The 103816-nt window shown below is 39.2% G+C and overlaps 2 protein-coding genes across 4 annotated transcripts; one reads left to right on the top strand and one right to left on the bottom strand.

Moving 5' to 3' along the window:
• The first annotated feature begins 2157 nt into the window (after positions 1–2157).
• On the top strand, positions 2158–70945 carry otud7a (OTU deubiquitinase 7A). Of its 3 annotated transcripts, none has more exons than XM_017486104.3 (14): positions 2158–2444; positions 31879–32172; positions 39676–39830; positions 48705–48887; positions 49588–49806; positions 51740–51841; positions 51987–52114; positions 52984–53096; positions 57979–58106; positions 58244–58393; positions 64204–64299; positions 65757–65871; positions 66618–66702; positions 66809–70945. In XM_017486104.3, exons 3-14 carry the CDS (start codon positions 39746–39748, stop codon positions 68324–68326), a joined length of 2922 nt encoding a protein of 973 aa, XP_017341593.2. In that variant the 5' UTR covers positions 2158–2444; positions 31879–32172; positions 39676–39745; the 3' UTR covers positions 68327–70945. The 3 variants fall into 3 exon arrangements, with proteins under 3 accessions (XP_017341593.2, XP_017341597.2, XP_017341594.2); XM_017486105.3 differs by lacking the exon at positions 2158–2444 and adding an exon at positions 30951–31735; XM_017486108.3 differs by lacking the exon at positions 64204–64299 and having other exon boundaries at positions 2163–2444.
• A 10185-nt stretch (positions 70946–81130) lies between these two features.
• On the bottom strand, positions 81131–101893 carry klf13 (Kruppel-like factor 13). Its single transcript, XM_017485331.3, has 2 exons — positions 101092–101893; positions 81131–89013 (listed from the first exon to the last, which is right to left on the bottom strand). The coding sequence occupies exons 1-2, from the start codon at positions 101657–101659 to the stop codon at positions 88685–88687; spliced, it is 897 nt and encodes a 298-aa protein (XP_017340820.1). The 5' UTR covers positions 101660–101893; the 3' UTR covers positions 81131–88684.
• Positions 101894–103816: the final 1923 nt, after the last annotated feature.

The raw sequence follows: 103816 nt of genomic DNA, 5'->3' as shown, positions 1-103816 counted from the left end.
TGGCTGACTTTAGAGTGTTATTATTTAGAAGAGATGTCACCCATCCATTCCTCAGACCAACTGTTCATATGTCATGGAAGAAAGACACAGGGGGCTTGTCTAAGCCGAGGCCGGCCCACTGATGCCATCGTATGCACTACAGGTGGGCTGGACAGCTATCCCCTACAGTTTAAATGCCACTCTACTAGAATTACCTCCTACTCATGGGCATTATTTAGAGGTGTACAACTCCAGGAGGTGTGTGCTGCTGCTACTGTATCTGGGTGTCACTATGTACCTTGTACAGGTTCTATAAGGATAACATTGTCCCTCCCAGTGGTATGAGTGTCACATTGTGCCATTCATATGTTCTTCACTAGGTATAAGTGGCATCATATTTTCCAGGAAAACATTCCTTACACCATCACAGGGCCACCACCAGCTTGTTCACAAAGCTGCATACAATGGATTCATGTTGTTTGGGCCAAATTTGAATCCTTTCAGTAGCATGATGCAATGCAAACCTGTGTTTGTCCAACCAAACAAATGGAAATCCCAAGACTCCAGTTCTGATATTCATATGCCCATTGGCGTTGCGCTTTATTGTTCATCACTGACAAAGGCATATGAGTGGTTTGTTCTGAAATGACCTGCATATCAGTATTGGATTCAAATATGATATACCTGTGTTTTGCCCATCTGATTGCTTGCATGATTCTAGCCTTTTTCTTTGATCCTTCTGATCCACAAGCTGTGATATGCAGGATCAAATGTTCTATGGCCAGTTACATTATTAAAATTATCATTATAATTCCATTTGTGCTCAATTATTTTTATTATTCCTTTTTGTTTCTGTAGCAGAAATATGCCAAGGAAATTGGGTCTGGTCTGCAGAAACCTGCTTTAAAATATGTGAACAGCAGAGGGGGTGAGAGTGTTAACCTCGCTGTGGAGTCCATGTCTAAATGAGGGAGGGAGTTTTTCCAGTGCAGGCTTGTGTCATCAGTTTACCAGTTTACTTATGTTCTTTATCTTTACAGCATACACTAGACCCATATAAAATACATAATAATTTTGTCAGCATCATATGAAATCGTATAGCCTATCAACAACTTTGAAAGTTCCTTTTCATTTGTATTTGCTTTTATTTTATTTTATTTTATTTTATTTTTAGAAATGAACCAAGGACACCTTTTATTTGAAAAGTAGCTAAGAATAGTGCTCTAATGATGAAGGTTTTTGTGTCATTTAGAAACTGTTTAGTCTGTGATTGGTGTTTCACACTGCTTCTTATGGGAGGGACAAACGGTATATTGTTAGTATACAATATAGGTAACAGCACGAGTTGTATTCATTTGTAATGAGCTGTTTAGAGGAGAAAAAAGTGCATTTGTTACTTGGAAGGGAATCTTCCTAAAGTTATGTGGGTTTACTACCAAGCGCTTATGCTCTAAGTGCATATATCCTAATAAAATGCATTGAAAATATTGCTTTCTGTTTGAGCATGTGTTTTTGTTTTCAGGCTTGAAAAGTATTTGATCTTATTTGTTCTAATTATAATATGCTCTGAGAAGTATCTTGGTTGTTAAACATACACCTTTTGGCACACCTTCCCAAGCCTGTTCATGGAGTACCCCGTGTCTTAAACATTGTACTGTTTCCCCTGCTCGCAACACACATGACTCAACTAATCAGCTAATTAACAACCCATTCTGAGTTGAATTGGGTGTGTTAGAGCAGGGAAAACTGTATAATGTGTAGGACAGAGGGTAGTCCAGGACCAGAGTTGGCAACCTGTGCCTTACAATATGCTTGAAATAGTTCTTTTAAATAGCACTTTTAAATAAATTTAACACAAGTTAAAGTTACACTTTAATACTATTTCTGTATAACTAAAGTGTACTAAGTAGTAGGAGTGATCAGAAACGGTACAGGGTAGTAAGAGTGAACAGTAAACAGTATAGGGTCAGGGTAGTAGGAGTGAACAGAAGCAGTACAGGCAGGTAGGAGTGAACAGAAATGGTACCGTGTGGTAGGAGTAAACAGAAACGGCACAGGGTCAGGGTAGTAAGAGTGAACAGAAACGGTACAGGGTGGTAGTAAGAGTGAACAGAAATGGTACAGGGTGGGAGGAGTGAGCAGAAACGGTACAGGGTGGTAGTAAGAGTGAACAGAAACGGTACAGGGTGGGAGGAGTGAACAGAAAGGGTACAGCAGGTGAGAAGTGGCAGCACTTTTACAGAATGGGCGGGGAATAATGTCTCTCGCTGACGTCATGGGACGGAGCTGCCGAGTGGGCGTGGCGTTGACACTGTGCTGCTGCATCGCTGAACAGCATGAGGATGAGGGAGATATAACAGCTGTTAGACGTGGAGTCCGTTTTGGCCTGTGCCTTTTAAAGCCATATTTTACTGGATGGTTGATTTGTCGACGTGAAATGAGGAATTATGACTGACTAAGGAAAGGTAAGACATGTTTGAATCCCGCTGAACGCTAACCAGCTCGAATCACTGCGTATCCTGAACAGGTGCACCTGTCTTCCTCCCCCTACGTGCTCGTGCCGCTTTCACTTGCATCTTGCGGATATCGAGGTCTGTATCCGAAGCAGTTTCTGAAGCAGGTACTCAGGAATTTTCGGTGTTTTCAGAAATGTATGTGGACGTAGTTCCTTCTGATTGCATCGGTGGAATCAGTCGGAAAGCCGTCTCTTTGTCTATAGACGTGTGGCATCACGGATTATCGCTGTGGCGTAACGGGGCTAAACGGCATAAAGATCACAAACAATGCGCTGTGCTTGCAACATCAGGATTGAACATTTTGTATCGTTTTTATTGTTGTCAGCATTGAATAGCACCAGCTGGGCTTAGAATTCAACCTGCACTTACTGCACAACATCAGGATGTGCTCCCGTTTCGTTATTCCGCTTTGCTTTCATTATGTAGCCTAACTTAGTCTATTTTATAGATGCTCTAAGATGGGCTACACAGCTGTCTACCTGTACAACTACAATTAGTTAGCTCACAGTTTCCTTATCAACACTATGAAGGCTACAACAACAGATCTAAATTATGCTTTGTCAGCGTTGCACGTAGCCTATTGAATGGATTTCGGCTTATGTGAAGTTCAACGTGTGTGTGTGTGTGTGTGTGTGTGTGTATATATATATATATATATATATATATATATATATATATATATATATATATATATATATATATATATATATACACACATAAATAAAACACTAGAGACACTGGTGTGATATCATTGATCTCCAGTCTCTTTAGTGTGTAGCCACTTGGTGCTTTAATGTTCATAAACATAGATGACATTTAACAGCAGAAACGTCAGTATTACAGGCTGAAGACCTATAGACTTGACTTTTTTCCTTTTTTTAGGCTGAAATGTAATGTTAGCCCGGTTTTCTACCATGCAAACCCTTACTTTAAGTGTTGTACTGCAAATCCGTGAGAATTACACAGCAAAATCATCAGTGTTTATTTAACTCTAAACAGACCCAGATGAACACTGTAGTGTTAATCAATATCTAGACATTTTGCCATGTGACATGGACCAGCATTTGTTTTTGGCTTTTTTTTTTGTGTGTGTGTGAATCATTTTGGTTTGGTATGCACTACACATGAATAAAGGCTCATTACATAGCTATCATGTAGAGGATCTATGGGAAATGTGCATCATATGTTAAAACTATGTGAGTAATATTTAGCATATGTCAGAGTTGACCTGGAATATCCTGAGCGAGTCAGGTTCGCTGTGTGTGCCTATGCTTTAGCCTTCTCAAATTTTGAACAAATATTGTAGATATATATATATATATAGATAGAGCTCTGAACGATATCCTGACGACCTGCATGAACTCAGTAGTCATTTTGAGGTTCACAACCTATGTGCCTGTTGCACATTATGTCTGATGAAATAAACCTAAAGACCACATGTACAAATATATATTATTTATCAATTCTCCAAACAGTATTCAAAATCATACAAGTGACAGCACAAGCATAATTGTGTAAATAGTGTATAGTTGTGTATAGTTGAGTTGCATTTTCAATCTCTCTTCTTCATATCTTTTGTTATATCATTTAATTAAATTTCACTGATATTTTACTAAAGCAAATGAAAAAAATTAAGAGATTAATCTGGGTGGCACGGTGGTCCACAGTCCATGGCCTGATCCAGAGCTTGGGTTACTGTCTGTATCTGACTGACTGTTTCTGCATGTTCTCATCATGTTCGTGTGGGTTTTCAGCCAAAAATATTACAGTAGATAGATTGATTACACTAAATTGCCCCTAGATGTGAATGTGTGTGTGTATATGTGTGTGTATGTGTGTGTGTGTGTGTGTATATGTTGCTCTGTGATGGACTGTCATCCCATCTAGGATGTATTCCTACCTCATGCTTAGTGTTCCCAGTATATACTCCACCATGACCCTGACCAGGATAAAGTGCTTACTGACGATGAATGGATGAAGAAATGACCTTGACCTGACAGTCTCTATTTTGATCAGATAGCCCAATGAGACAATATTTTTATCCCATGCTGATGGAGTTCCACTCTGCATTTGTTATTTCATTACAGACGGAGATTAGTCGTCAGAGACATTGAGAGACAGATGGAACAATCAGGGCAAAACAGCAAAGCGGAAACACTGACCAGTGTGGTCACTGTAGGCCTGTGTATAGCAGGGCAATGGGGGCTGCGCTTGGCTGCTGATCAGTGACTACATGAAATTCATAGACATGTTCAGAAACACTGAGCAGAAATTCTGCTGGTATAGGGTTACTAAGAGCTCAGGCCTTGGCATTTTAGTATTGTTGTGTGTTGCTTTTTGAACTCATTAAGAAAGCATAATTAAAAGAACATATAATTAAAATGAAACTGATATATAAAAACAGATACATAAAATATGTTGATATGTACAGATAATACTTATTATGAAGGCTATATAACTATGATATTGATTTCTTTTAAAATTATAAATACATAAAGAATAAATAATAAAATATGAACATTGCTTTGAAAATTGGTGTACTCCAACAGGTTTATTAAAAAAAAAAAGCTTGTCTTTATTAACTTTCATTATTTTCATAATTGTGTGGATTAGATTATCACATTAGTAACACTATCAGAAATTCACATAATCTATTATCTATTTACTATATGAAACAGTCATTATTTTATTAAACCAGTAACTGATGGTAAATAGTAATTTTTCCCCAACAGATTGCTGTATTTGATATTTACAGTGCCCTCCACTAATATTGGCACCCTTGGTAAGTATGAGCAAAGAAGGCTGTGAAAATTTGTCTTTATTGTTTAACCTTTTGATCTTTTGTTTAAAAAGTTCACAAAAATTCTCTGTTCTTGTGAATATCAAACAATTGCAAACAAAATACAGGTTTATTAAAAATATCTTTGTTAAATATAGGTGTGCAACAATTACTGGCACCCTTCTAGTCAATACTTTGTGCTACCTCCCTTTGCCAAGATAACAGCTCTGAGTCTTCTCCTATAATGCCTGATGAGGTTGGAGATACACGGCAAGGGATCTGAGACCATTCCTCCATACAGAATCTCTCCAGATCCTTCAAATTTCAAGGGCTACGCTGGTGGACTCTTCTCTTCAGTTCACCTCACAGGTTTTCTATGGATTTCAAGTCAGGGGACTGAGATGGCTATGGCAGGACATGATTTTGTGGGCGTTTTTTTTGTAATTTTTTTAACAAAAGGTTAAACAATAAAGACAATTTTTCACAGCCTTCTTTGCTCATATTTTCCAGGGGTTCCAATATTAGTGGAGGGCACTGTATCTGTAGTTCTCAGGGAAATACAATCATTACCATGAGAGTCGGAAAAAAGACCCCAAAAAACCCAGAATGTCAGAATTGTACGTGTGCAAAAAGGCTGACATGAAAATACAGTGTACGGTGCTGAAATGAAAATGAAATTTTCACGGTATGCCATGACATTTATGAACAATACAACTGTACTCAAATACTCATGTTTTCTCATGCACATTGTCTCATGCTGTGCCATGTCACTGTCTTTCTATTTTTTGATTCTTTTCATTTGTGAAGGGCCTTCAAGTATTAAGTCCCAATCATTTTTAGCTTTGATTTAAAAAAAAATATATACAAATCAGGGTTAGTCACACAGCAGAGTATGATTATCTGGAGTATATGTGTGTGCAGATATGAAATGCTCTTGTCTGTAGTTTTTTCCCTTACATAATAAGTGAAATATATCACAGCGATGATCAAATTTGTTTAAAAAGAGCAGCACTGAAAAGGCTGAGCCCATCAAAGGGAGAAACTGTCGCCTCTTTCTTCAGAGAATTCCATCTCCCTCCCACCTCATTCCCGGAAAGTTTAGTCCTCAAGATGAGATGAAATGAGTCAAGTGGCCCACAGCAATCAGTGCTCAATCACTGTATGGTGCTTTGAAGTGCTCCACATCCTCACAGGTGGGGAAGCAATGTTAAGTGCTCCAGGGAGAGGTCACATTGAGGCCAGAATAATGAGGAAGGGAATAGGAATTGTGAATGGAGCTAGAGTAAGAGAAAGGAAACTGATAGCAGAAACAGGAAGGTTTGTTTGAGTCATAAAAACAAAACCAAACAAAAAAACCTAAATGGATTTTTGAAAATTTCTAGTCATGTTAAACTGGGTGGCGTGGTGGATCTCCCTCCCTCCCTCAGTTCTTCCCATGTCTGCATGAATTACCTCCCACTTCCCAAAAACATGTTCGTAGGTTGATTGGCTACAGTTAAAGGCATTGCTGCAATACATGATACATATCAGAATATATAGGTTTGCTCACAAATTTTCATTTACTGCATGTTATAAATAGTAATATATTTGTTTATAATACATTTATTTTTATTCTTTTTTATATGCATGGATGGATATCACCTGCTCGCCTCTGCTCTGTGTGCACAGAGTTTGCATGTTCTCCCTGTGCTTCGAGAGTTTCCTCCAGGTGCTCCGGTTTCCTTCCCCATTCCAAAGACATCCATTGTAGGCTGACTGGCATGTCTAAATTATCTGTAGTGTGTGAATGAGTATGTGAATGTGCGTGTGATTGTGCCCTGTGATGAAAATACTTCTGTTTAAAATGTAACCAAATCTAACCGTGTATCACATCTCCAGTGTTCCTGGTTCGATCCTGAGCTCAGGTTACTGTCGATGTGCAGTTTCTGTGCATGTTCTCCCTCTGTCTGTGTGGGTTTTCCTTCATCACTAGGTGGATTAGCTATTGGAAACGTCCTTTAGGTGTAAATGAGTGGGGGAATGTGTGCATGGTGCACTGCAATTGACTGGTGTCCCATCCATTGTGACCCAGAACAGGATAAATTATTTACTGAAGATGAATGAATGAATGAATGAATGGAAGGGTGGATGGATTTAAAACACAAGCTCAGGCACGCTCTTATGTTTGTTTTATGCTCTGTCTTGATTTAAGTCCATAAATCCACAAAATGTTTATACAGTATAGTGATACATACGGTTAAACAGAATAAACACAAATATGCAGTTCATTCACTATCCCACTGTCTTAATCAGTTTTTAAGCAACCCATATTGTAAATAATAATAACAACCCTAATTTTTCACGGATGCATATGGTGTTAGCTGTCATTATAAAACGTAAGTGTGCTGTCGTGCCATTCTACAGATGGAAAATGTGCAATGTGCATTTGACGGACACATCTAGTGGGACTTGATCCAGATCCAGTGTAAAATGTTTGGACAATACTGTACTGTGGGATGATTCAATATTCAATTTGCAAGATGGACATTGTGTTTGATATCTGTGACAGATGAGAACATATTTCTATATTACAGACTCACCACTGGCCTCTCCACACACATGGAAATATCTGGGATATCTTCATTTAGTCTCATTGCTGCATTTGCAGAACTTACTTGCTGATAGCACGACTCTTAGTTCTAGAAGTATCAGCATTGCAGTTTTTCATGGTTTAGCCAACACAGCATGTAAGCTGTCATTTCTTTTTTTGCCCCAGTAGTGATCGGCTGATTAATGCATATCTACAGCATTCTGTTCAGTAGTATTTAAGCCAGCATCTTCATGCATGCGTTGCTATGGAGGCATCTAGCCTTTATCATACAAGCAGCCAGTCACCGTCATCAAACATAAGCAACATATTTAGATTTCCATTACTGATAGGCTTCTCCTAGAAATGACATTTACAACACAAATCAAGAGCAAGGAACAATTATCTCTTGTAAGCAAGTTAATTAAAATATCTGCATTCAAGAAAGATTTAGAATTTGATTACAATCTTTACAAAAAAAATAGGAAGGAAAGACTACATTTTTTTTCTCTCACTTCTTTAGGAACGCTGTTTAATATGCATCAGTTTTCACTAGTCTTCATTCCTGACTGCTGCATGTTGGCTTGTGTTGGGAAAGAAAAGCACATAGTCTTTTTCCCATTAGATATATTGCCTGATAGGAAGAGGAAAAACAGATAAAGTGGACATAGAAGGATTGTGTCCACTAACAAGCTTGTGAAATTCTAGGATAGGAATAAGGTAGGAAGCGTAGCATGGACTACATGCTTTACTATAATAATATTATGTTATGGTTTCATGTGTTTATATAGCTATAGACAAGAATGGACTAAAGGAAAACAAGGGAAATGCACTAAACATGAAAAAGTTTTTAAAATGTGTGTTCAAGCGTGTTGTTTTTCTTCATATGTTGAGACTGCAATATGGACTGCATGCTAAAGAATCTGGTGCCATTAATCATCATTACAGTCTTTTGCAATTTCACATGACATTCTTACTTCTGCCATTTTGTTGAAGTTGAAATTTACAAGTCATTGGTACTGCTGGGAGGCTCGTCATTTTTATCTTTCAAATGAAACCGCACCCTCTAAACCATACACTATTTGCCTTAGCAAACTCTGCACTAGTCATGTGGACATGCTGTTGCTTTGGCACTTCCTGTTTGGGACTTTATAGTGAAGAAGTAGACTGAAATACTTCTTAGTTTTTGTTGTACAATGTTATTATGCATTTATGCAACATAACGAGTGATAGTTTCATATAATTTTTTAGTTGTTGTTGTTTTATTTTTTACTTTGTGTTTTTCTGGACCAATACATGCACCTGAAATTACACCTGAACCCGCTCTTTTAATGACTAACTACTATACTCTAGGGATGACACGATGCCAAAAATCTAGTAGTCGGTACCGATACCACCAAAAGTACATGATACTTGATACTGAAGTTGATACCGCAGTGTGGTATAAAAATAAAATAAAATAAAAAACTCTCCTGGAGTACATCCTCCTCTGGCTGATACTGGCAAAGGGAGGATGTACTCCACTCACACACACACACACACACACACACACACACACACACACACACACAAACACCTTATACTCTGAATGTAAGCATTAGTTTAAATTCACTGATATGGTGGCAGGCCAAAAAGAGTTATTAAAAGCATGAACATGTGAATAATTATTAGTGACATGAGGCTACATTTAGCTAACAGGACACGGGCTGAATAGCAATGCATGGTGGCCCATTCGGAGGTAGTTTATAACACTGCAATGACTATGTTTACATGGACAGCAGTAATCTAATTATTGACCTTACTCTGAGTAAGATAATAATGTGATTAAGGTGTTTACATGAGTCGCTTTTAGAATACTCCTTTCATGTACCCGTTTTACATGTTATAGAACATAATTAGGTGAACGGCACACGTCATTACGTCACCGCGCCACGCTGTCCGACGTCCCTCCAGAATTTCACATATCAACATACAGTTCGTCTTCGTTATGGTACCGTATACAGTTCGGGTATTTTTTTTTTTTTTTTTTACTAACGCTTTAAGTTCAGTTAATTACTTGCCATGCTGTACGAGCAAATAGACAGCTGTTTAAAGCCGTAGGCTGTGTCCCAAACCGCGTACTTACCTTCTATATACTAGCCGAGATACATCTACTACAGGTCTATAGTAGGCAAGTATGCGGTTTGGAATGCAGCCGTACTTTCTTGTTTGTCGTAAAATATTGAGCACTGCCGTGTGTGATCGTGTCCTGTCGCAAAATGCGGTAAAAACTCTCACACGATGTTAATAATGTGATTAAGGTGTTTACATGTCTGTAATACAGGTCGATAATGGGACTAAAACAGGAGTACTCCACATGTCTTAATTTGATTAGTGTTTACTTCGAGTATGACCTTAATCAGATTAAGGTAATTAAAAATTGCTGTTTACATGGTAGTTTCTTAATCAAAGTATCGTCTTAATCGGGTTAAGAGTGGATTATTGTTGTCCATCTAAACACACTGACTGTGTTAGTGTCGTTAACAAATAACAGGCCATCGCTAACATTACACGGAGCATAACATTAGCTGGTTTCACTGCAACAATGCCAGCTGCCTCTAACAAACATAATATTGGACCGTCTTTCAGGTGCTTTGCCAAACTCCTGGTGTTTCCTTGCTTTGTTTGAAATGAACAATAGAATTGGTTGCACACCGGAAACTGATACTAGCTTTCCTCTCTTTTCCTCTCAACGAGTCGGGGCGAAGCTAAACTTGTTAAGTTAAGCTAATCTTCTGTAGTTTTTCCCGTGTGCTTGTAGGCGTTCTTCTTCTTCGTCACCACTTGTGGACTGACTAAAACACTTGCGCGTATTTGCTGCCCCATCAGGTCCGGATGAATTGCAACCTCGGTACCGCCATTAGAATCGGTTCCAAAGATAGTGCAGAAAAACAAGTACCGTCATGTTTTAAGAATGTTGGTACCGCCTTGGTACCGAAGTATCGGTTCTCGTGACATCCCTACTACATTCTTGTTGGTTAACTGGGTTATTGAGTAACTGCTTTGATTTTGGGTTGATTAGTGTATTGAGTTCTGTTGACTAATAATTATTTAAATCTCTACTTTCAGTAATTAGGTATTTGTAATTATAATTAGCAAACTATTGCATAACCGTTATAGTGCTATTTATTCACTCAGGTGTCACCCTGCTTTTAATACATTTGTTTGTTTATATTGAATTTTTTAAATCTCAAAAGCCTATTAAGCAGTCCCTCCGGGATTTTGCGATTTTGCAATCGCAGAGATTAACGCACAATCAAGCAGGACAGTCAATACAACATATATTTATGTGCAACCATACTGTATACTAGTTCACCAAATGACTCCCAGTTTTTTGTTGTTGTTGTTGTTTTAATGTTTCCTCTTTTTGGAGCTCATGTAGCAAATTCATTTGTTTTTATTTTTAAGGTTATACAGAACATTTTAGTAAATCCATCAAATAATCATTTTATTATTCAGTTACTCATCTTAAAGCATATTATTCAGTTATTAGTTTGAATGATTCAGTAACTTACAGTGAAATGAAGAGGAAAGGTACGAGTTAAGAGAATGAGGAAATTAAATGTGAACTTACGTAGTATTAACTGCTTAAACTATTTCTGGAAGTTTAAGTGTTCAATATTCATTTTGTATTAATTCAGTGATGTTTAAAATATATGAAAAATAATTGTTTGAATAAGCTTTGGTGAAAATATAAGCTTTATTTGGCATTGCTATACTTATTGTAAATGCTTGTTAAGACTGTGAAATATAAACATGAATATGTGTCGGACAGCCTCTTAGACGCCTCCCTTCCAGCCCTTAGACACTTCAGTATCACTGAATGCATCATGTTGAATATTTTTCTTGGTTGATAATTGTCATTCTGTCTCATTGTCTCTGTGGCCCTGAGGGAGCAGCTGGTGCAGACTTGTTTCCTTTTGAGGAGGCCGAATGCTAGGAAATAGGACAGGAGTGAGAAAGAGAAAGAGACTCAGGTCTGGCAGTGCTGCTTTGCCCCACCGCTTCGTTTAAATGTGTATCTGCTCTGTCTGTTCCTCAGCTCCGACTGTTGCCAATCAGCAGAGAGCTGAGACCTGAGGCTGTGCTGGAGAAGGATTTGAGTGCTTTCAAAGATTCAAGGATTGTCATTGTCATTCCAACACATGGACATGAGCTGGAGTGAAATTAAGTGTTTAAGTCTTTAAGTGTTTGCTTATTGCTAACAATTAATTTTACTTATCATGCCTCCCTGTGCCGTGTGGCTCTTTCACGTAATTCATTAAACATGATCCCATCACACTCATTCAGCATTACAACTTATATCCAGCTCTTATACGCATGATAGTCCAACATGTGATTAGTGCCCTTGTGCTGTTCATGATCACACCAGACCACAGTGTGAACCAGTGATGTGTGAACTAGTGATATGTGAACCAGTGATGTGTGAACCAGTGATGTGTGCACAAGTGATGTGTGAACCAGTGATTTGTGAACCAGTGAATGCACCTTATAGGGCCTATTTGAGCTTTTTGCTTGCGAGCTTTTTGTTGTGTATGGTGTGAATAGGTGTCAGCAAGGCTCATGCACGTGTCTGACAGTGCAGGATCAGTGTGAGGAGCTGTCAGCAAGCCCAGGGATCAGCTGGCCCAGAAAACACACCCAGCTGTGTGAGACTGGCATCTGCCAGCATTGACACGCAAACACACCAGCTCACAGGATTAATGTGTCTGAAACAACACCAGATGTAATGGCTGGGATGTCAGTCCTATACAGACATTATAGGAGTATTAGTTGGAGTTGAATCTCGCAAACTAGACCAACTTTAATTTTATTGGAAGCTTGTATCATTGCTGCTGCATGATTGTGTATGATAAAATTAACCAGAAGAGCACTCATGACAATCATTGTTACTGGCCACTGCTTAAAATTCACCAGAGGTGGTAAAAACATTCAGATTCTTTACTCGGGTAAAAGTATAACTGCCCATCTAAATAAATAATCTGTTAAATATTTGAATGTGTCAAATTCGTCATTCTTCAAGTTAAAGTCGAAAAATATAAACTCTGAAACAGGTGCTGCAGGATTTCGTGATCACAGAAATTAATGCAAAATCAAGCAAGCTCCGCAATATTCGGAAGAGCTTGCAATTTTTCAAAATTCATTTTCGGTAGATTTGGGCCAAGACAAGTCATGTGATGTCATCACAATGCACATTCAGCCAAAGCCCTCTTCGAATCATGTGCATCGAATAGGAGCACACCTAAAAAGTCTAATTTACCAACAAACATCACTGCAAAATTCAATTCCGTGCATTTGCAATTTCGCCAATTCAAGTAGTTTTCTGCAAAAATGTTAAAAAAAAAACAAAACAAAATGAAAAAACTCTGCAGTTTGCAGTGCACATTTTTTGGGAAAAAAGCCACATCAAAATCAAGTATTTTTGGCTGCAACAAGCCCAAAAAAAACCTCTGCGAAGTACAACAAGGGCCTCTGCCTCAAATCACACTGATTTTAGTCAGTGATTGTAAATAGGTGACTCTTTCAGCAAAGAATCAAGGAACATGGGAAAATTTTAACTTAGCCTAACAACAGCTGTATTCCTAATCTCACAAATCGTAGATAGTATGCTACTAACTACTCATTTGTAAGTCGCTTTGGATAAAAGCGTCTGCTAAATGAATAAATGTTAATGTAAATGTAACTCTGATGATACAAGCTAGTTGGAAGCTAACAGCTAGCAGTCACAATACAAACCACCCTGATGAAGTGTACAAAATGTATGTGATAACATATATTACAGTGATATTATTCTTGCTGTCACATGTTAAAGCTTAGATTTGATAGGAATTTAGATCAATTACCTGAAGCTGACTTTAGCATCTGATGCCAAAGTCACCCTGCTGAAAAATCCAGTTTGTTCTGACCAGCTACCAGCCTCCGAAACACAGGCCGAGCAGCTCAAACGGGTAGACCATGTTTGTCAGATGGCAAGTGTTGGCAGAAAGGAAACAGTTTCTAAATTGCAGCTACTAATGCTACATCATAGACAGGTAATATTTAAGAAATTAACACAACAGTAAGGCAAGTAGAAATCCATCCATCCATCCATTTTCTATAGCACTTATCCTACACAGGGTCACGGGGAGCCTGGAGCCTATTACAGGGATAAAATATATAATAGGTGGGGGACACCCTGGACATGCCAATCCATCGCAGGGCACAGTCGCACACACATTCACGCACTACCGACAATCAGCATGTCTTCGGGCTGGGGGAGGAAACCGGAGTACCCGGAGGAAGCCCCCAAAGCACACGGAGAACATGCACAAGCATCAAGTAATAAGGAAGCTGGAAAATAACTTACCCACTGGTCTACTGAGTTTTGGGATCTGGTGGTTGGTCAGACTAAACTGGACTTTTTTCAGCAGGGTTATGCCTTTACAAATATATTATCATGGAGAAATATAGTGTTGTAATGTCTGGCAATGGATTAGAACATAAAAGTCAAAAGTATTAGGTGAAAGAAAGACTCAAACAAAGTACAGTTATTTAAAACCCAGACTTAAGGACATTAACAAAGTAATCAAGCAGTCATTTCTTAATATGTAGTGAACTTCATGTATTCAGGCCTAACTAACTCACAAACTAAGTCAAATTTCACAACAAAAGCTGTCAATATGAAGCCCACATACGGGGCTGATGTGTTAATTAGCAGGTTTTATTTTGTCTACCCATTAGGGTCCAGTGAACAGAGAAATCTATATTTGCAAGAATCGGATGGTGAACATAGTTGATACTTGCATTTTCTCAAGGTTAATGGCTGTTCCTTTGTATGGAATTCTCCCACATGACATCATCACATTGGATTGCTGTAGATCATGTAGATCTGAACAAAGAGGACAGAGAAAGAAACACATAACATATCCTCTTCCTACTGCTGCCTTCCGGCTCTTTACATCACTCTGAACTCTCTCTCTCTCTCTCTCTCTCTCTCTCTCTCTCTCTCTCTCTCTCAAACACACACACACACACACACACGCGCGCACGCACACACACACACACAGACAGGCCTGCCATTGTAGCTGTGTGAGGAGAGATGGGGAGTGAGTGATTGATTCCTGGGCTAAATAGGTCTGTGCTTTCTTACACACTGCATTGAAATTCAGTCATCGAATCTGCTTCTCTCAAGCAGAGGCCTTTAAAAACGTATTTCTCTCGCCTCTTTTGCTTTGTGTAATATTATCATATTCCATTAATATTCCTTTTGTGTCATCTTTACTTCTCATTATGTACACTGACAACAGTACAATTATAAGGAGGAGGCAAGTTGCAGTAAGCGACTGTTAAAGTATGGTGGCATTACAGAACTCAGGAATTTCAAAGTAGTTTTACTTTTAAATTTGTTTAAAATGAATACTTGTATGGTTATGTTTCTTGGTGTGCTACGTCTCCTGGGATATCTTCCAGCTTTTTCAAATCAGCTTACAATTTAATGAACAAACATATTTGATGAAAATGGAATTTCTTATTTTGCTGATAAACTGCTAAAAGCTGAGTGATCCTGTCTGTTTAAAAAAAACAACAACGCTACTTTCCCTAAGCAAACTATATAGTATTTGCGTAAGCACACCAATGTTGTGTGGTACATAATGGCATTTTTTATGACTACAAATTTCTCTGTGTATACCATGATATGATATCCCACAAACCATATGTCATACGGTTTATGTATTACTCCGTCTCTGCTTTACTTATTAATGCATTTTAATTTTTGGTGTAAAGACCACACTGCAAATAATACTACTACCAGTATACTACAGAACTACTGCTACTACTAATTCTTTGCACATTATAAGTGGTATATTCTTTATTCATGAAAGTGTTGTTCATTTAGACAGCAATCATTTTGCATTCCCATTGTGTTTTTACGAGACCACTGTGTGTACAAGTATAAAGGAGATTACTGGGCTTGAAAAGGCTCACTTTCATCCCTGCGGGTCAGTCGTATTTTCCACTCAGCATTTAAGCATTTTAAGCCACTAGTATATTCCTAAATGCAGACTCCAAACATATTTTTTCTCTGTGATCAAACACATTCCTGCGAGTGCACTGAGGAGGAGGCGTGACCTGCACACAGTCAAGGACATAAAGAGGAAAGTTAGAGGAAAACATTGTTTTTATGAACAGGTTTTCCCAGTACTGTGTTCAGAGGAAGTGTGAGCTCTGAAGTTGACCGTTTGAGTGAGGAAGGTGTGTGATCAAACAGTGAAGGGATACATCAGCATGCAAATAAAATACATAAACTGCGTTGTGCTGTACATTGATCTTGAGCAGTGGGTTTTTCCTCTGTCCTACTAGGACGAACCAGAGTACCACTGGATTTGGTTTATGCTAACAGTTTATGCATTATGTGTATGAATAGGCATAAAGATGACTTATTATAGATTACATTATTGCTTCTATAGTAGCAACTCATTCACAGGGATGTGTAGGACACGTCCTAATAAACGGACTAACATATGTTTGTTTATTAACAAAAACATATTTTAATATGGTGTACAATTAGAGGAGATGTTTACGGGAAGAGTCAGTGCTTTCTAACAGGTAGTGCTGTTCCTTTACATTCAATGATGGCAGACGAAAGCTGCATTTTTATCTGTCTTAATACTACCTCAAATGACTACATGAACTACAGCAGAATCACTTGTTTCACAGCATTAAATGTAACTTTTTTAAACTGATAAATGTTATGACGCCATTCTTTAATAAATAAAAGAATGCCATTGTTGGCAAATTACTGTGTTATAAGCGGAATAAACTCTTTAGGATATACTGTGATAGGAAAATAATCAGCTTTTCCAACAACAGCCTGCCCTATTGTATATTATTCGTTATTTAATTACTAGACGTAAGTAAGATCTGAGAAAATAAAGGTGTGGGTTATAATACATATAAGTTGTGATACAGTTACTACTCCGGAGCTTTATTATAGCTCATTACAGCATTATTACTACACTGTCACTAAAGTTCTCATGAACCAATATTATAACGCATTAAGTAACATGATATGCTCATGTTTTAAAAATTGTAATGCATGTAACTATAACTACATATGAGCATTTATTTAAAATTTTTATTGTATCATGTATTATGAATACAGAACTCATAGCGGAAGTGTTACTGACTGATAATCTATAAAGATTTCTCTCACTGGCAAGCACTTGTTTTTCAGCCCAGTAATCTAATTTAGCCTCTTACCTCATCGGTCATGTAACACACATCCTAAATCAGATCACAGTCTCTCTCTTTCTCTTTCTCTCTCTCTCTCTCTCTCTCTCTCTCTCTCTCTCTCTCTGTCTATAGCACATGAAAATGCACATGCCACCAGTCGGGAAGTGTGCAAGTGGATAATGTGTCGATCCGTAAGTCTGGTGATGAGATTAGCCATTACAGTAAAAGCTCAGACTGTTCAGCCCCTGACTGTCAGTTTAAAACCTGACCATCTGAAACCATCACTCAAAACTTTATCAATTTGCAAGCCTTGCTGTTTTTTTAATATCCGGTATATTTGACTCGGTTGTCTGTTTGGACCCTGCTATGCGTTAGTACAAGCAACAAGGAGTTACATATTAAAATGTATTTTAATGTCTATTTTATGTCTATATGCTGAAGAATGTCAGTGAGACTGCATTCATGGGTTTTGTTATTATATTTGTAGTTATCTGTACAGTTGAGGTCATAAGATTGCAGAATCGGCAAAATGCAAAATGTTGCGAAATGGAATCATAAAAATTGCATGTTGTTTTTTATTTAGTCTTACCCTGAATAAACTGTTTCACATAACAGATATTTACGTGTAGTCCACAAGACACAATAATAACTGAATTTACACAAATTAACTAGTTTACATATGCTCGATTCTTAATACTGCATGTTGTTACCTGGATGATCAACGATTGTTGATCATCCAGGTAACTGGAAAACTAAATAATGTGCAGGACCTGGAGGATTTTTCTGAAGAACAGTGGGCAGTTTAACTGCTCAGGACAAACAAGGCACTCATGAACTTAACATAAAAACAAAACATAAAAACAATCGTTGATCATCCAGGTAACAACACATGGTATTAATAAAAAAGCATAAGTAAAACTGGTTCTGGTTTTGAACTGGTTCATTTGTGACATTTCCACTCCTGCTAATGAGGTTTGCAAAATTCTGTCAAACATTAACAAATGGAGTCATTATGCTATCAGCATTATTACACTGTGTTTTCGAGTCTGTCTGAAATGCTGGCACTGATCTGTGCTTGGTGAAGGGGGATGATGCAGCATAGTGACCGTTCCATCTGGTGAGCTTGGCATCCAGTTGGTATCCGGTTCTGTGCCTTGTGCGGCTCTGCCTACTCTCTTATCAGCTATCACACAGCATGGGCGCCTTGTGTAACACATTTAAGACACAAAATAAGAAGAAGTAGGATGATAGGTTTAAGTGTTCTTTCAGTCATTATAGATTTGTGTATGGCCCACACAATAATGTGTGTGCTTTTTTTCCAACCATGCATGGTAAATATAATCAAACAATAAGAATATAATTCATGTATTGTTTCAGTTGAATGCTTCTGGAAATGGATAAATAGATTAGAGTATCAAATTTCACCAACAAAAGACCATCTGTATTGGGGGGAAAGTATGTTTGTTTGGAGTGAGTCGACAAATTGTGAGGCTGCAATGTACAGCTGCGTCATCGAGCATTATTACTCGGCAAAAGCCAGGCAGGTGCATGAGCACTAGTGTGATCCGACCCCATGGGCTTATGATCCTGTAGGATGGAATCCTTTGCAACCCACTTCCTAATCCTTTGCAACCCATTCCCAAACTGACATATTGTTTAGTACATGATGGTAGTGAGAGCACAATTAATCTAGCCATTAAACAATTATTTATATTTACCTTAGGTTTTCCTACACTAGAACGTCTTCAGGACAAAAAGTTTTACACATTGCAGTTTCACAGCAAGCTGCAATTTTTGTCATAGTAACTTCAAGACCAAGAAGGAGGCACTGAACATACTTTGAAACTTCTATTTTAAGAAAACATAAATATATTTCTCCAAAATGATGAAGAAATGTTTTTTTTATAACTTTCAGAATTTACTTACTGTAGGTTTTCTGCAAAGATCCCGGTAGTGCTGTGAAAAAGTATTTCTTCTGTTTTTGTGTATATCTCATACTAAATAGTTTTAGGTCTTAAAATGAAATACAGCATAAAACAAAGGCAACCTGAGTAAACACACTATACAGTTTTTTTTTATTGAAGCAAAAAAGTTATACAACACCTATCACCAATGTGAAAAAACTAATTGCCCCCTTAATCTTAAAATCTGGTTGAGCCGCCTTTAGCAGCAATAACTACATCCAAACACTTCTGCTAATTGGAGATCAGTCTTTCACTTACTTCTATGACTAGGATTTACTCCTATGATCATTGTCTTGCTGCATAATCCAGTTGTGCTTGAGTTTCAACTTACAGACTGAAGACCGGAAAATCCTTTAGGATTTTCAGGTAGAGAACAGAATTCATGTTTCCCTCAATTATTGCAAGTTGCTCAGGCCCTGAAGCATCAAAGCATCCCCACACCATCACACTTATGATGATCTTTTTGTGGAATTCTGTGTTTGTTTCAGCCAGATGTAACAGGACTCCTGTCCTCCAGAGAGTTGCATTTTCAACTCCTCAGTCCACAGAACATTCTCCCAAAAGGTTTGAATATCATCAAGGTGTGTTTTGGAAAAATTCAGACGAGCCTTAATGTTCTTCTGGGTTAGCAGTGGTTTTCACCTCACCACTCTTCCATGGATGCCATTTTTGCCCAGTGTCTTTCTGATAATGGAGTCATGAACAGTGACCCTTACTGATGAAAGAGAGGTCTGTAGGTCTGTACGTCACTCTCGTTACGTGATAAATGAAATCTGATCTGTGTTGCGACTCTAACTCATTCGGCTCATGCTGAATTCAACAGACACGTTCCATTTTTAATTATATCGTCCATTCTCTAATGGAACTAAGTGATTTTTATTAATATAAAAAAAGCAAAACGACAGTGGGGGCGGTGCCGCGGTGGACATGTGATGTAATCACTGTGCGGCCGAACACCGTGTAACAACGGGAACACCAACTATCACAGCAATCCTAAGGCCTGGTTGTGTCTAGTTCAGCTGAATTATGAATGCAGTTTCATAGATTTGGGGAATTAGTAACTACAGGGGCAAATACATTTTCACAACGGCCCAGATGGTATTGGATAATGCTTTTGCTTCGATAAATATTATTATAATTTAAAAACTGTATTTTGTGTTTACTCTGGTTGCATTTGTTTTGTCTTAAATTTTCTTTAAATTTCTGTAATAGCTTAGTATGAGATGTACACAAAAACAGAAGAAATCTTCTAAGAAATCTGGCAAATACTTTTTCACAGGACTGTAGATAAGGAGGCAGATTAACAAAGGTTGATATAAAGGTAGTCATATTTTTTCGTGGTCATCCATCCATCCATTTTCTGTATCGCTTATCCTACACAGGGTCATGGGGATCCTGGGGCTTATCCTAGGGGACTTGGGGCACAAGGCGGGGACACCCATCGCAAGACACAATCATACACACATTATGGACAATTTAGAGATGCCGGTCAGCCTACAATGCATGTCTTTGGACTGGAGAGGAAACCGGAGTACCCAGAGGAAACTCCTGAAGCACGGGGAGAACATGCAAACTCCACACACAGGGCAGAGGCGGGAATCGAACCCCCAACCCTGGAGGCGCAAGGCAAACATGCTTTATCCAATCAGTGTGTTGGTGCCTTTCAGTGGAATTGGACTGGAAAATTTTAATGCAATTTTCTACTTTTTCACTTTTGGAGGCAACCAGACTTAAAATGCTTTGACTTTGCTTCTGATTTAGAAATGCAAAAGAGAAGAAAATTTCAGTTCAGGAAAACCTGTAGTTTTATGTAGTTTATGTAGTAGAAAATGCCTGAAATTTCAAGATGTGAGATTCCCCATGCTGCACACACAATATATCATTATTAAATTATATAAGTACGTTGCTGAATGATATTTGAGAAGATGTCCATCTTTGCACTTGTCTGTGTATGACTCGATGTCACTTATTAAAATATAAATCCTACTATCCAGTTTACTTTTTAGCTTTCTGAAGGCTCCATCAGATGACTATAAAGAAATCATTGTGTCTAAATTCCAACCAATGTTTAGGTTTTTTTCTGTAATTGCGGGGAACTATATATAAATATATAACTGGTGATTTATGTCTTTTGCAGTGTGCAAAGCTGAAAAATATCAATAATCCGTCACCTCAGAACTACAGGCAGTGCAGTAGACTGACTTTGACATTTAAGCAACTGAGGTGAAAAGAGCCTGAGGCCAGAAAGTAAAGGGCAGCAAAGAGTTGACAATGCCAGGATTTCGCCTTTTGATTTGGGACTTCACAACATTTTAAAATAAATTCATATACATTCACAATTCATTTATATTATTATAGTTTTTTTCCGGTCAAAGAAAATAAATGAAAGTAAAACTTCTTCAAAACTTCTTGAAGTTTCAACACTTGAAAACTTCTTCTGAAATAGCACCAATTTTTAATCAGTATTAAGTCAGTATTGACTATTAGCTATGATAAATTAAAACGGGTGCTAATAGGTGATCTATGCACAATACATGCTGAATATGGGAACCTTCCTTAAAGCAGATGAGATGAAAGTGTAACTGTAGTGACTGCCTCTTTAAGCCACTAAAAGTCCTTTGCGTCTGTTAAATAAATCTCAGCCGTCGGTTTTTAGTGCCAAAAGAGGGTTTGAGAAGGCGCAAAGTTTTAATTAATCTGTCTGATACTTTACTAGCTGAATATTCTGATTTTCTGGGAGCAGATGGCTCAACAGCAGCACCTTCTCCTGATTGCTCACATGATGCAAAGTCACAACCCTTAAAAAGCAGCCATTCATCTCTGCAGCACAGAGCTGCTAGACTGTTTACCATGATGTCAGTCTAAATGGGGATTGAAGTCACAGGATTTCAGGAGTGACAACAACAGGCGTTTTTCTACATCTCACCATTTTATGAAACTTTTTGTGCACTTTTCAGGAAACCAGAAACATTAACGCTTCCGTTTACTCACTTTCTTGTCCCAGTCATGCAGTTTGATTATACTCGTAGCCAGGATTAATATGTATCAAGGCTACACAGAAATACACACGTGCGTGCACACACACACACACCCTTGATAAGCGGTAGCTATTTTGTTCAAGCTTCTTTCTAATTGCAAAGAACTAGAAGGGGTTCTTACAGCTTTCCTCTTGTGCCTTATGATTAGGGTGTGTCGTGCACCAGTAACTGTACGTACAAATCAAGTGCTTGTAATCAGCTTTCAAGTTTTTATCACTATCTAAGAATTTCATATGCAAGTGTTGCAAAGAGAGATCCATGGAAGTATAACGTACTGACCGCTGGTTGTGTTTCTATTAGGGCTAAAATCGACCACCAATAGAAAGCTCGTCTATGAAACTATTAGGATTGAATAATGTATTATATCACAAGTTCTAATCAGTCACATATGAAGAATTATGTGGTCTATTGTGCTTAGTCTATGCACATTTAGATTCTCCTCCATAGGCATTTCGTGGTGTGTGTGTGTGTGTGTGTGTGTGTGGGGGGGGGTGATAGAGTAAATAATCCATCTTGTTCTCATTCATTACAAACACAGTTTCATATGCACCTTCTCAGTTTCATATCTCGCCTTCACATGTTACACATGTGCTGGCGGAATGAGCTGAAAAAGTTCAGTCAAAATATTGATAAAAACTATGGGCGCTTTCACTCGGTGTAATCATCTGATATAACTGTCACTATGGGCTGCAGATAAATCAGCCCCAGCCTCACCTCTTCATACCATTCAGTGTATTTGAACATTGCTGCTGGTTCCTCAAATGTTCTGTAATAAAAGTAATCTGATGTGCATGTCAAAAATGATCACAACAGCCTTAATGGTCATAACCGTTTTTAAATAGTCATTTGATTTTTGTGTTTACTGTGTGTTTATGTAAGACAATAACTAGAGTCACAGGACAGGTCTGTGTGTGTGCGTTTGTGTTTTAACTACGATGCACACTCACTTCCTCCAGAGGTGTGCTTCCGAAAATATAAACTAGGCCTTGTCCTTCTGTGTGTGATGAAATTGTTCCAATGGAGAGTCTCATCAAACATGCTTTTACTTCCACCCTCACACTGACTTGTGCAGTCGTTTTATTAACCCTCATCTTCCATAACCATCGGTGTTCTCCTACTCATGTTACCCTAGCCTCACAGCTCATGACTAAGGTAGTGGGTATGGGCTGTTTTCTACAGGATGGAGTGCTGTGGTTGCTTGAGGAGTGTGTCTGAGGTCGACGGTGCTAAGTGTTCACCTCGCTACCCCAGCTCAGCCCTCCCACGCTTTTATCCTTTCACATTGTTTATGACTATGTCAGCAAAACCACACTGTCAAGACAAATTATATGCTCTGCAGTACATTAGAGGGGTCACATATGTGCTCACTGCATGATGAATCTGTATGTTTGGACACTACAGTTAGAAGTTTGAAGTACTTCCTAACAATAAATGTCTTCAGATGACACAGATAATAAAAAGTCACAGCTGTACTGGTTGATGCAGTAATGTACTTAATTAGAGTATGCCTTCCCAAAGGAATTCTGTTACTATCCCACCAACTAACACTGTGTTGGTATTAGGGCTGCAACTAACGATTATTTTCATAATCGATTAGTTGGCTGATTATTATTATTATTATTCGATTAATCGGGTGGGGCGGGGCAAACTTTTTCACTCAGTTCCTTTTTATTTGTTTATTTAAAATAAAATCCACAAACTGAGTGTTACAAATATAAATTCACACTAAAATTTTGCACAACTGTTTGTCCAAAACAGAAAAGAACCCAACATACACACCCACACACAAGAATATATATTATTAATTTATGACTGCGGTTCAATTTGGTGCTTTTTGGGAATTCATAAAAAAATAATGCATAAGTACTTATATATAATATAAATATAAACTAACTAAATTAGATAGATAGATAGATAGATAGAAATAATTATTTTTTATGGATGCACAAAAAGCACTGAATTCAACTCGTCCTAAATTAATAATAAAAACTCACTTTCACTGCAACTTGTGGTTTCTTTTCCTCACTGTCTTTAGACATATTATTTTACTTTTGATCATAGTGTTCTAAATAGACATTACAGATCTTACTCGTGCTACACTCTGTATCACCGCATCTGCATCGTGTGTGAGGAGCAACGCGGTCTCGTTACTAACACATCACTTCCGTTATAATAAACAACAGAATTTACACTGCAAGTGCACAAATACAGCATATAATGACAATCAACTGGAATTAAATTAAACCTTTTAAGCAACTCGCGACCGCATCACTGTCATGCTTCCGTGCTACAGAAACTCTGCTTTATAAAGTTTAGAAATCTTCTCCGTGGTGTTTAATATAAAATGCTCCACTGCCTTAGAGGACTTAGAGGTCGCACACTTTCTTCACGTGAAGATTTCGCCTCCGTCTGATGAGGACTGAGGTCATGTTGGGAATAAAAGGTAATGCTGACAGAAACAGTAAACTGAAGAAAGTCATTGATGGTGACTCTGAGGCTAAAGCTAGCGGTGTTGCATTACATGCGTGTGACGTCATGTACCGTTGACTAGGAAGTGGATTATACTTCTGGTTAGTAAAAACTCGCTGGTGTTCCATTTGAGACGATGTTACCTTTGTAAAATCCACACACTAGATGGTAGAGTACTCCGTGCATAGTCTAAGTGTGTAGTACGTCATTTGGGACACAACTTTAGTATTTACTCACCGAAGCATGTTTTTGGAACAGAAGTAACGTAATGAGTAAACATGCCCCGTGCTGCGCGCAGACCAAATAATCGATAATGAGATTCGTTGACAACGATTTTCATAATCGATTATTATCGATTTTATCGATTAGTTGTTGCAGCTCTGGCTGGTATATAAATAACATTTATTATAATAATTTTTTTAAAAACTGAATTTTTTCTCTGAAAGGAAAAATCCAGCTAAATTTATTGAATATACTACTGGTTTATCCAAGAATGCAAATGTATTCTTGGAAAGAAGCAGACTGCTAGAAAACATTCCCACCATATAGCCAATTAGCAGGCCTGTGGCTATGTACGGATCAGTGGTTTTTCCTTTGCCATACCATGCACTGTTGGCTACATGGTGCTGATACGGCAAACTTGCCTGGCAGATTTAGAGAGATTTGGAGTTGAATCTGACTCAAGCCCCACTACCCAAAAGACTATAGTCCAAACACCCAATTGTTCACTAATAAACATCATAATTTATTATGATATTAATAAATTTCATGTCCTTCAACAGAGAAAATTTTTCCGGGAAATTTTTCCAAACTGACAGTGACCTAGCGGTTGGACCACCATGTACAAATCCAGCATCATCCAGCAAAATAGGTCTAAGTCAGTCGCTGCTAGCTTACAGGCTCTAGCTATGGTAGCCATTCCTTAAATGGTGGCATGCCAAGTAGGAGTGACTCTTTTGCACTATGCTGTTCGCAGCGGAATTCATTATACCATAGTGCAAGTATTTTATTGATAGCTTTATTGGGGGATTTGGACAGACAGCTCATCTGCACCCAAACTCCATGCAGTGTGCCTTAGTTAAAACGATGGCTCATGAGCAGGTCACACTTGGCATCATGCCTGCCACTGTAGTGCTACACGAAGCACTATGTTACTAGACGTATGCTTGGCAAGTGCTGAATGCAGATGCCCTGATCTTATGGGAGATGGGAGAACTTATGATAGTGCAACGCGTGTAGTACATACTGGCAATACATTTGCAATACATTTTACTGACAGCTTCGGAACACTCCAATCTATAAACACTGATCACTTGTAAGAAAGCTGATGGACAACTTGCTACTAGTGGTGGAACACCTAGGCCTAGTATATATGGCATCTCACTGCTAACCTGGTTTATGCACGGCATCAAATGTTTTTAGCACAATCTGCTCTGTCAGAAGTTTGCAGGTCATTTCTCTGTATCTGCCCTGTGTACTGGGATGTGACCAGGGTCAATATTTGGGCATGAATATACTGTGACTAGTAGGGGTGTAACAATGCAAAAAATTTGACAGTGTGCGTCATTGAAATGTGTGATTCACATAAAGGACATCAGCATTCTATTAATCTATTAATTATATTAATTAAGGACATCAGCTTATATTAATTAATTATTTATTAATAGTAAATGAATAATTACTAATAATTATTCATTATTATCTAATGCAATTGCACTGTTTGAACACCTGAAGTCCCAGTCTGTGCAACCTGTAGAGTTAAATTACGTAGAGAGCACAATGGGTCCAATAGGATCACTAGCATTATACTTTATATGGTTACACAACCACATTAGAACAGTTAAAAAGTAGCTTTCAGATGATATCAGCCCCACACAGCTGCGATCTATGACACCCAAGAAAGATTGTTGCAAATATATTCTGATTCTGTTCGTTTATCGCAAGCAAATTGCTTATTAGGGCGCTCATGTTTTCAGTTTTGCATAGGTGTGATCGCATATTTTCCACCACTGCCAGATGTCTGACTTTCTCAAAATAAGCCTTTACACTTCTGAACGGAATAATGGACACTGCGGATATAATTTTAGCTGTGGAAATGTTGGTCGTCAGTGAGAAAATATGTAAATATGGTGAATCACTGCCTGAGACAATGCTGCTGACAATGCTGTTAAATTTATTTTACTTTTGTGTGTTGGTGAAGCTGTTTCATATCCTGTGGAAAATAACAGTGGGCAGCGAGTTCAATCACACTGAGGTGCTGGAGAAGTTTGTATCTTTATCTCTGTCACTGTTTGTACGATGTAATGTTGGCTGAAATTGCTCATAGTCCTCTTTCTCTGTGAATGAGGACTTGTAAAAAAAACTCTGGAGAACTGCTATCCAAATCATTCAGGTTTCTGTAACATTCGAAATAACCAAAAGCCTAATATTTTTGTGTTCTGTATGTAGCTATGTAAACCTGTGTATATGTGTGTGTGTGTGTGTGTGTGTGTGTGTGTGTGTGTGTGTGTGTGTGTGTGTGTAGTTTTGTAAGTGTGTTTATGTCCTTCCTGTCCTTAAAGTTCTGCTTCAGCTTTCCTCATTTTCTCATTTTGATTACAAAAGACATTCTGAGTTTAACTAATGGATTTGAACCCAGGTTTGAAATATTTTCCACTTCCACATGCCTACTCATGGATGGATACAGAGGAACTGATTATACACACATTTAATGAACGTTGTTATCATTTAATAATTTCATAACATCATTATCATGCAATTGCACTATACCATTGGTCTGTACTAAGACTGCACAATTCTTGATGAAATAGGAATCACAAATTTCTTGGCTTAGAATCGGGATCATGATTCTCACTCATAATTCTTTGAAGAATTTTGTGCAGAACAATACGTATACTCGTTTATTTCTGACAGCATTATAGCAGACTGTTGTAGCTATAGTTTCCTATGGATGTTTGTGAATGACAGGTTGTCTGTATTTTCATTTACTTATTTACTGGCATATTTTCACTACAATGGACTAAATCCTGAGTAAAAATAACTGCAATTTACTATAAAACTCATATCATATTAGCATTAACAATTGATTAATTAACAACTCATACAACTCATAACAACCCACTTGTTGGCAAAAACGGGTCTTGATAAATGTGCTCTATGCCTAATTCATCACTGGCAAGTTTTGAATAAGACAGCTCATGTAGCCATGACTCACTCTCCCCTCGCGTTCATTTCATATATGTGTGTGTGTGTGTGTGTGTGTATAAAATATATGCATACACACACGCACACACACACACACATATATATATATATATATATATATATATATATATATATATATATATATATATATATAATGTGTGTGTATGCATAAATTTTATATATATACACACACACACACACACACATACATATATATATATATATATATAATATATATATATATATATATATATATATATATATATATATATATATATATATATATATATATATATATATATAGAGAGAGAGAGAGAGAGAGAGAGAGAGAGAGATAGCCATGTTTGTTTAGTAATTGGAAATGTAATATTCAGTACATAATATTAAACATTTGGACAAATTTTTTCCTTCTCACCGCAATGGATATTTGGGACATTTTAAAATGAACTCTCAGCTTAGGCCGATGTTGTTTCTCCCCTTTTCTTATATAGGCTGGCCACATTTCAGGGTACATGTATAAGGACATTTGTGTCATGCACTGGTTGCATGAGTGCAAATGCTGCAGAATCAACTGTTCTTCAATCGAATTACACTGAATTACACTGAGTCAATAGCATAGAACTGTATTTATGTACTCACTTTTTGCCCTGTTGTAAAAGAGCCTCTCTGAACTGTTTTCTGTCACAAGACAGTATCTTAAATCACATTATTCCATAAGGTAATGCATTACAAGCATCTTAGGTAATATCAGTTTCTGTTAGAGCTTAGAGTTTTCTTTTCCATTTATGTCAGTTCAGTATTGTTATGGTATGGTTTCTTTTGCTAACATCCTTGATGAATCATCCATTAATTTAATACTGCTAGCAAAGACAGTATCATTAGAGAATGTTTTGTGTAGCTACTGAGGAAACTGCGTTGAATGCACAGAGAAAAAGGAAAATCAAAGCCTGTCTTTCCTTCCCTCTTTGTCCGAAGTTTAGTTCCTGTGAGGATAGCAACACTCACTATCGGTGCTTACATTAAGACTATTAAAAGCAGTTTATTATAGCATTTTTATCTAATAGTGGCACATACTTTCTCATTCAGAACTGCCACATTACCGTTCTGGTTTGACTTTGCCTTAGTTCTTAAATCCATAATGAAATGGAACATGGCCAAAATTTTGTGGACATGTGACCATCACACCCATATGTGGTTCTTCCCCAAATTGTTACTATAAAGTTGGAAGCACACACTTTATATAGGATGACTTTATATGCTGTAGAATTACAAATTTCCTTCACTGGAACTAAGAGGCCCAAACTTGTTTCAGCACAGCAATGCTCTTGTTCACAAAGTGAGCTCTATGAAGACATGGTCTTCATGGTCTTCATAGTTGGTATGGAAGATTGCAAAAAAAGGGGTCCACCCTAATGCTGAGAGATTGCAAGATTGAATCCAGATAATACCACAGCTCTGTTTTCTAATGAAAAGGCTGGCATTACTAACTTCCTGTCAGTTAGAGTGACACCATCCATTGGCGTCTGTGAGCTCATGTATGCAGAAGAGGGCTTACTGATCGGAAGGTCGAGGGTTCAAGCCCCAACACTGCCAAACTGCCACTGTTGGGCCCTTGAGCAAGGCCCTTAACCCTCTCTGCTCCAGGGGCGCTATATCATGGCTGACCCTGTACTCTGACCCCAACCTCCTAGCATGGTGGGATATAAGAAAAAAGAATTTCACAGTTCTGTAATGTATATGTGACCAATAAAGACTCATTATCATTATTGCTCTCTTCCAAGCATGCTGAGCTCCCCTGCTGTATGTCTCAGAGGAAGCATGAGGAAGCACAGCCCTTAAACAGTTGGTAGAATTGTGCAATAGGGCAGTTGTGCAATAGGGCAGAGCAAGGAATTAACAATTGCCAAATTGGGAGAAAATTTATCTAAGAAAAGTTAAACAAATAAAAGGGCAACTTATACCAATGGGTTATGCTTAATTAGCTCTGAATTGCACAATATGACAAACAGTTTATTTTCTCTTGATTGCACATACTGAAATTGGAGACCATCAGACTGTGATAGTGTCTTAGGACACTTTTGGTCACTTGACTGAAAAGTTTAATGGTAGCTTACACGAGAGCAAGCTAAAACATGACAGAACTTTAAGCCATAAAATGTGCACACACTTACAATTTTACAAGTATGGTAAAAATTTTTTACACATTTAAAACCTGCGCTGATGTGAAGCTTCCAACATCTGCATTCTTTTTCTAAGTTTGGAATTGCATAGCTGTAAACTTTGTAGCTAAGTCATTTGCACTATTTGTAATTCATCCCTTAGGTTTTGTGTGTACGATTTTTTTTTTTTTTATCAATGGGTTTGTGCAATTTTTTTTTCAGCTAAAGAGATACCTGGTTGTAAAATGTTAGAGTAGATGCAAGATGGTTTGTCTTGTGATTAAACACTTGGATCTGAGCACCAGCTGTGCTCAGCCATCCTGAACAGGGCTGCCTGAAGTAGCTAGAGCTTTCCTTAAACAACTTGTCAGGGTTATGGGGCCTACAACAGAACTGCAGCACATGGCATGTGTGCGGACTCTCTTGCTATTTAGCTGTGTATTATATATTCCCTGAAGGGATATTTTGGTCATCATTTTGCATGGTTATGGCACTGACTCTGAGGCAAATAGAAAATATTACTGTACCTTTTGCATATTGGGTTGTAGTCTGAATTGTGGAATTTTGTTGCTCATTTCCATCAAGTGTTTGTGTATAAGTAGTTGAGCTGTAAGCACACCTGTCCTTCCATTTTTAAACCTTCTCTTCTTCCTCTTGTCAGTTTTTCTTCATGAGTGAACCTATTCATGCTTTATTGTTGTTTCTCATGATGTATCTGTTATTTGTTATTGCTAAGCTCAGCAATTGCAATTGCTTCTATTATGTCTATTATCTAATTTTTTATATAGTACATCGGCTGTATCGGAAATGTCAGATTAGAACTGCCTACCACAACATGGCCATAGACACTGCTAATATTTGGGATGTGCCTGTTTTTCCCCCTGTTTTGATCAATTCATGATGGTCTGCTTTTCTGATATTGGTCTTGAAGTTCTTAAAATTCCATACTAATTCCTCTTGAAGCCTATTATTCCGTAATTACTGTTTTTTCAGTCACTGCAGTGAAATGGTATTGACTAATCGTAAAGGTAGAAAAGGTATATAATTATGAGTCCTTGGATTTGAAGGGGTTAAAAGACACGAGAGGGAAACGGCGTATAATATTATGGAAATAACTGGAGACTGATTTCTAGCACTCTTACGTACGAACAATGATGCAGCAGCACTTAGTTGGCAAAAACTAAGGAGACCGTTAATCAGTCTAAACTTCTGTTTCATTTTAAATGCAATGGCCTTGTACTGAGCCAAAAAAGCAACAATCTGTCGCTTTTCCATTCGCATATTACACTGTTTGTACATTTGTGTAAATTTAAAATCATCGTTCCTATTTCTCTTTCTGACAAGAATATTTGTTTACTAAGTAAAACCAAGGCTTCTGTTATATGAGACATAAAGTCTAGCACTGACTATTCTATGTATCAGAGAGCTTTGAATGAGATATAAGCTTAAAGTTAACATATAAAACCATAATTTCAATATTAGCCATTGGCTTGACCCCATTTCTTCACTCTACCTACATGCTCATGTCTGCCATCTCCCAGCTAAATGCAGGCTTACATCAGTGTGCAGTATCAAAAACACTCGCTCTGTTTAGAGATATTAGTGACTCTGAAGAGGTAATATTTAGCTTTAGCATTAATTCTACAGTAAACAATATCGCAAGAGCCCTCTTTTTTTCCTTTCTTTTTTTTGCACCCAGCATAAGGCTTACTGGAAGAGGAATCTGGCTGCAGCTGGTCTGGGGTTTATGTAGATACTGTCTTTATATGGGTACATTTCAGCTCGGCGCCCTCATTCTGTTTGTAGCAGGTCAGTGGGATATTAGGTCGCGCTTGCATAATGGACATAGACATTCTGGAATTACGAACTGCTTTAATATTACATATGATTTGCCTTTGAATTTTTCCCTTGAAATTCACTTACACTTTCACTGTTGTTCTCCCTCTGTGTAGGTCTTGCTGTGACCTGTAGGCTACCCTCTTGTAGAAGACATGGACTAAAGAAGAATAGTGTGCGTGCGTGCGTGAGTGTGTGTGTGGTGTGTGTGTGTGTGTGTGTGTGTGTGTGTGTGTGTCTGTCTGTGTGTCTGTATGTCTGTATGCGTGTGAGCATGAGTGTGAGTGAGAGAGTGAGTGTGTGAGTGTGTGTGTGTGTGTGTGTGTGTGTGTAAGGACAGCCTCTGGATATAACCATGGTGGTGAGGTGGCTGCTGACGTCCCACTAAAAAAAACAACAACAAGCAGAAAGTAAGACTGCAAACCATTATCACCAGACACATAATAGTTTGAATCATGGTATAGTGCAGGGTGGCTAATCTTATCTGGAAAGGGCCAGTAAGGGTGCAGGTTTTCATTCCAACCAAGCAGAAACCACACCGAAGTCTACTGAAAGCCAAAATCAACAGGTGGAATCGGGTGTGGCTCCTGCCTGTTTGGAATGAAAACCTCTACCCACACCAGTCCTTTGCAGATAAGATTAGACACCCCTGATAGTGTAAATAGAGTTACGACATGTAGAGTGTGTGAATACTATATACATGTACATATGCAGTTGAATGTAAATGTTTACATACGGTGCCTTGCACAAGTATCCACCCCCTTGACCTTTTCTACATTTTTGTAGTTTTACATCCTGGAGCTGAACTGGACTTAACTGGGATTTTTACCATGTACAAATGATAACAGATGAAGGTGCAAAATATTATTACTGCGACCTAAAGGTTAATGAAACAAAAAAGCAGATATTTGTTGCTCACGTAAGTATTTACTCATGTTTAGCACATCTGGAAAGGCACCATCAATGCTGAAAGGTATATACAGGTTTTAGAGCAACATATACTTCCATCCAGATTCCATCCCATCTTATCTTCTGAGAGACTCCGGCTCTCTAAGATACTCTTTTTATACCCAATCATGTTATTGACATGTTGCCAATTAACCTCCATCTTTTTCTTTTTAGTAACACTTACTTTTCCAGCCTTTTGTTGCCCCCGTCCCAACTTTTTTGAGACGTGTTGCGGCCATCAAATTCAAACTTGCCTTATTTTATCCTTAAAATGGTACATTTACTTAGTTTAAACATTTCATATGTTTTCTATGTTCTATTGTGAATAATATGTATGAGATTTGCAAATCATTGCATTCTGTTTTTATTTACATTTTACACAGCGTCCCAACTTTTTTGGAATTGGGGTTGTAATTCACTGTACCTTTAGGACAAAATGAAGAAGACAAATGTAATTTGTAAGAATACAATGCTTATAGTGTTAACTCGTTAGAAAGGGACACAAACTTTATTTGCTCTCAAATTAAACTATGTACAGTGCTGTAAAAAAGTATTTGCCCCATCCTGATTTCTTCTGTTTTTGTTTATATCTCATACTAAATTGTTTAAGAAATTAAAAGAAAATCTAAGATAAAACAAAGGCAACCTGAGTAAACATAAAATGCAGTTTTGATAATGTTAATGTTATTTATTGAAGCAAAAAGGTTCTCCAATAACAACGGAGCCTGTGTGAAAATGTATTTGCCCCCTTAGTTACTAATTCCCCAAATCTATGAAACTGAATTAATAATGGGGTTCAGCTGGACTCGACACAACCAGCCTGATTACTGCAAACCCTGTTCAATCAAATCAACACTTAAATAGAACTTTTTCAACAGCATGGTTAAAAGGTCTTATCCAGTTATGCACTATGCCAAAGTTGAAAGAAATTCCAGAAATTATTAGGAAAAAGGTGATCGAAATACATCATTCTGGGAAGGGTTAAAAAAAGTTATTTCAAAGGCTCTGAGACTCCAAAGGACCACAGTGAGAGACATTATCTCCAAATGGAAAATCTCAGCACAGTAGTGAACCTTCCCAGAAGTGGCTGACCTTCCAAAATTCCTCCAAGAGCACAGCAACTACTCATCCAGCAAGTCACAAAAGAGCCAAGGACAACATCAAGGACCTACAGGCCTCTCTTGTATCAATAAAGGTCACTGTTCATGAAATTGCATTCATGGAAGAGTGGTGAGGTGAAAACCACTGCTAACTCAGAAGAACATTAAGGCTCATCTGAATTTTGCCAAAACACACCTTGATGATTCTCAGAACTTTTGGGAGAATGTTCTGTGGACTGATGAGTCAAAAGTGAAACTGTTTGGGAGACAGGGGTCCTGTTACATTTGGCATAAACTAAACAGAGAATTCCACAAAAGAGGAACATCATGCATGGTGGTGGAAGTGTGATGGTGTGGGGATGCTTTGCTGCTTCAGGGCCTGGGCACCTTGCAATAATTGAGGAGAACATGAATTCTGCTGTGTTCCAGAAAATCCTAAAGGAGAATGTCCGGTCTTCAGTCTGTAAATTGAAACTCAAGCACAACTGGATTATGCAGCAAGACAATGATCCAAAGCATAGGAGTAAATCCTAGTCCTAGAAGTAAGTGAAAGACTGATCTCCAGTTATCAGAAGCGTTTGGTTGCAGTTATTGCTGCTAAAGGTGGCACAAACAGATTTTAAGTTTAAGGGGGCAATTAGTTTTTGAAATTGGTGATAGGTGTTGGATAACGTTTTTTTGTATCAATAAAAAATTTTTTTTAAAAACTATATTGTGTGTTCACTCAGGTTGCTTTTGTTTTGTGTTGTATTTTGCTTGAAAATCTAAAACTATTTATTATGAGATATACACAAAAACAGAAGAAATCAGGATGGGGCAAATATTTTTTCACAGAACTGTGATTGTTTCATATCGTAAGCTATTTTATGAGCTATTTAGAACCTTATGGCTTTCTTAGTTCAGCTGTGATTCAAAACTAGAATAAAAACAATATGTTTTCATTATATTAAAAAGCATAACACATACTTTTCAGGCACTTACTTAGTGACCTTATGCTACGCTTCAATGAAAGACTGAATCCAGATTATTTTCTTAACATTACTTTTAATGCTATAATAATTTATAAGTAACTTATCCTGTTAGGAATATTAGGTTGGTATTAACTTATTTGTGGCTTGGGGGCTTATTGGTGGAAATTTTCTTGCCCAACATATTGTTCCAGAATTTCTCCATAATGCCACTGAATGACTCACTTGACATAACTTGATGCAACGCATGGACAGTGAGGGCGAGGGCTAAGTCCTGTTCAACCTCAGAAATGTTTTATGTCAACATTAACCCCAGAGTTTATACCAGCAGTTTAAGCATGGCCTTGCCAGGGCCTTTTACTTAATAGCTTGAGTGCTTTTCTGAACTCCTTTGCTTACATGCCGTTGCACACAACACAATGCAAATGGTGTCGCAATTGAAGTAACTTGGTCAGCTAATCTCCTGCTAAAGTGCAGCAATGCCTGATTAATAATGTATAGGATAAAGAGAAGAAATATTATCATTCTGAGCAAGATAGCCCCATATAATTTTCCATGTCCAACATTGCCTTGTAGGAGGTTGCTTTTTGTGGAGAGTGAAGCTTGAAACTTGAGTCCTCTGATTTTGATCTATAAACAGAAGTGTTATTTTATTAGCTCTGTTTGTGCAAGAAAGAATGGATCAGGAAGGAACATGGATGGCAGACACATAATGTTTGCCTTTAAAAGGAAAAATCTGAGACTTTGTATTAGTAGGACGTTTGCAATGCCTAATTAGGCATCAGACATGAAGTCATAATACATTTGATGAAACAGTTGTGTTTATAAGACGTAATATTTTAATTGCGTGGATGCTTTTTCTTCTGATTCGGCATTATTTCTCTAATTATGTTCTATGTCTTAATCATATCCATAGGCTGGAACACAAAGCAGCATGTCTTAGATAAATACATTTAATCTCTTGTGTTCAGGATTGTGCATTTTGGCGGGTACTGCTATGGAGTAAAAGGCAACCTCCACCCCTGAACTCACATATACACATTCTTATTACTCTACTACTGATGTTGCCCTATTACTATTCATAACCTTATAATCTGTTCAACGTCTGTTCACAGCCAGGGTTCACTTTGAATAGCCCAATAGATCAGCAAATAGGTCAGTAATTTCTTCATGAAACTTTTTTTTTTTTTTTTAATGTAATGCAATGGCATTCAGTGATCATACCTTTCAAGTATTAGTAATGGTTCAATTAACAGCAGTCTACAACCTGGGTATTATTAGAGTAACTTCAAAGTAGAGGGTGTCAAGAGAGTTTAAATAAAGTACACTGAAATATCTGAGAACTTCTAGCTGTAAGAAAGTAAGTAGACATTTTGATTAAATTAAAGGCCTGACAGATACTAGGTATTAAGATGGAAAATATATATATATTTATATTTATATAAACGATTAGTAATATATACTTTTATTAATACATGAACCATGCTTGAATCATTTTCTATATAACATGTTAAAAAGTCAAGCAAACCAATGTAAAAACAAAACAAAACAAAACAACATTGATTTCATCTATAGCCCAGGATCTGTTGCATTTTGTGGCAAGACACATAAGATTCCATGGCTATAGACTCTATATAGACTCTGTATACAAACCAACAATTACAGTGAAAATAAATCTAACTTCAATAGTATGTGGATAAAAAGGAGCAAACGTAATTAAAACTAGCTTGTTTAATCTCAAACATGCTGTTATTATTCCTCTCCATACAGTTCATCTTTGTAAATCATCTATGATACACCCACTAACTGCATGCATGATTTTTCTGACTGCACACCCAAATTTGCTTTCATTATTTGGGATCTTGACAAATTAGGTCTTTAAGTCCTTTGAATTGCATAAGCATTCTAAATAAAGCATAAGCTATGCAATGCATTAAAAACGAATATTGTCAGTAATCATTTTTAGGCTGGATATCTTGTGTGGTGCCTGGAGTTGTTTCAGTCTCCTTTCCTGCTTAAACTTACTACTTATGTATATTTCTGTTTCCTACCTTGTTTCTTCAAAGACCTGTCCAGTTATGAGGTATTTTATTGTCCTTTTCCTCTTAATACATGAGAAATTGTCAAAGTATCCTGAAGCTAACCATCTTTTTCTACAAAAATAATGAACTAGTTTGTTGGTGTTGGTACCACACACTTACATGTCCATCATTATGAGGTGTTTAGGATTGCTTTGTATTTACAATGTATTTATTTAGGTTGCCGTGACAGTCACGTTACCATCTTGTTATCCAGAATAGTTACCTAGTACTTTGGAGTCTGTACCACACCCCTCACCAAGTAATATTTGGATCATAGGGGTCTGTAAAAGGGAAAGATTACCCAAGTGGGTACCGTGCCTTAGGGCAGCGAACAGATCTGTTCATGCTCCACTGATTGTATTATCCTCACTTCAGCATCAGTTCACATAGATATCACACAAACATTAATCTTCAATGATTCTTAGGATAAAAACATATAATTTCAAGATTCATAGTGCTGACCAGGGGAATAAAAGTTCCCAGATCAACAAACCTAATCTGAAAGGCTTGCCGTATAAACCCCCTGGAATGAACACTTCAGATAAACAGATTCTCTTTTATTTTGTTACACTAAATATACTGAATGCACACACACACACACACACACACACACACACACACACACACACACACGCACACACGCACACACGCACACACACATAGTCCTGTAGTCTGTTTGTCAGAATATTTGTTTGTATGTTATACCAGTGCTCTTATTTCCCAAATGTAAAGCAGTAGTGTGCTTTTTTATATATCATGCTTTTAGCTTAGAGGCCTAAAATAATCTGTGTGCCACTGTCAAGGTCAAGGGTACAAAACGATGTAACCAACTAACTGAACAGTCGGTATGTAATATTATAAGAAAAGAGAGAGTATGTACTGTAACATACAGTACATCACTTAGGCAAAACTGAACTACATGAGCCAAACATCACAGGGTTTGCTGCATGAAAACATTATAGAGATAACATTAAAGAACCTTAGTGTAACTATTCATGACATGTAATGTAAATATTCATATCTAAAAAAGCTTGCTTGTTAGTAGGCTAGTATTGACGCACTTGTAGCCTGATAGTACATGCTGTTGTTTTGACTTTTTGAGTGATTTGATTTTAGCTGAACATGGCAAAACTATCAACCTGAATGCTTCAGTGATGTGGTTAGGCCTTGTCTAGTTTCATGATGGTCACTCCACTTGCTTTAATCTGTTATGGAAACACATATCACAATTATGATATGTGTTTCCATAACAGATTAAATCAAGTCCCAGCCTCAGATGCTCCACCCACATGTGTCTCCACACCACACTATAGATACGCACTGTTGTACGCTATTTTTATCAGTTGAACAGGGAAACAACTTAACAACTGAACAGGGAAACTGTTTCACCCGAGCTTTTCCTAGCAAGACTACCACTTTAACCACTCATTTCTTTAATGTTGCAGACACAGATAACTGATTTCCTCTGAGCTGGCTTGTCTTTTTTGCTCTTATGGCAATAATTCAGATAAGCATCTTTGCTTCTTGAAGACGTTATAAAATACGATTATAATACTGTACATGCCAACCAAGGGGGTACTTGTACAGTTAGAGGGCAAAAGGACAGGGAACCGAGCCCTCATATGATTGTAGCAGCATATATGCCTGCTTGTGGTGTTACCCTAAGTGGAACTTACTGGCTGCTTTATTACACTATGTTGGTTCATCATGTAAGTGTACAGTTTAGGACTATTCCTTTTATTTTTCATTGCACAATTTGTGGCAGTTGCCTTTGGAGTTTGAATGTTCTCCCCATGCTTCGGGAAGTTCCTCCAGGTAGTCTGATTTCCTCACCCAGTCCAATAAAAACTGTCCCACAAACTAAGCAACAGATGGGCTATAGTTAGTAATTGTACCTACTGTATACTGCATATATGCTAGATGTACCTGTGCGTGTGCGTGTGTGTGTGTGTGTGTGTGTGTGTGTGTGTGTGTGTGTGTGTGTGTGTGTGTGTGGTGGTTTTGGCCAGTGGAGCTATTTCATCTCTGTGGGCAACGGGCAGTGTGTCTCACATTCCTCTCATTCTTATGTCACGCTCCATAAGTGATGGCAGGGTAGCCAGCTGGCTGACACACACACACACACACACACACACACACACACACACCCACACACCCCCATGCACAGAGACAAAGGCCTCAGTTATTGTAGCACAGCCGTAGGTGTTGCTTCTCTGCCCAGGAAGGCTTTCTTTGGGCCATTCTGACCTCATCAGAGCCGAACAACGTGGCATTTCAGCAAGAACAGACACAAGGGCTCAAACTGAGTGTCCCAGTCAGAGTGGGCTGCTGCAGGATGGCAAACACAGTGAGGATTGTTAGTGGAGGGAGTGATCAGAAAGTTCTGTCTGCATCTAAACTGGGAGCACAGACTGGAACATCACATCATCCTGCTTGCTGCCTTACATTCTGACTCATTCACACTGGCAGGGATGTTGGCCGGGTGGTGGTGGGGGTGAGGCATGTGGGGGGGTTGTTGGGGGACTTGGCATTCTGAATCTCCTACCTACCTTGCTATGGCTTTGGTCATCTGAGGAATACTGTCATGTCTGATATCACTTCCCAAACATTTTTCAGATACATCAGAGATTCCATGGCTATATTTAACCAGTCTCCAGTGCATGAAAAAAGTAGAGTGGCATTTGCCAGAAAGACAAAAGCATTAAATAACTAAGATCTATCTTTTGTCCATTTCTCTCTGTTTCTCTCTTCTCTCTCTTCTCTCTCTCTTCCTCTGTCTCTCTCTCTGACTCTTTTGTTCTGTCTGTTTCCTATAGATGAGAGCGTGAAGCTCTGGCTACCACGAAGACCACTGCTGCATTCTGGACAGCGCAGCCACATGATCACATGACTCTGGACATGGATGCGGTCCTGTCAGACTTTGTTCGGTCCACAGGGGCAGAACCTGGTCTGGCACGTGACCTGCTGGAGGGTAAGAGTTTTTATTTTAAATTGTTAACTAAAGAGGAGATTTCAGAATGGTTTTTGAAATCCATTGGTTGGCTGATTCAACATTTTTCCATTAAAAGCAGAGATTTTCTACGTACTGATTCTGGAGTGTTACAAATTAGTTTGCGATGTCACAAAATAGTAGGGGAGTAGCAATTAGATGATTTGGATAAAAGTCAAGGAATGTAATTAGTCAAGGAAACCATAATAAATTGTTTATTATCGATTAGAAATCGTAATTCACTGTAAATCGATTATTATTTTTAAAAAAGGACAGACAACTAGTGTGTAAAAATAATTCTTATTTTTAAACTTATGTGTAAATAGGCTAACAAGATGATTTGCCTACAAGTCTGATACTTAAAATGGTCCTTCCCTATGTCATCATCATTCGTTACTTAATAGTAAGATTCAGATACTGAACAAAGGTTCAGACCTCCGAAAATAGGCTTAACATCCTGCATGATGGAACCTATCATTTCCATTTTGCAAATTAGTAGAAGACGATACAGGAACAGATAACCTTCAGCGACAGAACCTATATGTGAACCTAGTCAGCTAGTAATTTTAGCTTATGTTAAAGGTTACAATTTTAGCTAATATTATAATAACAGGATTTTTTTACAGTTAAATACAGGTATGTAACTTATTGAGAATTTGATGATGAAAACCCAAGATTGAAACCCAAATGCAGTCATATTTCCCCTGTGTTGTCTCCAACTTTTTGTAATAGCACAAAACACTACAAAATAGTACAATCTATTACCAACATAGTGCAACCAATGTGGTGGTGGGAAAGGGTGAGGTTGGGATAGAAGGAGAATATAAGAGCATTTCCAATTCCCAATAATACACATTTATAGATGATTGCATCCCTCATTCTTTATGAGAGGAAAGGTTTAAAGAAGTTGCTAGGCCATTTAAAGTAGTTTCTTGGTATTAGAGATAACATATTAAACAGTTTACTTTTCAACATGTATTATTTTTAGGGTTTTAATATTATGCATCGAAGGGCAGTAACTACACTTGAAAATACAATAATTGACATTTAAGATGATTTGTCATTGTAGAATATTTCGTCACTCTTGTCCGCGTACTGAAAATCACCCGGTGTGGCCTTCTGTGTGTTTCGGATGTAATCGTAGCAGTAATAAGTGCACTGCTTTATGCTCCACTCGGCTTTGTTCAGATCCGTAAATTGTGTCAGCAGTGGGCTGTGACTGTGGAAAATAGTTTCCTTTGGCTAAGCTAACAATAATGAGCCATGTGATGCAGTACAGGGCAGTGATGGATGGCTCTGTTTGCTCAGCTCCAGAGACTTCTCCAGCGCTCTGACTGACTTCAGGCCTTCATGTGTGGGGCTTCCAGAATCATCCACCAGTGTTGAGTGTCTCACAAGTGAATATTCCGGCTGCTGTCCCATACTGTGTGTCTTTGTACTTATAAATATGTAGTATAAACTCAAACTGCTTTCAAAGATTAATTTGAAAGGCTGATTGGAAAGGAAGAACTAGAGTTATAATAATAATAGAATTAACTAGAATATAATAACTGGAATTGTTGTTGTTAATAATAATAATAATAATGGGGTGTTCTCTGGCTTAGTGGTTAGCACGTTTGCCTCGCATCTCCAGGGTTGGGGGTTCAATTCCCGCCTCCGCCCTATGTGAGTGGAGTTTGCATGGTCTGCCTGTGGCTCGGGGGTTTCCTCTGGGTACTCCGGTTTCCTCCCCCAGTGCAAAGTCATGCGTTGTAAGCTGATTGTCATCTCTAAATTGTCCATAGTGTGTGGGTGTGTGTGATTGTGCCCTGCAATGGGTTGGCATCCCGTCCTTGGTGTCCCCTCCCTTGTGCTTAATGGGCTCCAGGCTCCCTGCGACCCTGTGTAGAATAAGTGGTAAAGAAAATGGATGGATGGATAATAATAATAATAATAATAATCCACTAGTTGTGGTGTTCTGTTGGTTATGGTACTGTTTTTTGTTTCTGGAAGTATGCTTTCTCATCACAATTTTCTGACCTTTGTTTTCAAAATGGAATGAGTATGTTGCATTGTTGGACTTAGTACATCACATCAGTCATTTAAAAATTGGGCCTGCACAGAACATCATCCGCGTATCTTTGGCTAATTGGAAATAAGTTGTTCACATACTGTGTATTACGTCCTGCTTTTGAGCGATGCTTAGCGTAAGTACTATGTGTAGGATGCCATTTACCATCGAAGGGACATGGTTTTATGGTGTCTACATAATTTATACACATATCACCTCTGTGCTGCTTGGATTGTTGTGTTTTTGACTCTGCCCGTGTGAGCCAGTTTCCTCTGCGGTGTGGTAGACTGAAGCTTGGAGGAGTTCTCTGGTCATCTGTTTCTCTGAAGTCATGCCATCTGATTGTCATCCAGAAGGTCCAGCCATGCTGGGACATTGAGCTGATTTAACACTGCGTGTGATGGCTTTACGAGCCTGCTCCCCTGGGAGACCATTGTGCCTGTTCAATGGAACTCATTCAGAAGTAGAGAGTTGCTGGCACTGGTGCAGAAAGCATGGACACAAAAATATGCACCCCTCCTTAAAAAAGACAAGCATGAATATAGAAGTATTGTTGCGGAAAAAGTAAAAGGAGAGGCAAGGCTCAGACTTTCTCCTGGTAAATTAGTGGAGATGAGAGACGGGTTTAGTCTAGGGAATTAGGACTGTCTGTGTTTGTCAGTCCATGTCTTATTCAACGCTTCCTCAACTGGTTCTGACAGTGTTCTGCCAGTGTTCTCTGAGATTCCTTCATTCACCTTGCTTGACTCATCAGCTTGACTTGTAAGGATATCAGCACACCTACTATGGTAGTATCTGTCAGGCCTAGCTGTCTGGAAGTGCAGTTGGCTAGCAGCTACCAGAATCTTTACTTGCAACAGTAAGTCCACATCAGGCCAGTTTGAAGCTTTGCACCCAGACATCCACTGATTGTACAACACATAACTTTATTTAGTTAGTTTTCCTAATTAACTGTAGACATTAATCTGACTGTGCAAGCAAGTACAACCCCAAATCCAAAAAAGTTGGGACAGTAAGGAAAATGCTAATAAAAACAGAGAGGAGTGATTTGTACATGTACTTTGACTTGTATTTAATCCAAAAATGTATCAAGACAAGGTATTTAATGTTTTACCTAATCAATAAAGCATAGTTTTTTTTGAAGGTAAACATTTATTTTGAAGTTGATGCATGCAATACGTTCAAAACATTTTGGGACAGGGGCGATTTAGGACTAATGGCGATGTGACAAGTTGAAATAAGAAGGTGATGTGAAACAGGTGAGGCAATCGTCTAATCATAGTATATAAGGAGCCTCCAAAAAAGGCCTAGTCCTTCCAGAGCAAGGATGGGTCAAGGCTCACCAATCTGCCAACAGATGCGTCAGTGAATAATCCAACACTTTGAGAACAACATTCCCCAAAGACAAATAGGTAGGATTTTGGGCATTTCACCTTGTACAGTGCACAATATAATTAAAAGATTGAAGGAATCTGGTCAAATCTTGGTGCGTAAAGGGCAAGGCCGAAAATCACTTCTGAATGTGTGTAATTTCCGATCCCTCAGACGTCACTGTCTTAAAAACCGTCATAAGTCTATAACGGATATCCTGACATGGGCTCGGGAATACTTTGGTAAACCTTTGTCAATCAACACCATTCACCACTGCATCCACAGATGCAAGTTAAGGCTTCACTATGCAAAGCAGAAGCCATACATCAACAATATCCAGAAGCGTTGCTGACTTCTCTGGGCTCGGTCTCATCTGAGATGGACAGTAGCACAGTGGAATCAAGTCAACATTTCAAATAGTTTTTGGACAAAACAGTCGTCGTGGTCTCCGGGTGATGTTACAGTATTGGAGATGTAATGAGATTGCTGCAAACCATAAATGCTGGAAAAGAGTTATGTGACATACACCCAACCTTTCAGTCCTTTCACATGAAACCACCATTTCAATTGTATGTTTTTCTCATTTTTATAATAGTGAAAGTGTCCACTCCGATTATGCAATATGCTGAATAAAACAGGTCTGAATATGCTGCGTGTACTGCAGGGAACTTCCTTAGTCAGCTGTGTTTTTTTTTTCCATGTGACAACATAATCTTACCTTTTTAAACACTCTCTAGAGCCTGCATGTTGCCTTTTGCTGCCTCAGTCTCTCCCTCATGAGGTCTTCTTGTGCACTATCCTTGATCATACCACAGCAATAATGTGAGTGGTCACAGAACTGACCTGAAGTCAGCACGTATGTGTGTTCTTTCCTAAATCCCACCACATAGCGCTGAGAGACCATGTTGTGTCTATGTTGCGCTGAGAGACTATGATGTGCCTATGTTGCGCTGAGAGACTATGTTGTGCTGTTGTGCTGGCCGCTGTTGATGATTAGCAATTTGTTAATCGGCTTTTAATGAGCCTTACCGCTGACATTTCACAGTGAAGACAACTGAACAAATCAAATCTATGAATTAAAAAGGTATAAAATCACACAAGGAGGTCAGTAAACTTTCCTGTAGTAATCTCAGGAATCCCAGGCTAATAAGTTAAATCTGTTTTATTCTATGCTTTGGTTTTATTGTGCTGGTCGTTTCTATTCATGGTAGAATGATCATCATTTCCCATAATGCAGTTATGCAAACTACTGTCCCCCACAAAACCAATAAGAGCTTCACTGAGATGAGCCACTTCCTGGAAACCATAATGCTGAAGTGTTGTTATTATCAAGCTTGCACCCTAGAGACCTCAGTGGAAAGAGAACGAGGGCCATATACGATTCTTTGTCTGTGTTGTCATATGCACATGAGTCAGAGCAGAGTGATAGTGAAGCACTGTGGAGAATAATGCTAATGTAAAAATGGAGTGCACAGACTGCATAGAGTGATCTTATTAGGCAAACGCTGGCAGAAAGCAAATAGCTTTACCTCTGGCCTATACCACCAGCTGTATACAGCATCCAATCCTACAAACAACCATAATATATACATATGTAGCATTCATACTGGGATCAAAACTGTTCAGCCCTGGATAGGGAATACACATATAGTTTATGTGGTCCTCTTGAGTGCATTGTATACAAATGTGTGTGTGGGTGGGTTGGTGCTCAGTGTGCTCAAGCTGGGGGTTGAAGGAGGCTCTGCAGGTCTGTGGGTGTTGACTGGCAGCAGATGTATGTATGCTTAGCACTGATTACATGCGGGATCCCCCATGGAGACACAATCAAGAGTGCTGAATGAAATTGCCCTTCACTTCTCCTTGTAATCTCAAGGTCACCCGGAGCAGGTGATGTCCTTCACTGGAGCTCTCATTCTGATTGGAGGTTTCACTCAGATAATACATAATTAATCTTGATTAGACTTCCAGAGACAAGGTAAATACTAATAAGTGCACCCTGCTGAGCTTTAGGAATTGTAGTATTTAAAGGTGAAAAATCCAGTCATTTTTGTCAGCGTGAAGCATTGGTCTAGAATCAGTGCTTATTAGGGAAACACTGTGAGTATGAAAGCAGTTCAGGCCAGTCTTCCCACACTGTACTGTCAGATACCTCATGGAGTGTGTGGAACAGAGACTCATATCAGATAGCTGCCTCTTTATGTCCACTAACCATATCAGAAAATTCTGTCTCAACCCCCCACGTGAGCCATTAGGTCTCTTGTCTCTTGTTGTCAGCTACACTGATTGTTTGTCTGTCAATCTGCAATGCTATTCCTACTGGCCAAGCCTACAGGTTCTCGAAGACGCACTGTTCCTGTTACATTAGCACTTTCGTCATTCTGTTCTGAGTTTGTACACCGTACTGATTTGGTTTTACTCTAATAGATGAAGTACAAGCATGCTGAAAAGCCTCCAGCTCCACCTTTGGGCCTTTATGTTGTAAAGTGATTTTAAGACAGATTTTATTTATTAGGTTTAGATGAGCTGGGTCTGTCTAGGTTGATGTTCACTGACAAGAATTCCTTTTAGTGTCTTCGACAAAGGGTGTCGTCAATGGACATGATATGTGCACTGTCACCCTCCAGTGGACACCTAAAGTACTACAGCTCTTTTATGATAATTTCATACAGCCATTCCTCTTTATACTTTGCATCTACATGCAAAAAAAAAATGAAAGAAAGAATTACCTGACATGTCCTTCCAGTCTAGCAGTAATTTTTTTCTTATTTGATTTGTTATTCGCTAGATTAGTAATCTCTGTCTTTGTATCTGCCACTTCGGGTTCTTCCACTGAATAATGGAGCTGTCTTTCAACCATCCATTCATCCATTTTTTGTACCGCTTATCTAACACAGGGTCACTGGGAGACTGGAGCCTATCACAGGGGACTCGGGACACGAGGTTGGGGGAGTTGTCTTTGTGAATAAAAACAACAACAAAATAAACAAGGATTATACACTAAAGAATCATCTTTTTGAATGTCAGTGTCTTTGAGCTGACACTAGGACTGAGCCATATGACAAAAATATCATATTATGATCATTTGTCTGCTACACGATGTGTATCACTGTATATAGTTTAGCTAACAAACTGTCTGCAAATGAGTAGTAAAATACACAAAAAAAACGTTCAACTGAGTTTGACGATACTTTTCTTTAATGCCTACGAAGACAAAGAAGATTAAGTAAGAACAGTTATGTCAAATCAAAAGCTTCCATTCAGTACCGTTTAATTTGTAATTATTAAAAATGCAAAAAAGACATCACCATACCAACAATATCTCAGAAAAGTGTATCGCATAATCATTTATCATGATATTGATATTATACCGATATATTGCCCAGCCCTATTAGACACCTCAGCCCCCCAAAATCAGAATTTCCTCAAGCTGGAAAGAAATCATTTTGAACCTCATCAGGCTAATCTCTCTAATCTGTTTCTCCGTTACTATTGATGTACTTTGATGTTCTGTAATATTACACCATTTGTTCTAAAAACTGAGAAGAGCTGTGTAGAGATTTGTTGAGATCTCTTGAGATTATAATTCTCGCTGGCTTCAGAATGCATGTATGCATGTGTTCATAGTGCTGAATGGCCATTCGACTAAACTGTAAATTCTCTTTTAAAAACGTTTGGCTGGTCACTGTATACAGAAATGTATAAAAGGAATAGGATTTGCATTGATTCATGTGGCGTCTCGTAGTTTGCGCTGGGAGAGGTTTATATATTTATTTCTTTTCCTCTTCTGGACTGCGGTTGCTGAGCCTTTAGTCAGCGATGCAGAGAGAATAATGTGTCTTGTACAATAGGGCACTTAATTGGGTAAGATGACGTCAGGCTGTCACTTTTCACACTAGCTCACACACTTGCACACATTTCTCACTGTTGTCTGTCTGAGGCTCATGTTAGTTGGCTGTGTTGAGAAAAGATTTCTCTCTGCAACAGAGTAGTGTGAAAGCTTGAGGTCTATAATAAGAGTTCTTTCTGACCCGCTTCTCTCTGCCCTGGAAGCACTGTCTGTCACTAAGATAAGAACGCAGCTGGAGGAGGAGGGAGCAGCCGTGTGTGTGCGTGTGTGTGTGTGTGTGTGTGTGTGTGTGTGTGTGTGTGTGTTTGCGCGTGCATGTGTGTGCGCGGGTGTGTGTTGAGGTAACTGTCACTTCCAATTACAAGGCCTCTTTTCTCTTCTTCATCCTCACTGGACCCTGAGACCTCCACATATCTGTTAAAATGAAGTGTGCTGACTGATACAAACTTTTCTGGATGTATTCATGATATTAGTAAGCAGCCACTACATCATGAAAGTGCAGGCTTTAATGGTCCGGATGATAAAGCAGGCAGTGAAAACTAGTGCTAGTGTTTCATCCTGTTGAGCGTGATATGAAGCAGAACTCTGCTGTCTGGAATTTGATGAGGTCTTTAAGCATTTCAACCCTCTCGCTTTGGCAACCCGAGTAACTTGGTGTAGATTATGGGAAATGGCAATGCTTTTTTACAGTATAAGCATTTATTTATTATAATTAATATCTCTTGTGGATAAAAGTGAACACAGTGCAAAGCTAGATTTGTATTTTGTTCTTATGAAAACATGGCATACAGAGAAGAATTTTTCTTTTCTTTTTCTTTTTGTCACCCATTTAAGACGTTTTCAGGTCACCCAGTTTTGCCATCACTGCTATTGTTAAATTTGTTCCATTCTGTAGTCTGTAATTTATTGATAGTACAGTGGTGTCACACCAACAGAAGCAGGTTTTAAGGAGTGTTTCTAAATGACCTTGCTATATAATAGATTTTATTTTTGGGAATTATCATTGTAACCAGCAGATGAACTGATTCATCCAAAAAGGGTCAAGGTCACATAGCTCACTTCCTGTTGAAATATATTTGAAAGGTATTTCAGGTATACAAATTTATAGCAAGAAGGATTAGACTTGTTGCAGCAGAGGCATCCGCGTTGATGTTAACATCAAATTGATAAATCGTGAAATAGATTCGCATTTCCTTCCTGTTTTCTCCCTCTTAAAAAAACCCTTCACCTTCAACTATAAGTGCAATTAACTCAGCTGCTCTTAGCAACAATTAACACATGGTTAATTGTTGTTTTCTTGCTTGAGAATGAGTGTACTTGAATTGTGTGTTATGAGGGTGAAGATCAAGTCGGTGTTGCATATATTGTATTTCATTATGTAGAAGTTAGTTTGGGGGTAAATTTGATGGAAATTCCATTTAGGTAGAGGTTATTGATGGTTATTGATGGTTGTTGATGAAGTTAAACAAATACATTTTTTAAGACAATGTATTCACAGTCCATGTTCTCTTTAATCTTTCAGTCCTTTCTTGTGTGCTAAAGATTTTTTTCTTTCTGTGTGCATATGTGTGTTTGTGTATTTATAAAGGTAAAAACTGGGACTTGAGCGCTGCCCTGAGTGACTATGAGCAGCTGCGGCAGGTCCACACCGCCAACCTGCCGCAGGTATTTAATGAGGGCCGTTACTACAAGCAGCCAGAACGCAGTGGAACACCCCAGCACCTCAACAAACTGGAGCAATGCCTGCAGAGGCAAGAGGAGAACACTCAGGGTATGGCACCTGCACTACTGCAATCTGTGATGTTGATGAAGGATAATAATGATAACAATTAGCATGTTGACTGTCATAATGATCACCTTAATACAGTTGACATGTGGGGAGTATTAGGTGCCTCCCAGCCAATTTTGTTATTCATCCCATGGCTTTTAAACAGCTGCGCTCCATAACAGCACATCAAAAAATAGTCGGAGATATATCAATTCTTGGAAGCAAAAATGAGAATGCAAAGTCAAAATCATGTGTGTGTACTGTGCAACCAAGGACAATAGAAATGCAACTCTGAGAACACTATAGATAATCAGGTGGTATTATCAAGTATTCTAAAGATTTTGCCTATCACGGTTCCTTATTTACTGTATATATTCGAGTGCAAAAGTTTGCATACCCTTAGGATAAAATAAAGATAGCAGAGAAGTGTAACGTTAATGTTTCAGCTTTCACCGATGTTACTTTATTAACTAAAATGGCCAAATAATGTATGTCAAGTTATCATTTATAGACAAAACCCTAACATATTTCAGTTAAGACGGTTGCATCTGCATTTCTTTGTGTGATAGAAGAAATATCTCATTGCAGTAAGTTTAAACATATTCTACAGGTTCACAAAACAAAAAAAATGTTATTAAAAAAAATGCCAACAGTGCCCGCAATAAAGAAAATTACTAAAATGTGTCTGTGTCTGGTGCAACAGAGAAGCGTCTCTCTCGGGGCATCTCGCACGCCAGCTCTGCCATCATGTCTCTGGCGCGGATGCACGTGACAGGCGAGTGCACCAGGGAGCAGCTGCCTCTCGAGATGCCCATCTACACCTTCCAACTACCTGACCTGAGTGTGTACAGCGAGGATTTCCGCAACTTCATCGAGCGCGACCTCATTGAGCAATCCACCATGGTGGCACTGGAGCAGGCAGGTGAGGGCGTGTTCAACACCGCCGCCACGGCTTAGGCTCTGCTGGCTGACTGCTAGCACAGACTGAAAGCTCCAGCTTTTCTCCCTGAGTGATAAGCCCACTCTGTATTCAGAGGTGCCACTGGTATTGTGCCAGTGTCCGCCCTCAGCTTCATCAAAAGTGTCTCTGACAGCATCTATAACAATGTTCACAATGTCCCTTTTGTGTGGGTGTTGTCTTTCTCTACTGAGGCCACGAGAGCCATGTGCGTGCACGTGAGCCTGAACGGGACACACCAGCCTTATTTTTAGGCATTGTTTTGGATCACTAGCAAAGTGGAGTTAAGCTACCACATCAGAGCAAAGCATTCTGTAGCCAGAACTGACATGGAGCCATATCCATTTATGTTTGTGATTAAGATATTATCTGCCTTTGTCTTGGAGAGATTAAAATCCCTCTCAGTCACTACTCCCTGAGGGGCGCAGAGCTCAGTGCAGGAAACACAGTACTCTACGTCAGCTCAGATTTCAGTAATTGTATCCTGAATAGGAAATGCAGCATTTTCTGGCAAAATTTGCATAAAAATGAAGAAAGTAATTGGAGATTTCAGATGAATAGTCACCCATTCCCAGAATGGACTATATTAAATTATCAGCTCCACTTTATAATTTATTGTGCACTACCTGCAACATGTTTTTAATCTAGGGTTCTGATGTATTGTGTGGTGTGAGTGTGAGGTTATTTGGGTGCTCTAAGTACAGGAGGTTTGTGGTGTAGCAGAGCTGAGTGAATGTAGTATGGTATTTAGATGACCCTGAAGCAGCGGACCTGAAGGATTATGGGTAGGAGGCTAGGGGCATAATACGCTAAAGAGTAGAGGAGAGTGGGTTACTTATTACACACAGTCACTTCCACCTCATAGTACAGGAAAATCAGAAATGCTATAAAGTATATATACATAAAATGTTTTGTTCCAGTGTTCATAGCTAGAGCACACTCTCCTAGCAATCTGCGTGTGGTTAAGTCTGAAATTTCTTTTGGTTCTATTTTATTATTTATGAATTATGTTTATAGGATTTGAATATAATGGAGCATTTGAAGTATAGCATTTGAACTTAATGGATGCCAATATTTCTTGCATGAAGCTTAAATGCATGCTCTCCAGCTTTTTCAGTCCTAATCTCTCATCTGTAGGACATAAATGATTGCCACAAACAAGGATTTTGCAATTTGTCTTTTCAGAGAGGGTCTACTTTGAAGTTTGTCATTATTGTGACTAATGGAGCCCTTAGAATTATAAGGTTTTATCCAACTTTGCTATTTGTTATTTTACACCACAATAATGCTTTAACTATAAAAAATAATAATAATAAAAAGTTGAAAACTGCTTTGAATTTATTGAAGGTCAAAACCTTATGACTCGATAATGTAAAATGACAGAATTTCCTGATAGACCTTAATGTACATAGTGGTGGATCTGGTTTGAATGTCCTGTACTGTTTCTAGGTTGAATTAAACTACACAGAACACACTTAAAAAGGATTTTTAAGGGTCGTAAAGGGTTATTTGTCGGTTTATTAGACAATTAAGGGTTCTTAGCTTTCAAAAAGAAAAGGAAACACTCTGTCCTAAAGGGTTCTAAACTTTCTAAAAGTCTACATGAGAACATCGGATAAGACATTCTTGTCTGTCATCCTGTAACCTTTGTACAAGAAAACTCAAACAGCTGTAGCTTCCATAATATGGTTACTTATCGTTTATATATGTATTGACAGTTCTACAATTCAGTTTCAACATTTGTCCCCGGACTTCAAGTGTCGAAATTCTTGAACATTGTGCATTCTTGTTCTTGTGATATGACTTATACATGCCATATGGGAGGAATTACATTGAAAATGTTGAGTATTTCTTTAAAGTGTAGTGAGGCTGAATGTTAATTGCTGTTGTTCTGTAGGCCGTCTGAATTGGTGGTCCACTATATGTACGAGCTGTAAGAAACTCCTGCCATTAGCAACTACTGGGGATGGCAACTGCCTACTGCATGCCGCTTCCTTAGGTAAGCTTTATATCCTAAACAGTTATTTTTATAATCTCTTTATGTAGTGTTACAGTGCTGCAGAACTCTCATTCAGACAGCTTAAATATGCCTAATCTAATAAACCATTGTATGTTGATAGGCGTGTCTTTTGTTTGTTTGTCAGGTATGTGGGGCTTCCACGACAGAGATCTGGTGCTGAGGAAGAGTTTGTATGCTATGATGAAGAGCGGGGCAGAGAGAGAGGCTCTGAAAAGGAGGTGGAGATGGCAGCAGACGCAGCAAAACAAAGAGGTCTGACTCTCCTGAACCACCTTCCTCATAATGCAGCATTTCTTCCACAGAAAATCACTCCTCAGAGCACCTTTTGTACTGAAGTGAAAAAGTAGCTCTTGTGATCTCTATACTGTACCACTAATTAGCTAATTTATCTATTTAGATTTCTTAACAACAAAGATAATATTGATTCCGCAGCATTGGCCAGAAGCAGGTCTTGTGATATGACTGCTTCAGTCCTTTTGGAAACATTTTGTTGTGACAAAAAAATCTACAATTTTAAAAGCAACTATATTCCCCACCTGCCTTGTGGACATTTTCCTATAGGTGCACGTGTAAAAGGTGCTGCCAAATAAAAACAAAAAAATGCCTAGTATAAAAGGACAAATGCATGTTCAGCTGGAGGTCATAATGGGTAATGTTCTGTCTCTGGGGTTATTTAAGTATCTCTTTTGCATTGGTTTTTTTTTTTAATGTCTTATTTTCCTAGCCTCCTTAGCAATGACTATTCCCTTAAGTGCTCCTGTAGATGAGCTACTGAAAGATGTTTGCTAATAAGTCTTTATTCCTACAATCAGACTTCACTGAAGTGGAAACTGACAGCAGCTAATGCTTGTATGAGTCTTTCTTTTTTATGTGAACCTGCAGTGTCCCTGAATGCCCTGCTGTCATCACATGTCATGTCACTCTCGTAAACAGTGTGAGTGAATACAATTGTTTGAAAGGTGTGGGTGTGCAGTGTGGTTTGCCTGATCTATACTGCAGAGAAGGTAGAGATGATTCAATGTGTGTGAGAGCAGAAGAGAGAGTGTAGGCGTGCGTGTAGGTTTCCATTCGTTACCTCATTCACCGTTACCCTCTAACTAGCTCTCTTGCTCTTTCTATAGTCAGGGTTGGTGTATACAGAGGAGGAGTGGGAGAGAGAGTGGAACGAACTGCTGAAGTTGGCCTCCAGTGAGCCTCGCACACACATCAGCAAAACTGGCAACACCAGTGGAGGGTAAAGCTCACCAGCCCACCCACCCACACACACACACACACACACACACACACACACAGATACCCACATACATAAAACTTCTCCCATTACACTATAGATATATAAATTCTTCCACTATTTAAATGTTCTTCCTACCCAACCACCTTTACACTCTAAGCATGATATCTCGCCTGTAGCGTTACATAGGCTGTGTATGATTTATATTTTACTTACTCCCACATATTGTTTACATAAACTCATTTTTTAAAAATATGCTGTTACATTTTCAGTACAAGCTGGTGTAGTAAAGTTCAGCACAGATTTAAAGACAGCTTGTACATAGTAAAATGATACAGATTCATTTTAATATTGTGATATGTGATCTATGCAAGGGCAAGTTGTCCTGAATCAGCATAAAAAGGCGCCATCTTGCCAGAGGACAGTGTAACATCTTTCTTTTCAATTTTCTAAACAGATTTAAATTTCATGTAATGTGTACAAGTGAGTCATAGTGTAAGGCTTCTGTAGTTTTAACGATTAAATTGCCAATACATTATCCTATTATTCTCCCAAGGACAAACACAAGCATTAAATTTGCTAAAGTTTATTGTGATAAATGTATTTATTGCACATTTCAGCGCATTGTTGTCATTTGCCTCTGTTGTTGACACTAATTGAGTCGAGTAATGGAAAATGGTTCTGGATGAATAAGTGCAGGTTGCAACTGGTATATTTTGGATAAAAGGTTGTCCGTGGTATCCTGTTCATGTGGTGGACGGGTGACGTTACCTGTTTGTACTCATCTAGGATAAGCTTTCTACTGAATCCTTAATCTTAGCTTGTGGTTTAGGAGGAGCCACAGCACTAATCTCTGACAGGCAGGAAGGGGAAACATCTGTGGGCACATTTAAGTTATTAAATTTCACAAGAGATTAACAGCATTTACTAGATATAAATCTAGTAAAGTTATAGACCTCTATATATTTATTACAGCCGTGTGTGTCAGATGTGTTACGTTAGAATCGAGCATGCTTCACTTATTCCGATGTCGTTTGTTTGCTGTATATTAGGAAACAGTGTTAACCATTGTGAATAACAGTTTGGGGTTAGTTTGGCTAGAAACATTGCCACCCGGTGGTCTGCTCTGGTATGTAATATTAGCTAACTAATATTTCAGTGAAAAATGTTGAAGCAAGGGCACACGGTGGCTTACTGGTTAGCATATTCGCCTCACACCTTGGTTGGTGCTGCGGGGGCTTCCTCCAGGTACTCCAGTTTCCTCCCCCAGTCCAAAGACATGCATGGTAGGCTGATTGGCATGTCCAAAGTGTCCATAGTGTATGAATGGGTGTGTGAATGTGGATGTGATTGTGCCCTGCGATGGATTGGCACCTCGTCCATGGTGTACCCTGCCCTGTGTCCCATGCTCCCTTGGATAGGCTCCAGGTTCCCCTCAACCCTGAAGGAAAAGTGGTATAGAAAATGGATGGATGTTTAAGCAATGTTTTATAACAATGTCTTGTTGATTGAGACATCTTTGTGTAGAGTGGGCAAGTGTGTAGAAATGCTGGTGAGTATGTGAATGTATTCTGTTGTGCGTATGCTCAACATATTGCAATTTTCCATTGACTTCAGACCTTATTTTAAAAAAAAATAAAAAATTGTATTGCTAGACACTACAATTCTGGCCCCAGATTTGTGTTGAAGAGTCAAGCAGAGATTACATAAGGTCATAGGGTAACAGAGTGGAAACTTTGTCGTGCGTGTGAGCACAGTGCGGTTTCACTTTGTTTGTGTTGTGAAATCTACACACTCTGATGAAAGACTGTGATATGTGCAGCTCAGGTCTGTGCTTTCTGTTTGAGCCTGCTTCTAAAGTGTAAAGTACTTTGGACACATTTATATGCTACTGATATAAAACATTTATTGGATGTGCACTAAGAATTGGTCCTGAATCAGCTCCTTCTTTCTAGAGGCTCATTTTTCTCCAATGTCATTATTGAGCACTTAATATGGCAGGGTGGGGCACTGTAATGTATGCTTTATATAGTTACTATAGTGACTTATACCTTTAACAAGCTTTAGTATTTTGAGTTTATATTTTGCTTGTATTTTATATTAGCTTTTTCTGTTATTTAGCACACAAAAAATTTCTTTAGTCATTCAACACAAACTCATCTACAAATCTGGTTAACTTTTTTTCTGTTGTATGAAAGAAATTTACAATAACAGTTAAAAAGTCTTTAGAAATTTACATATTTGTTTTGTTCAAGAATAAAAATGAATTAAACAGCTATGAGTAAATCTCTAAAGCAGATATGTGTCACTCACATTAAAAATATTGAAATGCAAAATTATAATTAATTAGATTAGATTAGAATTAATTAGATTAAATTAAAATTTATTGTCATTAAGCAGAGTACAAGTACAAAGCCAAAAAAAATGCAGTGTGTAGAATTTCATTTAGAATTTTCAACATATATCTTGTTATTGCCAGTGACATTGAAGGGTTAACACTCATGATTGATGTTGCCACAGACACTCTAAAAACTGCTGAATGCCCAAACAAAGAACATTTACATTTATATTTATTCATTTAGCAGATGCTTTTATCCAAAGCGACTTCCAAATGAGGGAATACAAGCAAAGAGATATATCAAGCAGAGAACAATACAAGTAGTGCTACAATACAAGATTTATAATTAAGTTCTAGAGAAGCACAATGCACAGAGTAGAGGTGTAAGAGCCAGAGTGAGTTTTTAATTTATTTATTTACATTTTTAAAAATAATGTGGGGTTGGCATTTTAGGGGTTATTTACATGCTCATGTAAGAGGTGGGTCCTTAGCTGTTTTTTGAAGATAGTGACAGGTTCTGTGGTCTGGATTGAGGTTGGAAGTTCATTCCACCACTGAGGGACAGTTAGTTTGAAGGTTCTGGAAAGGGACCTTGAGCCACACTGAGTAGGCACTACTAAGAGTCGGTCGTTAACCGATCACAGATTGTGTGATGGAAGTAAACGTCAAGGAGATTTTTGAGGTAGGAGGGTGCTGTTCCAGACAAGGTCTTGTACGTGAGCATGAAGGCCTTGAATTTGATGCTTGCGGCTACAGGAAGCCAGTGGAGGGCGATGAAGAGGGGTGTGACATGGGTTATTTTGAGCTGGTTGAAGACGAGTTGCTGTATTCTGAATCATCTGAAGGGGTTTGATGGAGCTGGCTGGGAGGCCCGTGAGTAATGAGTTGCAGTAGTCCAGTTTTGATATGACAAGAGCCTGAACTAGTAGCAGTGTAGCCTGTTCGGTGTGAAAGGGTCTGAGTTTCTTGATGTTATACAGAATGAACCTACAGGACCGTGCTGTTGTTGTAAAGGTCATATGTCATCAAAAGTCACCCCAAGGTTCCTGGCTGTCCTGGTTGGCTTGAGTGTGTACATCTTCGTTGATTCATAAGTGTTATGTAAACGTCTTTATTGATGCTGATCCCTCCATTTATGGATTCCTGACTAGGATTATAAGCAAGCTTGCATAATGTGCTGTGTGAAAACTGGATCATTGTTTAAGCACAATTTTATTGTTTTGATAAAAAAAAAAAATACCCATAGTAGTAAACATCACACAAATGCTCATTTTCTTCTGTTCCATCAGTTAGTATAATTTCTTGTTTCCATTATGGCATTAATCAAGCATATGAAACATATAGACCTGTTACCAAAAAGACAGCATTTAAAAGCTGCTGCTACGAATGAGGAAGAGAATACGTTCAGTTAAAGGAGTGATGAATTGTGCTGTGAGATGATTATTAATCATGATAGCACAAATAGCAGCCTAGAGAGCAATGTGCATGTAAATTGGATGATAGGGGAATTTTATTAAAAGGCTCTTCATTAGAGTTTGGCAGTACTGCTTTGGGTGTGTTTAGTATGTTTATGAGTGTTTATGTAAGTATGTGTGTGGAAGTGTGGGAGGACTTAATTTTGCTAAATTCCCATAAAGTGGCAAACAGGGGCTGTAAGTAAATTCTCTCTCTCTTATTTGCTTTCTCATCCTCCCATCCTCCTCCTCCCTCTCTTCACCTCTCATTATGGTATGCACACAGATGCAGCTTTTGTAGCTAAGCTTAGAGCCTTTTATTATTTCTTAAATGTTACAGCTTGTGTTAGACGTCAGACACCCAGGGATAACCTCTTTTAAAGCTGTTCAGTCAGCACAGGATGAAAAAAAGAATGTGTGAAATAGTGCTGTTTCAAGTGGAAAACTGCTTTGACCTCTAGTTTGATCAAGAACTACCAACACGAGGCTCTTTTGGGGTTTGCTTATGCATCTCCTTTGGATTTTTCTCCCTTTAATCAAAGTGCAGTTTGTAAGATAGAGGCAACTCTAGAATTATTGGCACCCTTTATTTATTGGTTACCTAAACCTCTACCATCTGTACCTAGCCATGTTATGTTTTCATAGGGTATAAATATGAGGTTGTAAAATTCCTTTGTAATCCATTACCATGGAAAAAACAAAAGAACTTTCAACACAAAAGAGACAGATGGTTATTGGCCTGCCTGAGTAATCGATCTAAAAACAAACAAACATGCAGTTAAAAATGTAATTAAGCACAAGTAGAGCAATAATAAAACATTTTACACATCTGAAAGAGTAGGACATTTGCCATGAATTGGACCCATAATCACTCTGTCCCTCCACACAGTGAGGAGGATGACGGAGTAAACGCAAGAGCCCGAAGGTCACTCATTAAATATCATTCAATTTATATATTAATTTTTGCTTTTTTTCATGGAGGGTGCCAATAATTCTGTACATGACCATATAAAAAAAGAAACCTAAATAAATTTAATCAGAATGATGTGATACAAAGAGTAACAGTACTTTTGTGCGCCTTTGTGTTCTGCAGTGTGGATAATTCAGAGGACCCTGTCTATGAGAGTCTGGAGGAATTCCATGTGTTTGTGTTGGCTCATGTGCTGAGAAGGCCCATCGTGGTGGTGGCTGACACCATGCTCCGAGACTCTGGGGGAGAAGGTGCCAGCACACACACAGGCTAACATACTACACAACTCCCTGGCACACAGAAACCTATTATTTTTCTCTAAATATTCACACTTCACTCAGCTGAAATGCATGCTTACATCAGTTTTATCCCTCATTTTTCTTTACAGCTTTTGCACCCATCCCTTTTGGAGGCCTCTATCTTCCCCTAGAGGTGCCACCCAACCGATGCCACTGCTCTCCACTGGTGCTGGCATATGACCAGGCTCACTTCTCTGCTCTGGTCTCTATGGAGCAGAGAGACCAGCAGAGAGAGCAAGGTAAGTAACCGAGGAGCACTTAAGCATTTCTGTAACAGTCAGATTAAAAATTTTTTTTTTTTTTTAAAGATTATTATTACGGGACCATTATGTTCACAATTACATTTTCTTTCACATTTTTTTAGATTTTTGAAAAAAAAAAAGAAGAGAAACGATGGACAGAAAGATCAAAAGCTGAATAGAGAATACCGAACAGAGAGTGAATGTAGACTAAGAGTCTGTCAGTATGTCGTATGTGAGAAGGGCAGCTATTTGGGAACATCATCATTTATAAAGGGCCTGTGGAATTTAACATTAGTGCAGAACACACTTTTTTTTTTTGCTTGAAAGCTTAAAGTTTTACAAATGTGGTTTGTTTGATGATCCAATATAACATCTGGAAATACATATTAATACATATTAATTACCAATATCTCATTCTGTTCAGACATTTTAGTATTTTGTATTGATTTTCTGAAAATCAAGCCTAAATATTCTTAATGAAGTATTGCAAAGTGCCTTTTTGTTACCAGATATAATTCATAAAGTTTTATTTAGTAATTAATATCAGTAAAACAGACCATTAAATGCTTTCTCAACAAGAGAAGTATTTCACATGTCAATACAAGCAGACATTTTATGTGAAATCAGTCTTTTGTAATCTTTTGTTTGCTGTCCAAGTCTATGCAGAAATATGCTGATTCATTGTTTACTGTCATGAAGCCATATGAGTTTCCTTTTATATTACCTTTTCACAATATAGGAAATGATCCAGACCTTTGGCTTAATATAAGGGACAGTAGGCAGTTCTCTGTCAGAAATGTATACTTTCCTACTTCATGATTTTTCAAGACAAACCACACAGCAATGTACAGAATCAGTTTTGGAAGTAAAATGATCATTAGATTACAGAGAGCACTCAGACCAAGCTCTACCAGCCTAACAGGCACACATGATGGATAAAGTGCACTATAACTAAATGATGAAGCTAGGGATAATAATCTAGCAAGCCCTAGACAGCAAATTAAATGTCTAAGAGTGCTCCAGTCGGTCAGATAGGCACATGTGATTTGGGGTGTGGTCGGGGAAATGGGGGGAAAGTGGGGTGGTGGGCAGATGACATTCAAGCATAGTTCCTGCAACATTGATTCTGTTCAAATTAGTGAGCATGATTCAGAAGCAGAAAATCAGATCAAGCCTGGTGTCATCCCCAACGAATAATGCAGATCTAGATCTAATTACCTACAATCAATTATTCAGGAGACATTCCTTCAGACTTCAGTCAGCATGGAGTGGCCTTCAGCTAGGGAGAAGTGGAGGGCGAAATAAAATATGAAATGGAGCAGAATGGATTTGTTTGAGTAGATGCAACTTTCTAAAGTGGTCAGTGCTCTTGCTGAAAAGCACATTTGATTGACTGGCTATTCAAATTCAAAATGGGCCTAATCTAAATGGGCCTCTAAAATAATTACAATATTACAGCAGCATTCCAGTCATGTGGTTTTAATCTTCTGGTACTCAGATAATAAGCCATAATCACCAAGTTTATGTAATTTTTAAGTTCCATATCTTCAGGATAAGGATAAACTGCACACAATACTTTGGAGGATTTCCGCGTGACCCTGTTAATTACTTTTCTCTTTCACAGAAGAAGAAAAAGAGCAATAAAGGAGCATAGTTACAGAAAATTGAAAACGTCCCTCCAAAGTCATTTGTTATCTGAACGATGAAGAATTTTACATCATAATTCCAGCTGACACTGTGCAGATGTTGGTGTGCAAAGCTGCTATCATAGGGACAGATCTATTACCAGGCCAAAACACATAACCTGGCTTATGATAGTTCTAAAGCATCATTTGACAGAAGCTTCAGAATTATTGGCACCTTTCATGAAAATATGCAGAAATGAATGTGTGATATTTTGAGCATGAACACATAGGGATGTTGTATGATTTTATATTAACACAACATTTTTGAGCAGTGCAGTGGATTTTTTATTTTTTGTACGAACAGTATCAGCACCCCTGCAGTTAATGTTTGGTGAAAGCTACCCTGTAGAGAGTAACAGCACTGAGTGTCTTCCTGTAATGTCTAACAAGTTTGTAGATGATTGTAAAGGATTTTGGACCTTCCTACAGAGAGAATATTTCATTTGCACTTGTGGACTGATTTCTTCTGGGGTTCAGATCCATACTAATAATGTTAAAAATGTTAATACAGGGTGTATTAACATTTAGAATAGCAGCACCATTATTTTTTAAAGCTCTTATGATAATCACTTTTGATAATGCATATATTTATATATGTGAGTGTGTGTGTGTGTGTGTGTGTGTGTGTGTGTGTGTGTGTGTGTGTGTGTGTGTGTGTTTGCCAGTTCTGGTTGAAGGGTGCAAATAGCTATGGAGTTAATTGTTTACAGCCACATTGCTAAATAGTTAGATGGGTTAGATAAAGAAGGGCTGGAGGAAGGGATTGTAAATATGGAATAAATTTATTTAAAATAGAAAAAAGTTATTTAGACCCAGTGAATGTGAATGTGACCAGTAATATGGCTTTCCACTCCCACTTCCCTCTCTCTGGCCAACAATGATCCCATGCAGAAGATTTTAATCTCCTTTATAAATATTCTTAGGTTTGTGCATGTGGACTTCAGTACAGACCCCAGGTTTTCAGTAGGGTTCAAATTCAGAGACTGAGACAGATATGTTCTGCAATGATTTCTGTGTTGATTTGGAAGTAATTTTGGCAGTTCATGTTGTTGAAAGCTCTATCTATGCCCAGGTCTGAACCTCCTGGCAGAGGCACCCAGGTTGTGAGCTGAAATATCTTGGTACATAGCAGAATTCATGATGCCATCAATCTTTACAAGAGCCAGCTCCTGAACCAACAACCAAAAAAACAGCCTCAAAGAAAACTGATACAGCATCATACTTTACAGTGGTCAATCAGGTGCTTTTCCTTGTATGCAGTCCCATTTTGTGGCCAAATCTGCTGATGCTGTCCATGACTGAAGTGTTTGATTTTGGTCTCAACTGAAAAATGATGCCAATTATAGTTCTGGTAAAGCTTTGTTAAGATCAGGTGATGCATTTTGTGATGCTCTCAGGAAGGGCTTCTTTCTTGCAATGCTTCAGAACCATTTGCTGAAAAGGATATATTTGACAATTCATTTCAAATCCTAATAACCAAAGAGTCAACTAAACTGTGCAACTGTGAATCTATTTTCCCCCTCCTTCACCATCCTCCTCACTATGTACTGTCCTATACTCATGGGTCCTATTCCTGGCAAATATCCCAAACCTGAATTCCAATTCCTGGCAAATTTCCCAAACCCAAAAACTTAATCTTTTTGTTATGGCCCTAACTGTACTTAATGGTATTTTTAATTGCTTAAGTATTTATACCCTAGTGAACCAGGACTGGGTACGGGCAACAGATTCTCTCAGGACTGAGAGCAAATTAAATATAAAAGTGACTTTTTTTTTTAATGACACTTTCCTCTACATTTATTTAAAATATTCCTTAGGGATATAATTTTTCCCCCTAGAGAATAGTTCAAATGAGAATGATGTTTTAGCACAAAGATAAATACATTCTGCTGTTTTGAATTTTGAATGACAGTTTTATGTGTAAATTTTTACTTTCTGTCATTTCTGCTCATTTTTCTAAAGGACCTCAATAATTCTGGCGGGCACTGTATGTAGTAGGTACAGTTACCTACTGCTCACATAAATATATGGCTGAATGCTTGGTGCTTTGTACGTTTTTCCTGAATGCAGTCACTTTGCTTGGTCAGTATCCAGTAGATGGCAGTGTCTTACTGTCTCTGTGTTGCATGCAGCAGCTCTTATATGCCACCAGTTCCCTGGTGCTCTTGTATGGCAGATGGATTTGAAGCTTGAAATTAGAGGAATTCAGTGCACTTGCATTGCTCCAGGATGAAGGAGCCTCTCACCATAGTAGCCTTCTGAACTGATGCCATCTCACAGCACCTTGTTATTATTGCACCTCTTTATGTATGTGATGTGAGACTTGTGAGAAACTGATACCTCTTGAGTGGGAGAAATCGATGGAATAGTGTGAGCTTGACAGGGCAGACACAGGCAGAAACTGAAACAGTTTGTGGATGTTAGTTTTGTTGTTGAGTGCAGGAGAGGCTGCTATTCTCTGAGTTCAATGAGGTCATCTGTAGTATAGTGTAGACAGAGCCACGAGGCCCCACACTCCCAGATTCCACACACACATAAGCACACACACGGAACCTGAGCTTCTTCCACTGATGGCTCTGACTCATTTTCCCCATATTTATTCTTACTTTTTACTTCCTTTCTCTGAGAGCTTGTCTTCCATTGCTAATTAGAGCACATCAGCCTAAGCTAACAAATCAGTACAATGTCCTGCTCTTTTTTTGTCTCTGCTCTTGTGTGGAAGCTGCATTGTGTCTTTCATTTTGGCCTGGCCCGGTGATCTTTTCTTCTCTCCCTCCATCCTGTTTCTTCCGCTTAGGCATGCCAGGCAGCGTCTGTCCATCGACTGTGTGTTCAGGTGCCAGCAGTTTCCCCAAGAACACTGAGACTCCGTTCATCTCTGAGCGTTTGTGATAGCCCCCCCCTTCTGTGTCTTCCCCTTCACATTCACACACATTCCATTTACACAGCTGTGGATGCACCAGCTCAGTGGAATGTTAATCTTGCACCTCTTGTTTTTGCACCTACACTCATTTCGAGTCTTCATCTTGCTGATGGGTGTTTATACTCTCAGGTGTATCCGGCTGTAATACAGATACCCTTCCTCCCTCTTTCTGGAGCTGAATGGTGTCCCTGTGTAAGCCTGCACCAGTCCTGCTTTAATCTGCCAATGTCGTGTGCGGTACCCAGAGCTGTAGACGCTGAGTGAGTGGAGTCCACCCACACCAAACCTCAGCTGCTATTTCGAGACTCATTTTTAAAAGACCTGCAGGCTTTCCTTGGCATCGAAGATTGGCCCTTAAACTGATCCTCCTATAAAGGGGAGCATTTTGGCGCATACTTTTATGACACTTCCTGTTCAACACATCCCAGGTTGCTTCAACTGAGCAATGAGGCTAATGCTTGACAGCAGGGATTTTGTATACTGTGTGTGTGCGCGTGTGCGTGTGCGCGTGTGCGCGTGTGTGCGTGTGTGCGTGTGTGCGTGTGTGCGTGTGTGTGTGTGTGTGAAGGTGAAAAAGAGTGTGGTAGAATACATGTGTCAAAGATAAAAACTTATATTCAGGTTATATTCACAGCTCTGAATTCAGGTTGATAATCAGAATTTTACACCATCATTCAAACAACACAGGCCAAAGAAATATAGAAATAATGAAGAAATATAAAGAAATATAATTGTGCCCATATGCAATGATTAATATTATCCACTAGAGTGAGGGTATTTAAAAAATAATGCCTTTGAGCTTTGAGATGTTTTCAATAGGATTATATTACACATACCGCAGCTCTTATGACAGATCTGCACTCCAAATCTTTATAAACACTCCCTAAATTTTCCACAAGCAGCGCCGCACTGTGCAGCGAGACACACACACCATACGTCATCCTGTACCAGGGAACCACAGGAATTGGAAGTTGCTGTATAATATCGGGTGCCAAAGCCCATAAGCATGTCATCTGTCAGCAACTTCTGTTTGTATAATGCATCCATCTCTCACCACTTCCACTGTATCGGAAGCCCACCGATGCTGGTCAGTCATCACTGAATTAAATCTGCTTTAAGTTCTCTATTTTTTTTTTTTCATTGTCACTTTGTCTGTCCTGTCTCGCATCTGCTAATATTTCAGGAAACTCTCATTTTAGTGTGCCCGCAGCTCAGTGACATCAGAGTGCGTATGCACGTGGCCGAGGTCAGTCGAGGACAGCTCACTATAGCTACCAGCAGGGCCAGTGAATACGGTATGTTACACTAGGGTCCCCTGCTGCAGAACTGGCAGGGCTGGTGTTTGCTTCTGGAGTGGGATCAAATGGAAACACTATATAGGCTGAGGCTGTGTGTGTGTGGGAGGGGGGTGCATGACCCCATGTCCGCTGTCTTACCCTGTTCTAGTGGAGACTGTGTGAGGAAAGTGAGTGTGTGAAACACATCTTTGTTCGGGAGCTTGGGAGCATATATGTATACATTCTTGTTTGTATGTGTGCATTATTTGTGTATGTGTGTGCCACTTTATACAGCATGTGCTGTCCCTTCTGCAATCTGCTTTGGCTTGCTCTCACATCCTGGACCGCCGCCATTTGGAGTGGTACTGCAGAGCCACGGTCAAAAAATGTTTATTTTGACCCTGCAGTACAACCCAAACATGTTGGAGATTATCCGTATCAAATATATCTATATCTGTCAGCCTGGGTTTATAAGTCCAGTGTGTGAAAATACATTTTATTTAATTAATGATGTAATCCCTTAGCACAGTAAGCAGACTAATTTATTGCTTATTTATGGTCCACAGTGTTAATAATAAAACTCTTATTATGGCTGTAGCTTTTATATACTGAAGTGTAGTTTGTATATGTACATGAAATCCTAACAGTTATTTGCATGTCAGACTGAGTCGTTACAGCCTTGCTATAGTTTCAGTTCAAAACTGTGCCCGTGAGCTGACAAAGAGCTCAGCAAGAGTGAAGTAGGTGTGTCTTTTGCTGCTGTATCTGACTTTCTTTTTACTTCAGACCTCACTTTTGACACACCTAGGTCTATCTGTTTGCCTGCCATACACCACTGTTGGTCTGTGTCTTTCACCAGAGGAAAGATTACACCCATAATGTTGTTTAAATGAGTCAGAGTGAGGCAGTGTTCTCACTCATTACTGGCAAATGTCAGAGCTACTGTGAGAGAAGAGATTTATGTTCTACCAGAAAGAGAGAGAGAAAGAGAGAGAGAGAGTGTCTCTCTGTGTGTGTGTGTGTGTGTGTGTGTGTGTGTGTGTGTGTGTGTGTGTGTGTGTGTGTGTGTGTGTTTGAAAACATGGACTGGATTGTCCTGTGTGTATTTCTCACCAGTCCTAATTTCTCTGTCTCTCTCCATCTCTATTAAAACATCTCTGTGGTTAACTTTATCCTAACCTATCCTTGCTCTTTTCACTTTCTAATTTCACAGTATTTCTCTTATCATTTGAATGTGTGTCTACTGCGCTTGATGAGAAATGTCCAGGAAAGCATAAGAAGAAAAAGTGTGAGTTAGGTGGCAGGAGAGTCAGAGATTTTAAGTGTCGAGGTGATGCACAATACAACCAGTGCACATGTGTTTGTCAGCTATCTTTATAGACAGTCCCACAGTTGCCTGCTGTATCTGTTTCATTACTGTACTTTTGACAAACTTCCTTTCTAAGGCTGCAGTTCCTCTCTCCTCTCTGTCACAGCCGTCATCCCTCTGACAGACTCCGAGCACAAGCTTTTATCCTTGCACTTTGCGGTGGACCCAGGCAGAGACTGGGAGTGGGGGAGGGACGACAACGACAACGCCAAACTGGCAAAGTAAGATACTTCAATCCCTTCCATCTGTCTGGCCCATGACTACCCAGGGGCTTAAAGGCTCTGCTGGCTGGCTCACTCTGTCACCAAGTGCTTAAAGAGGGGAAGCTCTGTTCGTGCTATCCCCCATGTAAGGGATTTCGCCGGACAAAATCTGGTCATCAGAATTCCAGTAGAGAGAAACGCGAATGCAAGCCACCGTGCATATTTAAAGTCCCTACTATAATGAAAAAAAAACAGCATTCAGTCATCTGAAAGTTTGCCACATATTTATATAACCCAGTGGAGATATTGAATTTCTCAATGATGAAATGACTTGAATGTGATATTTTCATTCGAAAAAAGTAGACAAAGATCACATCAGGATGTACAAAGATTTAAAGCAGACATCGATGCTGAAATGAAAGCAGTGAAATAACTATTTCATCATTTCCTATACTGTTTATTAAGATTATGTACTGTATTGTCTATCTTGTGGTTGTGTGAGTTACAGTTTTTGCATTACTTAAAACTGGATATCATTTGAACCAGTTGTTCTTTAGGAATTTAAGAGGCTAAAGAATTAACTGAAACTACTGTATAATCTATAAATGGCTTAATACAAGAAGTTCTTTAGTTTCTTCTGAATTGCATAATTTCCCTTGAAGCTCCTCTGTCCATTCAGAGGAGAAAAAAGTCAGCATTCATCAGATGTAAGTCATGTGTGAAAGTGTGAGATACACTACCCTTTCTCCTTTTTTTTCTTTTAGTCTCATCCTCTCATTGGAAGCAAAGCTAAACCTCCTGCACAGTTATATGAATGTAACATGGATTCGAATACCATCAGAGACACGAGTGCGTAAGGAATTAATCTCTTAAAATCATTGGGTTGCTCCATTTCCATGGTTGATACACAGGGTTACAGAAAGTGTGTTTTGATTCACCCCTCTGTCTATTATAGGCTCCCCTTGCTCAACCCGAGTCACCCACCGCATCAGCAGGTGAAGATGTGCAGTCTCTGGCCGAATCCATGGACTCGGACCGTGAGTCTGTCTGCAGCAATTCCAACCTCAACAATGGCAAGACTAGCAAAGAGAAAGACAAGGACAAGCAGCACAAGGAGAAAGACAAAGCTCGTGCTGACTCAGTAGCCAACAAGCTGGGCAGCTTTAGCAAGACTCTAGGCATCAAGCTGAAGAAGAACATGGGTGGTTTGGGTGGTCTGGTACATGGCAAAATCAGTAGGTCCACCATAGCGAATGGCCGTGCTGTGGAGAGCAGTGAACAGAAGCCCAAGAAGAAGGAATCCAAAACACGCAAAGGGAGCAAAGAGGAGTCGGGCCAATCTACCAGCACGTCATCCTCTGAGAAAGCAACCAGCCCATCTCCTACTGATAGAGCTTCAGGTAACTCCTCTGGAGAAAGACAGGCCAGTTCAGGCAAAAACCCAGATGAGCGGACTCTGGACAACTGGAAGTACAGCACAGATGTCAAGCTGAGCCTGAACATCCTTCGTGCAGCCATGCAGGGTGAGCGTAAGTTCATCTTTGCTGGTTTATTGCTGACCAGCCACCGGCATCAATTTCATGAAGAGATGATCAGCTACTATCTGAGCAGTGCGCAGGAGCGCTTCAGCACTGAGCAGGAACAAAAGAGGAAAGCTGAGGCTGAGAAAAAGCCCCAGACCAATGGAACCCTCAAGAAGCCTGAACAGGAGAGCACATTACAGAGAGAGCGCTCGGACAGCTCTCCCCCTGAGAGTTGCTCACCTGTTCTGCATGCCAGCCATATCCATACACTAAAGGGCCAGGGAAGGAATAGCCCTACCCTTGCTGCTTCCCCAATTCCCATCCCTAATGGCAGCCCGACTCCCAGTCTCCCATGCTCGTCCATGTCACCTGTCCCCTTCTCTTCCCCCAGTCAAGGTGCTAAGCGTCACGAACCTATCCCGGTGTCCGCCCACTATAGCCATACACCACCCATCCAGAGGCACAGTGTCATCCATCTGAGAGATAGCAACACGCAGTCCTCCAGCTACCAGGATGATCCCTATAAAATTCCAGTGGGGACGCTGAAGACCTGTGCCACGTATCCGCAACAGAACCGCTCACTGTCCTCTCAGAGCTATAGTCCAGCACGCATGTCTGGCATTCGCGCCGTCCATGGTGGAGACTCTGTACCGTACAGCATGGCCGGTGAGCACAAATCTCACACATATACCAATGGCTTTAATGCAAGCTATATCCGGGACAGTCTGGAGTTTGCTGACGAGGAACTCACACCCCACTCCTGGCTCAACCATGACAAATCCAAGATCCGCAGTGGAACCTGCCCCATGTACTGCTTTCAGCAGAAGCGCTGCAAGAGGGAGAACTGCTCCTTTTATGGCAGGCCAGAGACAGAGAACTACTGCTCCTACTGCTACAGAGAGGAGCTGAAACGCAGGGAAAAGGAGGGCAAAGGACATCGGCCTGGATAGCCCCGCTCATACACACACATGCAGTTCATCACTGATGTGTGTGTGTGTGATTAAAAGACAGCAGTGACATCATCACCCTCTGCACTATGCGAGTAATAGACAAATACTGGCATACCGTTTTCTAATCTATTTAAGAATGATCTCCTTGTAATCTTGTTACTTTTCTCTCAATAGCAAAATGACACTGCAGTTTGGCCAGAGATTGTGTTGTCATTTTATTTGTCAGTTTGTTTTTTGTCCAAATTTACATCCTTTTACTTGTTCTAGAGTAAAAGCTCATGTCTGTGCATTTTGCTCAGTCTGTAATATAAAATTTCTAGTACTAGCTGAAAGAGATGTAAAAGCATATGTCAGTCACCTCTGAGCTCTCCAAAAGCTACTGGGTAACTCATTTGAATGCAATACTTCAATCAATATCTCAATAGCAAGTAACATCTTTCTGCTTTGAAAATAATTCAAATGGGAGGAAGAACCATTGATAAACATGGAAGTTTTTAAAAAGCAATAAGTTTGGTAATGAGCGCAGTCCCTCCCCTTTTTATCTATGCATTCTTAATGTCAGCCATAGTGTATTGTCTTTATGCAGAAATGAGTGTGATTTTATCTGCCTGGATGTAAGAAGATTGTCCTGAAATTTCATTTGTGGCAAATCAAAGTGTGCTGCATGGTATGTAACATGCTTTTGATTGCGCAGCACATGACTAGACCTCGTGTACATCGGTTTGCATTCCATTTAAACTCTCCTCTGAACCATCTGATGCAGTACAGTGCCATTTATTCCTATCTGTGTTTTGCAATATATCACATTCTCGGTAGCAAATGGCTTCTGTAAAATAAACCACTACTACTACTACTACTATTGACAAATTTATACAATGCAAGAGTAACAATATGATGGAATACAAACCTTTATACACCTTAGTGTAGTGTCCTAAAAGTGAAAGCAAATGGAACTCGGTGATGTTTGTCAGTGTTGGTTACACATTGGTGTGTTGTAGGTTGTGGCTGTTGCTCATCATTTGTTCTGTAACCCACAAGCACACACATGTCAATCTATCAACAGACCCACCTGCGTTTGCCGTAAAGAAATCTGTGCCAAAAACATTCTCCTATATTTGACTTTCTCAGGTACTGTGTTAAATGTGTATAGTAGTATGAATCCCCAAATTGAATCACTAAATTTAAAACTTAAGATCACTATCAGCATATTAGAACTAAATTGGATTTAAATTTTAATTAACAAGCAAGAGTGGCTTGTGACCATAGATTTTGGTGGGGTAGGACAACATTAATAACAACATAACCTCAAACAAAATTAAATGACACTTGACTATAAGCTACTATATAGTGATTTTTTTTTTTTTAGAGTAACCCCATAATGGGCAAATGTGAGTCGACGAGACATGAATGTACTTCAACAAACTAAGTATGGTTATGATGGTTTCTGTTTGCTGATAATTTCGCTCCAAAGACACATTAACAACCTAGTTAGTTATGTAGATAGCAAGATAAAACTCTAGGTTAAACTTGCTAGTCAAACCATTTCTGATCAGGGAAAGGACTAAAAAAAACCTATGGACTAAAAGATGGCAGTATTCATTTTGATAACTTACTTTCAAATGTATTAAAAAGAAAAAAAAGAAATTAAATTCTGATACAGCAGGTGTAGATCTTGTAGGTGTAGATCTTGTCACAGTATGAGACAAACACAGAAGGGGTAATATCATTAACTGTCCTGTCTGCTGCTCCTCCCCCACTCATAAACAATGCATTCATAGAGTAAGCATGGGGCAGAGTGGTTGCTGCCCCAATGGGTCTAAGTTTGTGCTTGTTGTAGTTTCCATTTTTTACCACTATGTGCAATAATAACAACTCTATGGAGCTGAATGAAGCACTGAGCGCACTGTTCCAAGATTGCATCACATCTAGAAAGGGGAGCTAATTAATGGAACATTAGCTTGTATCTGTCAAATGCATTTTTTTTATTTAATTGTTGGTCACTTAAAAGAGGTCATAAGTATTGCAAGGTTAACATCCATTTGCAACAGTTATGTTTGGCTAGGCTCTGCCCCACCTGCCCCTATGGATGAGCCACTACTGTTAAAAAGACATAATTAACAGCAACAAAGGTGTTATGTAGTTGTATATCACGGCAAATAGCCACATCACAGCAGGCGTCTTGTAACTCTAAAACGTAACTTGCTTTGTGTACTAGGAAGGTCTTGATTCCTCTGCCATTCGAAGCACCAGAAGGCCTAACAGTATCATTATTGCTAACCCCTGTGTAAGCATGGGCAAAGTGAAGTTCTCTCCTAGTGCTCCTGTTCTTCAGGCGAGTGCCGAATATGAGAGCATTTCTCACTGATTTCTGGTGTGTGTCTGTCTCTCCTGGATCCTATGTTCTCCCCACTGAGTTTTCTTGCTCCTTATTTCTATGTGCCCTCCTCTTCCTCCTTTCTATGTGACAGAATCATGGACTTGCACCGTTTTAGAATTGTAAAATATGATTTTATATTCATTTGACAGTTTTACACTAAATTATTAATTTGCACATTATGTACTGATGTAAATAGTAGGAGGAAACAGGAAAAGAACAAAACAAGATTAGTTTGTTGTTAACACTGTTGACTGTGCCTTCTCTTTATTGTATGCAAGTATGGCAGAGTGCGTGGGTGTTTATGTGTATGTTTTGCTATGTGTATGTCTGTGTCATTTTCCTCATTGTCCTGTAATTTGAGCTAGGACGAGCTATGTTTTCAGTCAATATAAGAGCCCAGATTAGACTGTCTGCTTGCTCACATACTGTAATTGATCACATGGAGTGAAAATAGACTACAGCATTATACACCCTTTGCATTTTGACCCACAATCCTGCAGCATTTCAGTTCAAGCCTGACAGCTACAGATAGAAAATTACACTCAGCAGCTGTATTACAGATCACCTGCCTCACAACTGCCCTGTGGCTCAGCAGCTGACAATAAACTCTTTTCTCTATGTCACGCTGTATGCATAAACCCACATTCCATACATGCATATGGAAAACATGGATGGATTGGAATTTAAGATGCTAAATTATGAAGTACAGTGTAGTATCTTTGTTCTGAAATGCATCCTTGCTTTTGCACAAGGGCTTTCATTTGGAAACTTGGGTTTTACCACTTGTTTCACATGCTAATATCCTCACTCAGAATTTAGTAGAAGAACCAGAATAACAGGAGCTTAATGCACTCACGTTACCAAACACAAACTTTTGTTTATGTGCAAAGATATTTTAGTGTCTTTAAATAAAATTGCATTTTACCATGTTTAAAAAAAACAATACACACACAATAATGCTGAGACATGGAAACATCAATCATTGTCTGTGGTTTCATGGTATGCTGCTATTATACTCTGTATGGCAGCAGTCTAATGTTTTAACAACATTTTACCTCAAGGTTCAAGAGAGACAGCGAATTACTCAATCATCATTATCATAATCGGCTTAACACTGAGCGACCTCACCATCACCTCTTACTCATTAAGGGTTTTGTAAGGGCTTTAAGTGGCCAGTCTTATCCATACAGCCACTAATATAGACACAACACAGAATTCCATAGCAGGGAACACACTTATGATATAATGCACTACTGATAGTGGGAGGCGATCTAGAGTATGTGCTTGATAGAGTGCTTATGACGTGTCAGCACTAAAGACTTGATTATACATACCCACAATTTGAAATGAACAGATAATGTTTTCTAAACTGATACAAATACAGATATGAATAGGTGGAGGTGAAGAGAACAGAGGTGTGCATCCTAAGGGATGCAACAAAAAAGTTGCATGAGAGGGAGGTTTATACTTTCATGTACATGAACGGTCAGATATGAAACTTGTGGGCATGACCAAGCAGTGAGATATGAAGCTTGAGGGACAAAGAAAGACCACATTCACTAACAAGAATGATGCATTTACAGTGTTCATTTATTTGTCCTTAGTAACTCAGGGTTGTGTTGGTTTAAAATAGACTACTGGTTTATTTATATTTTGGGAACCCAACAAAATTTGGTAGAAAATATCATGGACAGAAACAAACAAAAATCAAAAAGAGACCCTACTCTTCCCCTCAAAAAAGAAAGCAAACCCCCAGCTAGGTTAGGTAATGTCCAATTTGGTTTTAAAATCAGAATACTGATACAAATATTTTGAACACTAAACAGATATAGATAGTAGCATTGCATTATACACCTAATATCCATCCATCCATCTATTTTCTATACTGCTTATGCTACACAGGGTTGCGGGGAGACTGGAGCCTGTCCCAGGGGACTCATTGCACAAGAGGTGCCAGCCCATCACAAGGTACAATCACACACATGTTCACACACCCATTCACACATTACAGACAATTTAGAGACGCCAGTCAGCCTACAAATCATGTCTTTGGAGTGGGAGAGGAAACTGGAGTACCTGGAGGAATCCCCTGAAGTACAGAGAGAACATGCAAACTCTGTGTAAACCTCTAAGCCACTACGCCCACACACACCTAATATATACATACAAAGACTAGATCTTTTCAAGTTAGAACTAGCACATTGGCTATTTTTTTTTTATCTTGACCCTAATGGAAAATTCACAGAGTATACTAATTGGACATTTTCATTTGGAATCCAATGCCAAACTGACACCATGGAAGATTCATTTAGTGCCTTATTTTGAATTCACATTCCATTTGGAGTTTCATGGGCTACACATTAGAATGAGATTTTTATGCGTTAGCATTTGAAATATGAATCTCACATGCCTTTTTAAGTTTATGGGAATTTCATGTCATCGTACAATTATTATGGAAATTTTACGATGGTGACCTGTGCGCTTCATGTGACATTTTGGAGTTAGGTAACTTTCCTTCAGTTGTGGGAATGGGAATATCTTTATTTTCATGGCACCTCGTACACCTCATGTGGGTCTTATGAGTTTACATGGAGTTCCCATGGTGACCCATGGATTGCAATGGGAATAATCCTTAAGGAGTTGTACAGTGCAGTATAGACAACAAGCTGTCAGCAATACAAAGTCACCCTTAATAGTACAGTTTGAAATTTTAAAAACATGCTTGTAAGTCTGTAATAAAACCTGGAATAATCATATAATTAAAGTTATTAGTAAAAACAGTTATTCACAATATTGTCATTCAGTCTTGCTAGTTTTATTTCAGGTTTCTGTTTTTAAAAAAAAATAGGCCCAGAAATTACCTCTGTTCACAGCTTAAGAAAAGCCATTCAGTTCTGTTCTATTTCCTTAAAATAACCCCTGAAGCATGTGTAGTTTTAACAGGTGGGGTGGAGTCAGTGTTTTCATTGCAATTACAATTTGCCTTGTATACAGCAGAGGCTCTAAAAATTACAAAAAGCTCCTTTAAGTTAAATTGAGTTTCTGTGGAGCTTTCTTCCAAACATCTGCCTGCTACATGCTTTGGCTCATGGCATTAGCAGTGCAAATTTTGTTTGACATTAGCCCAGGACTAAGTTCATCCAAAATGTGAATTGAATGTGAATGAAAGTAAACCAGGGAAGGATAAGGTCATCATTTGCATGCCATAAGACCTTTTGTGTTCATGAGTGTGTGCATGTGTGTCTCCTTGGGTACAGAAGCCTGTATTATATGAGTGAGTATGTCTCTAGTGCATTGTTAGAGAAAGAGCCGGATAGTGGGAGACAGTCTGGGGGAGGCATGCTACCATGTGTGCGTAGTGTGAACGTTACTGCAGGATCTCGTGACTGGGCTGTGGCTTTAATGAGCTGTGCTAGTTTGTGCACTGCACAGATTGAGCTCCATTGTACACAGCTCATACCACACTGAGATGGGTCAGGGGATAGAGTCAGGTCACGCTTTCCAGTACAAAAAAACAAAAGTCTCTGTTCACTGAGGGACTGGTGCTTTTATGATACTCCGTTTTTACATGAGCCGCATTTCCACCAAAATTACCCCGAACAGTTAATCCCAGGAACCTTTTTCAAGGGACCATTTGGTTCCCCAGACCTCTGTTGTCTGCATTTCCATCGCGGTCTACAGTACCGTGAAGATTAGGCAAATTAGTCCGGTGACATATGACAAACCCTTGGTGAGGATATGAAGCCTCGAATTATGCTACAATCAAACTCATTATTGGCACAAAGTAAGCTCATTTTAATGATGTAAAATGTTTTCTCAGCTCATAAAAACATGTAGGAGGCTCTGATTGGAACATAAACCTTTAAACAGTAACAATAGAGTTTGCTGCAACCAAACCGGTGGTCTAGTGGTTAGGATTCGGCGCACTCACTGCCAGCCCGGATTCGATTCCTGGTCACAGAATGAAATTTTTTAAATCTTTGGATAAAGGTTTGCATTTTAAATACAGACAGTCTATTTTCTGAACTCTGATAATGACACTGCACAACAACAAGCATGGAGGATATTCAAGCTGTGCTGCTGTTAATTGCGATGTATTGCTTTGCTAAAGAGGAAAAGAGATGAACAGTGGAGAAAACCGTGGAAAAGAGATGAGCAGTGGTAGTAAAGCGAATTCAGAATGCTCATAATGCTAGACTTAATATAAGCAAACTGATTTTATCAGCTATTTTAAGTGTACTTTTTCATTACGGGTCACCGTTACAAGTTTCCACTGTATTTCATCCTCAGCATAAATACTTAAGGCCTGAACCTCGTCATCGGTCCATCGATCGTATATTTTAAGAAACTCTGTTGTGTTGATTCAAATCACAATAAACAACAGTTACTGTACACACCACAACAGACTTTTAAAAATGGTGGTTGAAAAAAAGACACTCGTGCATTCAACCAATCAGCATGTTCAGCGCCTAAGTCAAACCCCCCAAAATTCCTGGCTTTTGAAAAAGTACCACCTCCCGAGTAGGGACTTTGCGATGGCTAAACATTTTACCTGGAACTTAATTTAGACCGTGGTCCCTGCGGTGGAAACATGCAGAGTACCTCCCAAAGTCCCTAGTTCCTGGGGAAAGTTCCTGTGGTGGAAAAGCGCCAGTGGTCTTAATTTAATGTTTGTTTATGGGTATGAGACATGTCAAATATATTAAAATATATAATGTATAAAAGTTGACTCAACGTAACTTCAGACTCAAAGTTAAAAAGAAGATCTAATTTTTGAAATCAGCATTGTTGGTTAAACTGTGAGAGATCAAATGAGACTGTGAACCTGCTGACACTGAAGAGGCCACGTGGAAGAGGGGAGAGGAGACACAGTGGAAACAGCTAAACACTTTCTGCTGGTGTATATGTGTGTGTGTGCGTGTGTGTGTGGGGGAGAGAGGAAGGATGGAGGGAGGGAGGTTTCATGCATACCCTCCCTTTGTATTTTTTATAATTTATGGTAGACAGAGACACTAGCGGCAGACACAACACACATAACACACACTTGATAGGAATGGCAATGAAGCACAGTGCGAGATCCCTGTTGCCACTTGTACAGGAATAATTTCCCTATGAGTGCTTATCAAAAACACTAATTATCATCTTTGCTTTCATGTCAGTTGTAGGCACATCTGTCTCTGCTCTCACGTAACAAGACAAAAAAGAGGAATTTAAATACCTCTGATAAATATTGATGCTTATCTGGCGCCCAGCTCTCCTTTAAAGCTTACAGAATGAAACATGAGGCCTTGGTGTGATTTCAAATGGAATTCAGTGCAGCATGTTTCAACATACATCTTGTTTTGCTTTCTCACTGGGATTTGAAAGCTTTTGAGAGTGCGACTTAAAATTGTGATCTGGTCTGAGAGAAGTTTGGAAAACTTTAGAAACTTGGAAAAATCTGTCCATTGTAAGATATTTTGAAGTTACTGGTTAATTGTTGAGATGTGGACCCATAGGGTGAGCAAGCAAGTGAATAAAGAAAGAAAGAAAAAGAAAGAAAGAAAGAAAGAAATTTTAATGTGGCCTTTTGATTTTGATAAAGGCTTCTTTATTGCTCTCTAGTGAGTGTGTGTGTGTGTGTGTGTGTGTGTGTGTGTGTGTGTGTGTGTGTGTGTGTGTGTACATGCCAATGCCAGCCGGTGTCGCCCCCACACAGACTGAGAGAGAGAGGAAGCCCAGAGAGGTCACACTACAGCAACACCCACTGCAAGACACCCACACACAGTCTGAACTCAAGGTCTGTCTGCCTGGTTGCCTCTCAGAGCTCTGGGCACCACCAGCCTACCACCACCCACTCGCTCTCTCTCTCTCTCTCTCTCTCTCTCTCTCTCTCTCTCACTCTCTTTCTCGCTCTCTATTGCACTCTTTCACTCTCTCACATACACACACGTGCACTACCACACACTCAGACTGCCCACACTTTCCTCTTTATTTCATCTCACAGGCTATAAATTCAGCAGCATTAACACAGGCCTCCCTTAGCCATGACACCAGATATGCATGACACCCCTAAAGATAAATAAAACATTTACAGCATATGTCTACTTGTCATCTATCTTGTGTTAATTAACTACAATTCATCAGTTCTTACCATATAACAGGCAGTGGTACAATATAAAGGAATGAAGCAGAAAACGTGTTCTTATCTCTTTACCCTTAAAACACACGCACACATACACACACCCCTCCACCCACTTAGTCGTGCTCAGTAGAGGAACACCATGTTCTCTGGGTTTGTAAAGCTGTCCTCACATGGCCCCTCCTTCTGCTGTGTACTCATTCACTGTGGAGGAGAGACTGCAGAGCGTGAGATTTCACGGTTTGGGTTCTGATATAATCAACAGTCTGCTGTTTTATGCCAGTTTTACAGGCTATGAAGCACAAGGTCAAACAATACTACTACTAGGAAAAGAGTCGTTTATTTTACAACAGAGTAACTACCTAGTATGTATTAGTTATTAGAATGTGTATATTACTTTATGTAACTTTATAAAGTAACTGAAATGATGTAACAGTGCATTCATAAAAACACAGACTGTTCTGTGTACCTATTGCATTGTGCAGCAAAGTACTGCTCTACAAACCTTAGAGTTTCCGCAAGTTACTAAGTATGAATTACTTGTAATTACCATACACTTACCTATTAAATGCTAGATACTCTATGTCCATTTGGGAACTAACAGTAGGGACATGGCCCTAAAAGTCTCAGGAAATTATGAAATTGTTCCTAGTTTAGTTTATTTAGCAATATCCAAACTGTCATTTTAATGAGTTGCATAAAGAGTTACATCAATAAAGGCCAAGGTATGACAATCAACTGGGCATCTGTAAGATGTAAGTTCAACCCATTGATTTTTTTTTTAAATAATAAAAAAAAGCCAATAGCATTGTTAGTAAAGAGTAATAAGAAAAAGCCAGTCATATGTAACTCATCATAATATGCCCATTATGCTTTTGGTTCTGCCAAAGCAGGAGCCAAACTTCATAACAAACCTTACACGTCAATATGATGAAGCTAATACAGAGAAGATATTGTTCACTGTAAATAATGGATGCATGGATGTGTTCATTAGAGTTGCCAAGATTGCCACCAAGTGAACAGACACAGTGGGAGAGTGAGATAGAGCAGGATAATGCAAGGTGAGGTAACTATTGGATCAATTAATCATTATGTGAATTTTGAGTTGTGTATGCATCATAGTTTGAAAGCCAGTGGTGGTTCATCCACATATATCAGCCGTTCAATATTCAGCCATTCAAATGTTCATCTTCATAAAGACCTGATTCACAACCCTATACATTTTAAACTCAACTGAAATACTAATGACCTCTTTTGAGTGACCAACAATGTTGATGAATCATGGGACAGCATGCTTCAGCTCCATAAATGACAGGGTTGTCAGAGTTGTGTTTTTTGTTGGGTGGTTTTTTTTGTTTTTTGTGGCAAATTGGCATAGTTTAAAAATATTCAGAGGCTGCTAAAAGCTAGCTTTAAAGTAAACAATAAGCCTAAGTGCAGACTTAGACTTAACAGAGTATGTTCATACATACTGTACAGGGACTTGCAGCGACAAAGCTTCTGGAGACCATTCATTTTCAATGAGAGCTGGCGACTTCCAGCAACATGAGGGACAGTGACCATTGGCGACTAGATGTGGGCGTGTCCAGTGATGCTACAAAGTTGAGAAAAGTTTATCTTTATGCAAATTTGGAGAGACTTGGCACAGTGACTACCAGTGGGACTGAAGACAGTAGAACGCAGGTGATTGCTGCCTGCGAGTCCAAATTGTTTCGTGGACCCAGACAGTCCAGTGCTTGAACTGGATGAGTCCAAGACGAGCACAAGAAGTGGTAGACTGTATCCTACCTATAGCACGTTCCCAACACTCTTCACTTATCTGTACTCCTAACTCCTAATGCTCGTTTCCCATGCATTCCTAATTTTGGTACTCGACTCAGTACCTAACGCCAGAATAAAATCATATATCCTAGAAATCATTCCTCTCTGATGTGGATTGTTTGAAAACAAGTTTTCCCAAGCCTGTTCAGGAGGTGCAGAGGGGAAATTAGGAAAACATCTAGAAACGAAATAGATGCGTCACAGGGAGGTCATAAGTAGATGACAGATTGGCAAAGCTATCAAACACACCATCGGCATACAGATTTTTTAATTGTTTAATGCCCTTGTCATACCACACTGAAAATGTATAGTCCAAACACGATGGAGGAAATAAGTGGCTGTTGCTTAAAGGACCCAAAGAGGATGCACCTACAAATTTTAACGCCCCGTCTAAATTGATACCAAATCTTAAGTGTGTTAAGGACAACTTAATTATCGGTATATAGAGAGTTTTGTAGGTAGAGAGGAATAAAGTAAAGCAGGTAAAGAGGATTCCCTACAAGATGATAGTTCCAATTTACACCAAGAAGACCCAGGAGATTTAACCCAGTAGCAGAGTTTATGGATGTGTGCAGCCTAAAAGTATGTTTTAATCAGGATTTAAATCAACTATAAAATATAAATTGCATTCCTAATGCTTTGCCCCAAAACCTTGGAACACTACTCCAGAGTTTAGGGGCAAAAAAAAAAGAAAAACATGTTTCACCGGGTGAGCTGAAAAAGATCTTTAAGACTAAACAGCACATCTGCTTCAGCTGACCAAAATGCTTGGGGTGGACTGTACTGCTTTAGGAGTTCAGTAAGATACTCCCAAGGTAAACTAACAAGCAAGATTGTTTAATAAATGCAAAAAACAACAACAACAACAACAAAAACAAACAAACAAAAAACAATAACAATGGCAATCATTGTAGATAATCATGAGTTCTGCAGCATTCTGTCTAAATCTATGCTGAAAATGAGCTTTAATAAAATGTTAAACAATGAGTTTCAAATGAGGCACTCCATAACACACCATGACTGGAGCTACAATTCACTTTGCTTTCAAAAACTGGCATCCTAATTCGATTATAAATAGAAATAGCTGTTGACCTCAAGCCATTATGTCTTCCTTTGAACACCTTGTCTATATGGCAACGTGACCTCATCTTACCATAATTATTCTCAAATTTGCAGTAAATTGTTGGTTCCAGGCTGGCAGAATATAGTTTCTCCAAGAGAAGGGGACGAGGAAGCAGAATCTTGCAGTGTACTCATCATAATAACAGTATCAGAGGAGGAAAGTCAGTAAAAGAAATTCACAAGCTGCCATCTGAGCTGGGTTAGCCTGCCAAACACAGCTCCTGCTTTGTAATTAGACTTAAGAGTGGGGAATATATTAACTGTAAAACACAGAGACACACACATATGCACATGATCCCACAGACACCATCCCCCCAACCTCCTTTTCACCACCACACACACCAAACTCTTTGGCATGACCGTGGCATGGACAGACAGAGAGACAGGAGGTGGGCAGACTGAGCAGGGAACACACCAACCTTCTCTCTGAATATTTTTAGCACGTTCTTCCTTCCTGTTCATCTCCAAAGTGATAGAGACTAGCAGAACAAGGATGAAACAGTTGGTGTGTACTCAATACTATTTTTCTTATATAACCAAGATATATGCTATTACTGAGATGCTTGCTTTAATCTATGCCAAGATTTATACTTAATAGGCATTATTAGACTTCACAGAGGGGAAATTTCCCATATGTGAACACGTACACATGATGCCAAACCCCACATATGTGAATGACAGAAAAAGTATTGCATTGCCAGGTCACTGGGCTATGTAGAGATTGCCTTGCTATATGCAGTACAGCAAATGCTTTATTAAGAAAACACACTTCACATCACTTACAGTAAATATTTGCATGGGTGCAGACACAGGAACAAGGTGCACTTCCTGTATACACGCAGCCCCAGTCAGCAGGGCACAGTCTTTCCCACAACTGACATCACCAGTGGTGTTTATTTATTTTCCGCTTTCATTCATGCCCTGATGAACAACAAGTGCATCTATTGGCTGTTGTAGGAACACCTAAGAGTTTAGCTATTTAGCTAACCCCTTAAACTCCTTATTATTATTTTATACATCTATACACTCTAGCATAATATTTATTTTAGCATAATTTGCACTAACTACTGTGAATAATTGAGTAACTGCACTGAAACTGATAACAAAACGTATGTAGTTACAAGAGTAAGGAATGTAAATGTGAACCCACCGAAAGATACCTGTAGTTTAGGTGGTTAATATACTGATGCTATGAACATTCAGAAGGTTTTTACATTGCCAACACTATTGTTTACTTTAATTTGCTTTAATCGTGTGTTACATAAATGCCAGTGAGAAATAATCATTTCATCATACTAGACACCATCTGTTGAGAGAAAAACAAGAATTCAAGATAATAAATAACTCACACCCTTCACCACAATAAAGCTGATTATTTATGCATTTATTTTCAAATGTAAACTTCACTATTTCATGCATACAAGTTGACACATACATTATTTGACAAATTCTTGTTAATTCTCATATTTGCATAGGACAGAGTCACAATATATTGTCTAGAATGTAAAAAATAATGTCATAAAAAGATACAGCAGAGCAACCATGACCAGCAACATTAAGAGTTGGTATAATTCATGGAACTGTACAACTGTAATACTTCACTGTAGTGATTTGGTTGATTGAGGAAAAAAAAGAAGATAAAAAATGGTGATGAATGGCAGGTTTTGAATGAGGTCATGAAGAGAGGAACTGGCCATAGTTGAAATATGAGTTATTTTGTACAAAGCGCTTTATAGCTGCGCTGTAGTCACAGAAACAGGCATTGCATGGTGACAGAAAATAAAGACTAATACATATATCAGGAAGGCAAGCCAAGTATACACATAAAGCCTAGAGGACAGATCGAAGCGTCTATGACCTCCCGAAAATTCTTTATACGACATCTGTATTTGTTCATTTTATGATTGGAGATTTATGGTCAGTACAAAACAATGTGCATCATTGGTGTGCAAAAGCACAAAGACATTTAATAATTGGTTGTGGCCATTGAATGTCACCAATTAACATCACTAATATCTATAGATTTTGGGTATCCAGCTACAAGTGAATCCTCCCATATAGATAGAAGATGAGAAGTCTTGAAAAAAAAGAGAGAAACCTATTAGAAGACAGTCAGCCCTTTTCTATTCTGTATCAAATATCATAGGTGGTGGGCCTCATAGCTGTTTTCAGTAAAAAGAAGTTTACACATCATAAAAAAGGGAACAAAGGGATGGGCGGATCTGAGGTTGAGCCTACTATAGTAATCCAGTCATGCGTGCTCATTAACAGCTGCTACGACAGTCCCTGCTGACACCACTGGATGCTGAATGCTTCCAAAATGTAAGTTGTGTGTTTGAGTCTGACCACACCGATTAAGAGACGACCAAACTGACACAAATGACCACATGCTTTAAAAGCATCAGTGACCAAGAATAAGACCATATTTTACAAGCCTTCATGTACAGTGAAAGTACAGAATTAAATCCGCCATATTTGAAATATTTTTGAGGGATTAATGGTATCAACATGATGCCAGCAATAACAAAACCACGTTTTTCCCCTGATAAACATTTACAATTTTATTTAGAGGATGTTTCCAGTAATTCCTACAATGTGCTTACACTTGATGTCAGGGGGTTTTCCTCCCAGGCCACACAATTACTGAATAGTATTTATGCTGCCAATCACAGGTTATTTGGAGAAAAACTAACTTGCACAAGCACAGTGCTATTCTACCTGTGGACACCCTTCATTTTAGGGTTAGACTGACCAGAAGAACCCATAGGAAATAACGGGCAAACAACAGTCTACATAAGTCTTCACAGGTATGTGTTGCTGGGACAATTGACACATTGAGCAAGCCATTAGGTTTACCGTGGCTTTGTTCATAACTGAAAGGGTCTCTTTTGTTTCCTGAACTTTCTGGCAGACACATTTGGGAATAACCCAATGAGTCATATGATTTGAAGGATAAACATTTTTTCCTTTCAGTTGAAAGTACTCTAATGTGCTTTGTGAAATGGCAGCCTGAATTCCAGCTAACGCAAATGCAAACATCCCCACATTCATCCACTCTAGTGGTCTTTGGTGACAACCCAGTGAGGCTCTAGTTACAGGAACCCAGTGATGAACTTCAATTAATTGTACAGTGTGGGTTCATTTGCTTTATGGCTCAAGTGGCAGGTGCTTTGTACCAGTTTGGCCCATGTTCCATGCAACAGTTCCATGGGCCTAACTCCTGTTTTGCATGTCTGTCTTTCACTTGGCTACAAAATAATATGCACACCTGCACGTACACAAGCAAGCAGGCTTGCAAAATCCCTTTTACGAGAGTCTCAGGGTTTACTGCTTATTCTGTCCCAACATGAATGGTTGTGTCTATTTTGTCCAGTAGGCACCATCAAATATAGTATAAGCGCATTGTCAAAACAGCAGGAAAGAAAAGTAGGAGCAATGTTAAGAAAAGTACCCAAATTAACTTGTCACAAATGTATCTCAATAAAATACATCACAGTCCAAAACAGAACATAAAATAAATACATAAAAGTAATGTAACTTCTATGCATTGGTTTGATACAAGCAGCACATTTACAGCAAATGAAATTGCAATCCTTTGGAATGGTTGGGTTTTCACTTCTGATTAATATAACAATAATAGCGTCCAAGAGTTTAGGATAATTAGCCTTGTATGTTCTAAATTGTACAGCATAAGACAAATTAAGAAAGCAATATAATCAGACAAAAACCAACATAAAGCTACATTAATGTCACACCAAAAGAAAAAAAAAAGAGCTAAACATAAAAAATACTTGGGTATCTAATGAACATCATTCAGTCCTGTACACGTACTTAAAAACACATCACTCATAGAAAACTGTACAAGGTTATTTAGTTAATGTCATCTATTATGGAATACGCATTAATTTTCTAAGGGTTTCTCCTGGAATTGCTACTTTAATGCCTTTGGCACTTATTATCAAAGCTAATGTGCTATTTAAAAAATATTAGTTACATTTCCCAAAATCAAAATCTACTACTTTTGATTAGTATAGTTCTGGCAACAAATAGAAAATAAATTATGCTTATTTGGGGACATTTGTATAGTTAAATGTGATTCATGATTAACATGAAAGGACTTCATGAAAAGTTTCTTTTTCAACTTTACAGTTAATGAATATTAACGAATCAGGTAATGTTGACATGATAGTTGGCCCATTATTTCAGTTATACCACTCTAATAACAAAATACTTCATACTTCATAACCTTCTGAGTTGCTTTGTAAAGTACAAGTTTGGAAAAAACATTATGAGTAACACAATCTATAACCAAGGAGAGAATAATAAAAATGTAACAATAATAATAGCATGGGACTACACTAACTATTCACAATGCTATGGTCTCTATGTTTATGTGTCATTTGAAATTGAAGCTAATTATACCAATCATGTGCAAGGCATTAAAGAAGAAAAGATTAGCCTTAGAAAAGTTAACCCCCTACTCCTGCTTCTCTCCATAACCTTTAAAGGAAAAAAAAAAACACTATATCCTGCTTATAACAAAGATTCAGTGTCTCTGCATAAAGAAGGAACTAAGATTAAAACATAAAAAAAATTAACAATAATCAGGAAAAATGTGGACTAAATATGCTTTCATCATTCAGAAAATGGAAATAATAATAATAATAATAATAATAATAATAATAATAATAATAATAATAATAATAATAATAATAAAATTTAAAAAAACACAACACAGAAATATATATTACAAATAAACAAAGCCTGATGAATACATCTATGATCTATAATCACATGAAGTTGAATTGTAAGCTAAGGACAGAGCAAGTACAGTTTTACCCTAGACATGCCACAATCTATTTTCAATGGTCTCATTTCTGATTCAAGTCGTTTCAGTACAGTGAATATATGGAGCAAAAGAAAATGCATGTCTCACTCTGACCTGTAACAGCTGACTAAAGTGGATTGCAGAGACTGGAAACATTTTACTCATTACATTACATCTCACCAGAGAACAATTTCAAGACCAGTCATATTCTTGGGTGCTATTTAAATATGCTACTGATTATTTTTCCATTTTGGACAGAGGAGAGTTTAGAGAGAGACGAGAAGTCATCGTGTTCTCTAACCAACAGTAAAGAAAACAGAGATGACCTACAGCACTTCCAATACACTGCAACACACAGCTCTATGGTGGCATGAGTAAAAGCTTATGGTGTGCATATGTCAGCAATGTGAATGGAAAGGTGTTATTATCTCTTCTTTTGGGTTGGCTAATGACAGGTGAGCCTGGAGGGCATTTAGCTAATTAGTACTTACTAAATTAGTGTTCCAGTGTTAGCTAAAACAGAGTGGAACTGGTTGACACTTTGATTCGAACACCGTTAAAAATGACCTAATAGTGATAAAGCATAAAGTGTGGCCTTGCTGCAGATGCACGTGTGATGCTGTTTCATTTTGTTATGGGCATTTTCTTTAGGGAGAGCGAGAGAGCGAGAGAGCAAGAGAGAGAGAGAGAGAGAGAGAGAGAGAGAGAGAGAGAGAGAGAGAGAGAGAGAGAAGAGAGAAAGCTTTGATTATGTGTGCTGTTTTGAAAGCCTCTGGCTGCGAGGCCCTGGGGGAAGGGAAGGAAGGGAAGGGAAGGGAGGAGAAAGACAGGAGGAGGGAGGGTGAAGAGAGGGACAAGGCCTGGTATTCACAGGCCTTCACCTGCTCCTGCAGTCCAGGGATGCCACATCCCCAGCTGGGTAGTGCCATAGTGCCCTAGTTCCATCTCCCTCCTTGAGGTGATACGAGTCAATGGGAATAAGCATGTGCAAGACAAGTGAGACAAGAATAACAAAGAGCATGTGAAAGTGACTTGACATGTGTGAGATGGGTGAATGAGCGTGCGCTTCAGTGTGTAAGTATGTGCATGTGTGTGTGAAACAAGTGCCAAAATAGTTTAGACAGTGGTGCCTCTATTCATGGCAAGTTTTATGAGCTTCTGGCCTGAGCTGATGAGGCATAGCTGTGAGAAATGGCTTTTAGAAACATGAGACCACTTTCTCACATGAGTCCTTCATCTTCCCAAGCTTCAGCAAGCAACGGACGGTAAACTGCTGTTTGTTTAAATGATATGTATTTGTTATTGCATGAATTTGGTAGCAACAATATTTCATGAGTCTAATGCCCCTGTTTAACGAGGATCAAGTTTGAAAGCAGCTGCTACAATGGTATATTGAGGTAATGTGTTTAGCAGCAACACTGACTGAATCAGTGTCTCTGCAACAGTAAAGAAGTCTGTGTAGAGGTCTGGATACGCAAAGAACGTAAAAAGTCCATAGAGACTTACAGCTGTGTGCTGCCTTGCCTCATCATTTGATTCTGATCTATACAACTGTCTTGAATGCAGCCGTTCAAAGAAAAAATAAAGATGTGTCTGAGTAAAGTCTGAAAGGTCTTAGTACTGGAAAAGCAGTACATTTATCTGTCTTTTCTTCTCCAAGGATTTAGCACTCCAGATCTGACAGGAAATGCTTGAAATTTGAACTGATACCATAAGCATTCTTATTGTTCACGAACTCCTTTGCTCAACTTCCTTTCTTGTGAAATCCAATGTCCTCAAATTTGAGTGCCATCCAGTCAGAGGAAATCCACCACCCTGCGCCATTTGCAGAACACTGAAAGAATACGGGATGCTCCTTCTTCCGTTAGCGCTTAGCGGGTGGGCAGGAAGAGAGCAGCACGCATGGGAGTGGAGGGCTGCGTTCCAGTCCAAGAGCCAGAGGGGATAGATGACTGGCTGTCTCTTTGGCTGAACTGTTCAGCTTATGATAAAGCCCATGTCTTTATCTTGCTCCCTTGGGGTTAGCTCTTTCTTTCCTGCCTCATCCAGATAGCTGCTTTTGTTCTTTAGTCAAGCTTCAGTCTCCCATTACCGCCCCAGCAACCCAGCCCAGTTTCCAGCTTACTCCTCTCTGAAGACCTGCAGTCTTCCAGGCTGTATTTAGCCTGCCAGTGCAAAGACCCTGGGGACACCCTTCAGCACTTCATCCATCCTCTCACTGTCTGCCTCTTTCTAGGAGGAGTGAGTGAGGCAGGCTGAGGATAGCGCCATTGCTCTCAAGCATGCTATGAAAAGCCTAGTTTTGAACATAGCCGTTTCCTAAGTGGCAGGTGGCAGTGAGTAAGGTGGGTAAGGTCACATGGCTGAGGCATCTGTCGTTACCTGAGACTGCCAATGTATCGTCCTTCCCACAGCTCTGGATATCACTGGCAGAAAAGCTTTCCTATTCTCACCTTCACACCTTCTAGTCTTTGGTGGTTTCTTCTTGTCTCCTTTTCCTTTTAATTCTCTTTTTTAAAAAAAACAACAAAGCAATCAAAGGGATCCAAGTCCGTTGCTATGTGTATTTAACCTGTACTGTTGTGGAAAAAAACCTGATGCATGTGCAGTCTTTATGGTGCAGTGCTGCTGCTTTGAAACTTTATCCTCCACATTTTAGGGGATTTGGTTCAGTCCTGTAAGGAGAGCAGAGGGATCTATTCTCCTCATTGAGAAGGTGGTGCATGTAATGGCAGTTTTATTGCCTACATTCACACAATGTAGGGATTTTCTGTAGCAATGTTCATACTACAAGCCTCATGGCTCAAATCCGATTTTTTGCCCTTGATGGTTCGTATGTGACCTATATCTGTCCTTACTGTGTGAACAAAGCTCTGCCCCGAAATTGTGGCACATGCACATATTTATGAAATCAATAACATCATGAGGATGATCCACCATAATTGCGCCACGAAGTTACACAAACATGTGCAGTGAAGTAATGAAAAAACAAACAACAAATCATTAAATAATCATTATATATATATATATATATATATATATATATATATATATATATATATATATATATATATATATATATATATATATAGCGGCTTGAATCTGATTTCAAAACCTTTTTCTTCTCTTCATGCAGATTTGAACAAGTCAGATCTAGACCAAAAAATCTGATTTATGCCACTATAACATAGCCTTTAATATGAGGACCAACCAGAACAACCCTCACAGTTTTGTGGGAAAAAGAGTCTTAGAGATATCAATGTTAAAAACAAAAAGAGTTACTTCCAGTCTCAATACACAATGACTTCCACTCCATTCTAGTCCCTATCTGGGGTACCACGTCTTACAGCCGGATCAGATATTGAGTTTTAATGACTGTTAAACCTAGTATTAGTTTCACCTGAAGTGAAAACCAATAAAAAAGACAAAAGGAAGAGTGCAATTTTTTTTTTTTTGTTGAGTGTAAGGCTGTTTTATGTATGTTTTCTCTTCATGTTCATTCTTTCAAGCTAACAAGGCCATCCCTGAGCAGGGCACAAAATTCAACCCCTGTTGAATTTCAGAGTAAAGTGATGCTTGTATTGTGCAGTCAGTGTGAATATTAAAGGAGAAGGAAAGAAAACAACTGTCTAGAATCCTGAGGTGTGTGTGAGCGCCACTCCCCCTAACCCGTCATAAATAAAACAAAGAGAGGGAAAAAAATTATACTTGTTAACTGTGTCTACATATTTGTTCACTTGAACAGATTTGATCAAAGAGAGCAACAAAATACAATGGAAACTGGCTGAGGCCAGAGGCTATAAAAAAAAATACAGACATATGGTACATCATGTAAATATTGCCATCTGGAAAAGGCATTTTTCTTCTCTGTTTTCTGTTTTTCTCTTTTATGAAGTTGGCGAGAAAAAAATTGCACTACAGGAAGCAGTTATGTACAGTAGAGTACACCACAGCAAGCGAAAGGATTAGCAAAGAGAGGTGGCGGCAAACAAGTGTGCAACATCACTACTTTTGACAGAAAAGAATTTGAGTAAAAAAAAAAAACAGCACTGAGCTGCATTGGGCAGAGGGCGGAAAGTGCAGGCGGGTTTAAGGCGAGTTGGCTGGGCTGAGTGTGGGGCTGAGTGTGGGGCTGGAGGCATCCGAGCGGCTGTAGTCGCTCAGCGATCCGGGCCGTGTGCTGCTCACTGCGTTCAGCGTGCCGTTGCTTCCTTGCTGCCTCTTCAGCATGGCTGGCTGGAAGTCGGAGTGGCGGCGAGCGTGCTTCATTAGGTGGTCGCTGCGCATAAAGCGCTTGTCGCACAGTGGGCAGCCGAATTTCTTTTCTCCCGTGTGTGTGCGGTAGTGGCGCGCCAGCTCGTCCGAGCGGGCAAACTTCTTACTGCAGTCAGGCCAGGTGCACGGGAAGGGTCGTTCTCCTGCATTACACACAACACAAACACACACAGCTGTCAGTATTTACTCAACACCAGAGACCTATAACTAGTGTATTTTCAAAACACTAAGTACAGTACTATATACAAAGTGTCCAAAATGAACACGTTTTAGGAAAATGTCCAAAATATTTCATACTTAGTTTATATATAAAATTTCTTTTTTTTCTTTCTTTTTTTTCAGATAGCCTTTAAGAATGCTTTTGACAAAAGAATAACATATTGAACTAATTCTCATTGCTGGATCAGGAAGCTGTTGCGAGGTTGCAATGGATATGCAATTATATGCCTAACACCACTTGTGTTAACACGAGTACATCTTGAGTGGGAGAGACGACTCTCCTTTACAAAGAAATGGCAATCACGTAGAGGATGTTTTGTAAATAAAATTACATTTTGCTAAAAAGTGTTCATTTCCCCTGTGTATGGAGTCTTTTGGGACACCCTGTAGATAAAATATCAATGTATACACAATAAAATGTTATTTAGAACTATAACCCGATCCAGGTTTGTATTTCCACCAGGGGCAAAGATCGTCTATCTCTGTTTGTTTCTGACAAAAAGTGATTTTCTTTTGACAGTTCTCTGAATCCAATACAAGGGTGCTAAGGAGGCTACAAGCCATCAGTGCATACAATGCTAACAGTAGGGTAATCTGTGCCAGCTGATGTTACCCTAGCAGTTTTTCCTACCATTATGCAGACAAAGGGTTCTTTTAGAAACATCCAAGTCCCGCCATGCCCCTTTGTATCACCTATGGCCCATATTAAACAACTGCAGACATCCTGTTTTAGTAAAACTTGCCTATTTGTGTCAAGTTCATTTTTCACTACCTGAATCCATACAAGCATATAACAGAAGTGGCCACTGTTTCTGTTACAGTGATTTAAGTTAGAACCTGGATATTGGAAGGCGTGTGTCGGGCCACACATATACAGCCATTTTGTCTAGCTCCAACTATAAGACTCAATGGAACAGGGCAGTGAATAAGCACAGTGGCCAGTACCCATTCTCATACGGGTCACTCCCGGGTTTAACCTTCTCATTCAGCACGTAGATTACAAATGAACACCCTGCATACAGAAATAAAAGCTCTCATGCTTTTCAGCATTTTATTAGGAGAATGCACCGACTCTGTCATTAGTCCTCCAGCTGCAGAATACCTACGAAAGTTTTTACAGTCATTAAATTGGGTGAAAAGCCTCTAAACATTAAGTCTGGAATGCACAGCATTACAAATGAGACATGGGCTAAAATCATACTAACTGAAGGACAGTTAGTAAAAAAAAAAGTTGGGGAAAATGGTGAGGGGAGAAAAAGGTTTTAGGTTTGATAGCAAAGACACTTAAGCAAAGCAAAACCACAGACAGAGACTAATTAAACAGGATTCAGATGCTAAAGATGTTTAAAGTGCTACCCTATCCCTGCCAATGTGTAACTATTAGTGAGTCCACTCATGAGGTAATTATACCCTTTTCCCTCTCACATCAAGCAATAAAATTAGACTTTAACACAAATCTACACAGTATATGATACCAGAAGGGCCTATATATCTTGGGTTGTTTTGTACATTTCCATGTGGGAACAGTGTATGCAGTCTACACAAAGCATCTTGCACCGAACAGCTGAGTAAACCATACAGTGTCCATTTTACTTCAATGTCACTGCTCTTCTGCCCTGCAAGCTCATGAGCTACTGTTCTTATTCTTCCAGCAGTACTTCTGACCCATGTGAAAGCTTGAACGCAGTAATGTGTTGCAATGTATGGCTGCTGTAACAATTCATCTTACAATCCTAGACATTAAAAATACAAACAGTAGTGGAAAAGAAAGAAATCAGACCTCTCAGTCATTATGCAAGGAAGTTGGACAAAGCAGGAAATGTATGTAGAGGGCCAGACAGACCAGAGCAACTGTCTTTGTTTTGTGGTTTCCCCATATATCCCAGTGGAAAATCACTGTGCTACTTCAAACACACATTCAGTTTGATGCCAGATTGGCATGAGAGACATTGGGGTCCCTTCCCCCACCGCAGAATGGTTGTAAAGCGGACAGGGTCTTTACTGGCTCAGTCTGGGTTCATGTCCTGCCATTCTCATGCAGACAGACTCAGTGGCATTCCATACGCCCCCCCTGCTCACAGACCTTGGGTATACACACACACACACACACACACACACACACACACACACACACACACACACACACACACACACACACACACACACACACACACACACACACACACAAAAACACACGCATAGAAATACATAAACAACACTGTCTGGCCATTCAAGCTTACTTAGTTACTCAGTATGCTAACTGTCTGCACTCAAGAAGTGAAAAATACACACAGATTGTATGTGCATCCACTCGCCATACTTTTCCAATAGTAGTTTATCAAACTCTTAAACTCACAAATAACCAAGACCATAACAGCTCCTACACACCCACATAAATAGACTAATCCTCATGCCAGAAAAAAATAGTCTCTGGGGTCTTGTTCCTGTGCAAACAAGCCACTATTGAATCCTCATTTGATACACATATACATGAGTGTCCATCCACACAATATTAATCTCTCTATTAATTGAGTCACTCTTGTTTGACTCAATTAAACATCCTGCATCTATCCATTATGTAATATAAACATACACATAATAGTCCAAATCTAAGATGAATCTTGTGCTTAAAGGAAACAGGAACATGCTTTATTCAGATTTAGTAATGACACAAGTAACCTATGATCTGCAGGATTACTAATGAACAAAACAGTGTGGTTACACACAGTTATTCATGGTTAATAGAACCAGAGACAGTTTATATGGATCTTCAAATGGCTTCAGGGCAAAACGAAAACAGATCCAACAACATAAATATTTCACTGGCCATAAGAAAGATGATCAGGACTGGAACCTCAATGCCATTACATTCCTGCTTAAGAGCACAATGCACATAGAAAGCTGAACCAGAGTGTGTTGAATAGACAAACTTCATTTAGAGAAAAAAAAAAAAGGCAGAAAGAAGCATAAAAAAGAAGAGGAAGTGAAACCACCAAGAGAGTGTGGGAGTCTGAAAATGTGCCACACCAGCATTAGCAGTAGCGATTTAACTGCAGATTAAATTCCTGATCATTCTGGAGCACATCCACACTGGAGCACACCCTTTCTGCTAGCCTTTGTGCTGCTGTTGATAGTGATTGTCTAGAACACTCCTGAGTGAAGAGGGAGCTCGTGTGTGTGTAGTCAGGTAAAACCTCCAGACAAAGGTGTCACGCGGTGTCACCACACATCTGAAACAACAGCAAGCTGTCCATTCAGAAGAACTGCTGAGCTTAGGTCTTTCTGACTGTGTGTCCATCTGTGACCATAAGGACATGGAGTAACATTTGCAAAAAAACAATGGCTGCTTTACTTGTTATTTACCTGACTTATAGACTAATGCTGACACTGGGCTGTTGCAGAATCCCTACGATAAAGAAAATTACCATCCGGGGTCTTTTGAGAGATCGCCTTTTGTTTCTGTGGGAAAATAATAGAGAGGCCACAATCATGCAAATGTGCTGCGCCAGACCTGCTCCACCTACTCTTCCATGTATTTGCACAAAGCACATCCATCTCTCCTAGCCTTTCATTACATGACCTGGGTTGTGGGTGGTGATGTCAAAACCTGCCAGTATGCTCAACTCTCCCTGGCAGGGAGCCAGCAGGACTGTGTGTCTCTGTATTTCTAAGAACACAGGGCAGTAATTTGGGAAGGCTAACGAACACAGTGGCCCAGTTACCTCGAGAGGCAGTTACATCACAGATTCATTGAGTACTGGGAACAGAGCAGCAAATGTCTTCCCTGTGAGATGATGCAATTATGTCACAGGTAGCAGCCTTTCATAACACAAGCAAACTTATAACAGGTTTGATTAGCCGGCACATGAATGTGTGCTAAGTCCTTGGTTTACTACAGTAGTGAGATTGAATTTATCCTGAATGGGGTAAATTCAAGTGATGGATCAGTGGGAAACAGGAGAGAGGCCCTTTGAGGCCAACCGTCTGCTCCATGGACATTTGATCAGCCCTGTATCTAAGCAACACTAAACGAGACTGAATGGCGAGTCACCTGTTCTAAGAAGAGCAAAGATAAAATTCCACTAGCCTCTTCAGCCGTGAGCCTCAAAAGCCAGCAGGGGAGTGAGACAGCAAAACAGGCAGTCAGACATGAGTGACGGGACGTCTAACGAGTCCACCCTGACTGTTCAGCACTATAAGTCTCATAAAGTACAATTCCCAGGCCACACTATTCCATCTTGAAGGCTACACACACTATTTCTGAAGAAACTCTTCAAATTTGCTCAGAAAAGGGGTTTTCTGGACCTTTTTGGTCACCTCTCACCTAATGTCCCCTGGGAAGCATTTCCTACTGATAGCTTGTCTTTAGTAAGACAATGAGAACGAGAGAGAGAGAGAGAGAGAGAGAGAGAGAGAGAGAGAGAGAGAGAGAGAGATCAACCAAGCATTCTCATACCAAGCATTCTCATTGAACTGGGAGTTTGAGCAATATACCTAGAACAATGCATTTCTATATGCGGTTTGTGTCAGGCCAGATTGGCCCAGTGACCTATGTCCATGGTCAGTAGAGGCTCTTTGGGTTATTGCTTTATATACTCACTAGCTATACCAAGCTGACAACAAGGCAGCTAGCAACACCAACTAAACGTACCTTTAGTCGGATTTAGTTGTCTAGTTTAGACGTGATCTTTGATCGTTTTTAAAGAAGAAAATGGCTAATCCTATATCTTAGCTAAAAAGGTTTCTGTATAGAGCCAAGAGAAAGCCATGCTTGTCTCACCAGCATAAACCCACCTATAATAGTGGTTTGATTTTGTCATGAAGCTGGCTTCAAGGACCATATGAAGTATTAGTTAGACCCTCCTGAATGAGGAACACAACATTCACCACACAGAGCTTCGCTGAGCAAGCCCAATCATATCCATAGCAGGCCAAGCTAAATGTGAGTCCCAGACCGGCACCACAAATGTAGTAGCAGCACTCATCAGAGGTTTGTAATTTATTTCTGCGTTTATAGACGTGGCTGAGAGCCAGGCAGGAGCCAGCCAACCGCGCTTCTCCACAGTGGGTTAATGACAAGACTGCTATGGAAGCTGCAGCCTCTACATGGGGTGTAGCCTGTCTTTTTCTTCTAGACCAAGATCAGCTTGTCCTGTCCAAATCCTCATCATTAACAAATAATAGCATTGTGTTGTTCTCAAATCAGTCTGCATGTCATTCCTGCAGCAGTAGCTTCATGACACAATGGTAGTCCATCATCATGGGAGTGCCTGCAGTTTAGTGCAATAACCAAGCCAGGAGAAAGATGTGGGTCACACCCACCACCTAATGCAACAAGCCAAGAAATGAGCTCAGTGTGGCCAAATATACCATAGAGACCAAAAACCACATACACTGGCACAAGAGCAACTGGTAATAAAGCCACGGCTGTCTTTAATTTATCAGAGAGAGAGAGAGAGGGAGAGCATTAGCGCCACACACTGTGTGAACAAATGCAGATTTTTTTTTTGCTGACAAAATGAAAAGTTCCTCATGTGGTATAGCCCAGATTAAAACGTAGAGACTAGAAAGATGGCAAAACACAGAAGTCACACCTTGCATGTTCGTATGTTTGTGTCACATGTGAATGGGAGTATGGAGAAGGGCTTGTATAACCACACAGACACCAGTGCCTGAAAGGCATTCAGTCTGCTGTCTACTTTCGCTGGTTTGACTTGGACAAATATGCGATTAAAGTTGTTTGAAGTATAGGTGGAACAAAGACATATGGGTGGGCTGAAATGGTTTTGCTGACAGACCATGGCAAAACACAACCATTTCTAATTTGTTATCCCCTTTTGTTTCTGATGAAAAATCACATTTGAACTGCGTGTCTCATCTTGTGGTGTGAGTACTTTCTGGGTATGAACAATAGCATCAGCCTTGTGTTCTATGGGAGGGTCTTTAGTGTCAGCCATTTCAGTATTTCATTGTGATAACCATAACTCACTCCACCCACCATCTACAGCACTCAGAGGAACTCAGATGCACCAGAGAGTCATTCAAATAAGTTATGTAGCATTCTACCTTTTTTGTACAGGAAAGAGGCTGGTTTGGTAGAATTCTCACCATATTAGACTCATTAATTAGCTGATGGCACTATAAAGGCCTAACAGGCTTTCTTTGCTGCAGACTGGGGGCTAATCTTTTTAAGCCTGGTTAACTAAGGACACAGAGACAGCTGCTGTTATTAGGAGCTGTTTATATCTACAGAAATGTTGGCATGTCCCTCTGACTAAATACAAAGTCCATACAGTACAATCTAAAATAACACAATTTTTTTTATCATTAAAGAAAGGGCCAGAACATACCCAGACCCTCATCAGTGTCTTTATCGGCCTTCCCACTGACAGACTGGGAGCATTAAGAATGAGGTCTTTTCACTCTGTATGTGAAATAGCAGAGCAATCCCCCCTCCTCCCCCACCCTCAAAGCCGCTGCCCGTCAGATTGAATGCGCCTTTTCATATGCCATAACCACCTCTCACATAGCATGCTTGATCTTCCGCTCAAAATGTATGGCCAGGGAGGGGTCAACCACCTTGCAGACTACAGCTAATATGACAGCCTGGAGACACCACAAATCTGCCACACAATAAATAAAAACACATATGCATCATACCCCTCTCTCTATGCTTTCTTAGCTTCGAAATGAACAGTCTGAAAAGACCCAAATCAGACTGCCTGCAGCTGCAGCTGCACAAATGACCTACATCAACAGGGCGGGGGGCATTGACATCAACTCATCCCCCGTCCCCTGTGGATCCACTCTGTACAGCATGTCCCAGGCAGGGTAAAGTGAGCAGTCAGTGCTAAATGTTTTGCGAGACCCTCCACTGGTGGCTCTATGAATCATCAGGAAGGCTTAAAAAATGCAGCAACATGGCAGCTTTAGATCCTTTCTTTCATGACAGGAGAAACTGACACCCTTGGGTCGCACGCAAATAGAGGGTAAGCAAGGCTAGGCCTTGCCAACTACACAACACCTCAGCAACTCATTTTCTTAAAGCCCTGGCAGATAGGGAAATAGGACACAAGGCTAAGGGGGTGGGGAGGAGCAGAGTGGTTTTTATAAGGTTCTGCCAAAGCTAACTAAAGGATATGTGAGCTCATTGCTGTGCGAAGGACAGTAGAGGAGGAGGCTGAGGACCAGACGATGGGCTATTATACCTCCCAGTACATTATCTAAACTTTATACCACATAGATTTATACAACATTTTTTTTAACACATAAAGTGTTTTCATTATCTTGATGAAAATAAAGAGCCAGATTCCTGTCTGTCTGTAGATTGGTACAAAAAAGTTGCCTTATGATAGTGCCTCAAGAGCACAATACCATGGGGAACCTTCAGGAACACTATGGGTTAGTGGAAGAACAAAAAAACAAACCGAAATTTTCCATTATGTCCTTTAGTTTGATTACTTATGAGGCCTATCAAAAGTTAATGCAGTTTGTCATTTTATCAGAGACATTTTAAAATGACAATTTGTCATTTTATTGTGCCTCACCACACACAAGACCTTTAATGAGCACACCAGAGACATCACTTTGTCTACACTAAACACATATTACTTGACATGACATGACACGTTATTCATGTTATTCAATTTCAGCATTGTAACAGAAGTATTTTATCTAATTAAGCTCTACCTCTGTGAGATATGCGACACGGTCACCAACCGTTTTGCTCACACCCTTTTGTGGTTTGTGAAATGTTGTACCCACCAAAAAAGCTTGTCAATTTTTTGTTTTTTAGTTTATTTCCCATAACTAAGGAAAAGTGATTCACAGGAAGGGAAATCACACCCCACCTTTATGAGTTGTTAGACGAATCTGTCTAGTAACCTTAGACCCTCAACATGCTGAAGCCTTGCAAACTCACGAAGTATAGCCAACCATTTGTATTCAGCATGTACCCTTGAAAATGTCATGTCTTTGCACACCTTTGACCTACATTCTGTAATTCATTCTGCAGAGACAAGGGGAAAAACGTGCGTGCATAAACAGCAACCTACAACCTCAATGTGATTCAATTAAACCCCTGCTTCAGTTTTTTTTAGATATTCCTGTGAACGCTAGCTCAACCTATATGAGCCAGGTGACATTATGGAGATGTACAGGGAGCAGACTGGATTATGCTGAGTGAAATTATCCTAAAACACGTTTCCAATCACATCTTGGGTTCACTAATCAAACACATTTGTGCACTTAATGAACTTCCAGAGGGCTAATTTTTAATAGTGGAAAATTATCAATGAGAATATCAAATCCAGGTCTGGTGTACATTACATGAAAGTTCCAGTTCAACTGGAGGGTAAGGCAAAAGAAATTACAGATTATCAGATATAGATCTCAGCTATTATCAAAACCAAAACACCCAGCTAAAGACATTTTAGTCATTAACATATGGCCTAGTTTAAGCTAAGGCACATTTATTATTTTAGCAAAAGAGACCAAAGGCTTAGATGTGGCTTTGCAACTCATACAGCAGACATTTTGTTTAAAGAAAAAAAATTATATATATATATATATATATATATATATATATATATATATATATATATATATATATATATATATATATATATATTGCTGTAAAGACCTCAAAGCTGTACTCACCAAAGCAGTACCTTTTTTCTCTCACAGAAATGAGTGTTTCCCTATATTGCAACCTGCAAGCATATTACGTCACGGATAAGACAACACATCTAGTGCTAGTCATCCATCTGTGTGGGCGATTATGATTTATGAGCCTTGCACAGCACAACCTCATGTTCTAAGAATCTTTGATTTTCTCCTACATGTTTCTGCAATCTGTAGAAGTTTTGAAATCAGAAATATCTTTATGGGCTTATGTAGGAATTAAGGTTAAAAGTCCAAAGATTTCAGTATATTATTTTTTTCCCCAGCTTTTTAGGTTTTTGTACAGTTGACCATATTTTGTTTCTCTGATCTAAAACATATCCGATTTCTCTGCACCTAAACAAATCCATTTGATTCTGATTATCAAATAAATATTCAGACATCTATCATGAAAACTAGAGAACAAAGAGAATGATCAAAAAAATTCTCTAGCAGAAAAGTTTTATTTTAACTCTTATATTCAAGAGGCAGCCAAAGTCTGGCTGTGCAGTCATGCTACGCTGTAAGAGATTTCTTGGGAAGCCACCTCAAGGTCATTCCACTAACCTTATCTCAATCAGGAACATTTGGTAACCACAGGATTACAGGGAATGGCCAAGTGAATTTGAGACACATGGGTCAATTATACAGAATAGCACTCCAAACAACCAAAAGCTAAAATGGTCAAGAAGCTGGATTTGGATAATGTCTACATGTGTGGAAAGCAAGGTGCAATCACACAATGTGAAATGGTGTTTGTAGAGATATAGTCATTAGTTATGCTTCCAAACCCTGTTAGCAGGATGTTATAATAATCAGTGGTGAAGCATATTAATACTGTGTTACAGCCATCAAAAATAACAAACCATTTATTTATTTATTTATTTTTTTACAATTTAACACTGTTCTCAGCACATTTGCATTTAAATGTATACAGTACTGCAGTCTCCTTCAAAGCAGTGAGTCAAGCCCTCTGTCACATGATTTAAGATAGCATTTGATCACAATAGTACATCTGCTCAAGCTCCATCATAAACCTCCTTTTCTCACAGCAAGCTAGCACACGTGATGACTGTCTTCCCAGTTGTTCCACAGCATACAACGCACATATATGCTACATTACAACCCAAAACTAATACTGTAGGGGGAAAAAACAGTTTTGCATTCCAGTATGACCTCATAATAAAAACATTAGCAATGCTACAGTGTCATCTAAATAAATCCTGAGCTCCATGTATTTTTTTTAATGCTGAGAGAAACAGGGGTCTGTGCCCAGATTCTGATTCAGGAGGACAAATGTTCCACCATGGAGTTCGGCACAGAGTTCAGGGTGTTGCTAAAGTCAAATAAGGACTCCGGCCTACTTGGCTCACTGGTTTGTTTTTATAACACAGTGTTCCCCCTTATTTTAGACAGTGGTGTTTAGCTGGGAGAGGGATCCATTTTCTCTTTGATCTATTGGTTGGGACTGAGGGAAAATCTGCTGAGTGCTTTGGAAAAGACTCAGTGCTCATAGCAGTTTGGCAGAACCTAGACTCCTGAACTCAGGTGACCCACATTCTCTGATTACCAAAACAAATGAGACAGAATACTCATTATTCAACGAGAACACCACCCAATCGCAAGCCTGAAAGTCAAGCGAGGGCCAAGAAAAATCAGGAACTGTATATGATAGGCCACATGCCACAGACTGTGGTGATACCACGTGGTGCATTACATCAGTCACTCTGTGGGAACTCTGTGGGAATCTGTGCATCATACAATGCCATCCACATTACAAATATATATGAGTGTGTATACTCAAGACTCAAGGAGGAATGGAGGTAAAACAAAGGGAGCTGTGGGACAGGAAAGAGGCAGGAGGAGGTGTGTGAGAGTAAGAAGTTAAATAATGTTAATGAATTCCTCTGGAATTAACTATCCAGCACAAATGAGTAGTAAGATAGTGGACTTGCTTTAGGATTGCTTAGACTCAGGCCTTGTTTGAGAGCTTGTTTGAAAGCTCCATGAACAAAACCTCTCCAGCTGCTGCTCACATGGTGCATCCTGTCTGCACTCACTGTCGCATCTGAAAAGGGCGTGTCGGCAGCCGTGTACATCTCAATGGGTGTGTACCAAGTCAGCCACGTCAAGGCAAAGCATTGGTAATGATCCCTGCTTTTATGATGCCAGATGTGCTATAGTGCAAGACTTCTTTTTTAGGTTGGGGGGGCTTGGCTGTCTTTGTTGTATGACAAGCTGTTTCGTGGGGGCACTATACAAATAACAGCTATGCAACATAAAAGAAAAATTCATTGGATGAGGATACACAACTTGCTTGTATTTAGAATATTTCTTCTTCTTCTTCTTTTGTATGCACAAAGGCTTTAGATGTGCAGCTGAAGGGTGGTTCTCTGTGCTTGTGTTCCGCTCTCTCGGAGCTCGTCTAGCTGAGTCTGTTGCTGGCCAGATCAGCTGGCAGTGTAGCGCGCGGGGGTGTGGCACTTCACAACAAAGGGCTTAAGAAGCACCCACTTCTACACAACTCCAGCCGACCCCCACCCCCTTTTTTGTTTTCCTTTATTCGTTTTTCTGCGCATTTAATTTCAAATGTTTGCATGCATTGGATTATCATCAGCATCCAAAAAGAGTCGGTCGCGTTAGAATGACCGCAGCATTGCGGGGAGCGTCGCGCGCACTGCTCGGCTGTTAGCTAGCTGCTTGGTGACCTTCTAGTGTTGCCAGTTTTGACAAGCTTTTTTTGTTTGTTTGCATAAGAAATAAGTTTCCTGAAAAGTGGAGGCTTTGTGTAGAACTTCGTACGGACGTGTGTGTGTGTAATTGTAGGTTACGAGAGGTTTGTTTACTGTCTCTCCTATGGAAAAGATAGTAACTGCGTGCGCGCGATAATTCCGCATTGACTTCCAGCACTTGGTCGAGACATACTGTCCCCGAATACCTCCTACACGCCACGTTTCTGTTGAACCTGAGCTCATCTGTGTAGATCACACCGGATGTGGTGCCGTGGGTTAAATCGGTGGGAAACTGTTGCTATATAGATTATAGGCTTCTCCTGTGGGCGTGACGTTATTTATTTACCACGCCGCGCCTAACGGTTAAATAACATATTCCCCTACTTTTGTTTAAGCATGCCTAACGTTAGCGGATTTGTAGCCTATGTCTGTGAGAAATTATTTTAACTATGCAGACACAAGGTTCGCAGCACGGGGTCTTATTTACAGTGATGTGCAGCGAGGTACACTCATAAATCCTCGTTTTTATTTGATCCCAAACCGGTTTGTGTAGCTGGGGTACTATCTGAGCTGCAAAATGACAAAGCACTCGCTGCAATGGAAACTGACCTGTATGTGTCCTTAGGTGAGCTTTGAGATGTGACGATTTGCCATAAACTTTTTCGCAGCCAGGATAGTGGCATTTGTGCTTTTTCTGCGGGGAGTCCTGCTCAGCGCGAGCCCTCCATCGCTTGCCTCTTTGTTTAAGGGCAGAGTCGGTAGGGACGGCGGTAGGTGTGGCAGAGTTTCCATCCTCTCGCGTCGGGGTTGGTGGCATGCTCTCTTCTTTCGTTTTTGCCTGCTCGGCGAAATTAGTAGGGCTCTGCTGATTGAAATCCGCCAGAATTCGGGCCACAACAAAAAGAGAAGAGTTGTCCTTCACCAGCGCTTCCTTGGTCTCTTCTCCATTCCTGGGTGCAGCCGCAGTTTCGGGTCGGATCTCCCTGTTCCCTTTAGGACCGTGAACAATTGCGCGACTGGACATAGACACAAGGCACTCTGCTGCTAAATGTTCCATTTTGTCAAACACGCAAAACAAAAATGCCCCCGCTGTTTCTTTATTACATGCAAAAGTGAAATGGCACTTGTCTAAATCGCTCAGCTCCGTCGTCGATCCCTTTTGTGTGATGCTGAACATTCAGCAAACTCACTTTGTATCGTTACCGGCTTTTCAACAGACCTGACATCCTGAATAAAAGCACGCGGAGATACAAACCCGTTAACGCGCTGCAGTGATTGTCTGCTCACTTTAGAGCTATTGTTCAGGCAAAGAGAGACTCCTAAACTTGTGTTGGTTGAATATGAAAACTCCCCATCGTGGCAGAAAAGTCCATTCCCACGTAAAGTGACAGTATTGTGCTCAGCGCTGACTGGAGCTGTCGGTATCCACGCTGGGGGCGTGGTGGCCCGGAGTGTCGTCACAGCGCGCGCGAGCTCATTGGCCCACACAGTGTCCCGAAGTGCACCGGCTTAAACTTCACCAAGTGTACTCGGATCCATCTAAAACCGGATACCACCGTACTAAATAGTGTGCCATAATCTAGTACCCGAACAAAGGTGGTGTAGTGTTTTGTTTTTACATTTATGCTCTAGTACTGTACTATAGGAGTATTCTATATGAGTCTATCATCAGAATCAGTTTTATTGCCAGGTATGCTTACATATACGAGGAATTTGTCTTGGAGACAGGAGCTTCAACAACAGTACAAAATCACAACATCCACAATAATAATGATGATAATTGAATAGAAAATTTTATATAGGATACACACACACACACACACACACACACACACACACAAAAGATATATATACGCATATGTGTGTGTGTATATGTATGTATGTATGTATATATGTGTGTATATATATGTGTGTGTGTGTATATATGTATGTATGTATGTATATATATATATATATATATACATATATATATATATATGTAATGCAAATCTAATATAAATCTGTTATATACAGTGAAAGGGAATGTAATGTAATGGCACAGGAAGTTGGATAAATATAAAAGACTAAACTGTGCACATAATTATTACTCATTGGGGCACTTTAACTGTTCATGAGATGGATAGCCTGGGGGAAAAAACTGTTCCTGAACTTGAAAGTTTTGGTGCTCAGAGCTCTGAATCGTTGGCCAGAAGGCAACAGTTGGTAGTGGGCAGGGTGAGTGGGGTCCAGAGTAATTTTTCCAACCTTCTTCCTCATTCTGGAAGTGTATAGTGGTATTATAATGTATCCCTGTTCATAATTCTTGGTTTATATAATCCAGATTAAAAACATACTTGTTTAAATAGGCCTATTTGTAATTCTTGGGCCTTTTATTTTGTTAATATATTTCTCCTTGAGTTGTAGTACTTATATAACAACAATAACCATAATAAAATTTATTATTATTTATTATTGTATTATTATTATTGCTGCTGCCCAACTACGAAAAACAAGTTGTTATGGCAATAGTTACAACAGCAATATAATGCGCAAATACAAGAAATAAAATTTCATTTTGCTGTCAGTTGGGACAAATGATTTCAATGAGGTTCGCTTCACATCTGGTACAACACTATTGCACAATTTAACGAAGAACTACATCAAAATCCTCAAACAACTGTATCAAATATGTCCACTGTTGGACAAGAAAATATATCCAAAGTGTTTACTTATTTAATACACATGCACATTCATATGAAATGCATGCAGTTGGTAAAATGTATCAAATAGCATATTGATCAGGACGTTATTGTCGACCACAGCATGCTTGTGTTTGTTACAAGCGTATACTAGGCCAGGTTAGGGTCAGATTAAACAAGTACAGAGCTTGGCCAAGTACCACATGTGTTTGTAGTCATGTACTTGTTGGAATGCCTATAGCAATAAGGTGTGAAGGTGAATATGTAGTGATGAGGTTCACTGCCTTCAGTGTGTCTTGTGTGACAAAATGTTGGCATGCTGCTATTAACTGAAATGAGTGTGCACTGCTGTTAGGCAGTCATAAGGAAGTAGTGTTTCAAGATGGAAAATCGGACATTGTTTAAATAATCTGATAGAAGATAAAGAGCTGGTTGTCATAAAAGTGCAAGCAGATTCATGGCACATTGACTTCCCCCACATCAAAACCGAGTGAAAAGAACACACAAAACAATAAGACTGTTTTAATTAGCCAGATTAGCTTCCTAGGTTTTAGTAGCAGAGAAGCTGATAACATTTATGAAATGAATAGATGCTACACACTTTAAAGGCCATCTTTATAAAACAACCTTCATTGTTCTGTTTTTAATTAGTTAAA

Source organism: Ictalurus punctatus, chromosome 14, assembly GCF_001660625.3.
Source record: "Ictalurus punctatus breed USDA103 chromosome 14, Coco_2.0, whole genome shotgun sequence".
Classification (NCBI taxonomy): Eukaryota; Metazoa; Chordata; class Actinopteri; order Siluriformes; family Ictaluridae; genus Ictalurus; species Ictalurus punctatus.
The sequence above is the reverse complement of the archived record's forward strand: the minus strand, read 5'-3'. Positions and strand labels throughout refer to the sequence as shown.

What these genes read in the sequence shown, in the direction of transcription:
- klf13 (XM_017485331.3), bottom strand. Translation starts at nt 101,659, where the DNA reads ATGTTCAGCATCACACAAAAGGGATCGACGACGGAGCTGAGCGATTTA. An exon ending in TCACCTAAGGACACATACAG is followed by an intron (nt 89,014 to 101,091) that starts GTCAGTTTCCAT and finishes TGTGTAATGCAG; the next exon opens with GAGAACGACCCTTCCCGTGC.
- otud7a (XM_017486104.3), top strand. Translation starts at nt 39,746, where the DNA reads ATGACTCTGGACATGGATGCGGTCCTGTCAGACTTTGTTCGGTCCACA. An exon ending in GGCACGTGACCTGCTGGAGG is followed by an intron (nt 39,831 to 48,704) that starts GTAAGAGTTTTT and finishes GTATTTATAAAG; the next exon opens with GTAAAAACTGGGACTTGAGC. An exon ending in ACTGCATGCCGCTTCCTTAG is followed by an intron (nt 51,842 to 51,986) that starts GTAAGCTTTATA and finishes TTTGTTTGTCAG; the next exon opens with GTATGTGGGGCTTCCACGAC.